The sequence below is a fragment of the Eschrichtius robustus genome, chromosome 10, assembly GCF_028021215.1.
Source record: "Eschrichtius robustus isolate mEscRob2 chromosome 10, mEscRob2.pri, whole genome shotgun sequence".
NCBI lineage: Eukaryota > Metazoa > Chordata > Mammalia > Artiodactyla > Eschrichtiidae > Eschrichtius > Eschrichtius robustus.
Genome location: NC_090833.1, coordinates 98765788 through 98909966, shown reverse-complemented (window position 1 = coordinate 98909966; position 144179 = coordinate 98765788). Strand labels below are relative to the sequence as shown.

At 38.1% G+C, this 144179-nt stretch overlaps 1 protein-coding gene across 1 annotated transcript; it reads right to left on the bottom strand.

The window, feature by feature from the left end:
• Positions 1-64067: 64067 nt before the first annotated feature.
• DIRAS2 (DIRAS family GTPase 2) lies at positions 64068-64667 on the bottom strand. Its single transcript, XM_068553456.1, has one exon. The coding sequence runs from the start codon at positions 64665-64667 to the stop codon at positions 64068-64070; it is 600 nt and encodes a 199-aa protein (XP_068409557.1).
• Positions 64668-144179: the final 79512 nt, after the last annotated feature.

The following is a 144179-nucleotide window of genomic DNA, read 5'->3' as shown; positions in this document are numbered from 1 at the left end:
GGAAAAGGCAGAACTCAGAGATAGCCAGACACTAGGAGTGAAGGAGCAATATGACTGAATATTTTGGCATGATGGACACTTCTGTATCCTGGTTATGGTCGTGGTTGTACAAATTAATGCATATATTAAAATTCATAGAACTGTACACAAAAAAAGTCAATTTTCTATTTTTTTGCATAACAATTGAAAAAGTTAAAATTTTAAGAATATAACCAAAAATTACTTCCACTCATTAGTCATTAGGGACATGCAAATTAAAACTACAATAAGATAGCACTATATACACATAGAATGAGTAAAATGAAAAAGACTAGTAATTCCAGGTATTGCTAAGGGATGTAAAGCAACTAGAGCTCATGGACACTATTGTGGGATCATTATGTGGTACAATTACTTTGGAAAACTGTTCAGCATTATCTAGAAAAATTGAAAGTACACATATCTGAAGACTCTGCCATGTCACTTTTAAAGATGTACCCAAAGAAATGGTGCACATAGGTTCCAAAAACATATTCAAGAATATGTACATCTGCACCATCCCTAATGGTTCCAAAATGGGAAAAACACAAATACACATCAGGAATAAATATATTGTTGTTTGTCTTTACTGTGGAGTACAACACAGCAATGAAAACAAATGTGTCCTCACAGCAGTCACTCCACAGCTACATGGATGAATATTGAGTGAAATAAGTCAGACCAAAAAAGAGTACCTATGGTTTGATTCTATTTGTTTAGAGTTCAAAAACACGCAAAACTAATCCTGTACTAATTATAAGTTTAACAATGCTTACCTACATGAAAATGCTAAAAGTAAAATCAAGAAAGTGATTGGTGATTGGTGCAACAGGAAGTATACTGATCACCTCTCTAGGCAGAAGGAAGAGTTGTGATTAAGAAAGTTAGGGCTTCTACAGACTCACATATATGGAGAACAAACTAGTGGTTACCAGTGGGGAGAGGGAAGAGGGGAGGGCTAGTATAGGGGTAAGGGAAAAAAAGGGTTATTATGAGATTTTATGAAATCATGTGTGTGAAACTTTTGAAAATTATAAAATGTTATAGAAAATAAAGAATTTTTCATTCAATTAAAAAAAGCTAAATAAATAAAATAAAATGTCTGTTCACTACAAAAGGAAAGGAAAAAAGTTAGGACTTCTAGTGTTCTAGCAATATTTTATTTCTTGACCCAAGTAGAAGTTACAAAAATATTCAGTTTACAGTGATTTACTAAAATGCTCTTTATAGAGTATTAATTTTCCTTTAAGTGTATGATTTCACAATTAAAAAAATATATTTCAAAAGGGAAGAAAAATAATGGCTATATTGAAGAAAATAAGAAAATAATATTGAATAAGTTGTAGCAATGAAAGCTAAACAATAAATCTGGGCATAAGTTAGTTGGGAATAGGCACAAAGCATATATTACATGACAAAATGCAATGAAATCCTTTCCTTTAGAAGGTACAATCCTTCTGAGATTTATTAATTGACTCCTGAAAGAGAGGACCAAGAATGGGATCATTGCATCCCAGTCCTGTCACCCTCAAGTCAGATGATGGTCTCTATCTGTATACTTGTATGATTGCCAGCCAACAAGCTTAGATATATGCAAGATATAATATTGTGAGAGGGCTCAGAAGCCAGTCATAACCTAGATTAGTGAATTAGGAAAGAATTCCTCATTTTCTATAACTGAAATTATTTTATAATGACTTACTAATGTTCAAACATAAATTGTACTATGAAAGACGCAGGGAAAATCCAAGGAAATGCCCACATAGGGAATGGTTGTTAGACATTCCGAGTTTCTGTGTGCCTGTGAGGGTTGTAGAACCAAGTCCTCCATTTGTCCTTAAGAATTGACCAGTGTACCTCTTGAGGGACTGGAACTAGGTAAAAAAGTCTCCTGAAGATCTGACCAACCTTGACTCTTCCCCTACAGGTCTCTGATAAAGACTATATGTGCATACAATGGAGTTTATTTAACTTTAAAAAAAGAAGGAGATCCTGCCATTTGCAACAAGCAGGACATCATACTAAGTGAAGTAAGTCAGACTGAGAAAGACAAATACCACATGGTATCACATATGTGGAATCACAAATAGTCAAATTTATAGAAGCAGAGAGTGGAATGGTGGTTGCCAGGAGCTAGAAGGAGTGGGACACGGGGAGTTGTTGACCAAAGGCTATGAAGTTTCAGTTAAGCAAGATAAATAAGTCCTAGGGATCCGCTTACAGCATAGTTCCCATTGATAACAATACTATATAGCATACTTGAAAATATGCTCAAAGGGTAGATATTTATGTTGTGTTCTTATCACAAAAATAGTAATAACAGTAAATAAGAGGGCAAGAGGAGACTTTTTTAGGTGATGCATAAGTTTATGGTATAGATGGTGCTAATGGTTCCATTGATGTATACTTATCTCCAAACTCATCAAGTGGTATACATTAAATGTGTACAACTTTTTGTGTGTTAAAAGAGAGAGAGAGAGACTAAAGAGTTATAAGAACTTTAATCAAACAATAAGGCTCAAATTATTTTGAAGGATAGCTCTTTTAAAACTCCCCATTTTCTCACTATACTAAAGCAGTTGTATTAACTGAGCATTCTTTCTGAAAGTTGTTTACAGGATAGAAGGGGAATTAGCTTTCATATACACATTTGGAGTAATATCTCCTTGTGGGAAAACTATCAATCCCATGATTGCTATTATGAAAGAAAACACAAGAACACAAGAAAATCATGCTGGTGGGTGAAGAGAAGGTGGCAGTTCGGTGGCTGAGGCCAGGTGACAGCTCCACTGTCCTGGGAAGGCTTTCTTGGTCAGCTGGACCTACTGCTGCGGTCAGGCTCTTAGCCAGCGCTCCTACAAGAGCTCCACTGGGATGTGCTGTCGGCTGAAGTAGGTACCCTGGGAGGTCTGTCATCTATTAATGAGTTTCCTGGTCTGGACTTCTATCTGAATACTTGGTAGAGTTTAGGTTCAATTTCACACAGGTAAATGAAGGGCTTGGGATTAAATCTAAAACCCTCACCTGAAATGTGGGAGAAGCCCAGACCCCAGGATCCAGAGTTAGTACCAATCTCTGTACTGTGAGGGCCCATTCCCTTGGCTTAAAAGTTTTCAATTATAAAAAGTGACTCACAGGTTCATTGCTTGTCTCAGATGCTCTGAATAGTGTGTGTTGTTGCACCAAATCCGTACTTAAGGGAGAAAGAACCTCTATTATTCCCTTAATGTATTATGTTCCAATGACTGTTGGAACAGATTACCACAAAATTGGTGGCTTTAAACATCAGAGATTTATTCTCCTAAAGTTCTGTAAGCCAGAAGTCTGAAATCAGACTCACTGAGCTCACATAAAGGTGTCATGAGGGCTGATTCCTTCTGGAGGTCCTAGAGAAGAATCTGTTTCCTCACCTTTCTAACTTCCAGACTCCACCTGCATTACTTGGCTCCTGACCCCTTCCTTTCATCATGCCAATGTCTTGCTTCTGTCGCTGACTTCTGTAGTCAAATCTCCCTCTGCATTTCTCTTACAAGGACATTGGTGACAAGGACATTTAGGTCTCACTAGGATAAGCAAGGGTAATGTCCTCACTTCAAAATCATTAGTCACATCAGCAAAATCACTTTTTCAATAAAAGGTAACATTCGCAGGTTCTAGGGATTAGGACTTGGTTAACTACGGGGGCCAATATTTAGCTCACCACACTTGGTTTCTTAATGCAGAGGGAGTTTATCTAGTTGGATCCCTACATGCATGGGGTCCCTCCCCTCCCTGCTCATGGAGTTGACCAGATGATTCCTGAAGGATGGATGGAGAGAGAGAGAACAAGAGAGAGAGAGATGTGATAAATAGATATGAAAAATAGGTATAGATATATAATACATATATACACACATAAACGTAAACTATATATTACATGTATGCAAATAGGGAAAAGAGTTTTCTTTTTTCAAAAGCAAAGTTTTTAATGTTTAATTTGAAGATCATAAAGGCTTTTGCTCCTCCACCTAATCATTCCTCCTCTTAATTCACCCCGATAAGTACTTGCTGGCAGAGTGTCAGAGACTGCTGTGTACAGCAGAGAACCATTTTTCATAATCCTGTGTGTTCGGGAATCATTTTTATCTAGTACCTTGGTTAGAGTTATGCCCATCTTAGGTGATAATGTGGTTTGGGGAATTTTTTTCCTTTTCCCACATTTCACTGATCAGTTCCTCTGAAATGAGTGGAATTTTAGAATGAAAAATGTTGTTCATATTTTGAAGAAATAAAGTCCATGTGACTTTCTGGAGTCTTTGTCCCTGTAGCTCTCTGAGTTGTGAGGTGCCCTTTCATTCAAACTGAAATTTTGGCCCAGCCCTTGAATGTCTTAGAACTAACTTGTCCCTTGAGAAAGTGATGGAAGTGGTGCTGCTACTGGGGCTTGTGTGTTCTAACCCTGAATCCCAGGATTCTTCTCATTAAGCTCCTACCTCCTGGTCAGAATTGCTTAGCACTATGGCCAGCAACACATGCTACCAGTTATTATTCAAGTAGGTGAGTTGCTCACCTCTTCTTTCTAGTAACCCACTTCCTTCTGGGCTAAGGTCTTGCTTCCCAGACATGGAAATTCTATCCTTGAAATCCAGACTCTACAGACATTCCATTACCTCTTGGTTACATGTCTACACTTGTCACCACACCTGAGATTCCCCTGACTGCTTACTTTGTCTCTGAAGACATATTCAACTTCTGGGTCTTGGAAATCTACAAACTGGCCCACCCTGTCACTTGCTGAGCCCCATCTGTTCTGTACCTCACAGAGGGTTATTGACCAAGACTTCTTCTCTTTTGACATTAGGTCCTCAATATTTTTTAAATGGCAGGAATGTAAGTTTTATACTTTGGGCACCAAGGCTTTCTGCCCTCAAGGAAGAAGGGATGTGTCTGGATTGACTTTGTGTGGAATCAGGAATAGGGCCAGGGTGGCAGACCAGAGGCTGGGCAAGGAGGAGATATGGGGCAGAGGAAGACTATGCTGAAGGAAACAGGTGTGGGATCTGCCAGAATGAGCACAGTATAAATATCAGGACCTTTGTGTTCATTTTAACCAATAACAGCGAGGATTGATAAATACTAATGGAAGATGACCCTATGTTTTGGCCAGCAAGACTGCTCATTGTCTATAATGAAGCCATTAAATATAAACTTTTGTGTAAGAAAATATACCTTCAGGGACTTCCCTGGTGGTCCAGTGGTTAAGATCCGTGCTTCTACTGCAGGGGGAACAGATTCGATCCCTGGTCAGGGACCTAAGATTCCACATGCTGCATGGCATGGACAAAAAAAAAAAAAAGAGAGAGAGAGAGAATATACCTTCAGTATTTTCTTTCATCATTTTCCCACAAGTGTTGAAAATGGAACAAATATTGTTACTGAGTCCAAGTTCGTACTGCTTGCCTCATGACAGGCCAATAAATTGAGAGAGATGAGTTGTTAGGGTAAGGAATAGCAACTTTATTCAGAAAGCCAGCAGACCAAGAAGATGGTGGATAAGTGTCCCAAAGAACCATCTTACCCATGTTAGAATTCAGTCTTCTTTTATACTAAAAAGGGAGGGAGTGTAGTTTGTTACTGCAAGCTTCTTGGTATCAGAATCCTTTGTTCTTGCAGTGGTAGGTCAGGTTATACTGTTCCTGTAAACCTCCAACAAGACAGGTGTTATTCTCTGTTATGCAAATTTTTATCTCTATATGAATGGAAAAGTGTTATATCTTTCCAGATCAGAGGCTTGAGAATGGGATATGCTATCTATTTCACTCTATAGGCAACATTCTTAACTTGTAGCAAAAGCAATAGAGTACAAAGGTTAAAGTAAAAGTAAAGGTTAAAGTAACAGAAACACATCCAATATAGAGGCAAATTTGTTCATCCCTATTACAATATCATGAGAGATTCAGTGCAAGGTGAGTCCTGACTTCATTCACTTGACTTGATTCCCTAAGTGCATCAGGAAGCATAATTATTTCCCTGCTCTAACTTATGAAGATGTAAGGGTTATGGTAATATTTGTCAACTTACTTTGTGAAATGCAAATTGCAACACCAATGAGCCACCGCTAAAGAAAGAGGGAGAGTAGAGGGATTTCCCAAGCTTGGTCATGACCCAGAAAATGCAGGGATGCTGGAACTCAGTTGCCCTGGAAACTTGGTTCACAGCAGTTCAGCACTCTGAGAAGCTCTTTACTAACTACGCTACTATTGCTAAAGATGACCATCTCCCCAAGTCTTCATATTGCTTGCACTGTGCCACCAAGCCTGGTGAGGATAAAGGAGGTGAGAATGTAAAGATTGATAGGGTCTATTTCAGAGTAGCCATTGAGTCACAGCTTTACATTTACAGAATCAGTTAGGGGAATTCTGTAAAATTTCAGCATCATTGTTTCTTATGAAGAATCTAATGTGGCTCTTTATCAAGCAAAGTCAGCTTTTAAATCACTCTTGTCTGTGAAACTAACTGGAAAGGGTTTTAGTAACTTGATCTTCCAAGAAGAAAATAATTAAAAGAAAAAGTGAAGGCAAGAAAAGATGAGCTCCTTTTTCCTTAAAAGGAAAAGGAGAGTTTAAATTAGTATTTTCTTAGTAAACTCAGTTTCAGAGATATAAAATCTAACTAGTGAGCCATTAAAAAAGTCAAGTTGAGAGAGCTGGGTATAATCTTGTTTAAAAAATAGATTCCTGCTGCTTCACAAACCTAAACTACATCTAAAAAATTTAAATATAAAATAAAGCTATAAAAGGACTAAATAAGTTTTTTAAATCTTAAGATAATGTAGCTTTCCTGAGTATGAAGGTATGCACAAACTTGATGAAATAAAATTCACATCCACATCCATATCCATTCAGTAAAAAGCAGCTGAAACATTTCAAAGGTAAAGAATTTGGAGTATACAAATTGACAAGTGTTAACAATCTTAGAAACCCCCCAAAAAATTCCTACAAATCATGAAGAAAAAGCCATCAAAACCATCAACTGAATGAAGAAATGGGCAAAGACTATAAACAAAATTTTAAAGAAGAAAAATACTGGTGGCTAATGAACATAATGGAAATAATGGGAAATTGCTCAAAGCCACGAGTAATCACAGAAATGGGGGTGCAGACATTCCTTTGAGATAGTGATTTCATTTTCATTTCCTTCATGATCCCATTTTATAAAAGTAGGTGTATTATTGTATGTGCACAGGAAAATTCATAATGATATATATCAACCACAAAAATAACAGGATATTATATATGATAGAGAGAGAGACAGAGACAGAGACAGAGAGACAGAGAGACAGAGAGAGACAGAGAGAGACAGAGATTTAAGGAATTGAGGGGATTGACTCATGTGATTATAGAGGTTTGGTGAGTCCAAAATCTGATGAAGTAGGCTGGCAGGCTGGAAAAGCAGGGAAAAGTTGCAGTTTAAGTAGAAAGGCAATATGCTGACAGAATTGTTTCTTACTAAGGGGAGGTCAGTCATTGTTCTATTAAGGCCATTAACTGATTGGAAGAGGCCCACCCATGTTATGAAGGGTAATCTGGTTTACTCAAAGTCCATGGATTTAAATCCATGGACTCTGAGTAAAAGTAAATCTCATCCTACATGTCCACAGAAACGTTCACAATAATATTTGACCCAATACAAATAACCGGGCACTGTGGCCCAGTCAAGTTGACACATAAAATTAACCATCACACTGGGGAACTAAGATTGAGTAGGAGGGGAAATCTAACCTTCTAATGTATATACCCTCTCTGTATTTTCTAATTAAAACAGCATTGAGGAAAGTAACCAACAACTGAGACCACCCATTCTTGTTACAGGGTCCAGCACAGCCTGCTTATCACACTTCACCACAGGCACCTCACGATCTCCTTGTCCAAAACCGAACTCGTACTGTGTCATTTCTCAACCTCTAAAGTCCTGCTTCTTCCTACTACCTCATGCCCCCACTAGTTAATTACTAAACCCTGTGAATCATTCTTCTCAAGACTTTTGAAACTGTCTCTTTTCCATATCTACTGTGATAGTCCAGACCCTCGCCTGGATCTCTGAGTCCAGTCATGCCCAGCCTAAAACCTCTCCTCCTTGTCCAAGGGGTAACTCATCTAAAATTCATCTCTTACCCTTGTTTAAACCCACAAATAGCTAAAGCCCATCCATGTCAAATATGGCTTTACCAATAATGACACTTAAGAGCATATTTGCCATACATCCTCACTGCCTTACACTGATGTGTGTATAAAAATAGACACTTGTGGTCCCAAGAATGATCATTGTGTTTCACATCCCTGAACAATGCATCATGTAGTTCCTTCTTTCTGGAATACCTACCCGGAATCCCATGTTACATCCTGCTATGTCTCAGCTAAGCTTTATGAGAACTCAGGTATCAGCCTTCAGAGCAGCGACCTCCCTGTGTCATCTCCACACCTTCTTTCCTCTGTAATTCACAAAGTTTGTGCTTGGCTAGCAAATCCCATTGACCTGGTAGAGGAGATATCTCTTCACCCTCCTCTTCACTGTGTCTCCAACAGAGCAGAAAAGGCATTAAGCACAGGACTTGTGAACCCAGGCCTTAGCACAGGTGTTACTGACCTGGGTTCTTGGACTCTTTAATCAACAGAAATTTATAAGAGGCCAAACAAGAAATTTAGGCAAGGCTTTCTTGGGACTGGCGCTGAAGCACAAGGGAGCAAAAACAAGTAACAAGTTCCCTTGCTTGCTCCCTGAGGAGGGGCAAGCTTGTCCCTTAAATGAGGTGAGGTAGGGGAGGGTCCAGGGGTCAGGCATGAGGGGTGGCTTGGGTGGTCTGCCCACCCCTTTGGCGGTGCCGTATGCAGGGTGCATGTGCAGTACCCTGCTTTTGCTCCCAGTACCTCAGAAATGGCAGTTGGGTTTTTGGTCTTTTTGTATCTTGTTGTTCATAATTTTCCCCAACTGTGCATGCACACAACTATTTTTAGTCCCTTATAGTTTCTTTGTTTTCTGTTGCTCAAGGGGAGACGTTTGTCCAGCCCTGCAACAAAGGGTCCCAGGTCCCAGAGCTCAGCTTGTCTCACAGGCACTAGCACATTTTGGGTAACTAATAAAGACTGACTGAACTAACCATTCCTTTCCATTTCCCCTTCCTGTAGATTAAAAAAAAAATGAGTATATGTGTGATGTGATAGAGGTTTAAGCTAACACTACGGTGGTAATCATAGTGCAATACATAAATGTATCAAATCAACATGTGGTGCACTTTAAACTTACAAAATGTTACATGTCAAGTATATTCCAATTTTAAAAAGAGTAATTTTTTACCATGGAAATATTTAACATTATTAATCTAAAACTCAATCAGTTTGAGAAATTTCTTTCAGCCTTATTGATTAAAAGAAGATGTGAAAGCACAAGGAATCAGAAAAAAGATTTTGTAATAGAAAAACATAATGTTAAATTGGTTAAGCTTTCGATGGTTCTCTGTATTTCTTTCCTAAAGTTCTCTTATTATGTTATCATGAAAATTATTTATGTATAACAGCTTGAGTTATGCTAAAAATATTAGGTAAGAATTCATGTCTTCAAGAACACTATCAATGGTACAGGAAAGAAATGCACTGTTAAACCTAAATAAACCAAAAACATAGTTAAAACTAACCAATCTCTCTGTCCTTTAACAAATACAAACAGCAGATAAAAAGTATGTTTTTGGAAGTCATGCCTGCCCCCCGGCTCATTGTTTGGTAAAAAGTTGACATGTGGGATGAAGACTGTTTGCCATCCTTGACCTAGAGGTGCGCTTACACTCTAGGGGAATAGAAAATTCTTATGAATTCATGAGGAGGATGAGGAAAAAGAACTACATTTGTTGAAAGAATGCTACTTACCAGAGATGATTCTAAGTTCAGAAAAATTAATTAACTTTCCCAAGGTCACAAGACTATTAGTTAGCAAAGATGGACCATTTTTTAGCTGATTATGGTAACTAAAACTGTTTTAGGCACAGTTAGTAAAGGTTTCTTTTAGAATCTCTCTACGTCTTCTCCATTGTTGATTAAACTAAAGAGTTTTCCAGATCAGGATTGACATGTAGAGCAACTATGTCATCACAGTAGGGATCATTGCCAATTTAATCTTCCTAAGCTTTTACAATAATTATGTCACACTCTTTTCCCAACTACCTCTAATGTGTTCCTATTTTTATAGGAAAAAGCATAAGTTCTGTACAATTACTCTAGTCAAAATTTTCAGTTTGCAAGTTAGTACAAATTCTCAACTCCAGCCTGCCTAGACTTTGCATCATCCTGACCATAATAAAGTTCATTGATTTTATCGCTTTCTCTGGCAGAGATTTAGAACTAAGCCCCAATACAAATTCCAGCATAGTTTCTAAATGTATGGTTTCTGTACAGATCTCATTTTGTTTTTTTTAACTCTTCAATGGCACAAATAAATCACGAGCTGGAAAAATAATTGCTAAAAAAGTATCTAGGTGTAAAGGTATCTCTTAGAAGTTACACATTCTTTGTTGATGATATTGTGTCCTTTTGCTTTTTTGTAAGACTATGACTTTTTAAATATATATATAAAACTACACCCTTCTGGCAATAAAACTAGATGGAATAGAAATAAAACTCTAAAAATTATCACATCAATTCACTTTCCTGAGCAGAATGCGATCCCTAGATAAATTCTGGACAGCTATTTGGATCCAGCAAAGGGTTGTCATACATTGTGGAGAATATTATATTTTTAAAGCAATTTAGAGCCATTTTTATTAGTTAACATATATAATATCACCATGAGTATAATTATTTATTACAGAGTTTTCTTATAAGATTTCAGTTTTATTTCATTTTACCCTGGCAATAATTTCAGTATTTTGACACAGGAGTGATAAAGAACTGGCAAGACAACAGGATAACTTAGTTTCTTCTTGGCAAGACGACAGGATAACTTAGTTTCTTCCTTCCTAACACACTCAACGTATTTCACTTTAAGATTTTGGCTAAGTCTGTTTAGTGTAGTTCAACTAATTTATTCCTAACTAATCTAGGATTCAGGAACAGCCTGGATCAACACCAGAAGAGACAAATCAGGGCAGCAAAGATGAAACTGCAGGCTCTCAACCACTGTGGTGGTGTTCAGGGAAAATTAGAAAAAATGACTGTTATGGACTGAATGTTTGTGTCCCCAAAAATTCTTATGTTGAACCCTAATCCGAGTATGATAGTATCTGGAGGTGGAGTTTTGGGAGGTGATTAGGTCATTAGGGTGGAACCCCCTTGATAAGATCAGTGTCTCCATAAGAAGAGACCAGAGAGCTCCCTCAACACTTCTGCACTTGAGGACACAGTGAGAACCTGGATGTCTATACTCCAGGCACAGTGAGGAGGGTGGCTCAGAGAAGAGCACATGTCCAAAGGACGCTGGCCAGGGCTGGGAATATTGACTCACTGGGTGCAATATGTCAGCCATGGGACTCATTCATCCCTGGCCTCAGATGAATTGCATTCTCCATCTTCTTCAGATGGGATGCCAGCAGTTGTGTTGGCACTGTAGGGTTCTCAAACAACCCTGTCCTTGGAACATTCCCAACTTCTCTGATTCAGTGTTAGGCCTAATGCAGACTCCACTGGGTTCAGAACAGGAAGAGACTTGGGTGGACAGTCAGAGACCCACACTGAGAAATGATGATCAGTATTGTCCGTGGGGCCATGCCCAGAGAATCCTTCTTGCTTCTATTTCCTGGTGCTGCTGTAACAAATAACGACAAACTTAGTGGTTAAAACTACACAACACATGTTTATTATTTTACGTTTTTATTTTATTTTTTTTAACATCTTTATTGGAGTATAATTGCTTTACAATGTTGTGTTAGTTTCTGCTGTATAGCAAAGTGAATCAGCTATATGTATACATATCTACCCATATTCCCTCCCTCTTGCATCTGCCTCCCACCCTCCCTATCCCACCACTCTAGGTGGTCACAAATAACCGAGCTGACCTCCCTGTGCTATGCGGCTGCTTCCCACTAGCTATCTATTTTACATTTGGTAGTGCATATATGTCAATGCCACTCTCTCACTTGGTCTCAGCTTACCATTCCCCCTCCCCAGATCCTCAAGTCCATTCTCTACGTCTGTGTCTTTATTCGTGTCATGCCCCTACGTTCTTCAGAACCATTTTTTTTTTTGTTTAGATTCCATATATATGTGTTAGCATACGGTATTTGTTTTTCTCTTTCTCACTTACTTCACTCTGTATGACAGACTCTAGGTCCATCCACCTCACATCAAATAACTCAATTTCATTTCTTTTTATGGCGAAGTAGCTCAGTAATATTCATTGTATATATGTGCCACATCTTCTTTGTCCATTCGTCTGTCAGTGGACACTTAGGTTGCTTCCATGTCCTGGCTGTTGTAAATAGTGCTGCAATGAACATCATGGTACACAATTCTTTTTGAATTATGGTTTTCTTAGGGTATATGCCCGGTAGTGGGATTGCTGTGTCATATGGTAGTTCTGTTTTTAGTTTTTTAAGGAACCTCCATACTGTTCTCCATAGTGGCTGTATCAATTTACATTCCCACCAACAATGCAAGAGGGTTCCCTTTTCTCCACACCCTCTCCAGCATTTATTGTTTGTAGATTTTTTGAGGATGGCCATTCTGACTGGTGTGAGGTGATACCTCATTGTAGTTTTGATATGCATTTCTCTAATGATTAGTGATGTTGAGCATCCTTTCATGTGTTTGTTGGCAATCTGCATAGCTTCTTTGGAGAAATGTCTATTTAGGTCTTCTGCCTATTTTTGGATTGGGTTGTTTGTTTTTTTGATATTTAGCTGCATGAACTACTTGTAAATTTTGAAGATTAATCCTTTGTCAGTTGCTTCATTAGCAAATATTTTCTCCCATTCTGAGGGCTGTCTTTTCACGTTGTTTATTTTTTCCTTTGCTGTGCAAAAGCTTTTAAGTTTCATTAGGTCCCATTTGTTTATTTTTGTGTTTATTTCCATTCCTCTAGGAGTTGGGTCAAAAAGGACCTTGCTGTGATTTATGTCATAGAGTGTTCTGCCTATGTTTTCCTCTAAGAATTTTAGAGTGTCTGGCCTTACACTTAAGTCTTTAATCCATTTTGAGTTTATTTTTGTGTATGGTGTTAAGGAGTGTTCTAATTTCATTCTTTTACACGTAGCTGTCTAGTTTTCCCAGCACCACATATTGAAGAGGCTGTCTTCTCTCCATTTATATTCTTGCCTCCTTTATCAAAGATAAGGTGACCATATGTGCATGGGTTTAACTCTGGCATTTCTATCCTGTTCCATTGATCTATATTTCTGTTTTTGTGCCAGTACCATACTGTCTTGATTATTGTAGCTTTTTAGTATAGTCTGAATCTGTCCAGGAGCCTGATTCTTCCCACTCCATTTTTCTTTCTCAAGATTGCTTTGGCTATTCAGAGTCTTTTGTGTTTCCATACAAATTGTGAAATTTTTTGTTCTACTTTTGTGAAAAATGCCATTAATCGTTTGATAGGGATTGCATTGAATCTGTAGATTGCTTTGGGTAGTATAGTCATTTTCACAATGTTGATTCTTCCAATCTAAGAACATGGAATATCTCTCCATCTGTTTGTATCATCTTTAATTTCTTTCATCAGTGTCTTATAGTTTTCTGCATAGGTCTTTTCTGCAAGAGGTCTTTGTCTCCTTAGGTAGGTTTATTCCTAGTTATTTTATTCTTTTTGCTGCAGTGGTAAATGGGAGTGTTTCCTTAATTTCTCTTTCAGATTTTTCATCATTAGTGTATAGTAATGCAAGAGATTTCTGTGCATTAATTTGGTATCCTGCTACTTTACCAAATTCATTGATTAGCTCTCGTAGCATCTTTAGGATTCTCTATTTATAGTATCATATCGTCTGCAAACAGTGACAGCTTTACTTCATCTTTTCAGATTTGGATTCCTTTTATTTCTTTTTCTTCTCTGATGGCTGTGGCTAAAACTTCCAAAGCTATGTTGAATAATAGTGGTGATAGTGGACACCTTGTCTTGTTCCTGATCATAGAGGAAATGGTTTCTGTTTTTCACCATTGAGAACAATGTTGGCTGTGCATTTGTCATATATGGCCTTTATTATGTTAAGGTAAGTTCCCTCTATGCTTACTTTCTGGAGAGTGTCTATCATAAATGGGTGTTGAATTTTGTCAAAAGCTTTTTCTGCATCTATTGAGATGATCATATGGTTTTTCTGCTTCAGTTTGTTAATATGGTGTATCACATTGATTGATTTGCGGATGTTGAAGAATCCTCACATTCCTGGGATAAACCCCACTTGATCATGGTGTATGATCCTTTTAATGTGCTACTGGATTCTGTTTGCTAGTATTCTGTTGAAGATTTTTGCATCTATGTTCATCAGTGATATTGACCTTTAGTTTTCTTTTTTGGTGACATCGTTTTTTGGTTTTGGTATCAGGGTGATGGTGGCCTCGTAGAATGAGTTTGGGAGTGTTCCTCCCTCTGCTATATTTTGGAAGAGTTTGAGAAGGATGGGTGTTAGCTCTTCTCTAAATGTTTGATAGAATTCGCCTGTGAAGCCATCCAGTCCTGGGCTTTTGTTTGTTGGAATATTTTTAATCACAGTTTCAATTTCAATGCTTTTGATTGGCCTGCTTATGTTTTCTATTTCTTCCTGTTTCAGTCTCATAAGGTTGTGCTCTTCTAAGAATTTGTCTATTTCCTCCAGGTCGCCCATTTTATTGGCATACAGTTGCTTGAAGTAATCTCTTATGATCCTTTGTATTTCTGCAGAGTCAGTTGTTACTTCCCCTTTTTCACTTCTAATTCTGTTGATTTGAGTCTTCTCCCTTTTTTTCTTGATGAGTCTGGCTAATGGTTTATCAATTTCGTTTATCTTATTCTCAAAGAACCAGTTTTAGTTATATTGATCTTTGTGATCATTGTCTTCATTTATTTTTCATTTATTTCTGATTTGCTCTTCATGATTTCTTTCCTTCTGCTAACTTCGGGGGTTTTTTTTGTTCTTCTTTCTCTAATTGCTTTAGGTGTAAGGTTAGGTTTTTTATTTGAGATTTTTCTTGTTTTTGAGGTAGGATTTTATTGCCATAAACTTCCCTCTTAGAACTGCTTTTGCTGCATCCCATAGACTTTGGGTAGTCGTGTTTTCATTGTCATTTGTTTCTAGGTATTTTTTGATTTCCTCTTTGATTTCTTCAGTGATCTCTTGGTTATTTAGTAACAGATTGTTTAGCCTCCACGTGTTTGTGTTTTTTACAGCTTTTTTCCTGTAATTGATATCTAGTGGCTTAGTGCTGTGGTTGGAAAAGATACTTGATATGATTTCAATTTTCTTTAATTTACCAAGGCTTGATCTGTGACCCAAGATATGATCTATCCTGGAGAATGTTCCATGGGCACTTGAGAAGAAAGTGTAGTCTGTTGTTTTGAGATGGCATGTCCTAGAAATATCAATTAAGTCCATCTTGTTTAGTGTATCATTTAAAGCTTGTGTTTCCTTACTTATTTTCATTTTGGATGATCTGTCCATTGGTGAAAGTGTGGTGTTAAAGTCCCCTACTATGATTGTGTTACTGTTGATTTCCCCTTTTATGGCTGTTAGCATTTGCCTTATTTATTGAGGTGCTCCTGTGTTGGGTGCATAAGTATTTACAATTGTTATATCTTCTAGGATTGATCCCTTGATCATTATGTAGTATCCTTCTTTGTCTCTTGTAATAATCTTTTTTTTAACGTCTATTTTATCTGATATGAGAATTGCTACTCCAGCTTTCTTTTGATTTCCATTTGCATGGAATATCTTTTTCTATCCCCTTACTTTCTGTCTGTATGTGTCCCTAGGTCTGAAGTGGGTCTCTTGTAGACAGCATATATACTGGTCTTGTTTTTGTATCCATTCAGCCAGTCTATGTCTTTTGGTAGGAGCATTTAATCCACTTACATTTAAGGTAGTTATCAATATGTATGTTCCTATTACCAATTTCTTAATTGTTTTCTGTTTGTTTTTGTAGGTCTTTTCCTTCTCTTGTGTTTCCTGCCTAGAGAATTACCTTTAGCATTTGTTGTAAAGCTAGTTTGGTGGTGCTGAATTCTCTTAGCTTTTGCTTGTCTGTAAAGGTTTTAATTTCTCCATTGAATTGGAATGAGATCCTTGCTGAGTAGAGCAATCTTGGTTGTAGATTTTTCTCTTTCATCACCTCTGGCTTGCAGTATTTCTGCTGAAAGATCAGCTGCTAACCTTATGGGGATTCCCTTGTATGCTATTTGTTGCTTTTCCCTTGATGCTTTTAATACTTTTCCTTGTATTTAATTTTTGGTAGTTTGATTAATATGTGTCTAGGAATGTTTCTCCTTGGATTTATCTTGTATCGCACTTTCTGAAGTTCCTGGACTTGATTATTTTCTTTTCCATATTAAGGAAGTTTTCAACTATAATCTCTTCAAATATTTTCTCAGTCCCTTTCTTTTTCTCTTCTTCTTCTGGGACCCCTATAATTCAAATGTTGGTGCATTTAATGTTGTCCCAGAGGTCTCTGAGATGGTCCTCAATTCTTTTCATTCTTTTTTCTTTATTCTGCTCTGTGGTAGTTATTTCCACTATTTTTTCTTCCAGGTCACTTATCCGTTATTCTGCCTCAGTTATTCTGCTATTGATTCCTTCTAGAGCATTTTTAATTTCATTTATTTTGTTGTTCATTATTGTTTGTTTCTTCTTTAGTTCTTCTAGTTCCCTGTTAAATGTTTCTTGTATTTTATCTATTCTATTTCCAAGATTTTGGATCATCTTTACTATCATTACTATCAATTCTTTTTCAGGTAGACTATTTCCTCTTCATTTTTATGCTCTGGTGGGTTTTTACTTTGCTCCTTCAACTGCTGTGTATTTCTCTGTCTTCTCATTTTGCTTTACTTACTGTGTTTGGGGTCTCCTTTTCGCAGGCTGTAGGCTCATAGTTCCTGTTCTTTTTGGGGTCAGCCCCCAGTGGGTAAGGTTGGTTCAGTGTGTTTTGTAGGCTTCCTGGTGGAGGAGACTGGTGCCTGTGTTATGGTAGATGAGGCTGGATCTTGACTTTCTGGTGGTCAGGATCGAGTCTGGTGGTGTGTTTTGGAGTGTCTGTGAACTTATTATGATTTTAGGCAGCCTCTCTGCTAATGGGTGGGGTTGTGTTCCTGTCCTGCTAGTTGTTTGGCATGGGGTGTCCAGCACTGGAGCTTGCTGGTCATTGAGTGGAGCTGTGTCTTAGCTTTGAGGCAGAGATATCTGGGAGATATCTTGCTGATTGATATTACGTGGGACTGGGAGGTCTCTGGTGGTCCAATGTCTTGAACTTGGCTCTCCCACCTCAGAGGCTCAGGCCTGACACCTGGCTGGAGCACCAAGACCCTGTCAGCCACACAGCTCAGAAGAAAAGGGAGAGAAAAAGAAAGAAAAAAAAAGTAAAATAAAATACAAGTTATTAAAATAAAAAATAAAAAAAAATTATTAAAATACAAAATTTTTAAAGTAATAAAGCAAAAAAAGAAGAGAGCAACTAAACCAATAAACAAATCCACCAATGATAACAAGCACTAAATGCTAAGATAAACATAAAAATTAGAAACTAGTCAGTTGCATACAGCAGATCCCAAATCTTTAGTTGCTCCCAACATCCACTGCCTCAATTTTGGGACAGTTCATTGTCTATTCAGTTATTCCACAGATGCAGGGTACATCAAGTTGGTTGTGGAGATTTAATCCACTGCTCCTGAGGCTGCACGGAGAAATTTCCCTTTCTCTTCTTTGTTCGCACAGCTCCTGGGGTTCAGCTTTGGATTTGGCCCCGCCTCTGCATGTAGGTCCCCCTCTGGTGTCTGTTCTTTGCCCAGACAGAAGGGGGTTAAAGGACTGGCTGATTAGGGGGCTCTGGCTCACTCAGGCTGGGGGGAGGGAGGGGTATGGAATGCGGGGCAAGCTTGCAGCGGCAGAGGCTGTTGTGATGTTGTGATGTTGTAAGACATACAGTGTGTTCTCCCAGGGAAGTTGCCCCTGGATCATGGGACCCTGGCAGTGGTGGGCTGCACAGGCTCCTGGGATGGGAGGTGTGGTAAGTGACATTTGCTTGCACACAGGATTCTTGGTGGCTGCAGCAGCAACGTTAGCATTTCATGCCTGTCTCTGGTGTCTGTGCTGATAGCTGCGGTTCGTGCCCATCTCTGAAGCTTGTTTAGGTGGTGTTCTGAATGTCCTCTGCTCAAGCACCCTGAAACAATGGACTCTTACCTCTTAGGCAGGTCCAGAGTTTTCCCCAGACTCCCTCCCGGCTAGCTGTGGTGCACTAGCCCCCTTCAGGCTGTGTTCACACAGCCAATCCCAGTCCTCTCCTTGGGATCTGACCGCCAAAGCCTGAGCCTCAGCTCCCAGCCTCCACCCGCTCTGGTGGGTGAGCAAACAATCCTCTCAGGCTGGTGAGTGCTGGTCGGCACTGATCCTCTCTGCGGGAATCTCTCCACTTTGCCCTCTGCACCTCTGTTGCTGTGCTTTCCTCTGTGGCTCAGAATTTTTCCCCCACCCACCCCCGTCTCCGCCAGTGAAGGGGCTTCCTAGTGTGTGGAAACTATTCCTCCTTCACAGCTCCCTCCCAGAGGTTCAGATCCTGTCCCTATTCTTTGTTTCTGTTTTTTCTTTTTTCTTTTGCCCTACCCAGGTACGTGGGGAGTTTCTTGCCTTTTGGGAAGTCTGAGGTCTTCTGCCAGCATTCAGTAGGTATTCTGTAGGAGTTGTTCCATGTGTAGTTTTATTTTTGATGTACTGGTGGGAAAGAAGGTGATCTCCACATCTTACTCCTCAGCCATCTTGAAGTTCTCCTCTTACGTTTTTATAGATTAGACCTCCAACAGGGAAAAAAATCAAAGTGTCAAGAGGCCTGTGTACCTTCTGGAGGCCCTAAGGGAAAATCCATTTCTTTACCATTTCCCACTGCCAGAGGCTGTCCCTGTGCCTTGGTTTATGACCCCTTCCTTTGTCTTCAAAGCCAGGAACAGTGCACCTCTCTGGCTTTTTTTCCATAGTCACATCTTCTGATGACCAGATCCAGGAAGCAAACATTCTCTTCTCTGAAGGTTCCTTGTCATAATATTTAGGACCCACTCATGTAATCCAGGATCACCTCCCAATCTCAAGGCTCTTAACTTAATCACATCTGCAAAGTCCCTTTTACCATGGAAGGTAGCATATTTATAGATTCCAGAGATTAGGACATGGATGTCTTCAGGGACCATTATTCTGCCTACCACACTTCCCAAATGAGTAAGACTTCAACTTGTTAAAATTCTGCTTTCAGTAAGAATCTAAAAGTTGATGTATCAAAAATCTCTTCCTGCAAAGGGATTGGGAGAGAGAAACTCAATGTGTCCACAGAAAGGAAAGAAGAGGACCGCGGTTGCATGTGTCCAGACCTCAAACCTACAAATGGGATGGTTAGAGCTTCCTCTCCATGGGCCTTCATAGTATTGACCTTTCTTCTCATTGAGAACAAGATGACATGAGCACATGAACAGTGGAAATATTTTTCACTGGGAAAGAGAAAAAAGAGGGTACAAGTTGTCGCAAGCTCTCTGCCTTGGCAGAGAAATGACCTCCTCTTTCTTCTGGTCGTCCAAACTTCTTGGTGTTGGAGGCAGAAAACAACCAGCAAATAGGAGTACAGTCTCAGAGGTCATGTATCCTCATATCCACTTCCCTCAATTCTGATGCCAAATGCTGTCTTCAAGAAAGCATTGCCTCCCCTGTCTTCAGTCCTTTGCCAGATGCCATGGTACTGCAGGAGGTCAACCCCTTCCCAGACCCCTTAGGATTAACTGAGTGAACAGCAATAGGAGTTTGTAGACTATACGAATGGCACTGCCCCTATTATAAAAATGATGGAGCTGAGTGGACTGTTCCTGCTTTTAATCTCTTAGGCAGGATGTCCTGGTAAACGATGAGACCCAAGGGTCAATACAATTCACCAAACTTTAGGCAGTCAGTTATCTTAGCATAGATGCCCTGACCAACAAATGGCCCCATCTTCACATTTATTATGAACTGTTGGACCGTTGCCTAAGAGTTGACCCCTTCAGGGTAAAGAACTATGGTAATCATTTGCCTCACAGATACCCAAAATATAAATCAAAATCCCACATGTCTATGCATATACTAAGGCCACAATACATGGCCTTGACAGCACATTCCTTATTTCCTTCAGAATTATAGACATTACTGATAGTAACCAAGGCACACTCTTCACTTCTCAAAATACACTACGGCGGGCTTTTGAAAACAGGCACTCAATAGAATAGTCAGGAAGGGGAAAATTTCCCTTTCCTCTTTCCTTCTTTTGTTGTTTTTGGCTGGTCAAATAATTAAAATGGCATAAGACAGACTAATAGGAGAAAATCAAATTTTAATTTGTATGTTGGGAACCCCACATACATGAGAGGGTCAGAGACCTCACATACATTAGAAGTTCAGAGATAGAAAGTGTAAGAGTCCTGTGAGAGATTGATAGAGGGGCCACTACCTCCACACTCTAATCACTCTAATCATAGGGCCAGATACCAGACAACTAGAGACAACCCTTATGTACCAGAGCCTGTTGAAATTATTCAAACTAGCCAATCCTAAACCTGTTTATTCTGCCTTGCTTTGCTTTTCCTGAAAAAAAAAAAAAAAAAAAAAACACAATAAAGGCTCTTGTCCCTGTTTTCCTCTCTGCCTCCTGATTGACCCTCGTTCTTACCCTTGTGACCTATGTGATGTGCCTCCAACTTCTGCGGATCTGTGAGTATAAAAACTTCCTTCATGACAGTCATTTCTGTGTCTGTGTGTCATCATACCTGACTAAAGCAAATGCCAGGCACATTTTAAAATCTTGCTTTAAAAGAATCTTACAGTGAATTTACTCCTTCCAATCTCCTGGTCTTCTTGAGAAAGAAGCTAGCAGGAACAGCCAATGGTACAGGTAAAGACAGATCCAGGTTGATCAAATGCCAAGGACCTATGCTCCAGAGAGATTCATTCTGCTCCTCAGATCTTTCCCATATAAAAGTGCAATAGGCTAAATAATGCTCCCCCTTCAAAAGATTTCCACATTCTAATTTTTGGAACATGTGAATGTTACCTTCTATGGTAGAAGGGACTTTGCAGATATGATTAAGTTAGGATCTTGAGATGACGAGATTATTCTGGATTATCTAGGTGGTCCCAATGTAATAACAAAATAAAAGGGAAGCAGGACATTAGAGTAATTAATAAGAAATGTGGCAACAGAAACAAAAGGTTGTAGTGATGAGAGGAAGTGTTCTCAATCAAGGAATTCAGGTGGCCTCCAGAAGCTAGAAAAGGCAAGGAAATGGGTTCTCCCCTCAGAGCCTCCCGAAAGAACCAGTCCAGCCAAATTTAGCCCAGTGAAACTGACTTTAAACTTCTGACCTCCAGAACAGTACAGGAATAAATTTGTGCTGTTTTAAATTAAATTTGTTACAGCAGCAATATGAAACTAATACATAGGGGAGAGAAAGATCCAGGTCACCCACACACTAAAAATTAGAATGTTGACTCACAATAATGATGCCATCTTGTATTTAACTTTGTGAGTTTCCTCCATGAGTTAAAGGAAAATTTGTAAAAATTTCCTGGCTAAAATTTAGAAAGACTTTTAAACTTGGCCCTGTTTTTTTCTTACACACACACACACACACACACACACACACAACGGCTCCAGGAGGCCAGCCTGTTGGAAGCCGCCTGATTTCACTGAGCCCCACGGGGGTCAGTTTGTACTGAACAAATCCAAAGATTGTGTAGGGTTTTCAGGTTGCAGACCACACCTTCCTGTGCTCCAGCTTTGGTTTCTCTGTGAGGTGTTCTGGTGATCACTAGAGGTGTGTGTCATCATTTTTCAGGCTTTTCTGCTCTTGGATTATTTATGTTGCTGTTTTGTTGGTTTAACTGGTATCCAATTTTCTTTCTTAATTCTCAGTTGGATTTCTAACAGGCTCCCAAGTGATGCTGACACTGCAGGTCTGTTGGCCCACACTTTGCATGAGTAGCAAGAATATAGAGGCTAGAAGTTGAGCCAGACCAGGTTATGTTGGGGAAATGATTAAAATCCTGAGAAAGTTTTAATGATACTAAGTCAAATTGATGTTATAAGACAAGAATTCAATCCTATGCCCTTGGCCTAAAGGGCCTAAAACTGTCAGCCATTCTTATTCTTACCATTACCTTCTAGCTGCCTTTTTTCTCCATTAAGCCGGATTCACTGCGTACTGAATACTGGTAGGTGAATTTATGTATGTATCTCTACTTCTGTCACTTAAATGCTAAAATATAAGTATTTTCCCACATAACTAAAATTTATTCCTGATAAATTTTTTATTATTAAAGTAAAATATGCATAAAGATTTTTTGAGTCTTACTATCCGCATTTCTTTATTTTTTTTTAATTTATTTTATTGAAGTATAGTTGATTTACAGTGTGTGTTAATGTATAAAGTTTTTTTTGTTTTTTTTTTAAGATTACACTATAGGAAAAGACCCAGAATGTGAAAAATAAGTCTCTTTCCCACCATCCACAACCTCTCTATTCAGAGGCAACCATTGCCAACATTTCCTGTTTTCCATTTTATGGTGAGGACCAATAAAACTCAGTAAACTAAAATGTACATATTTCATTACTTCTTGATTAAACAACTTCGGAAAGTACTTAAAAACTCTCTATTATGAAGGATAAGACAGTTGGCATATAAATGGATCAAGTCATTATTTTGAAAATTAGCAAATAATGGGAAAGAGCCATTTATTCTACATTTCCTTGTAGATTCTATCACTAGCTAGCTAAAGAGTAGATGAGGAAGAGTTTCATGTTACATATGTATTCTAGCTAATGAGTGATGAAGGAATGGTGTCATTTTGTGGAAAGGTGCCATTTTGTGACCCCTAAGAATTAATGGATTTAGACTTTGAGCATCAGGTCAGCCAACATCATAAATGGAGGGCAATCAGAGTATGTGTTTCCTGTTGGAAGAATCAACTCTTAGTCTGCCAAAAATGAAAAGCTGAATCTGATCAAGTGTCTAAATCCAGCTACAATCTACAAGGGACATGTTAAATTTAACAGTACCAGAAGACAATCAGCAGAGTCCAGAATGTGGGAAACCACTGAACAAATGACCAGATCTGTTCAACAAATTGAAAGGAGAAAAAGAGAAAGACTTTTAAGGGACATACCAGCAAGAACAATGAGTGTACTTTATTTGGACCTGACTCACACACACTGAGAAAAGTGTAGATACTGATGACATTTATGAGAGAATAGAAAATCTGAATGTTAAATGGATTTTAATTGTGCTAATGAATGATTGTCCACTTTTAGGTCTGATCAGATTAATTGCAGCTGTTTTTTTAACAGACCTCATCTTTTAGAGGTATGTTCTGAAATACTTACAGCTAAAATAATATGATATCTGGAATTTGTTTCAAAATAATCCAAGGTAGAGGAAATTAGTGAGGATACAGGTGAGGTTACACTGGCTATGAGTTTATGATTATTGAAGCTGGGTGATGGGTACATGGAGGTTCTTCTTTTTCACATGTTTAATATTTTCCATAATAAGAATTTTTTTTAGAAAGTATATCTAGATGTTAAAAATTTTTTAATCTGGGTGGTAGGTAATAAGGTTTATCAAAATTCTGTTTACATTTTCCTGCTTCAAATATATACAATTAATAATAAGCTATTAAACAATAAAACATAAAAGAAATAATAAAAACTAACAAACGATAAATTTAACTTACTACTTCCTCCTTTCCCTTCTTCCCTAACACCTCTCAATTTTTGTATAGCAATATTATTCTTATTTTTAGTTTTTCTTGTGTATGGATTTATGAATTTAAAGTTTTATTAACAATAAGTTCCCTAAGAACCTTCAAGTTGTGAACTTTCAAAGATGCAAATGTGAGTTCACATGTCCAGTCATGTAAGTTAGTTCACATGTCTGGTGTGAGCTACCGTATTTTTCAAGGTACTGTACTGTAAGATTAAAAATGTTTTCTTTATTTTTTGTTTGTTTTTTATGTATTATTTGTGTGAAAAGTATTATAAACTTAGTACAGTACAGTACTATATGTATAAGCCAATTCTGTTAGTTGGGTACCTAGGCTAACTTTGTTGGACTTACTAACAAATTGGACTTATGAACAGGTTCTCGGAAGAGCACTTGCTCATATGTAGGGGACTTACTGTAATCTGATTCTGGAATGGAATGCAGAATATGACAAAACAATCTAAATGCATCACAAATATATGAAGAAACCTCACTGAAGGAGATGGGGGAAAAAGTGTTGACTTAAGTAACTTTGGAAATAAATGGAGTCTGTAAGACTAATGGCAAAAGAAACTGTACATAACACTGTACTTTTGTTGATAAAGTTGTTTCCCATGGAGGTACAGGTTAACAATTCTGATACCACTGTATGTGTACTGGAATTGAACAATTAAGTAAATGGATGGCAGACAGTGGGAGCCAGGTTTCCCACTGTTTGGAGTTGGGGGTTACAGTTAATTAAGAGGAGGCTAGAATGATGTTCTATTGTTAATGGATTAGAGTTGCAGATATCAGAATGAACTCATGTTTAGCCTAATATAGATACATAAGGACACAAATAAAAATATTCATAGATGTATTTATATGGACTGGTTAGTACACACACTATGTTTCCTCACTCTGTCAGCTGAGAGGATCTAAAAGCACCAAAACCCTAGTAGCAACGAACACATCCTAGCACCCATATCTTGGTTGCAGATAACGTTCTCAGTTTAAAAAAAAATAGAGCTCCTTGGAGAAATAGAGGATTCTGGGCCTGGGCATAAAATATAAGAGATGAGCCTGGAGCATCTTGTAGGGCCTAAAAGTAAGGAAGTGCTCAAAAATGAGCAAACTGTTGTATGTCAAAGAGATGCCAGAATCAACAGAAAGAGCTCCCAATAACCAAAGCTGGAATAATTTGAGCTAAAATAAAGTGATGTTGGATTAAGTCACCAAGTATAAAATAAATATCCACAAATCCATCCTAATATAAATACATGATGGAAGGATACATAAATGGAGAAGGATGGACAAATCTCCCATACAGAAGAATTTCAAATATTTTTTTAATTGGGGCATAGTTGATTTATAATACTATATTAGTTTCAGGTATTCAACACAGTGATTCAACATTTTTATAGATTACACTCCATTTGAAGTTACTATAAAATATTGGTTATCATCCCTGTGCTATACAATATATCCATGTAGCTTATTTATTTTAAACATAATAGTTTGTACCTCTTAATCTCCTACACCTATCTTGCCCCCCCCACTCCCCTCTCTCCACTGGTAACCACTGGTTTGTTCTCTATAACTGTGAGTCTGTTTCGGCTTTGTTACATTCATTCATTTATTTTTTGATTCCACATATAGGTGATAACATACAGTATATGTCTTTCTCTGTCTGACTTATTTCACTAAGCATAATACCCTCCAGATCCATCCATGTTGTTGCAAATGGCAAAATTTTATTCTTTTTTATGGCTGAGTAGTATCCCATTGTGTGTGTGTGTGTGTGTGTGTGTGTGTGTGTGTACATGTGAGATATATATACTAGGCTGACCAAAGAGTTATTTTGGGTTTTTCCATAACATCTTATGGATGTTAGATATATATATGTATATGTATGTTACTCATCACTTATCAGAAAATGTCTTTGCTTTGACATTGGCTTTGTGAATAGTCTGTCATAGAACTCTCAAGTGAAAATAATTTTCTCACTCAACTTTGAAAAACCATTATGTTATTTTTTAAAAGCTATTTTTACTGATTAGAAATCTTACATAATCCAAGTGGTCATTTGTTTGTCTGCTAATTTTTTCCCTGCCTGTGGCAGCTTTTAGGATATTATCTCTTTACAACTGAAGTTATAAAATTGCCCGAGGAATGTCCAGGTAAGTGTCTTTTCTATTTTTATTGAATTATCTTTATCAATGACCAATTGATCACTTCAATGTGAACATGTGAATATTTTACATTATTGTATTTACATTGTTATTGTTCTTACTATTCTATTCTTTGATGTTTTTCTAACTTTTTATTTTTTGTTCTCTTTTTGTTTGTTTGTTTTTGTTTTCTCCTTCTAGAAATCTTACTAGATGAACACTGGGATTCCTGGATGAGGGTATCCATGATGCTAAGTTTTTCTCTTATATTTTTTCATTGTTCCTTTTTCTTCAACACCTTTGGAGAGTTTCTCAACATCTTCTAGATCATTGGTTCTATCTTTGGCTGTTTTTTTTTTTTTTAATCATTCAGTCCTTTTACTAAACTTTTCAGTCTGGCAATAGTTTAATTTCCAAAAATACTTTACTATTTTTCCTATTGCTCCCTTTTCATAGCAGCCTTTTCTTCTTTTAGTAATAATACCAGAGAGCTCAAATCTCTCTGAAGATGTTCAAATTAAACTTTTCTTTTCTTTTTTTCTTGGATGATTTATTTCCTCCAGCAAATGTTTTGTTTTGCTTTCCTTTGTTTTTGTTTTTTGGGTTCTTTTAATCATTATAGTCCTTCTCTTTTCTTAAATGCCTGGTGACTCTGGTTCGTGTTTATGAATGTGAAGCTATTGTGATTGTTATGGATCTTTTTTTTCCATTTTTGATCTTTTTTTTCTAGTAGCTTTGTCTAATATGACCATTTTTATAGTGTTTCCTATTATAAACCTAAAAAATGAAACAATATCTATTGAATGTCACTCCTTGTTATCATTTGTTTTCTATAGTATATGTCCACCACTCTTGATTTCTCTGTTAGCATAATTATGTGTTGACCAGCAGAGTACTAACTAGAATAGATTATTGGGTGATATAATTAATGGAACTTACATAATTTAGGTGTTGTGTTATACATTTTTTTCTTCTCTTATTTCTGTATACTTTTCCATTTTTTTTGTACCATATTTTTATAGTCTAAAAGTCTGAAAGAAACGTGATTTTTGTTTCCTTATAGAAAACTTAGACTTAAGTATATTTTTCTCTATTCTTGAAAGAAATCCACAAATCTTACCTGGTAATATGCTCTTTAATTGTAATCGAAATTGTGCAAGGTCTATCCTCTACTAACAGAGAGTCCCTTGTCAGAAAGGGTCACCTGCTGCCTTGGTTGTATGCATGATCTCTGCACTGCCTTGCCCTGAGGAACAGACCAGAAACAGGAAGGAAGGAGGAGGGAATGTACCATGACGGCTTTTCTTTCTCTGCTTTGGATTCAACTTCTCTTCCTTATTTATGCCCATGTTTATGTCCTCACTGGAGTCAATCAACCTCTGAACAGTTGAGTCTGTGCCTCACCGACGTTTTAAAAAGTATGCAAAACTGCTCTTTTCCCAAATCCAGCCCCTGGAAAATATTCCAAGAGGCTATATTCTATGTCTTAAAACTTCTGAACACAAGAGAGAAACAGGAATAAAAGAATTTGGGCTTTGTATCTGGCAATGTAGAATGTTTCTGGGCATGGCAATCGAGGTGAGAAATTAGTGAAATAGCAGAAGTCTTTGTTTATGCTTCATTCTCACTAAGATATTTGAGAGCATGACAGAGGCCATTTGTATTTTCATGCTTCCCTAGGCAGATATATGTCCTATGGAAAACATGCCCATTTTACAGTCATTTTCTTTTACATAATTGTGACCTGTCTTCTGACACTTTAATATCCATGCAGTTGGTGATAATTTTCACTTCATTTAAAAAATAAGATAAGCTTAAATCCAATACATACATCTAAACAATGAAAATGCAAACATGCACAGAAGTTAGGGCTTCCTTGGGCACTGGCTGCATGAGTAAATATTGACATCTTACCACATTCTTGAGTCCAAAAATTCTCTGTGTGTGGTTCTCAATCTACTTATTCATTAGATACCAAGCACCAACTTAAAACATAGAAGCAAAAAATGGAGTAAACCAGAGAGACACCATACTGCATAAGATAAAAATAAGAATAAATCAATAAATATTAGGACTGGTTAGGAAAGCGGACATAGTAGGCGGGCATAAGAGAATGCAAAAACTCTGAAAGATGCTCAGAGTAACTAAAGATAGTATGGACACAAGGAGACAAAAAGGTAGAAACAAAACCTCTGTGTCTTGATAGTAAACTCTGGATGTTACTGACTGAATTGCACTGACTGTGGGGTTGTACTTAACAAAACAAAATGTGATAAACCTAAAAAGTATGCATTCCAATGAAAAATGTAAATGTCCTGAAATCAGTATAAACCGTACCCTATTTCACTTTGCACCTCTTGAGATTTAATTGTTATTAACATGAAATAAAAGCGTTTCGTAAAAGCCTATATTTCAATGGAAGTACCACATGTACTGTAAGATTATCAAGTGTGTATCAGATTTTGAGAGTGGAGCATCTTCACGTCCATTCTGATGTGAGGAAATGCAGAAGTAAAATGATTCCTGCCCTTCTGTCCTTCATATATAATTATACTTTAATTAGAACATAACTTTTTGTAGTCCCTGAAGGAACATACACTCTGCAGGAATCAAATTGATTGGTAAGTAATAAAGTTGTAATCAAATTGATAGTTGGTATTTTCCCACTGTGAGCATTTGACACAATGCTTAGGTTTCTCACAATATTTGCTCTATAGCCCTCATGAGGTCCAGACAATATTATTCAGTATACAGAGCAGATGTTATCATAAAGAGCAACTCATTTAAGCTTTTTAGAACATTCTCAAATTATGCAGCCTTTTGTTTGTAATTGGATTTTTGTTGTAGGTAGCAATTAGAGGTTTCCAAGGGAAAGGCTTATTTGGCAGTTCTAACATTATTACAGAAGTTAATCATAGATGCTTAGGTTCAAGATCCCAGGACAAAATAAAAAGTCACCCCATTTTTAAATCCAGTGGGCACAGGGCCTTTTCAGCCACCCTTGTAAATATACCATAGAATCTAACTTTGTCAGCCTGGATTGGGGCAACCAAGAATAAAACTTCTCAGAATTATAGAAGTAAATTACAGACCCGTCTTTTCAAGGCTAACTGTATACACCACAACTATGACAGTGAAGCACAAACATATTTTTGGATTTACAATATATTCCTCTTTAAAAAATATTAAGTCATTCCTAAATAATATTTTCCTTTTTAAATTAAAAAAAAACTCTATTATTTGGAGAAAACACACAGGAACTTAAGATATATCTATGCACTGTAGAATATGTAATCAATTAACAATTAGCTAGTATTAGCTATCTGTAGCTGCATAAAAAATTACTCCAAAACTTAGTGGGGAGAAACTACAACATTTATTATTTCTCCATCTTTGTGGGTCAGAAACCCAACCATGGTCCAGCTCTGGCTCAGGGTTCCTCATACAGCTGCAATCAAGATGTTTGTTGGGGCTACCATTATCTTAAGGCTCAACTGGGAAAGTTCTGCTCTTGAACTGACTTGTGTGGTTGTTGGCAGGATTCAGTCTCTCACAGGCCACTTGTTGGCTAGAAGCATCTCTCAGTTGCTTGTCATGTGTGTCTCTCCTTAGGACAGTAAGCCTGAGTTCATCAGTGTGAGAAAGTGAAAAAGCCACACAGAGACTGAGCAAGTTGGAGGTTACAGTCTTCTATAACCTACCCTCAGAAGTGACATCCCATCACTTTTGCCTTATTGGTTAAAAGCAAATCACTGTGTCCAGACCCTAGACAGAGAAGGATTACACAGTGGGGTGAACATGAGGAGATGGGTCGTGGGAGTCATTCTAGAAGCTGTCAACCATAGCTTAGCATATAGGAAAACTGACATGTTATGAATAAATAGAATTCCCAAACTGAGTAAATACTTCTTGGAGGTCCCTTACATCAACATTCTCCTTACAGACCATCATTACCCTCAGATTCAATCAAACAGACACAGCAAAATTAATTTTTCTTTTTTTTTTTCCTATTCCGAATCGGTGATAAAATTAAAGTACTGCTCAAAAGAAGTCACTCAATGACAAAGAGCAATCACAGAAACACATAAAATGTCTCCATATTATGACATAATGTAATAAAATATGATTGACTAAAATAATTATTTTTTCTATAATATAAAATATATTATATATATAAAAATATATATAACTATATCATAAAATGAAATATTTTAAAAATCTGTACTAAAATAAAGGTAAATTAAGATATTAATGGGCTACTGTTTTTCTCTTATCACACTGGAAAAATTTATGATTGAGAATATAGACGCATAGTTTTTTTAATTTAAAAGAATTTACACGAAACTGTAGTGGACTGAAGTGTGCAGTTAAAGAAGAGTCGAAGTGACTCTGAGTGGAATCTGCAGAGTTTTAATTTGTAACGATGAGCATGTACTACTTTTATAAACTTAGTACATTTTTAATAAACAGGGAATCAATAAGAGTAAATTCTACAAATGTAACCTATATGCTCGTTTATTCATGTGTAGTTGTTTAACGATGAGTTCAACAAGCCCTATCAGGTACGCGTTTGGTGTCATGGTACCAGGTTCAATGTTAAGTTACATACTAAAGGGAGACAGACCTTCTGCGTCCAGGTGCCATCCATACATGTTATTCTAGTCTATATTATGTAATTGTCTCTGGTTTGAATAAGTTGTATTTCCAAAGGTTTTACCTCATAGACACCAATAAAGTGAAATGGCTCTGGGTGCTGGATACTTGATTCCAGAATGTCAAAACTATTCACAAGTTTTCATTTGTTATCATGGAAATCTTTTCTCAGCAATACATCCATCCTTTTTCATTTCACTGTCTTTCTGGTTGACAGTCAAGATGATTTTCTTCACTTTCCAAAATCAGTACGGTTCAAGCATATAACTAAAGTGAGTTTCTACAGGACGATAGAAGTTGTTAAACATAAAAGATGTCCAATGGTCAAATGCATCTGAGCATCATTTAAGTGAAATTCACCAGTGGCTCTACAAGAAGGCCTCTATGAGCAGGGTGCTGAGAAGCAGTAAGAACCTCTCCAGGAACATGCATACCATATCTTCAGACTTCTCATCTACAGAAGCCCTTTCTCTTAGAGAATTGATCCAGTGCTCCATGGAACTAAAAAGGGGAAATGCAACTGTAGTCAACACAGTGATATATGCAAAAGATTGCCTCAATATATATTTTTCATATTCATAGAATATTTTTTTGTTTTCCTAGTCTAAGTGGTAACTATCTCCTGTGATGTGCTGCTCCCTTCAGGGTTTTGTAAAGGCATGGAAACAGCCCCATGAAACAACAAAGCCAAAGCACAGATGGGAAAGGATAGAGGAAGCCCTTGAGATTGATGCCCCTGCTTGGTCCAGCACCCACATATTCCTGACAGATGCATATGTGTACATTTCAGAAGGAAGGCAGAACATCAGTAGTGCCCCATCACTCTCAGACCTTAAACGTCTACAAAGGCCCAGGACTGCTCTACACTGATCCATGATCTAAGGAGTTACTTGCTAATACTGAAACCAACAAATTTCTTGTTCTTGTGTTAAATACTTTTCAGACAAAGACACTTTCCCATTACTGTGCTAAATAATAGTGGGACCAGAGAAAGATAACATAGTTACTTGTTCCAGGAAATACTTGCTTGAAAGATAAGACTGTGAACCAACTATTTATTAAAATAGCTTATTATCAAAACTGATATATAACCAATACTTTCTTCTCAACCTTCCCTCTCTATGCACACCAACCCCAGGCATAAATTCTGCCCAACCCAACCAGTTCCCTCATGGAAAGACTGCTGCAAAATCAGCCATCTGCATCCTTAAAACCCTGTGAACCTCTTCCCCTGACTTTCCACTCTGAGACACTATGACTACCAAGGTGGTGTTCTCCCATACTCAATAAATCTAGAAAAAATTAGCTTTACTTGATCAACACAAATTTGGGAAGTAATCTTTTTTGGGGAATTGACAGCTAACATTTAAGGACCATGAACCTCTTAAGAGATCCGTACCCTTAATGCAACATCACACAAATATGCGAGTACTCACTTTGATTTAATGGGTTGATGTATTAAAATGGTCTTGAAATTGGCCATTAACATGATATAAGAAAGGCTTCATGTCCTATATTCCCTAGGTTTGTCAAGGTCCTCCCAAGACATGGAGGTGTTAGCCTCCAATCGATCAAGATTTAGAAAGGGTTGAGCCTGTCTAGTACACTGGGCTCTAGATGAACACTTAAAGACTGACCATGAACTGCCTACCCCAGCCCAACTTCCCCTTTGCCGGTCCTTTGCAGGGTCTTCCTCATATCAGCTACAGGATAAGTGACGATGTGCAGGAAACCCAGAAAACCACTCAGCTTCCTCAGTATTAGCAGAATGCTCTCCTTAGTAGAAGGCTCAATCAGGGAATTAGTTCTTATAGCAGCATCTTCACTAAGGATAAACAAAAAACTATTTCTAGTAGTCAATTAAAGTAAGAGTGTTTGCAAGTGTGCATGGGTTTGTGTGAAACTACACACACAGGGGGCAGGTGTCAATAATCTCAGCTCATGAAAGTTTCCTGAAGTTACCAAATTAGAGACATGATGGTTTAATAATCACTGAAATGATACAGTAATGGTGATTATAGCAAGAACATGTCTTTCTTTGACCAGTGTGTAATTTGCTTTATTGAAACTATAAGTCAGTGGCTCTTTCTCACATAATTCAACAGAAATATATGCACTTGGAAAACCTTCTAATAATGAAGGAGAGACTGATTTAAGATGGCATCATTTATTGACGGTCTTCTACAGGCCAAGAAATTTTCAAATATTATTTAAGGTCTCTAAACCAGTGTTTCTCAAATTTTAATGTTCCTGAAGGTCTTGTTAAAATGCTGATTCTGATTCAGTAGGACTGGGGTAGGTTCCAGGAGTTTTTTTGTGGGAATGGACCTATTTCGTGTGTCTTAATTCTTACAGGAATTACATGAATCTATGCATGTCTTCAAATTCATAGAACTGTACATCAAAAAGTGAGTCTCTTTTACTGTATGATACTTTTTAAAAATAAAATTTAAAGTCATATATGTATATATGCTTACTGATGTGAGACCCTGAGAAATTCATAACATCACTATGTAGAACTCCTTCTGAAATGTTTATCCTGAATCTGGTCATGAGAAAACAATCCATTGTTCCAAAGTGAGAGACATTCTACAAACAATTGGCCCAGATTCTGCAAGATTATCAATATCATGAGAGGGAAAAACAAAAAGGCTGGAAACCTGTCAGATTTAAAAGAGTAAATACAGAGACATGACAACTAGATGTGATGTGGAACCCTTGATTGGGTCTTGCATTAGGAGAAAAAATCACAATAATAAGTGATATTATTGGGATAACTGGGGAAATTCAATTATGAACTATTTTAGATAAAAGTATTACATCAATATTAAAGAAGCTGACTGTGACAATTCTACTGTTTACATAAAAGAATGTCCTTGTTCTTCACTTCATGCTGAAATGTTCCCGGGAAATGTGACATGATGTCTACAACTCATGTTCAAATGAGTCAGCCAAACACATGCACATATAGAAGGGAATTAAACATGGCAGAATGTTAATCCAGGTGAAGGACATATGGTTGTGCCTCATACTATTCTTGCAACTAATCAGACGTTTAAAATTTTCAAAATAAATATTGGTGTATTAATGTCCTATGAGTGCTATAACAAATTACCACAAACTTAGTGGTTTAAAGCAACACACATTTATTATCTAGAGGTCAGAAGTTTGAGACGGGTATTATGGGCTAAAGGCAAGGCATTGGCAAGACTGGTTCCTTCTGGAGGCTTCAGAGGAGAATATGGTCCATGCCTTCCATAACCTCCTGCATTTCTTCACTCTTGGCTCTTTCCTCCATCTTCAAATTGCGTTACTGCAGCCTCTGCTAACATCACCACATCTCCATTCTGCTTGTGGACCTCCTGTCACTCTCTTATAAGGACCTTGTGATTTCACTGAGCTCAACTGAATAATCCAGGATCATCCCCTAGCTCAAGATCCTTAACTATCACATCTGCAAAGTCCCTTTTACAATGTTAAATATCATAGTCACAGGTTCTGGGGATTAGGATGTGGACATTGAGGGGGACATTATTCAGCCCACCATAGTTGGAAAGTGAGTTTTCCAACCCTTGTGAAAATTTTTTTAAAGAAAATATTTTGAACAGAATAAAAATCACAGTACAACTTATCAAAATGTGTAGGATACAGCAAGAGCAGTGTTTAGAAGAAAATTTATATCATTAAATACTTACATTAGAAAAGAAACAGATCACTTAACCTCCTGAACTTTCATAATTATTTGAATCATAGGTGTACTTATTTTAAAGTACACTTAGCACTGGCAGGAACTGTTTTCACTCCATATTGAACCTGAGTCCATTGGCGTTAGTGGAACCCCAATAGATCCATGAACAGTGATTGGTTGGCATTAGATACCTACTAAATTTTCTATCTTAAGTTTGTAATGTCGTATACAGATGATGTGCACATTCTAAAATATTATCCTTTTTACAGTTTAAAAGGCTGTTGAATACTGCACCAAATTAGTGGCAGTAATTGAGTTATTTAGTTACACATTGCTTTTGCTTTAACTTATTTTGAAATAATTATAAATTTGTAGGAAGTCGAAAAAAAATGTTTGGGATGCCCTGCACACCTTTCATAAGCCTTCCCCATATCTCACAGCTATAGTACATATCAAAACCAGGATATTGACATTGGTACAATCCATAGAACTTATTCATATTTCATGAGTTATACACGCACTCGTGTGTGTGTGTAGCTCTATGCAGTGTTATCACATGTGTAGATTCATGTGGCCACCACCACAATCAAGATACTCAACTGAACCATCAGCACAGGACTCCCTTATGCTACCCCTTTGTAGCCACCTCAACTCTCCTCCCTTATTTCTAACACCTGATAAACACCAATCTTTTCTCCATCTCTATAATTAGGTTATTTCATGAATGCTATAAAAATGGAGTTACCCAGTATGTATCTTTTGAGCTTGGCTTTCTTGGCTTTCTTGACTCAGTATAATTTCCTTGAGACCTACCTAAGTTGTTGAGTACATCAATAATCGTCTAATTTGATTGATGAGGAGTATGCCCTGACATAGATGGACCAGAGTTTGTTCAGCCACTCACCCATTAAAGGACATTTGGGTAATTTCCTGTTTTGAACTATTACAAAGAAAGCTGCTACAAACCTTCCTGTACAAATTTCTGCATAAAAATAAATTTTCATCTCTCTGGGAGAAATGCCCAAGAGTGCAATTGCTGGTTCACTGGACACATTCATTTCATATTCTTTTCTATGTTAAAAAACATGTTCTTTATAAAGTGCTGGAACCAACTCTTCACAAAGTAACCTCTGTATAGTCATATAAACCCAAAGAGATATGAACAAAGATGTTTTTGTTTAGCATGCAAGTTGGCACCTGTGCTCGAAGTATAGGGGTTATCACCTGTACCCACAGTCTCTCTTAGAAGGTTCTTGCCTCACTTCTAACAAGATCTCTTATTGAAGGGGAGATTGGGAAGAATGTAAAGAGAGAAAAGACTTTCCTCCTTCTGAAATAAGGAGTATTGTGAATGCCCTTTCAGAAACAAGGCTTAAGAGCCCATCGGACCTGTGCAACTTGGCATGAATAAAATCTCCTTGGATTTTGTGTGCCTGGCTAGCCTTTTCTCCTGCAGGTGACCATATGTCTGTGGAGGCCCTGCTACTCAAGTGGATCCTGGCTCCAAGAACAGGACCAATCTGGGGGTGGGGAATGAGGAGTTGGGGAAAGGGCCTGCTCTTGGAAAAAGAATGAACTTATTTTCCTATTAAAAATGCTTACAAACCAAATTGGCACAAGACCTAAATAGACATTTCTCCAAAGAAGACATAGAGATGGCCAACAGGCACATGAAAAGCTGCTCAACATTGCTAATTATTAGAGAAATGAAAATCAAAGCTGTAATGAGGTATCACCTCACACTGGTCAGAATGGCCATCATCAAAAATTCTACAAATAATAAATGCTGGAGAGGGTGTGGAGAAAAAGGAACCCTCCTACACTGTTAGTGGGAATGTAAACTGGTACAGTCACTATAGAAAACAGTATGGAGATTCCTTAAAAAACTAAAAATAGAGTTACCATATGATCCTGCAATCCCACTTCTGGGCATATATCCAGAAAAAGCTCTAATATGAAAAGATACATGCACCTCAATGTTCATAGAAGCACTACTTATAATTGTCAACACATGGAAACAACCTAAATGTCCATCACAGATGAATGGATAAAGAAGACATGGTGCATGCAGAGTGAAAGAAGCCTTCTGTAAAGAGTACATACTTTGTGATTCCATTATGTGAAATTCTAGGAGAGGCAGATCTAAGTGACAGCATAAAAATATAACACTGGTTACCTCTGAAGGGGGTTGAGGGCAGGGAATGACTGGGAAGGGGCATGAGGGAGATTTCTGATGATCCTATTCTGTATCTGGATAGAAGTTTGGATTACACACTTGTATGTATATGTCAAAACTCAGCCAATGTATCACTTAAGATTCATACTTTTTTGTTATATGTAAATTTTACATTAAAAGAAAAAGAGAGCCTTAGAAAATTACTGAACTCTAGCTAATGACATGCATATTGAAATGTTTAGGGAGAAGTGTAACAAAGTCTTCAACTTACTTTGGCCTCAAAACAATAAATACAACAGATGATGAATGTATAAATAGGGTGGCTAGATGGGAAAGTATGTTATAAAGCAAGTTCAATAAAATGTAAATTGTAGAATCTAAAAAAAAGGAAGACATGGTATATATACATATATATATATATATATATGTATATATACATACATGTATATATACATACAATGGAATACTACTCAGCCATAAAAAAAGAATGGAATAATGTCATTTGCAGCAGCATGGATGGACCTAGAGATTATCATACTAAGTAAGTCAGAGATAGACAAATATATCATTTATATGTGGAATCTAAAAATATAATACAAATGAATTTATTTACAAAACAGAAACAGACTCACAGACATAGAAACCAAACTAATGGTTACCAAAGGGGAAAGTTGGAGGGGTGGTGGTGAATAAATTAGGAGTATGGGATTAACAGATACACACTGCTATATATGAAATAAACAACAAGGATTTAAAATATAAAAGAAAAAAATAAATTTTTAAAAATCTTATATGGTATCCATCTTTTTAAGCTGGTCCTCATCAGGGATCATGAGGGAACTGTGTTTGCAAGTGCTGTTGTCCAGACCTGCAGGGCTCTTTTCAGTCTTCTGTCCCTGTGCAGCTCTCAGGGCCACAGTCACCTTCCCCACACAACCTCCAACTGTCCTCTCCGACCACAGGAGCCCAGACCCACACCTCTTTTTTCCCTTTGTAATGCTTACATCATCCACACTAACCCGTGGGTTTCTCCACCCAAACTGGGTATAGAATGGGACAGAAGCCATTGGCTGTCTGTTTCTTAGGTAGATCCATAGAATTTGGTGAAGATTCAAGGCTCACAAACAACCCCTGTTCATTTTCTTGAAGTTCCTATTTTTCCAGCATGTTGCTGTTCCTCTTTTTTTAATTTACTGCTAACTTTTCAGACATAGAAAGCATAGACGTTCATGCTGAGTGATGTAAAAGAAAAGTCTACTTCCTGTAAAGCCGAAAGGTGATTTTCACTTGCCATTGAAACTTCCTAACTACTAAAGCTTGAGTTTGATTTTTCAGCTTTGCAGCCATGCACTACAGATTACAATCCAAATTTATGACCATTTGTTTTTATTGCACGTATCACATCATTACCAAACCAAGCTCACTTTGCCTGATGGGAAGCAAGCCAAAACGCTGAGATGCCTAGGTTTGCAGCAAAGAGAAGGTTTACTTGCAAGGCATCCAAGTGAGGAGACAGGAGAGCAAGTCTCAAAACTGCCTCCCCTGACACAAGGGGCTCAGGGTATTTATGGGATAATGAATAAAGAAGCAGGGTGGTCTGAGGCATGGGGAGCATGGGGAATGGTGATTGGAAAAAGGTGCAAATAACTATCGTTCTGCACAGGCGTAACTAAGCTACAGGCCTCTGCATATTCAAAAGGTCACTGAGCTAGCAGACAGTCGCGCATGCCCAGTTGAAGGGTCAGTGTTCCTACCAGCCTCAACCAGCTCAGCTCAAACTAGACACAGCTGAAAACAACTCAAGCAAACATCATATCGTTTAGGTTACATGCAGCTTAGAGGACATGCAAGTCTTAAAATGACCTTGAAGGAAGGTGAATTGGATCTGACTAATTACCCACGGTTTCATCATTTCTCAAGGAACTAATCAATTTCTATCCCAGACAACGTCAACTACATTCCACAGGAACTATTGGGTTGGCCAAAAAGTTCGTTCAGGTTTTCTGTAACGTTTTATGAAAAACCCGAAAGAACTTTCTGGCCAATCCAATATAATGAATATAGAATTTTTATCAGAAGTTGATGGTGATATCAGTTCATCCTGTTGTTTTCCAAGGCGGGCAGATTACTTTGGTACTTTGGTGCATCTATTCATTTGTCCTTTCAGTGTAGGTAGAACTTAAGTATATGAAGCGTGTGAGCATGATTACCATGGTTCAACGTGCTTTGGGGGCTTATAGAGAAAAACACTATATACAAATGTAATGTGTCAACAGTACAATTCTCTCTTTTAAATAAAAATTTCCATTTCCCTGTAGTTTATAACTGATCCGTTTCCAGTTTCCATTTTTCACTTCTTTTTGTTGTGGGGAGAAGAAGAGGCAGAAATACAAGTATTGTCGGATTTTGCCAAGGTTTCCATGGCTGCCGATGACATTCATGTTTTTCTCTTGATAGTGCCTAATAAAGCACGTATTATGTAAATAATTTCAGATGCCATCTAAAATTATGTTTCCGCGCAGAATTAGACCACTTGGAGGCTAAGTATGTCTGTTTTCCTTCAAATGCTCTAGGATCCCTCTTTCGAAAAATATCCCACCTTCCTCCAACTAATTGTCATGGAAACAACTTCCAATATCTAGAATTCACTCTCAACTGGTAGTAAGAGTCCTTGGATGCTGCTCCAGCATTGGCTGCTCCCTGGAGCGTCATTAAAACCACCTACCTCACCTTTCCCACCTTAGCTGGTACTTTTATTTACGGGGAATTAAAGTACCTTTCCTCAGTCCTCAGAGGGGTAATTCCTGCCTCCAAAATCTCGCTCAGCAGGACAGTCTTCAGCAAGCTTCTCTGATGAGACTGTGACCTTCGTCTAAATGCACGAAATTGAAAATAACTTGAACAAAAGAACCAGTCGATATAGACCAAAATGGCAGCTGAGATTGGCTAGGCAGACACTATCCCTTCCCACATGGCACATGATCTCACTTCCAGCCATCGGTATAGATGGTTGTATCCTCCTTCGTAAGTGCATATTCTCAACAAAAGCTGTAAATCTACCAACAGAAGGAGCAATGCTAGTTACTCAAGGTAGTTGCACTGCTTTTTAGAGAAGACCCTCAACCCAGCCAGAAGGCTGGATTAGGGGGCAATCATTAGTGCTATTTGCCAGCCATTTCCTTCCTCATTGGCTTCTTCCCTCTCAGAATATGAAAAAGCCATATTTCTTAGTTCCCTTAAGGTTGGGTCGAAACAGATGACTAATTCTGGTCGATAAATTGTGAGCAGAAACAATGTGTGTCACTTTTATTCCAGAGCTCCTGATTGCCTGTCTCAAACCCTCCAGAGCTCTCTTTCCCTCTGTCACAGAATTCACAGCATTTAACTTATGCTGCATTAACATCCTAGATCCTGTCAGAAGAAATGTCCAAGCTAAGGAACAGAAGACATGTAGCAGGGTAAGAAATAAACCTTTGTTAAATTTTTTTTTTTTTTTTTTTTTTTAAGAATGGGAAAAAAAAGAAATAAACCTTTGTTGCTTTAAGGCACTGAGATTCTGGGACTATTTGTTATCACCATGCAACAGAGCCTATCCTGACTAATACAGTTGGGAAGTTCAGTTTTTCACAACTAATTTCAAACTTATTGCCAGAGTTATTTGTGGACACTAGGCAATGAGATGATTCAGTTAAACAAGCAGAGGAGGGAACAGAAGAGGAAATTCATCTAAGTCACATTCAACAGTGAGAGCAATTCTAAATTGTAAATAAAGGAGGTGGACCAGTCAGGGCCTAGAACAACAATGTCTTAGGGCCTAGGGACACTCATGGATCTGGTAACCCTCAGCTAGGAGCACCTACTGGGGGATAAGGGGGAATGTCCTATCAGAATCAGAGAGGGAAGGATGCAATTTGACAGAAAAAAAGGAAAGAAAGAAAGAAAAAGAAAATGTAAGTGATTCTGAAATACCACCCACTGCATTTCCCCTGCCTTCCTCCACTGTTTTTAGTGGACACTCCCAACCAAGATGGAATGCTGGGATAGTGTGCGGTCATTAATTTCTTAAGAAACTGCATCAAAAAATTCTGATGTTAAATTATATAGCAAAATCATAAAAATGTTCTTCTATCAAGAGACTGGTAAACTCATCTCTGCCTCACCTAGCTCCAGGTTTTCCAGTGTGCCACACTCTCGCTAGTCCTTGCTGTTGATGAGAGAACTGACTTTTCCTTTCCCCAACCCACTTACTGCAAGGCTCTGAACAGATTTCATACAAGGCCAAAAGCATGGAGACACCTAATTAAGCTGTTTTATTCTCTTAAAAATATGAGACATTTATATGCTGAAAGAACCCAATTTTCCCCTTCACCCACTTCACCCCCATTCTTAGTAGATAATAGGACTTTCTTGAGATTCTAATCAAACCTTTATAAGCAGAAGTTTTGCTTTTTCTTGTTTTCATATTCTTAGGAAGTTTCTTATTTCAGGAAGTACCTAGAGGCAAAATTTGATGGGAACGCAGAGAGGGAAATAGAAGGGGTTAATTGTTGCCACAGCCGGCAACAATAGGAGGATCACCTGAGTTGACATCCTGCCTTGAAACCCCACTTTTATCTATGATACCCTCAATATCAAGGGAAATTAACTTTATTTATCATTGGTGGGAAAGAAATGGAGGCCAAATGGCATCTGGGGCACTATGAAATAATAATTTTTGCAATGACTTGAGAAACATGATGAGAGACCTGAGCCAGCACTTAGCACACTCTGCCGCAGGCATCCACACTGCAGAATCAGAGCCATGGGTGCCTCATGCACCTGAGAGCAGCCACTGAGGATAAAACCTGTGTCCCATTAAATCAATTATGCTAATTTGATTTTAAGTGATTGCAAAAATTGATAGTTTTGTTTGAAATTGCTCTGAAATTTTGTTTTTGTTTAAAGATGCATAAAAGCCAAAAGCTTAAGAAGTTCAACCAAGTTCTGTATTTTACATATTAAGTAACAATTAAAATACAAACAGTGTAGATCACTACCCAGAGGTTCACCAACCTCTTTCTTTTCAAAGTTATCCATTCATTATTCAAGTTAGAGAAGCACTGTTTGGCAGTGAATAATTGAGACTTTGGGTAACTGCTGAGGATAAGAGCATAATGGGGTGAAGTTCAGAGACCCTTTTGTGTGTGTGTGTGTGTGTGTGTGTGTGTTTGTGTGTGTGTGTTGGGTGGGAGTTGGGGGGTGTGTCCTGAATTTGTTGGAAAAGACATTTTGACAAGTACAGTAACAAAGCCAAGCTAGGAATGAGGTTGTTTTCTATGATTCAGTCGCCTTTAGTTACCCCAACTGTTCAAGGTTTCTTACAGACAAACACAGTTGTGCAGGGTGACAGTGTAAATAACAAAGGGACCAGGCAGGTACGCTCTCTCTCCTTTTCTATCAAAATACCAACTTCAGGGGCTTCCCTGGTGGCGCAGTGGTTGAGAATCTGCCTGCCAATGCAGGGGACACGGGTTCCAGCCCTGGTCTGGAAAGATCCCACATGCCGCGGAGCAACTAGGCCCGTGAGCCACAACTACTGAGCCTGCGCGTCTGGAGCCTGTGCTCCGCAACAAGAGAGGTCGCGACAGTGAGAGGCCCGCGCACCGCGATGAAGAGTGGCCCCCGCTCGCCGCAGCTAGAGAAAGCCCTCGCACAGAAACGAAGACCCAACACAGCCAAAAATAAATAAATAAATAAAAAAATAAGTAAAAATTAAAAAAAAAAAAAAAATACCAACTTCATTGTAGGTAGCCTTGTCTACCAGTAACACTCTCACTTCCTTTGTGGAGGGGTGGCCATGGAAGATAATGCTGGCAATGAAATACAAGCACAGGTTGTGAGGTAGGGATTCCAGAAAGCTCCTTTAAAGGGGGCCTGCCTCTGCATGCTCACTTCCCCTTTGCCTTTCCTCTTGCTTGCTGCATGGAATGTTGCACAGTTATTGGTGCTGAAGCAGCCATCTTTCAAGTAACCAAGATGGAGGTGCCTGGAGAAATCGAAGGACCCCTGCGATGCATCCCTTCAAGCTTGCTGGTTACCAAGAGGAAGATCTTGTTCAAGCCATTGCCACTGGAGTTTCCCATATATACAACTGAGCACAGGCCTTCAAAAGAAGGACACTTCAGCCCATCACAGCCCTCTGCTGATACTGTGTGGGGAGGGCAGCAACCTATCACAGAGACCCTGACCTGCAGTAAGGTGGCCACTGGCGTCAGTTGTCCTGGCAGCTGGAGGATGAGGCCCCAAGACAACATGAGGGGCCACTGGAGTTTACATCAGGAAAAGGAAGTGAAACCCCCCGAGCAAATCTTCTTCTCAAAGAACTCAAAGGGAACAGGATCTTGAAGGGAAGGATAAAACTGGCTCTTTCAGATTACCTATATTTAGCACTTCCTGAAAGCAGCTATTTTGAGTTGTGTGTGAATGAAAGCAACAGAGGATTTTAAAAGAGGAGAGAGAGATAGTGTGGAAGGAAGCAGTGTAAATTTAACCTAGAAGAAAAGTAATTCAGGGCGCCACATATTTTGGTTCGATTCTAGTTGATTCGTGGAAAACATGGCCTTACAATTATAAAAAGAAAGAGGAAGACAAAGGAAAGTAGTATTCAAGACTGAATGTAGGATTCAAGATAAGGAGTGAGATACTATCTCATGTAACCTGCCTGGGAACAGCTCTAGATGATTGAGGCAATCATTGCTGTGACATTTTGAGTGTTTACTATGTGATGACATTGTGCCAAATCTTTTGCCTCTGGGGTTTTATTCAATCCTAAAAGATATCCTAAAAGATATTGCTCCCAGTTACAGCTGAGGAAATGAGGATATCCTTTTGCCCCCAATCACAGGGCAGAGCAGATCTTACCCAGCCCTCCAGAGCTGGGCTTTGTCATTGTTATTTTCTTTTTTCTTTTTTTCAAGTTTTATTTTAAAAATTTCAAAAACTGTTGTAAAACTAACTCAGGTGAACAAATAAGTACAACATGTCAATGAAAGATTAAAAAAATAAGTATAATGAGTGTGTATTATGATAAGTCTAGTAGACTTCATACTAAGGAATGAGCTAAAAAAAGCCAGGGACACATGTTAATGTATGTATGTTTAGATATTAGGAACATTATTAAAATGTGAATTATTCAATAATTAGCAGCAAAAAACTGTTTAATTTCTGAATTGGAGAAAGAGTCTTACCCCAAACCATATTTCCTCTCTCGTCTTCTCTCCCCAACCCCTGAAATTCAAAAAGTAGAAACAGTTCTTGTCAATTATTTAAGAAAGGTTGATTTTCAAAATATTATTAGGGTTCTTATAATCATTAGGAAAACAGATGACCACACAGAGAAAAAATGGTTAGAGGGTGGTATCAGGCAGTTCTCCAAAGTAATATGAATGGTCAAAAAATTTTTGAAAATTTATCAGCAGTTCTTGCAAATTAAAGTCAGACCTAATTTTTGCATATCAAATTGACTATTTTTATTATTATTATAATACATAGGATTGTTGAAACTGCTGGTAAAATGCATTTATACCTTGCTGTTGGAGTATGAATGTACGTATTTTTGGAGGTCATAAACTACCAAGTCTCATAAAACAAAATTAAATGTAAAAACCTTAACCCTATCATTTTCTTTCATTTTTAAAAAAATTTTTATTGGAGTATAGTTGATTTACAATGTTGTGTTAATTTCAGGTGTACAGCAAAGTGAATCTGTTATACATATACATATATCCACTCTTGTTTAGATTCTTTTCCCATATAGGCCATTAGAGAGTACTGAGTAGAGCTCCCTGTGCTATACAGTAGGTCCTTATTAGTTATCTATTTTATATATAGTAGTATGTATGTGTCAATCCCAATCTCCCAATTTATTCCCCCCCATCCCCTGGTAACCATAAGTTTGTTTTCTACATCTGTGACTCTACTTCTGTTTTGTAACTAATTTCATTTGTACCTTTTTTTTTAGATTCCACATACAAGCGATATTATGTGATATTTGTCTTTATCTGACTTACTTCATTCAGTATGACAATCTCTAGGTCCATCCATGTTGCTGCAAATGGCATTATTTCACTCTTTTTTATGACTGAGTAATATTCCATTGTATATATGTACCACGCCTTCTTTATCCATTCCTCTGTTGATGGACATTAAGGTTGCTTCCATGTCCTGGCTATTGTAAATAGTGCTGCAATGAATATTGGGGTGCAAGTATATTTTCAAATTATGTTTTTTTCTGGATATATGCCCAAGAGTGGGATTGCTGGATCATATGGTAGCTCTATTTTTAGGTTTGTAAGGAACCTCCATACTGTTCTCCATAGTGGCTGTACCAACTTACATTCCCACCAACAGTGTAGGAGGGTTCCCTTTTCTCCACACCCTCTCTAGCATTTATTGTTTGTAGATTTTTTGATGATGCCCGTTCTGACCGGTGTGGCTGATACCACATTGTAGTTTTGATTTGCGTTTCTCTGATAATTAGTGATGTTGAGCTTCTTTTCCTGTGCTTTTTAGCCATCTGTATGTCTTCTTTGGAGAAATGTCTATTTAGATCTTCTGCCCATTTTTTGATTGGGTTGCTTGTTCTTTGGTATTGAGCTGCATTGTTATTTTCTATCTACACCAACTACAGCAGAAACAGCCCAACTCTAAAGACTCTCCAAAGCTTCTTGTTTTAAATGTGATTGCAAAAGTCTCAGTTAAGAGAGTCTTCAATTAATCGAGCATTCTGGGAAATTTAATTTACTGGCTTAATTGAGCACTAACCAGAAAAACTTTTCCAAATGTTTTTCCAAAGTATACAAGACACCCTTTCTTGACTTAGTAAACCTGATTTAAATTTTCTTCTATAATTAAGTCACTGACAGTGCCTCGGGCTGACTGTTCTCCTCACCATCCAATAGCACACAGACTGCTTGCTGTTGTATAGACATTTTTTAGGTTTTTTCCAATCTTCTACTAATTAAGGCTGAAAAGGACATCTCTGAGCAGAAGATTATTTCTTCTGTATTTCAAATTAGTTTCAGATATGCCTAAAGTGGAATGTTAGGTCACTGGGTTATAATATATTTCAGAGTTTTTTTTTAATGCTTCCAAAAATGCTTCCAAAATGCTGAACTAGTTTTCACCACAGTGTTGCCAGCCCTCAGTATTATAAATTTTAAAAAATAGAATGTAATTGTTTGTGATGAATATAACAATAAACTGGTAACTGACGAGCTGGGACACCAGTGAAGAAGATTCTAGTCAAAGTAGGATGAAGATGGGTAGTAAGCAGGAGGGGAAGAAAACACTCAGAGAACAAAGTCTCAGAGGGGAAAAGAGGTAAAACACTTTCATACATTGCAAGCAACAGTGTCCTGGTAAATGTTTACCAGCTCTTCAGGAAAGGAAGGAGAGGGAAGGAGAAAGGCGGGGAGGGAAGGAAAGGAAAGTCCTAATCTGCAGAGATTGTTAGGATGTACATGTTTCTGTTGTGGCTGATCTCAACTCACTTAACTCAGAGTTAGGAAAAAATGGGCTCAGTTGACTCTTGTGATGCAGTAGGAGCTGGCACCAGCACACCACTGACTACAGGGACCAAGGGGACTATTGGAAGGGGTAGTAAGGATGAGGATCCTTGGGTGTGGATGTATCACCACATCCTCCACACCGTGCCCTGTGAGACTTGCCACCCAACAGTTCTCGACACTTAAAAGGACCTCTACACAGAGAGATGGGGGCTGAATGCTCTGTGTGGTCAAGAAAAAACTCATATCCCTTGACCACAGCACAGCTGAACCCCACATGAAATTTCCTATGCTTGAGAAGAGGTGTCCTCTAGGAACCATCATGTCCCCTAATCTTTTCATGAGGTCTTTTTCAATCTGACCAGACAACGGATGCCTTGAACCATGCATCAGACTTCATAGCTTAGTCAGTATCTCTCTCTCTCTTTTTTAAAACATTTATTTATTTATTTATTTATTTATTTATTTATTTATTTATTTGGCTGTCTTAGTTGTGGCACGTGGGATCTTCATTACTGCGTGTGGGATCTTTAGTTGTAGCATGTGGAATCTAGTTCCCTGATGAGGGATCGAACCCAGGCCCCCTGCAGTCTTAACTGCTGGACCACCAAGGAAGTCCCCATAGTCAGTATCTCTTATTGGTCATCTATTTCTACCAAATTAGAAAAACCTAACAACCTAACAGCGATTTTGGCTATGGAGCAAGTAACACTTAAAAGCCAGAAGTTAAAAGTTTCAATGGAGAGATCATAGCAAATGGATTCTTAATGTAGTCACTTATTTCATTTGGCTTTAGAAAGAGCTTCTTCATTGTTTGTTTGTTTTTTAGCATTTGGATATGGTTTTAAAATATTCATTGCTTTATTTCTCTAACAAAATTAGAAAAACATAAGATATTGGGAAAATGTTGGTGATTGAGCCATCTCATGAAATCTTGATATCCTATCCATGACAGAGATTGCCAGTGTATCTATCATGTCTTGTATTTTCTGTATTTCTGATGCTTTGACATCTGGGGCTTTATTGACCCTGGAAGGACTGTCCCTCCCAGGGTTAGCCAATTCCCAGAGACAATAAACAACTCACATATGAGCACACCTTTTTTATGCAAGTCAACTGTTGCAGAGCCCACATCCCAACCACCTCCTTTCTGGGGCTTTCACACTCAGACCCTTCCCTAATCACCCCAAAGCCAGATAACAGACAACCAAAGACAGCCCTTTTGCCCCAGAGTCTGCTGAAATTATTCAAACTAGCCAGTCCTAAACTTGTTCACCCTGTCTTGCTCAGCTCATTCCTTCCCACAGAAACCACAATAAAGGCTCTTGTCCACATTTTCCCTTCTCCCTCTGCCTCCCGGTACTTCCCTGCATGCTCCCCCACCCCACAGCATGGCATGGCAAGCCCCTCTTCTTAAGATCTATGAGTATAACAAACTATCTTTTCAATGACAATTGTTTCCTGATCTGTTGGTCTAACCATACCTGAAAAATAATAAAACCTACATTTTAAAATAGCCAGTTGCCTCTCAATACCCATTTCCCCCTTCTTAATAGCAGATCCCCAACTTCTAGAAAAGCACACTGCCTCCCAGATAGAAAGACAGTCTTTCCAGGGTGTTCCTGGCCACTAGCAGTGGTTATATGAATAAGTTCTGCTCAGTGAGGGGACAGAAGTGCTGTGGATTATGAATACTTACCTTTGTGTCCATCCTCTTACTGTCAGCCTGCAGAGAGTTTGATGGCTGGAGCTCCAGGAGCTATTATGGGCCATTAGTATGTGTCCCACACCCCAGAGAAGGGGAAGCTGAATCATCTAATGAATCTAGATCCCTCATGATTTCATGAAGCCATTGGACTCCTTTCAGTGAGAAAGAAAAAAAAAAATCTATTTTGTTTCAATAACTATCATTTGAGATTTTGCTGTTACATTCAGCCAAATAAGTACATATAATACATTCTCCTTAATGTAAAAATATCATAATATCGTGACCTGAAGTAAGAGTTCAAGCGTGTCAAGGTACTCAATGTGTCCCAAAAATATATCACTTGATCATGCTACTGACATTATCAGTATCAAAAAGAAAATAGTTTAACTCATCTTTAATGTCAAAAACTTGGTAAGTGCCTTTTCTTTCAGCTGTCAACATACTCAGTGCTGAAAAGCAACATGCTATATGTCCTGGCCTCTCCACTTTTTCTAAACATAGAAGACTGCCAAGGTGCTGGTGGCTGTGATTTGATCATATTCCCAATTTTCACTTTTTCTTTGAACCATAAATAAGGAATGGGAAGCAAATCATTAACCACCAACTGCTTTGGAGAATAAAGCAGTGCGTGATTTGGCACTCAGGTGAAACCTTTCCCTACGGGTTCTGACCACAGTGTACCTTCTGCAGAACATATTTCCTTCTACAAAAGAATCACAAATTAAACAAATGACAACAACAGAACATCTTCTTTCATAGCATGAATTCTCTGTTGACCCCCCATGTGTCCCACTAGTACACTATGAACTGATTCAAGTATGGAACAGAATCAGCAAACACACTAACACATTGGTCACTGTCCTTCTACATGGCAGGCCATTAGTATTACACAATATCTAACAATAAATAAAGGAATTTTAACAAAAAGCCAGTTGTGCTTTCTCTCTGAGAACATCTGTAATAAACGTAGAGTCTGGTCTTATAGGCCTCTCTGTGATAGTATGACTTGTGTCTCTTCCTATGACAAAAATACAATTTGTGGCTTATTCATTTTCTTTATCAACAATTCATTAATTTCACACTTAAAAATATTATTTTGTATTTGTTCCGTAAAAAAATGAGATCATGATTGCTTTACTCACGATGGTAAAATTTTGATGAATTGATAAACTTTCTGAAAGGACAACTCATTGACCTGATGAGTCCAGACACATAATATCAAATTGTCAGATATTTTCCTCTTATTTCTTAAACACCTTTGTTTAAAGGGTGAGGGAGGAGATTCCTGTCTTAGAAAATTATCATGCTCACAGACTGACAGATTCACTATATTCATAGAGAGATTCCCAGTGTTTTATGACATTGTATGTTTAGTGTTTTGCTATTCTTTCATCTTGCCATTATGCTTCATTGAATCATGAGTTAGACATTAAAAAATGCAATTTAACAAACCAAGAAAGTCCATGCAACAAGTATGAAAATACACTAGCAAAGGTGAAGTGCCTAATACCAGCTCAGAGAACATGTCAAATCCCATTGCCTCTGGAACAGCTGCTGAGAACACAACTATTAGGAACTCAATGGGATTTCTGTGAAAGTCAGTTTGTTTTATAGTTCACATTTGTAAAATGTATAGAATTAAAGAAAAACTGTTTCACTGTCTTTCCCTTGAAAACTATGAAAATCCCTACAGTCTACTCAATTGACCACATTTTGAATCATACTGGCTTATGGGGCAAAAGCAAGACATCCTGGAATGCCTGAAGAGGCCTCTGATGGACCAACTTCTTTGCATAATTTCTGTAAACTAATTCATTTTTAGTTGACATTAGTCAGCCTAAATTTCAGAAATTTTTTTAATAACCTGTCAAAGGAGAATTAAAAAAAAAAACCTTTACAAGTGTGACTCTGGCATGTTCTAAGAATTTCATCCTTTATAGTACCATATTTATTTGTATTGTATAGGTTTTATTTATTCACTTGCTATTTTAAGAGGAAAAGTTTGATGAGAAGGAAATGCTAATCTTTGAGATCGTAAACCAGGAATAATGTAATAGTCAAGACAGAGTGGGTTACACTTCTGTAACAACCCCCAAAATCTCAATAGCACAAAATAACAAATGTCTATTTCTCCCTTGGGGTATGTATACACTGCAGGTTAGCAGGGGGCTTTGCTCCTATCTCACCCTTGTCCTTACTCTGAGATGCAGGCCAATGGATCAACCCCTGTCTGGAACATCGCCACCCCTGTGTGAGAAGTGAAGCAGAGCTCAGAAGGGCCCCTTACTGAGGATTAAATGCTCCAGCCTAGAAATGACAGGTATTTCTTCCATGCACACACCTTGGCCAGAAATGGTCAGATCCAACCTGATGATAAGAGCACCAGGAAGTGCAATCCTACCCTTACCCAGAGTGGGAGGATAGAAATGTTTGGAGAACTGCACAGAATCCCACCATGAGTGATTAGGTGGGGTTGGCTGTTCCTTCTAACAAGTGTTTACAGGGCATTCCTGGTCCAAAGTACAGTTCAGGTTGCCAAGAGAGTTCAACAATGATTTCAGGTTAAATAGTATGGAACAAATCAGGACAGGCTCAAAAATCAATTCAGAGTAACAAAACATGTCATAAGAGCCAGAAAAGACAGGAAAAAATGAATCAAGAGGAATTCTGAAAAGGGAGAGAATTCTTTTTTGATTTAAATGACTGGGGAAGTCTTCACAGAGGAGTTTTTGGATAGCAGCCTTAATATAGGAAAAGATTTTAATATGCAGGGATGGGACCAGGAGACTGAAAGAAGGGATTTCTGAGCAGAAAAAACAGCATGGTGAAAGTAATGCATTTTGACACACCCACTTTATAATTGTATGTTGTCAGTTTTACAGTGACCATGATATCTTAAACAAAGTTCATTTCCTCACCCTCCATGGAGTTCCTGATACTTACCTTATGTTTGTCTTATTGGGGTATTGGGGATACTTATATCTATAGTATCTAACTCTGAAGGCTGTTTTATTACTATGGTTGACTGGGGGCTATTGAGCACTTGGAGAGGTACTTCCTGAAAGCTATGTGTCTTTGTCATTAGATGAACCACAAAGAACGTAATCTTGACTTTTGACAGAAGGGAAATAAACATTTCACATCTACTTTATATCCCTTGTTGCCCCTGATTAAGAAACTGCAGAACTTTCATTGTAAATTCATTATGAGTGGCTCTATCTCCACTTAGCTTTTATCTGACCCCTAGATCTCTCTCTTTATAGCAATTCAGCTGGAAGTTGGTAGTTTACATAAAATTACAATACCTAAGCTAACTACCCCCCATGTTACCTGGGGCAAAGGGAGTGTGAGGAGTTATAAGAGCAAACCAAAAAAAGCAAAAATAATAATGATAACTATCATTATGACAATAAAAGCTACTTTAAAATATCTGAGTCACATGCCTTCCTCTTCGGGTCCACCAATGACTAGTGATATACTAGGATGGGGAAAGACTTCTTTTAGTTAGGAAAAAGTAATGGAATGGGAAAGCAAATGAGAGAAATACAGAAATGTGAAAATAGGAGAGCATGCAAAGTCATACCCCGTCTGCAGCAGGACAGCAGTGGGGCAGAGCCATTGCCTCAGGTCAAAGGAATGAGGTAGCCACTGAGTGTTGAATGTAAGAAGCGCTGAGCATTGATCACATTCATGGTATCCGAATCAGGGCAATAGCATATCAGCAGAGCTAAGGCATGATTGATAAGGGAGCCATAGGACTTTGGTATTTCCAGGCACTGAAGAAACATGAGGAGTTGTCAAGAATGGAGTGCATGGCATACTGGGATTGGGCTAGGTAAGGATGGGACACTCCAGACCGCTGCTGGGGTTCAGACCCAAGGCCAGTGAGATCACCTCACAGTTAGAGCTGACCAAACTGCTCTAGGTGGTGTGGTGGGTGGACACTCTCTACCTGGATTATAATTTCCTCTCAATGCCAATCTTGGGAGATGCTACACATAGAGGAGGTTATGACCCTCACACCAATTTCACCAATTTAATATTGGAAAATATTCATTGAAGGGGAACTTAATTTAATAAGTATCTCCTCCACCCCAGGAAATTTATGAAGCTGGCAGGCCTTCCCAATTAAAACTGGCTAACAGTAGTGGTTCTTAATCTTTATTCCACATTCCAAAGCCACAGCCACATTCCAGATCTACTAAATCATGATTTCTGGGGTAGGGCGTGGATATTGATGGGGCTCAGGGCAGGCCGTGACAAAATATGTCAAAGTGGCATATTGATTATTTTGAATTAAGGTTCCTTAACAAATAGCCAGTGCAAGAAGGACACTCTGACCCTCCTTTGTCCCCCTGAAAGCGGGAAATAAATCTCCCATGTGAAAGGCATGCTTCCCTGCACCAGGAAGTACAGAGAGACCTTTATCACCAGAAATAGGGAATTCAGGGCCCAGTATGTAAACAAACTCTTCTTAGATTCTTCACTAATTAGTACCCAAATCTAAGTTTCTTTGTCATGTCAGTTCTCAAAAAATGTAGTTTCTTTGTCTAAAAGGTATAAAAGCTGTCCATTTTGGTCACTTCTCTGGGCCTCATATTCTTAAGGAGCCCCCATAAGTACATAATTAAATTTGGTTTTTCTCCTGTTAGTCTGCCTCGTGTCAATTTAATTATTAGACAAGCCAGAAGAACCTAGAAATGTAGAGGAAAGTTTCTCCTTCCCAACAATTGGCTTAGTTGTCAGGATCTTCACTGGCTGGAAACTGCTTTCTCTCAGGACTTGTGCAGATAAAGAGGTTCTGGGAACTCTGACAAAATGCCACAGAATGTAAGAATTCTTATTGCATGAGCCTCCTGAATCTCTGTTTGCAAGGTCTGGTGGAAGTAAAAGTGGTGAGAGTCTTTTTTTCTCTTTTTCTAAATTTATTTATTTATTTATTTACTTGTAATTTTTATTGGAGTATACTTGCTTTACAATGTTGTGTTAGCTTCTACTGCACAGCAAAATGAATCAGCCATACATTTATATATATATATCCCCTCCCTTTTGGATTTCCCTCCCATTTAGGACACCACAGTGTATTAAGTAGAGTTCCCTGTGCTATACAGTATGCTCCCCTCAGTTGTATTTTATACACAGCATCAATAGTGTATATGTGTCAATCTCAATCTCCCAATTCCTCCCACCCCACCCTTTTCTTTTTCTAAATTTAGATTAGCAGAAAGTACTTGTGGAATTTGTTCCTTGGATTTAACAACTCTGGTGAAAATTTGGTAATGAGTACACTTATTCATCCCTTGTTTTTTTCCTAGAGATGGTCACTGTTTTCCCCTTTCTCGTTGTGTTGTTCGTCATAAGGAGGAAAAAAAATAGGGCAGAACGCTGGCATGGGTCCCATAAGGCTACTGCTCAAGCCGACCTCTGGTACGTTCAGGGATCTCATCAGACCCACATCTGTTTAGATAAATTTTGCTGGGGGTCTCCTAGGTAAAAACTAGATGAGGTTTTTCCTTTTATTTTACTTTATGTTCTGAGACCTTGGCTTTGTGACCAGTGAGAATATATTTTCTGGCCTCTGCCATTTGGGAGGTGCAGCTTACTGGGGTGCATCTGGTGGCCAGATGAATGAATAGCCTGGAGTTCCAAGACACAAAGTCAGAAGCAGCACTCTCTTTACCTGGCTGTGCCAGCTTTCAGGGGAGTTTGTCACAAAGGGTCACAGCCCATCAGGGGACTTTGTTGTCTCAACTATCGTTGTTTTGTTAATGCTGGAAAATACCATTCCATTAGCACCTGCTTGGTGTCATAGATTATTAGGTTTGTAACTGGACGTATCTCATGGTTTCCCTGTGAGACCTGAGACACCATTTTCACCACACCATCCTTACTTACCACCTGTGCAATTAAGGTCTTTGCTTTCTCAGGTTATCTTTGAGAATGAACTTGCTGAATCTTGTGAGGGCTGAACTCTTTCGTGAGATGCCTCCTGCATCCTTGGTTAAGCCATAAAAAGGCTTATTATTGGTTTGGGTCACTATTAAGATCCAGCGTGCCGGGCTTCCCTGGTGGCGCAGTGGTTGAGAATCTGCCTGCCAATGCAGGGGACACGAGTTCGAGCCCTGGTCTGGGAAGATCCCACACGCCGCGGAGCAACTAGGCCCGTGAGCCACAATTGCTGAGCCTGCGCGTCTGGAGCCTGCGCTCCTCAACGAGAGAGGCCGCGACAGTGAGAGGCCCGCGCACCGCGATGAAGAGTGGCCCCCGCTCTCCGCAGCTGGAGGGAGCCCTCGCACAGAAACGAAGACCCAACACAGCCAAAAATAAATAAATAAATAAAATTAAAAAAAAAAAAAAAAAAAAAAGATCCAGCGTGCCAATAGCCAGATGATAACCCTTTAAATTAGAAATCTAAATTGATATTTTTTACAATTCTTATTGGTATCTGTGGACAGACCAAATTAAAAAGTGGATACAAAGAAATGTAACAGCTAACCTTACGGACTCCCTAACAAGATGAAAGAACAGAAATTAAACTTAGAACAAAATTGAAGTTCTCATCCAATATAAATTTCCCTTCTTAAAATATAGCCACATCTCCTCAGCAAATTCCCTTAACTCCCAAAACTCCTTCACCTTTTGCGGAAAAGCCCTTAAACACCCAGCTGCTTATTTTAACTTCCCTTTCTCTACAAGATTTACAGAGAGAGCTCCAGCCTAATTTCTAGAACCAAGGTCTATAGGTTACTCATATTAGTGCTCTAACCAGGAAATAAATTAAGCAGCAGCACCCAGGATGGACAATAAGGTTTTGTCCTCCTGTCCTCCATTTTGCTGAGCCCTGTAATCAGGCTTTCCAGCTTCAGGTCTTCCTATGCAATGTCCTTTGCAGATATATCCTAGACCCCCGTCCCAAATAATTAATGTCCTCTAGACAGTAGAACATAAAAAACATTAAAATATTTTGATTTCCATCTTAGCTGGAAGTTTTCTTCCTGATATAAAAAGGCAAATTCAAAACAGTGTGACTGAGTGAGCAAATCAACCTCTAAACATAATGAAAAAACCTACCCAATTCTTTGAAGACAGCTTACGGAAAAGCAAAAAAGTGTAAAATCAACAATACTCAATTTACTACTTGAGTCTTTAGAAAAACAAAAGCGTAATTCTGAAATATCTCAAATCCACTCAGACATTTTCCTATTTACCACCAGACATTTGCAGATATTACAAAAATCAGGATATTGGATGTACAATTGGTCTGTACTTAACAAAAAGAAGAAAAAGTTTAAATAATAATTACCCTAGACCTCTATAATAGTCAAATACACCCCAAAATCCTAAGAGAAAACTTGCGTTCTTTCTGTCTTCTGAAGTTGTAAATTTTACCATGTCTATGTAAACATCTTGGAAGGTAATTAAAAATCTGCCCAGACTGAAGAAAAAAAGTGGGGTGGTGGGGGGGAGTTGCCTTTTTAAAATACATACTGTTGGGAAGACTGTCTTGCCCAAAATCTAGTTCTCGGCCTTCTTAAGATTACTTGTCAAAGACAAATACAAATCTTAAAAGTCTTCCCCATAAAGAGTACAAAGCTTTAGCCATCTGCACTTATAAACTTAACTTATTCCAACAGTTATTTATAAACTAGTGAGTTTTATATTGTTATATGTAATTCATGACTGAAATTTTAAAATGAAAACTATAAGATCTCTGTTTGTGTCTGTCTGTATGTATGTCTATGTATGTGTATTATAGATACGGTAATTTTCTACCTTCAGGTACAATTGCCAAATTTAATTTGAGCTCTATTTAATTAGCTTAAAATTAAGCACTTATCAATTAAGTATATTTAAATCTCATAAATATAATAGAAACTAACCCATATGTTTTTCAAATTTATGTGACCTAGGATAATTTTTGGTAAATAAAATCTAGTTTAAGTTTGTTGGTTTAATTAATACAGGCATGTCTTTAGAGTTATCAACATTAAATATAATACTTTTTTTCTACTTAGGTGTACTAAAACTCAAATAAGTTTATCTTATCTCTGTTACAAAATTTGTCATCAAGAAAATTAAGGTGATGGTTAATAGTTTGAATGTCTTGTTAAATCTTCAATCTTCAGGAGTAATCTAAGTATGATTATTTTTTAAAAAAGGAATTAAATAGATGTAAATGAGATAAGAATGTTTAGGTGAACTTTTTAAGTTACGTTGATTGTTTTACGATATATCCATTTAGTTTCCCAAACCTCTTTAACTTCCACCCTTAGAATTTTGCTAATTGAAATGATGGGGATTTATTAAATGTCTGGTAATTTCCAGATAAGATAAAATACTGAGACATTAATTGCTGAACAAGTCTATCTACTTTTGACTTCTTATTACAGAGTCTAAAGATATTTGAGTCTATTCATAAACATGACATATGCCACATTGAAAACTTGTGCTGTGAGGAAATGTATGTTTCTAGAAATTATGAAATGTATTCATAAATTTGCCAGTCTAAAGACTGCTGGTGTAATAGTTCACAATTGCTTACTTCATAGTTTTCACTAGAAATTAAAGTTTCTAAGGGTTAAGAATTCTAATTAATATATATGATTAAAGCTACTGGAAACAACTTTATATGCAAGGAAAGTAGGATATGTTTTTGGTTAGAAAAGGTATGAGATATGAAGATGCATTTTTGCTGAGGGAAAATAAAATAATTTTTTCCTAAAATAAAGCTGAATGGAAAAAAAAACAACAAGGGATAAACTAAAATGGACATAGAAAGTTGTAGAAGGTTTATGAAAAAGGAATCTAAGAAAGAAAGTTTATGTGTGATCAATGAATTTGTTATAAAGTTTTTAAAAATAAGCTTTAATATCAATAATGTACTTAGGTAAAACTAAACCTTAATTTTCCTTCATCTGCTAAAAGAAAAAGGTTTATTGGACTATTGGTCTGCTCTTGTGAAAGGTTTTTTTTTTTTTTTTTTTTTTTATCTTTAATGTAATCTGCCTAGAAAAACAAAGATTCTATGTTTTGCCTTTATCAGCTTTTTGATTATTTTTAAAAAATTGAATATTTTCTATATTAAAATGCTAAAGCTTTGTACAACTATTTAACTTTCTGTATTTGCCTGTGAAGTCTTTAATTGTTGTCATGGTTAAATGAATAAGTATTGTTTCACAATAAATTATGATCCTGTTTGACCAAGTGTTTTAAAATCTCTGATATTTTTGACAAATTTCCCCCAAAACCAAATTCTAAATGAAGTCTTTTTGACCAAAAACTAACTTTGAGAGTTTCTAGAGGGCCCCTGGAGCATCTCAAAGGATATATTCTCTCTCCTTACAAAAAGAGAGAGATTAAACTAATTAGGTGTATTTGATGTGTTAAATTACATGGGAGACATTATCAAATAAGTGATAATGAACCTTCTGAGGTTATATTGTATGGGTAAATGTTATTAATGTAAGTGTTCTAGAAAATATATAAAATTCTTAAAAATCTGATATGTCCTAGTATAATGTTATTGTCTGTAATTCTAATTACTATTTTAAAATGTGTGTCACAAAAATAACCAAATTTCCTTGTCAATTACATTAATGAATTCTCATTTGATACTTAATCATGATCATTTTTAAGTCTTTTTGCTTTTTCAAATATGTTTCATCTTCAGAGAAATTCATGGACAGGACTCAACATATTCTAAAATACTGTCTCTGATAACTTTCAGACCGTACCACTAAACTAGGCAAGAAGTTACAAAACACAAATAGAGAAACAGATGGCTTCATAAAACTGCTAACTAAAGATCAAGATCAACAAGAATTAATTACATGGGACTGAATGAATAGGATGATTATAACTTTTACGACTTTTTTGTTTGAAACATTGTTAATTTTTGTTAATGTTTTGTTTTCCGGATATAAGGAAAACTTTCCTCTTAAACTATGACTTACAGAAGTTTGGTAAATTATTCCTTTGAAGCAGAATTGAAACATTTATCTTTTTCTCCCTACCTGATTCCTCCAGAATTTGAAAATTCAATGAGTATTCTTTATGACAACATAGTTATTTGCATAAGTTCACTAAGAATCTGTTCTCTTTATAACAGGACACAATTGGAAGCACAGGCTATATTACCAAGGCTTTGACTGGAATGTCAGCCTTTGAGAGAGGCATGCATAAACTCAGATATGACTAAACAGGTTTAAGGAACTAAGGTTGACTTAATGGAGCCAATAAAGTCCCTTGACAAAAGTCTGGTACCTTGCTTACAGGGTTCCCGATAGCCTAACCAGGTAAAAAAGTTACTTCTTGGCAAGTGCAGTTAACTCTAAACACGTTGTGGACCTCAAAATCAAAGGAATTAACCCAAACCTTTAGATATTGCAGGGGAAATCTGATGAGAAACAAGTCCTTAGCTTTGCCTCCTAGTCTTGAGAAGCATTTAAACGTTCAATCTGGGATTCCTTATGAAAAATCCCAGCAAAGCAGAATAAAAGAGTCTATGTGGTCAATCACTATTCTTGCTGCACTTATGTAAATAGCCAGGCCAGGTGTAATGAAGCCTAGACTCATTTTTCAAATAAGTTAATCTTAATTTGTTTCTCTTTGGTAAAAATGAGGGTGATGTTGAGAGAGAAAAATTATGTCTCAGTAATATTCTTTTGTGGATATTAGATTCTGTTGCTGGAGAAGGGGGTTCAGGAGAATGGTCATGTCCCATCTCTCCTGCAAGTTGGGAGAGTTCCTGGGGCGGGTTGCCAAATGAGGAAAGAATTTAAGAGCGAGCCATAGTAAAGTGGAAGCGAGTTTACTTAGAGAGATACACATTCTATAGGCAGAAAGTGAATGCAGGCCATCTCAATGAGAGTGGCTCTGGGGTGTGGAGGTGGTTAGTTTTTATGGGCTGGGTAATTACATACGCTAATGAGAGGGAGGAACATTTTAACAATTTAGAAGATGAGGTGGGGATTCCCAGCAATTGGGCCACCTTCCAATTTTTGGCCTTTTATGGTCAGCCTCAGAACTGTCATGGCACCTGTGGGTGTATCACTTAGCATGCTAATGTATTACAGTGAGCATATAATGAGGCTCAAGGTCTACTGGAGATCCAATCTTCTACCTCGTTGGTTCTTGGGCCTAGTTGGTTCTAACTAGTTTTGTGCATAATTAAATTTTGTTTTTCTCCTGTTACTCTCATGTCAATGTAATTATTAGGACCGTTACTGAGTCCAAGTTCCCTCTGCTCGCCACACGAAAGGACAACAAATAGGGAGACGAAGCGTTGGGGCAAGGAATAGTGACTTTATTCGGAAAGCCAGCAGACCGAGAAGATGGCGGACTAGGGTCCCCAAAAAAACCATCTTATCGGGGCCTGGATGCCAGTTTCTTTTATAGAACAGAGACGGGGAGGAGGTGAGGGAGTAAAGTACAAAGGCCATTTATCTTGCAAAATCGGAGGGGATGTGTTAATTTCTTCTTTTCTGCAGCCATTCACAGGTGGGCAGGGTCAGAATGTCTCTCTGTGGACTGAACAAAGACCTTTTAGTTTAACAGTCAGGTAGAGGGGCATGGTTCCCTGTGGCAGGCCATTACGTATGCTTACAGCTATAGACAGTGATTATAATAACAAAAGCAAAGAAAAGCAAAGGTTAAAGTAAAAGAAACATATCCAACATGGAGTCAGAATTGGCTCTTCCCTGTTATAGGCCAGCCAGAAGAACCTAGAAGGGTAGAGGAAAATTTTTCCTCCGCAACAGTATCAATAAATTTCAAAACTCCACATCATTCCAATGTGCAACAAAACTGGAGTATAAGTAGATTACAACCTTGCTACTCAAACCATGGTCAGTGGGCCAGGAACATCCATAGTACCTAGGAACCTGTTAGAAGTGCAGATTCTTAGGCCCCACCCCCTCCTGCTGCCTCAGACTCTGCTGAAGCACAAGGTCTCAAGTGCTTTATTTGCACATTAAAGCTTGATAAGCACTGGATGGGATGCCCTTTAATGGGGTCTAATGGGGCCTGCTGGTTGTTAATTATTTCTGTAAATGGAGAAATCCCTGAATAATGTAGTATTAATGATCTTGGGAGGGGGAGGAGGGGTGGAGTATGCCGAGAGCCAGACTGGAAAAAGCTGTTAAAGAGGCTTAAAGAAACTGAAAGGTTCTGGCTGATTGCTGTATCTGCATAGATTAATTTTCACACTGCCACAGACCTTCGAAACAGAGTCTTACATAGTCCGAGGGGTTTTATTTCCATTGAAGGCTCAAACTGTGACAAGATAGCTCCAACTGCTTTGTGCTTATAGTTAATTTAATTCTCATGGCCACTCATGCTGCGGATGCTAATAATTCCCATTTTGCAGAAGCACAGGGAAGTTAAGAACCTGCCCACGGTCATAGTTGACCGTGGTTTGTTGATAGTTGTTGTCTTTCAAAATCAAAAGTCAGGTTTATTTTACAGTTGGTGTTGAGAAGAAGGAGTAAGGACCAAGGGTGTCAAACAGAAATTGTGCCCGGGAACAGTGCTGGGGCTTTGTACAGCAACTCCACTTAATAGCCTGGCTTTTGTGAGGAGGCCAGGAGATTTGGGGGAAACAGGATTAAAGAGGAGTTTTTCTCCACTTCACTACTCCTATTCTAAGCCAGGGAGGGGCCCTGACCCTACTCCTTCCCTCTCACCTCACTCTGCCTGCAGCATAATGTCAGCCCAGTGACAAACAGTGAGGAAATTTCCTTAGAACACCGCAGGGCAGCTGCGGTCGCCAACCCCAGACCTGCAAGGCCTGACAATCTCTTATGTGGTCAACAGGTGCAAGAAAGCAGCTGCAGAAGAACTAGGGCAAGACCATCACAGACCCGCTATGCCCTGAAGAGTAAGAAATACCACCACCTTCCAGCCGTGTGTCAGAACCGAAGCTTTATTTTAATATTCTTATTTTCAGAACATCACTGGCAACTAGAAACTTGTATGCAAGAATGATTTTTATAACTGTAAATAAAATAGATAATGGAATTGTAACAGTAAATACACCTTAAATATAAATATACACATTGCTATCCCACATGTATAAAAGTCATGCTCTGTAAATGTTCTGTCCACACACTGTCTTTGTGGGGCACTGAATTCCAGGATGTATCTTTGAGGGTTTACATGTGTCCCATTAGCTATGGATATTTCCAGAGAGCTTATGTAGGAGCAACACATTACAGATTTTGAAAAAAAAAAATTAAGTATCACAGAGCATTTTTCTGGGATATTTAATACTTCTGTTCTATAAAGAGAGCATTTCTTAAATATTACAAATGGTGAAACAAATATACTAGCTTACAGATATGTACAATGTACTACTTTATACTTCAAAATGCAGGAAGATAAATTATATATATTTTATATACATATAATTTTAGATCTAATGAACAATTCAATATTGCTCTTGTGTTGGTCTTGCTGTATTGCATGCATGCCCAGGGCACGCCCATGGCTTATCACCAGATGGAAGAGGGATTGTCAGGGACAGAACGGGACCCATGGAGCCCCAAGCTTATTCCCGGAGTGCCATCTTCAAAGCAATATTTTGAGTTTTGTAACTTACTGTGGCAAGGTCAAAATCTTCTGTGTCCATATGCAATGCAGGACGTGTCCTCAAGAACCACAACTACTTATTCGGGGACTGGCCCACATAAATGCTAAAAACATCTGGTTCAGTGGGACTAACTCCTCGAGCCCTGAATGTCCACTGGGGAGCTCTGAAAATATTATTTTGAGATAATCATCTATATCCTCAGTGCAGTTCATAAAAAATGATCTCAGAATAAAGACCCATGATTGAAGCATCAGTGGCCTTCCAATAACCTCACAGGCAAAACACAAAGGAAGAAAATGTGTCCTGAATGAGATCAGATTTTCAATAATTACAAGCTTCTCATATTGATCAAGCTGTAAATACTTAAAAATGTAGACACCGCCTTGAGAGGGCTAAATAAATTTCTAACTTGGATTAGGAAGAATGGGGCACTGACAGGGAGCCCACATACTGGGAGCCCTATGGGCATTACAGCCTGTGGCAGGCATCACATTTTACCATTAGTGTAACCCACCCAAGATCTCTAAAGTTCATTTTGGCCATGAAGTCCTGTTTCTTCTTCCACTTAACCCATATCCAGATTACAAATGGATGACATCTCTCTGAGAATGGAAATAGAAAAAAAAATGGTAGGGACAAGTTGAAAAGCAAATGTTCTAGAAAACACACCAATGAGATCTCACTGTGAAGGCTGTGGAACAGCCACTTGGAACAGAAGGAGCCCATCAGAAGGTGTGTCCATTGGGACTTGGAGAGGGATTTGGTGGCACCCAGGCCACTTCTCTACCCTCCCTGCCCAAGTTCTGTTCTAGGAGGCCAGAGAGGTGGGCTGACCATGGAGCCAATGGTTCTCAAAGTACCTCCCACACACTAAATACATCACAAGGATGAGTTATTAGCAGAGGAGAGGGGATGAGATGAAGGCAAGAAAATTTAACCAGAAAAAGGTTAATTTAGGATCTGTTGAGAGCACAGAACTGCACAATAGTTGCTGCAGCAGGAGGCACAGGAAAGACACAACAAGTGCAGGAGAGAAGGGTATGTGCAAACGTCCAAACTTGACCATCCTGCCCCAGCTGGGCGCTGCTGCCCAGCAGCCGAGAAGCTCCCCTTACATGACCCTGAGGACATCACTCTCTCTGCCTGCCAGGCAGGCGACAGGAAGGTGTGCTGAAAGGGAAAATTCCAGAGGAGGCCAGAGTGGGATGCAGGCTGGAACAAACAAGAGAACTTACAGGCCCTGTCAGTGGGAACTTTCAGGAAGCAGACCCAAAGCAGCCTTGAGGATGGCAGAAGAATAAGCTGAGTGGGCTATGCCCGGCCTGTGACAGAGCCTGCCGGACCCATTTCCACCCAGCATGCTGGAACCAGCAGTGGCCGTAATTTGGTTTGAAGGATTGAGGATGTACACGAGATCATTAGGAGGAAAAAATAATCATTTCCAGAGTGAACCCTGCATTGAACAGCTCTTAGAAGACATTTCTAATGGAACATGCACGATAATCTATTACTTGAATGCATTTCCCAGGAATATACTCGTTATAGATAATCATCAAAAACACAGTGAACAACCTTTGTTTCAACGTATTTCATTAAGATGCAAAGTATGGCACAGACATGTCCATGTCTGTTAGAAAATGGATGTGCTTTTGGTCTTCGGATGGCCTTTGCTGGCTGTTACCCAGTTGGACACAGATCGAGTTATTGAAAAGAAGAAAATCATGTTGGAGGACAAAAATGTCTAAAAAATAGCTACTTTAATTGCTTTTATTTAAAATCTGAGGGCTGGAAGAGTTATACCCCTCATGGGTCAAAGGAAGGAAACTTCACATTTCTCAAACTCTCAAAATATAACACACAGGAGCGTTATTGCAATGTTTTAGTAACGTCACAATATCCTTACACAAACATTTTAAACGGAAATTGAAGAATTTCTGACAGAGTGGCACACTCTTAGTGAATTCATCATTTTATGTGAAAAGAAATACCCTAAAAGGCTAAAACGATACCTGCTAATAACTAGACTTAGTGAGGTGAGGACCTCCCCTCAGAGTGGCAAGGCTCACAGGTCAGCTGGGAACTGACAGTGAACATCCTCTGGCGGGTAGAGAGGCTGTGTTATTTTTAATTCAGTAAAAGAACCATGGAACCGAACAACTTTGGCTTGGTCTTCTCACCTCCTCCCACCCCTCCCCTCCCCAAGGGTTGTCACTGGCTTCTGAGCAGAGGGGATGCCTGGTCTGGGGGTGGTGCCTGCAGCTCTGGGTTAACATGCTCTCACATGCATGCAGATGGTACTTCCCCCTATCGGCACACGCTGCTTCCGAGGGCACAAGCCCTCACGCCTCCTGATGGCGAACGATGCCTCCAGAAATGGCTGGCACCCCACTTGGTTCCCTGCGATGCTGAGCATGTTAGTTTTCATTTTAAGCATTTGTCAGATTCCCTGATTCTGGAGAGGGGGTGCTTATTGGTGGTGGTGTAAAATGCCCTCTGAGGACAACAGCGCACATCTCGGTCAAAATGCAATATTTAACACGTGGGCATCTGACATGCTACCCTGACGACTGTGGGTTTCACGTGGAGGGGGAGGGGAGGAGAGGGAGACACACAATTGCTGCTCCCACGGGAGGGAGTTCACATGATCACGCACTTGCCCTTGAGCTTTTCTTTCCTCTTCTGCTGCTTGCTCTTTTTCCCGTCGATCTGGAGGCTCACGGTCCTGCGCTTCTCCAGGTTGAGCAGCTCCTGGAAGAGCTCCTTCACGTTGTGGTTGAGCTTAGCCGAGGTCTCCATGAAGGCGCACTTCCACTTGCGGGCCAGCGCCTCGGCCTCGCTGCTTTCCACCTCGCGGTTCGGGCTCTCGTCACACTTGTTCCCCACCAGCATGATGGGGATGCTCTCCACGTCCCCTTTGATCTCACAGATTTGTTCATAGATGGGTTTGAGCTCCTCCAAGGACTGCCGGCTGGTGATGGAGTAGACCAGAATGAAGGCATGCCCTTTGGAGATGGACAGCCGCTGCATGGCAGGGAACTGGTGGCTGCCCGTGGTGTCCGTGATCTGCAGGGTGCAGATGCTCTTGTCACAGCTGATGACCTGCCGGTAGGTGTCTTCCACAGTGGGGATGTAGCTCTCCCGGAATGTACCTTTCACAAACCGCAAGACCAGAGAGCTCTTGCCAACACCACCTGCGCCGAACACGGCCACCCGGTAATCGTTGCTCTGCTCTGGCATGTTGCTTGAGGGCTCCAACGATCAACTAGGAAGCACCTAGCAAAGGAACCAGATGTTTGAGAGAATTAGTAAAAGAAAAATCTACGAAAAGGTTGCTTTACCCTCTCTTGATAGCTTAAAACAAAATTGAAATGGTACAGTTTGCTTTCACTTTCCCAACACAAGAAAAATTCAAATTTCATTTTATAATTCTGTAATTCTAAATCCAATCATTATAGCTAATCTCCAGTTTTCAATAGGGCTGTTGATCTACTGAGTGGATAACTTGAGCCAGTCTATTCCTCCTTATTGGACCATGGTTCTGAGCAGCTTTGCTCTCACATCACCCTGTGCCCAGGGAAAAGATGCCAAGTCAGCCCAAGGGAAGCAGAATCCAGGAAAGGTAATGGGGAGATGGAAATTAACCAAGCCCCAACACACACACACACAATCACAATCACAGCAGAGCTTTACTATTTAACCTGAAGTACTGTTAATACTCAATACACTGGTCATAATATGTAATTTTTTAAAAGTACAAGGAGCGGGTTAAAGGCGAGGAGAATGCAATTTTTACTCAGTGTTTCTATTAACTCATGAAATCCTCACCAGCCTGCAGAACTGGTGTCATTATTCCTGTTGTGAAATGAGGAAACACAGAAGGAATAGGGGAATGTAATGTCCCCGACTTCACACAGCCAGTGAGAGGTGAGGCAGGGATGTAAACTGCAGTATCTCTGTCCCACAGGCTGCTGTCCCACAGGTTGCTGGACAGAGAGCTGGCCACAGGGGCCTGGGCACTACTCAGGCCATGGTGTGGACTCTCATTTAGCAGTAGGAGTTGACAGTTAACTAAGAAGCTTGGAGGGTCCTTTTATTAATCAAATTTAAAATGATTATGGGTGCTCTATTTTTAAGAATTATAAGAAGTCAAGTGTTACTAAGATAGTAACATAAACCACTATTAATGATCATTAAAATGGAGTAGAATGGGGTTTCCCTTCATCACAAACATCACCCCTTTCCTGACATATAGATTATCAAACATCTTTCATCCTATTCCTTCTTTGGTAAGAAAGGGCATATGACATGCAAAAAAGTAGAGAATCAAGAAACAGCCAACATTTTTAAAACAAAGTAGGCACGTAATACGGTAATGTGAAGCATGGAACCCATTTTCTCCAGGCAACATTGTGCTGACTTTCACTTTTCTGATCTTAGAGTAACCAAGGGACAGTAATAAAAGGCATTGCTCAAAGTCATTTTCAGAGACCAGTAAAAATTAAATATAATTAGCCATGGAAGGAAATGGGTATGTGCAGCTAATGTCTACTGGCAAACAGATCAGATCAAAGCCCAGGACTGTGGCATCTCATCTCCTGATTTCTTTCTGAGTTCACCATGTACATCTGCCTCCAAATCTGCTCAATTAAATACTCAGCTGTTCTTGTGCACACTTTGGAATCCCTAACCTTGCGAAAAACTGAAGAAGCATCTATATGTATATACGTACATACATATATACGTATGTATGTATTACTGATTCTCTTTGCTGGACACCTGAAACTAACACGACATTGTAAATTAACTATACTTTGATGTTTTAAATGGTTACAATTTTTTTTAAAAAAAGAACAAACTGAACCCAAAGGAAGAAAAATGAAAGATTAGATTACAGTGGAAAGTAATAAAGAATAGAAAACCAACAGAAAAAATTAATAGAACCAAAATCTGGTTTTTTGAAAATATCAACAAAATTAATTTTTGCACTAGACTGAACAAACAAAACAGTGAGAAGACTCAAATTATTAAAATCAGGAATGAAAGAGGAAACATTACTGATCTTGCAGAAATAAAGACTATAAGGGCATGACCAACTGTAAGCCAACAAGTTAGATTCTTCAGATGAAACAGATGGAAACTACTCAAGCTGACACAAGAAGAAATCAAAAATCTGAATAGAACTATTAATTGGATAGTAATCAAAAAACTATCTAAAAAGAAAATGCCCAGGTCCAGATGGCTTCACTGGTGAATTCCAGCAAACATTTAAAGAAGAATTAATACCAATTCTTTACAGTCTTCCAAAAAACTTAATAGGAGAAAACACTTCTTAATCTTTCTGAATCCAATATTACCCTGATACCAACACCAGACAAAGATGTCATGAGAAAACTACAGACCCGTTTCTCTTATGAATATAGACATAAAAATCAACAAAATACTAGCAAATTGAATCCATCAATATACAGAAAGATTACACATCATAACCAAGTAGAATTTATGCCAGCAATGCAAAGTTGGTTTCATATATATATATATATATATATATATATATATATATATATATATGACATGTATATAACATAACACACCATATCAATAAAAGACAAATCCATGATACCTCAGTAGATACAAAAATTTGACAAAATTCAGCACTCCATTATGTTAAAACAAAAACACTTAAACCAACAATAAAAGGGAACTTTCTCAACCAGATAATGGGCATATAATGAAAAATACCAAACTAACACAATACTTAATGGTAAAAGATTGAAGGCTTTCTCCCTAGGATCAGGAAAAAGAGTTTCCACTCTTACAGCTTCTATTCAACATTTTACTGGAGGTTTTAACCAGGAGAATTAGCAAGAAAATGAAATAAAAGCCATCCAGATTGGAAAAGAATGAAACAAAACTGTATTGCAGGTGGCATGACTTTGTAGATAGAATATCCTAGGGACTCCACTAAAAACTATTAGAACTAATAAAATAGTTCAACAAGTTTTCAGAATACAATACCCATTTAAAAATTAATTGTATTTCTACACACTTGCAATGAACAATCTAAAATTAAGAAACTAATTCCATTTACAATATCATGAAAAAGAATAAGATCCTTACAAATAACCTTAACAAAGAAGTACAAAATGTATACTCTGAAAGTTACAAAATATTGTTGAAAGAAATTGAAGACCTACATTAGTGGAAAGACACCCATGTGTATGTATCAGAGGACTTAATTTTGTTAAGATAGCAATAGTCCCTGAATCACCTACACATTCAATGCAATCCCTAAGAAAATCCCAACTGACTACTTAACAGAAATTGACAAGCTGATCCCAATATTCACAGGAAAATTCAAGAGACCCAGAATAGTCAAACCAATGTTGACTGAAAAAAAAAAGAACAAAGTTGGAGGACACATACTTCATGATTTCAAACTCACTACAAAGCTACAATAATTAAGACAGTGTGATATTGGCACAGGATAGACAAATATATGAATGAAAAACTTCAGAGTCGAGAAATAAACTCTGACTTTTACAGTCAACTTATTTTTGACAAGGATGTCAAGAAAATTCAATAGAGAAAGAATAGTCTTTTCAACAAATGATGCTGGACAACTGATATTCACATACAAAGGGAATGAAATTGGATCCCTCCCTTATACCATATACAAAAATTAACTCAAAGTGGATCAAAGACCTAAATGTAAGACCAAAAACTATAAAACTCTTAAAAGAAAATATAGGCATAAATTTGTGATCTTTGATTTGGCAATGGTTTCTTAAATGTGATATCAAAAGCATGAACAAGATTAAAAATAGGTAAATTTGATTTCAAGAAAGTAATAGGCAACCCAGAGAAAGGGAGAAAATTTCTACAAATCATATATCTGACAAGTGATTAATTCCAGAACATATAATAAACTCCTGCCATTCAATAACAGCAAGGAAAACCCAAAAAACTAAAAATGAACAAAGCACTTGAATAGACATTTCTCTAAAGAAGCTATACCAATGGACAATAAGCACTTGAAAAGATACTCAACATTACTATTACTAATTATTAGGGAAATGCAAATCAAACCACAATGAAATACCACTTCACAGCCACTTGGCAGACTTTAACAAAATCACAAATTAAAAAAAAACAAAAACAGAAAATAACAAATGTTGGCAATGTTGTAGAGAAATTGGAACCCCTGTGCATTGCTGGTTTCAACGTAAAGTGGTATAGCTGCTTTGGAAAACATTCTATCACTTCCTCAAAAGCTTAAACAGAATTACCATAAGACCCAGTGTTTTCCATAATTCTATACCCATGGGAAATGAAAACAGAGCCACACAAAAAATTGTATGTGAATATTCATAGCTACATTATTCATAATAGCCAAAAAGTGGAAAAAACCCAAACGTTAACCAACTAACGAAGGGATAAGTAAAATGTGGTAGACCCATACAATGAAATATTATTCAAGAATAAATAGATATGAAGTACTGATAAGTGCTATAGCATGGATGAGCCTTGAAAATATGATGCTAAATGAAAGAAGCCAGTAACGAAAGACCACACATATTGTATGATTCCATTCATATGAAACATGCAGAATTGCAGGTTTATAGACAGAGAAAGGATATTTGTGATTGCCTAGGGATGGGGTGACATGGGCATTGGGGAGAAATGGGAAGTGACTGGACAGAGTTTCCTTTTGAGTGATGAAACGTTCTAAAACTGACTGTGGTAATGACTGCACGACCCTGTGAATATACCAAAAACTACTAAAGCGTATACTTTAATTGGGTGAATTATATCTCAATAAAGCTGTAGTTTTAAAAAAGACATTGTATAGGGCAGCATTCCACTGTATGTGACGACATTGTCTACTGATTCTGAAACTGATTCGGTGGGAGAAATAACGTGTTAAACGTTAACAGGCTCGGCTTTATTCCTAATAGCCAGAAGATGGAAACAACACACATCTTCACAGTAGAAATGATAAGCAAAGAATGGAATATTCATACTATAAAAAGCAATACACTGAATTAATTTATTCATACCATAAGAAAAAGCAACGCAAAGAACAATACAAAGAATAATACATGCAACAACCTGGTTGAATCTGACAGTTGAGATGTGCTAGGCAGCCTGCTGGGTGCTAGAAATGTGCATATTTTCACATGGGTGGTGGTTACAAAGGTGTTAACACTATACTGTTATAAGGTGGTTATACAGATTATTCTGAATGATTTTGTTCTTTTAAAATTATCATGGAAATAAAATCACAAATTTTTAAAAAAATTTAAAAACTGGGAAATCTAATAGGATTCATTCTCAGACCCCAGTTAAAGGAATACTATTGTTAGAGTTCAAGTATGACAGACCTAGAAAGTAAGGCTTTGATTTTGGAGAGTAGGACGTTGTTCAAAGATAGGTATATTGAATAATATTTCCCAAACTGAGAAGGAACTTCGAGACTGAAAAATGAAGCAGGCAACCCCATAAAGTAGAATTATGAAGTTTACTGAAGTGAACTTACATACGGGTTGGATCAGGCAGACAGCAATCCAGAAGCATTCACAGCTGCACTCCACCCTGCTGAAAGGGGTACAGGGGAATTTAAAGGGGCCAAAGTGAAATATAGAATCTGACTACCAAGTGAGAAGCACGTCTGTACCTGTCAGGAACCGGGATTTTTTCCTCCCCAGAGGGGGTCTCATGAACATCTGTGGCAGCAAAGGCACTCTTCCAGTTTTCATATCAGATGAAGGCAAGGGTAGAAGTTGATAGGAAATTTATCTGGCTTGGACATATTCTTTGTGAGTTAGGCAAAAGCTCAGTCATGCAGAGAAGAGAAGGGGTAGGATTGCAGAACTAAGATGGAGCTGACAAAATGGAGTCAGTGTGGCTCAGCCGCTCAGAAGTAAAGGAAGACTGGCAAAGTTTCAGTTAAGTGGTGTTGGGGAGTACAAGTCATTCTGCAATGGGTATGAGAGTGACGAGATGAGATGGCTTCAAAGACAAGAAGTGTAGATTTCTCTTTAAGGAAATTTGGAGATTAGGGAAAGGAGAAGGGACAATTGGAAAAGGTTAAGATAAGGGTTAGACGGGTGGGAAAGAGTATCTGTATGGGTCTGCTGATGGATATCTGATGGAGCAAATCTGGAAGAAAGCAGGAGCCACTGGGATTCAGGATGCACACACAGCATGTTGGTCCTCAGGGAGAGAAGGAAGGGTAGGTGATGGCAGAGGAAGCCCCGATTAAACCTTCCCAGACCAACCCTGCTGTTCAGCTTAAAAACTTTAAAAACAAATAAGTTTGTTTAAAAATGATATAATGCATGTACTTGGTTAAAAAAAGAATAAACAAAATTGTAAAATACTCTTCTAGCCACACCCAGACCCCCTCCTTCGGCAGCCCTAGTCTCTCTTTCCAGAAATAACCACTGTTAAAAACAATGGAAACTCAGTTGTTTCCTGGTGTTCACGGTTAAATTTTAAATAATGCATTCATTGCTTGAATAATAGATCTTAATGTCTTGATTTACTGACTTTGGAACATCTCTCTCTATGAAATTAGCACTATTACCTTCCTCCATTGCCTAATTTTGTTAGGTATACTGTGTTTTTAAAGTACATGTCAGTATTTATGTTTTCCGGATATAATATTTGCAATTTGTTTCAAAATTTAAATTGTCTTCTGTGGTTCTTCTGCAGGTTGTTTCTAAACCCTATCAATAAACAGCATTAAAAGGACTTTGTAAAGATTTTTCATTGCAGAAGTAGACAGGACTGGACCCACTGAGAGGGAAACGTCATTTTCATTAAACTTTGCTGATTGCATAATTGTCTGTGTCAGCAACACTGGGGTCTTACATTTTCTAGCTTGTTTGTTTGTTTTTGCTTAAGTAATACAACTTTTGTATTTCAATTTATCACCTTCCTTGGACTCATTTTACGCTTTGGTATAAACATTACTGATAAATTCTTTTAGATGATGTTAAAATTTCTGAGCTCATGCCCTCACTTGATTGATAGAATTCTGCAGCCAAACTAAGTTCATATGCTTTTTTCTTCAGATTTTAAAAATTATTCAATATTATCATCCATGGTTACTGACATGAAATCCAAAGCCAGTAGGATACTCTTTCCTTTGTAGCAAAGTTGTATTTTTCCCTTCTCTTTGGCAGGGTTAGGATATTCTCTTTATTCTGGGAGTCATGACATTTCACTAGGATATATCTAGAACTGCTTTTTAACTATGGTGGTTTTTTTTTGGGGGGGGGGCAGGGGGTGAAGTAGATGGTTAAAAACTTAACCCTTTCTGCAGCTTGGGAAATTTTTCTTTTTCTTTTTAAAATTACATCATCCCAATCCCTATATCTTTTTCCTCTTTCTGAAACTTGTATTACAGGATGGACCAAGTATACCTGTTCTTGATTTCTCAAAATCTTTTCCTTATGTTGTCAATAAACTTTCTTGTACTCTGATTTTTTTTCTTTTTCAGAGAAGCACTTTGTTATCTCAGGAAAGGTGATATGATGCAGAATTTCAATAAGAATGCTAATTGAGATTTATTGCTGCTGTTCTTCTCTGAGATACTTCTGGTTCCATTTCTTCATTGTGTTCCTTCTCTTTCATATGGTTGGCTTCACCATATGTCTGTTGGTCTCTTGTAGCCCACTGATTTAAAGAAGAATCATATTGGCTGGGAAAGGCAGCTAGAGTGCATTCTCTTGATGCGCAGATCTGTTCACCAACAGCCTGGCCCCTATATAGGAAGGCTGTCTGGAATGACTTTACATACACCCTTCTACTTTCCTTTTCTTGAACTTGTTTGGACTAAACTGTCTCTACAGTCCCTTACACTTCTAAAAAGCGTATACATAAACAGACAAATGAGGGAAAGTATCAAGGAAAGGCAGTAAACTATCCATCCCAAGGTATCATAAAATATAAAAAATGTGTGTCTTATAATAAAGATTCAAAATGAGACATTTTAAATACTGAAAATCAGGTTAGAGGTGCAATATTTTTGATTTATAAGAAGTATATATTTGGTCATTCAGATGACCAAAATGTATTTCTCATATATATTTGGTCTTTGTCTATGGTTCCTGGCTCACAGCTCCCAAAACTCTTGGAATTTCATGAGTGGTAAGAGCAGTGGGAGCATCTTTTGTTATAATATTTGGCCTCTGGTCCTTAGCTCCTAAAACCACTTCAGAACCATAAAGGTGTAATATGAGTGTTTTGTTATTCATAACAAGCCCCTTTCCATCACCTGGGTTGAGGTTAATAAGGTGACTTTGGGAAAGTACTTAAAGACTAAGGTTTGGTTGCCAGGATAACTAACCAACTTTCAGCCCCACCTCCCACCTCCTGGGAGGAGAAGGGGAGGAGAGAGCCTGGAGGTTGAATCAGTAGCCAATGGCCAATGATTTAATCAATCATACCTGTGTAATGAAGCCTCCACAAAAACTCAAAAGGACAGGATTAGGGGAGCTTCCAGGTTGGTGAACACATGGAGCCATGGGGAGAATGGTGCACCTAGAGAGGGCATGGAAGCTCCGTGCCCTTTCCCCATACCTTCCCTATACATCTCTTTCATCTGGCTGTTCCTGAGTTGTATCCTTTTATCATAAACCAGTAATCTAGTCAGTAAAATGTTTTCCTGAGTTCTGTGAGCCACTCTAGGAGATTAATCAAACCTAAGGAGGGGCTAGCAGGAACCTCTGATTTACAGCTAGTTGGTAACAACCTGGACTTGGCGATTGGCATCTGAAGCAGGGAGCAGTCTTGTAGGTGAGCCCTCAAACTTTGGAGGCTGATGCTATCTCTGGGTGATAGTGTCAGAATTGAGTCAAATGGAAGGACATCCAGCTGGTGTCTGGAGAATCGTTGGATGTGTGGGGAAACCTCCTCCACATTGTAATTGGGTGCAGAATTATCAGAGGCTTATCCTAGGCCCACCTAGGATTGTAGGGAAAATGGACTTTGATTTCCTGAGTCACAAAAGTTGCCTATTCAAGTATCCTTTGGAAGACACATTAAATTAATGTGCATGAGATTAAAAATAAAAAAAGAAGAAGAAAGAAGCAGCAGGTAAAAACTTCTCAGACGGTTTACCTTCTCAGGTAAAACCACCATCTTTATCTGCATTTTACCCTGAATTAAGCCTGCTGCAAAAAACAAATAATTGAAACAACAAGGTGCTACTGTATAGCACAGGGTCTTATATCCAATCTCCTGGGATAAATCATAACGGAAAATAATAGTAAAAAAAAGAATATATGTGTATAACTGAGTCACTTTGTTGTACAGCAGAGATTGGCACAACATTGTAAATCAACTCTATACTTCAATAAAAAAAAAATCAATGACAAATGCAGGAAAAAAAAAACAGTTGAAACCAGAGAAAAATCATAGATTACAAGAATTCAGCTGTCAGCCTTTGGAAAAGCTGGACAATTTAGTATACTATCCTGCCAAAAAGTCCCATCAGCAGTCTGAGATCAAGGGCACCTGCATTTCCTGAAGTTTATACAGGCTATAACTGCTCAATTTTTGCCTTGATTTTCCACAATGCTTTCTCCTCAAGTAGATCTGTCTTCATTACAACATTTAAACTTTATTACCTTTAAGCAAATTCCATATTTAAAGTTGGTACTTGAGAGCCTATATTTAAAACTACTACTAATAAAAGGCAAATGGGTCATTTAAGTAAAAATATGGACTATTGCTGATACAACATAAATAAGCATAACTTAAAAAGAAATTAACAATTTTTAACAGAACATACATTCTCTAGCTAAGAGAGTGTACTTTGACATATTTTTAGAATCTTAATTTAATTAAGGATCCATTTCATGTACCTTCTTAGCTGAACATAAAAAATTAAGAGATTTATTAGTGGGAAATGCCTGCCTGGTCATAAAGAAGAGTTAAATATCCATGGCTCATCTTTCTCCAAAGAAGCAGAATCCTTTTTTCAGGAATCTTGTTTCATAGTGTTATGGAGACACCCACCCTAGCAATATTAGTGCAGGTGCTAAAGCAGGCGACACATCTGCACCCAGATAATGGAGCCCCCATCCCATACGGGGGGGGGAATCCTTAGGCACTCATCACAAGACTAGTAATATCTGCAACAATGAAATAGAGAAGTTGTAACATTTCTTGGAATGGAAGGGGTAGAATAAATTATTCTTTAAGAGTTTCATTACTGAGAGGCAAATAAGCCCACAGTTTAGGCACAGAAATACAGTTCACTGATGTTTGTCTAAAACAATTCCATTTGGGGAAAATATGACAGCCAAGAAGCCCAAACAGCCAAATAAAATGCACTTAGTGACATTTTTTAGACTGCCAAGAGCCTGACTATGTTTGGGCCATTTTCTGCTTTATTTCTTTTCTATGTGGGTAAGGGAAGTAAAAAGGTAAACTATGTGGATTAAAAAGAGTATTGTCCTAGTCAAAGGATCAGTTACCAAGTTTGCCCAATGCAGCATGATAACCATGTGGGGAAATAAACGCCAAAAGATGAAGACAACTGGAGGATGGAAACTCTGCCAGCAAGGAGAAGAAAGTGTTCAAAGCCAGGGCTGATGGCTTAAGGTGCGGCTGTGTGCAGCCTGGGGCCCTTCCTTCACTGTGAACCTATTGGAACATGATTCTATGTACGTGTACTTGGTTAGGTAGATTTCTAGTTTTAGCCAAATGAAAGTTTACAAAATTGGCAAGTGGATAAAAAAGATTCCTTCACACAATCATGAACTAGTTTGCTACTCATGCTTTTGGCGTTATATCTAAGAATCCATTGTCATCATGAAGATGTACCTCTACATTTTCTTCTAAGAGTTTTATGGTTTTAGTTTGTATATTTAGGCCATTGATCCATTTTGAGTTAATTTTTGAATATGGTGTGAGGGGATCCAACTTCATTCATTTACCTGTGGACATCCAGTGTCCCAGCACTATTTGTTAAAGAGACAATTCTTTCTCTATTGGATGGTCTTGATCCCCTTATCAAAACTCAATTAACTGTAAATGTAAATTAGGCTTATTTCTGGACTCTTAAATTTATTCCATTGGTCTATGTGTCTCTTCCTATGCCAGTACCACACAATTTTGTCTACAGTATCTTTATAATAAGTTTTGAAATCTGTAAGTATGAAGCCTGAGCTTTGTTCTTTGTCAATATTGTTTTGGCTATTTGGCGCCCCTTGCGATTTGTTATGAATAGATAAATTGGACTTGATAAAATTAGAAACTTTTGTGCAACAAAGGACAGTGTCAGGAAAGTTAAAAGAGAACCTACACAATGGGAGAAAGTGTATCATATACTTGATAAGAATCTCATATCCAGAATATATAGAGAACACTTACAACTGAATAGTAAAAAGAAAAACCAATTAAAAAATGGATAAAGAACTTGAATAGATATTCTCCAAAGAAAATATACAAATGGCCAATAAGCACATGAAAAGATGCTTAGCATCACTAGTTATCAGGGAAAAGCAGATCAAAACCACAATTAGATATCACCTCACACCCACCAGAATGGCTACTACCAAAAATCAAAACAAAAAACGAACAGAAAATAACAATGTTAGGGAAGATATGGAGAAATTAGAATCCTTGTGCAATTTAACTAGGAATCTAAACCAGTGCATACACTGTGGGAAAACTTTAACAAAGAATTACCATAGGATCCAGCAATCCTCTTGTGGGTATATACTCAACATAGTTAAAACAGATATATAATTGCTATATAGATATACAACTGAAACAAGTGAAGAGATATTTATATACCCATGCTCCTAGCAGCATTATTCACAACAGCCAAAGCAACCTAAACGTCCATCAACAGATGAATAAACAAAATATAGTATGTACACACAAATGAATATTATTCAGCGTAAAAGGGAAGAAAATTCTGGCACATGCTATGACATGGATGAACCATGAGAACATTATGCTAAGTGAAATAAGCCAGTCACAGAAGAACAAATAACATATGATTCCACTTCCATGAAATACCCCTAGAGTAGTCAAGTTCATAGAGACTGAAAGTAGAATGGTGGTTTACCAGGGGCTGGGGGGAGGGGAGAATGGGGATTAATTGTTTAATGGGTGCAGAGTTTCAGTTTTGCAAGATGAAAAGTTCTGGAGATGGATGGTGGTACGACAATGTGAATGTACTTAATGCCCCTGAATCATACAATTGAAATGGTAAATTTTATGTTATGTATATTTTACTACATTAAAAATACATGACCGTAAGTAAAATATTTTTAGCAAAAACAAAACTATGAATTAAAAACCACGCTCTTAGCAGCACTGGCAGAGCAGACAGTCCTTCTCCTGTGTCATCCACATTACACAGTAATAGCAAAAAGGATCTAATCCAATCCGACCAGGCTAAAAAAGTCTAATTTCTTGAGAAGACCAATTAAATTTTACACCTACTTCCAGGCCCTAATTTTATACTGTATCAATGGTACTGTGACACATCACTCTCAGCCACTGCGTTTAAAACTAAGCCCACAGGACTGAATTGTCCAGTATTGTAGCCACTTGAAACTCAGCTAGACTGAATTGAGATGCCCACACTGGATTTTGAACACTTAGTATAAAAAAGAATGTTAAATATCTCATTCATAAGTTTGATATTGATTACAAGTTAAAATGATATTTCATATACATTGGGTAAAATAAAACATATGATTTAAATTAACTTCAGTTGTGTATTTTTTTAGATGTGATTACTACAAAATACACAATTACATATGTGGCTCACATTGTTTATCTATTGGGTTGCACCACTGTAAAACAAATCTCTATACTTTTTTAGCAAAGTTTAACACATTATACTTAATCCAGTATGTTACAAAATTTAACTAAACTTGATTTTTTCAAATGCTTAGAATCTTCTTCTTATTAACATTGAAAGGCAAAATGCCACAAGTCATTGGAAAAATAGTTATTTTTCTGCCATAATAAAATATATAAAATAATACACCAAAATGCATGATGACAAACTAAAATGCATGCCTTTCTCAGAGTCCTGTATGAAGATAATTAGAAAACAATGCTGAAGGTGTAAAGAACCAATATTAGAAGTTTCACAGGGGAGATATTTACTAAACAGAGCAAAGCAGAAATATTTCAAACACACTTCAGCACATCTATTATTTGTTGGAATGATTCTCTTTCAATAATAAGATACTTCTTCTTCTCTCGGTATTTATTTATTTGTTTTTTCTCTCTTGGTATTTATTTATTTGTGTTTTCTCTCTCCCTCCAATATCAGTGCCATTAAGACAGGGACCCCATGGAATTCACCCACCAGCACATTATTTTATCCAACCCAATGCCGGACACATCAGAAACACTTTAGCGCATGTTGATTATCCGCTGTTGAAATACATTTTTGTGAGCTGACCAAGGAAAATTGTACCAGAAAAGATCAATGAACTCTTTAAAGTAACAAAATCAAGTTTTGAAAAATCTGCGTAAGAGTAACCGCTCATAGGTTGGCAATGTCAAGTGAAATAAAAAATTACACGAGGATCTGTGGTGACATTATATAGACAGAACCAGAGGTGAATGAATTTATTGCACTGTTCATCAGTCAGTTCTTGCAGCGAAGAAGCTGAAGCCAAAAGTAGGCAGGAGCTTCTGGATATCATGCATTTGGATATTTTATTTTATTTTATTTTATTTTTTATTTATTTTTTCCTTAAATTATTTATTTATTTATTTATTTATTTATTTTTGGCTGTGTTGGGTCTTCGTTTCTGTGCGAGGGCTTTCTCTAGTTGCGGCGAGCGGGGGCCACTCTTCATCGCGGTGCGCGGGCCTCTCACTGTCGCGGCGTCTCTTGTTGCGGAGCACAGGCTCCAGACGCGCAGGCTCAGTAATTGTGGCTCACGGGCCCAGTTGCTCCGTGGCATGTGGGATCTTCCCAAACAAGGGCTCGAACCCGTGTCCCCTGCATTGGCAGGCAGATTCTCAACCACTGCGCCACCAGGGAAGCCCTGGATATTTTATTTTTTAATATATAGAAATAAGACCTTTACGATGTAGTAGATTCCTTATAATACTTTATAAGAAGATAAGGAACCACCATGAAAATATTTTCTACTACATGATGGTTCACTAGTCATCTTGCTGCAAAGAAAATATAAGTGTTGCAGAACTAAAAGGCAAGTCATGTGTTTTTCTATTATACAAAAAGCAATTGTTCTACATTCATAACCATTTTCTGGGTGGCAGGTGGCTGTTAGCAGTATGCCACACAGCAGGTATTTTCCAAAAATAAGCACCCTTCTCCATCCCTGTAATAGAAAGATGACATTTTAAAACATGAGGGAGGGATCAGTACCTGCTTTGGAAAAACAACTGTCCTATGGAGAGAGCAGTTTGAAAGTAGATGTAATGGTGGAGGCATTTTTATACATGATTTTACCAAAAGCAATGCAAATGTTTCCCATAAACGCTCTCTTATCTGCACAATTAAAAACTTGAAAATCATTATTTTATTATCTTAAAAGTCTTTCAAATGAAGAGTTTCCATGGGTGTGAGTGCATTTGATCAAAACACATCAATGCAGTATCTTTCAGTTACATTTTGAGGAGGCACAGTGGACATCAGAGGTGGTCAGAAGCCAGAGAAGGCCTCCCTGGCCAGCTGCTATTGGAGCAAAGATTTGACAGCAGTGATGGTGTGAATTCTGAATACATGGGAGAGGAACTTCCCTGGCAGAAAGAACAGCAGGTATAAGCAAAGATGCTAGCATGACATGTTCTAGGAACAGGGAGGATTCTAGAATGGAGGGAGGGAGGAAGGTAGATGAGGCCAGCAAGGTAATGGCAGGGGATGGGGGGTGGTGTAGAGGCAGCTTTTACTGTGAGAAGGACAGGAGGCCATGGAGGGTTTTGAGCAGAGAAGTGATAGGTCTGACTCATGCTGTGCCAAGACCTCCTTGAGGACTCTGAGGGGCAGGAAACAGTCAGGAGGTCCAGCTGGGGCAAGGGTGGTGGCAGGGGAGGTGGGTCAGTGTCTTCACTCCTAATTAACAAGCCAGTAAGACCACCTCACACCTCCATCCTTGCTACCTCCCCCCACCCCCCGCTATGATCACCCTCTCATCAGTGTCATCGGGTTTCACATCTTTAGATGTCATCCACATGCCAACAATGTCCAACTAACTGCATACCCACAGGCCAGGCTTCTTTCTTAAACTGCAGAGTCATAAGTCTCTCTCCCTCCTGAACATCTCTACTCTGATGCCTTGGGGACATCCCAAATATAATATGTGCAAAACTGAAACCCCTATATCACCCTAAACTGCTTACAATTTTCTTCATCTCAATCAGTACCCACATTCTCTCTCCAGCTGTCCAGGCCAAAACCCTTGGAGCCCTCCTGAACCCCTCTTGTTCTCTTGTACATCATGTCCATCCCATCAGCAAAGTGTGTCAGCAGTATCTTCAAAACATGCCCAGACTTAGCCACAAATCATCTTCCCCACTGCCCTCACGCTCTCGAAGCAACCGTCACCTCTTACTTGGATCACTGCCGCAGCCTCCTAAGTGGTCACTGCTTCAGGCCTTGAGCCACTCCAATCAGCTCCCCACCCAGACACCAGATTACATCGTTCCTGTGCTTAAAACCCACTGGCTGCCCTGTCTCCCTGAGAGTAACAGGTGAAGGGCTTTGCCCCCACCCGTACTCTCACTTCCTACTATTTTGCCCCCCCAGCTCACTTCATTCCAGCCACATTTGTCTCCTTGTTGCTACTTGGACATGCCTGCCATGCTCCTGCCTCAGGGCCTTTGCACTGGCTGTTCCCTCTACCTGGAGCACTCTTCCCCCATCACCTCCCACACACCTGTGTTCACATGTCACTTTCTCAGTGAGAATTTCCCTGACCACCTCATCTGAATTTACAGTTCTAGCCTCAACCCTGGCAGTCTTTAGCCTCTTCCTGCTTTATTTTTTTCCATAGCACATATCCCTTTCTGACACGCTTTGCAATTTGCCTTTTTAAAACTATGTTTATTTCCACTACATTATACGCTCCATGAGGGGTTTTATCTGTTTCATTCACTGCTGTCTCCCTAGTGCTTGAACACTGCCTGTCCCATAAAAAGTGCACGATAAGAATCCGTTCAGTGTGTGAATGAATCTGCACTTTACTTCTAATGAACAAACTGGGAAGGCCAGGCCAAGCAATGTGCCTCAGGTGAGAACAACGTGAGCAGAGACCTTGGGCTTCATCTCTACCTGGCATGAACCTGCGGTAGTTACCCCTGCTTTGGTGGTGGGCTGGACGGAATCTCAGACGTGGCTTCCAGGCTACAGTGACAGAGGACTAGTGTGGACCATACCACTATGTCAATGGCAGGGCAGTTCTGCCACTGGAGAGGTCTCGTCCACGGCCCTCTGCTACAGGAGTGTATTAACAAAGCCAGACCAAGACCATGTGAGGGCCCTGTGGAGACAGAGCCCTCCAAACACTCGAAGGAGGGTGGCATGAACATCACTGTCAGCAAGAGGAAAGTGATATGAGGTGAGGCTAGTAGAAGGGAGGCATGGCCAAGATCATATGGGCTTTCAGAGGGCAACCCACAGCCGTTGAAGGGGTCTGGCTTTACCGTATAAAGAGGACAACAAATCTATTATAATAAATTGGGCCCATTGGGATTGACATACACACACTACTATACATTAAATAGATAATTAATAAGAACCTGCTGTATAGTACAGGGAACTCAGTACTCTGTAATGGCCTATATGGGAAAAGAATCTAAAAAAAAAAAAGAGTGGATATATATATCTGTATAACTGATTCACTTTGCTGTACACCTGAAACTAACACAACATTGTAAATCAACTATACTCCAATAAAAATTTTTTTTAAAGTGGATGAATAAAATAAAATAAAATAAAAAGGGCCCAAAACAGACAGTTTAAACTAGAGTGATAGCAGGAAAGACAGAAAACAGTTAAAGTGACATCAACAGCAATGAGTGATGGCTGGTGGAGGAAAGAGTTAAGACGTGGAGTAAGAGAGAATAAGGTGTCAAGGAAAACTCCTAAGGTTTCCAATTGGTGGAACTGGAGAGATGGGATAAGATCAAAGGCCAGGATTTAGGGGAAAATCATGAGCTTGATTTTCAGCAGACAGAGCACCAAGTGCCTTTGGGACAGTCGAGGGCTCACATCAAGTGGGCAAGTGGAAATGCATTCAGGGCAGCTCTAGCATCGGGGGCTGGAATGCGCAGGTGGGAGTCATCTGTGCTGAGGTAGGGATTGAAGCCAAGTCTATAGATCAGATGGCTTGTAAGAACAGAGAAAAAAACAACAGGACTTAGAGACAGCCTCAGGAGACTCCAAACTGTACTGTTTGAAAAGGCAGTGGATCTGCAAAGAATTAAGAGAAGGAGTGAACAAATAGTAGAAACAAAAGCAGCTGCATTGAAGGGCATTTTGTGGAAGCCAATGAAAGGGAGGACTTCAAAAAAGAAGAGGGCTTGATCATGTAAACTGGTAGGAAGACGTAAAGTACAGTGAGAACACGAAAGCACCTGCTGGTTGAGAAGCAATGAAGGTCACTGGTGACACTAGCAAGAGATGCTCCGAAAGCACCCTGGGCGGAAGCTAGATTGCCATAGGTTGAGGAGTGATCATGAGATGCAGACATTGATACAGGCAGCTTAGAAATATTTCCTGAGACTGGTTGTGAATTGGTGGCTGAGTGGTACCCAGTTTTGATTAAATATAGAGACATGAACATGTTTAAATGTTAATGGGACGGTAACTGAATATATTAGCAAGATAAAGTGTAAGTTCTGGGAGAGGCTCAAGGAGAAGTTGAGCAAGGATGCTGCAGAATCAGATTGCTGTGGTCAGAGAGAAGATTCTCTCTGGAAGTGCGAGAGCCTCCAGCACTGATGAGATCCCCTGTGACTGTGGGTGTGGAACTTAACAGGGGTGGAGGGAAAATACTGAAGTCACTTGGATGACATTTGAACATAAGGTGAGTGAGAAGACTAAACCAGAGGGCAATGCCCTTGGTGAGTGTAGAATATCCAGGAGTTCCGAAGCTGATGGAATGAGAAAAGGCAAGGGCATACAGTCAGGAATTGGGAACCATTAATCAGTGAATACATACTTGTGTCTGTTCTCTGGTTACTAGGCAGGTCAGCAAAATTCGCTGTAAAAGGCTATAGCTCCTGATGTGTCTAGAATCCAATGACAGACAACATCAGACAGGCCGTAGTACCACCAACCCTTGGCAGGCTTCAAGGCCAGGACCCCTGGAGTCATTACATAGATAAATAGCTCAAGACCAGAATGACAAAATTATCAAGCAGGGATATTCTTGCATACTCAAAACTGTGAGTTCAGTTAGAGTCAGGACAGCCTGAGGGGAGATGAGTCAGTCAAAGACCAGAGGAAAACAGTGCTGGTGAAGGAGGGAACATGGATTTAACCAGATACAAAATAGGGAGTCCTGTAGGTCTGGCTTAAAGACAAAGATGTAAAGAAAAAAGTCAATATTTTTAGATGAATTGAAGAGTGTACATACTAGGTAAATTAGGAAAAGCTAAAACTAAAGGCCAGAATTCCATCCAGAAGCAACATGCAACTATGAGACAATGGGCTTCATGCCAGCTTGTAAAGGAGAATAAATCTGAGATGGTGAGAGAGAGGAACCATTAAGATGCTGGTAATATAGCAACCACCAACACAGCCCAGGAGTCCTGACCATCTAGCCAGTGTTGAGAGGTCCCAGACAAGCTTGATCTTTAAAACGTCTCTGATTTGGGTATCAGCAGCCCCATTTCACAGATAAGGGAAGTGAGAACTTAGGTGGTTAAAGTAACAGTGCACTGATGCACAGCTAGTGAGTGGCAGAACCTGCATTTCAACTCAGGTTTAGCAAACCCAATAAGACATTCAGGCCAATCCAAATTAGAAACAACTGAACAAGGAGCTCTGGATTATGAAATGTTGGAGGAAGTTTTTTTACACTAACATGTAATATTGCCAAGCAATTTTCAGAACATCTCGTATTTCTTTTAAAAAATGTAACAATGATGTTAGGCAGCGAATAATGGATGACTGTGATGTTTTCTGATTCATCAAAAAGGTTAGAGATGCCTTATAAAAGGTCCACATCAAAAGCTGAACTCTGAGGAACGATACCAGGTGGTTAATATAACAACTGCTTGTAGGAAAACATGGGTTATACTTACGCCATGGATATTTGAATCAGTATTTTAACGTAGTCCCAATGCCGGGGCAAAAGTGTCCTGATAAGGCTGACCAATGGAGGGCCAGGCCACATGAGACTGTAGTCAGAGTAGGAACTCTGATTTTGCTGGTCTTCACAGGTCTTAGGAAAAGGCAATGAGATGATACAAAAATGTTTATGACTCACATGCCTTTCAATGCTGAGTTAAAGACTCACAGTTCCTAATTAGTACAAGCCCTGCAATTAAGGTTTGGGTCACACTAGCCATCTCAGGGTTGTAGACCAAGATCCCTGTGCCCCAAACCTGGCTTGTGTTTCCATAATGGAAACAGAACAGCTTCAGTGGAACCTGGAATTGTCCTAAAGGACAGAGCTGGGTAATCGCATGAGAGAAAATTCTCAGAATGTCCATGTAATAATGAAAATAGTATAAAACAATTATCAGTGTAAAAAAAAAAAAAGCCAATATGTCATGTTAGGAAATGACGTTTTATATATATATATATATATATATATATATATATATATATATATATATATATATGTCATATCCATTTCCAATGCATTAACTTGATCAGGCTCGTTTTTTCACATTAACTCACAGAGGCATCTTATGCAACATGATCTCTGTTTCAATCGCCAGAAATAGTCAAGAGCACAAATCAAATGGGAAAGGAGGGTTTGTACTGAAACATTTAGTATGTGTTATGAGTTTAGTGGTATCAGGTGTTAACAAAATGGTATCTAGGCAAAGAGGGATAGATATCAACTGACAGCTCATTAGTGACAGAAACACGCACACACAAATGCGAGTGTAGTATCCAGTGTTCATGCAGATCCATATTAGTACATATGGAGCCATAGTGTGCTTTTTACCAGCTGCATAGAACTCCTGAGATGGTCCATCATTTATCAACCAGTTTCTCACTGACTGCTTTTTTTGCTCAACAAACATATAATTATCTCATCACATTTTTGAGTCTACATGTAGACTAATCTCCTATAAATGGAACTACTGGATCAAAGTGTATGTGCATTTTAAATTTGGTAGAGATTGCCAGTTGCTCTCCAAAATTACCACCAATTTGCCCCTAATGGTGTGTGACAGTGCTAGTTCCTCACACCTGGCATAGCCCAGTGGGGATGTATTATCAATTCTTGGATCCTCCCCAATGTAACAAGAAGGCTGTTTCTCATGACTGTTTAAATGGTATTTATTTAATTTGTGTGAGACTGAGCATTTCTTCATATGTTAAAAGTAATTTGTATCTTTGAGACCTGCATGATCCTGTGCTCTGCTCAGTTTCCTATTAGTTTGCAACGATCGTATCTGTCCTGTTTCAAGGCGGTCATTCTCAAGCTGTGCTCAGCAGACCAGCACTGTCCCCCTCACCTGGGACCACGCTCCAACTGCCATAGCCCCACTGAATCAGAGTCTCTTGGGTGGAACCCAGCAATCTCAGGTTTAACCATCCCATCAGGTGATTTGAATGTTCAAAATCTGAGACCTACTGTATTAAGGAAATTAGACCTCATCTTAAATAAGTTGAAAATGTTTATTCCCAGCTGCCATTTGTCCTTCAATATTGTTTCTTTTTCCTGGACAGAAATTTAAAATTTCTGTGAAGCCAAATTTAACAAGCTTTTCCTCTTTAGAATCCCAGTTTGGCATCATCCTTAGAAAATTCTTCCCTACTATGAGATCATTAAACATTCTCTATATCTACATTTTCATTCTTTATGTTTAAATAGTTGCTCCAACAATCTGATTTATTTCTGCATCTTGAAATTGATGGTATATTTAGAGGAATTTAAATTAACATTTAAAAGAAGGGCAGAACAAAGAAGAGGTGCCCAGAGTGCCATCTGTAAATCTACTTGGAATAATCAAAAATATATAAACATGTGGTTGTCACGATATCCTGGAAAATTTAGATTCTTTTCAAAATCTAGGTCACCCAGCCATTTCTATCATTCAACATTTCCAGGCTCTTTTTTCCTTGCATAGAGCTTACACAGACCCTACACAGATGTACACTTACATACACCTTACAAAAACAGTAAGGTCAGTTTTACATTTTGCGATGCCCTCCCACTACTCTGTGGTCAAGAACCCAATGAAGCCCAAAGGGGCCTCAAAAGAGAAGCACAATTCTTCTTTCAGTGTAGGGGACTATTCCACAAACACTTTTCTTTAAATCTCAGGGGTCTATTTCAAGAAGGCAATGATATAACCCACTGCTCTTATGGGTGAATATGTAAGTGGTGGGGGGAGGGGGGTGGCAGCTGGGTGGTGGGGTTGGGGAGATGAGTTCAAGTTTATACCAAAAGGAAAATGCCTTTGAGCTGGATTTTTAATGTAACAGAGACCTGAGAGAACTCCTGACTTTGCTCTGGATGCAGAGTCCTGGATACTGATCATTTTTCCTCTTTGCTCAGCATCATCTGAAGATAAACTCCAAATTCAGAAGTCACAGAGGTGCTCCAATAAAACACCTCTGAATGTAAAGAGGACATAAGTTACCCCTGCAAAGGCTTCTCTGTCTAAATGCTGATGACTATCTGGACTTTTCTGGAGCCCAGCTTCAGAAGTTAAGGGGTGTTGGGGGAAGAGGGATGAAGGAGAGAGAAAGACACACAGAGAGACAGACAGAGACACACAGAGAAAGACACAAATTACTATAGGGAGGCCTAATGGAGTGTTCCTCTGTTCTCTTATTTCCTCAGAAAAACATCACTTTCCAGACATTAATTAGTTTTAGAAAAACGGTGCATAAACTCCTTTCATACAAAAAAAAGCTCTCTTTAAATGTCCTGTCATGATTTCCGGGGCAGAAAGCCATGCGATGGAAATGGTACCCAGCACTCATTGATCACACAAGCTATCCAGAGACTGGGTGAAGAAACTGACATCTTTTCATTAAGGTATTCATTTCTGTGTTTCAGGAAGTCAGTACTCATGGATCAGTCAATTATAAAGCATTACATTTCACCAAACTTTATTTAATGGTGTTGAAATAGATACGAACAAAGATATGCATGCTAGTGAAGGATAATATTAAAAGATCTAAATACTAGCTCACTAGTTATCTATTGATTTTACAATGGGTTTGCTGCTACTTGCCCAATAAAGTAATTTAAATATGAAAATTGAATGATCTCCAATGAAGCATGGGGCCTCAGGGACTGGACCAAAGCAAACTTGGTGCAAAATGGCAATGCCCACCACTAAGTCTGCTCCCTTTTTTTCTGCTACAGTAGATCTCTAGGTTGCCTGCAGGTTGAATGCACATCTACTGGTTATTTTTCATAAAACCAGGGGAAGTATTTGACCCAATCCTCTTGTTTTACCGATAAAGTAGTAAAAATAGGTTCAAGACTGCACAACTACTTAATCGCAGGGCAGGGTAGGACACAGGTCTTATAGCAATTTGAGATCATTTATATATTTATTTTTGATAGTGTGTAACCAGTTTAATTTAATATTTCAGCTTTTAAATTGCTTTGTCAAAAGGTTAACATTCTATAGTTGTGCTGGCCAATATAACAGTCTCTAGCTACATGGGCTATTGACCTCTGGAAACATGGCTAATCTGAATTGAGATGCTCTGTAAGACAACATAAAAAAATGTAAAATATTAGTATTTTGTATTGACTACATCTTGAAATGGTCATTTTTAAAATATACTGGGTTAAAGAAAATATATTATTAAAACTAATTTCACCTGTTTATATTTACTTTTCTATTGTGACTACTAAGACACGTTAAATTATGCATGTGGCTCAAACACTTTATTTCTATTGGATGGTACTGATTTATGGGAAAACACTTAACTGCACTAAGGAGAGAGCTACAGCAATCTTCCTTTCCTGAATTTGCTAGTGACAAGAGCAAAGGAGGAGAGGATGAGACGGCATTTGTTCCGAGTACTTTAAAAAGTACTTACCTGGTCAAGGAAGCCAGACTTGCAAGCCACATAATAAAAATAAAAACTAAAACATAATTTGAAATCAAATAATTTTTACGTTAATCCTTAAATGTGCATGCATGCGTCAATTTTACTTGTGAAAGAACATTAGCAATTGTGACAACATGACAATCACCACCTCCCCTTTTAAGAGCAGCTATTTTCCTAGAAAAATCAGAACCAAAACCAGTGTCCTAGAAATCAGTTCTGCCTTTAAAAAGACATCTGTCCATTATAAACATCCATACCAAGTAGATAAATAAATGATTGATAGCTGGATGATAAACAGATGATAGACAAGACAGATGATAGACTCAATTCACCATATAAGCGGGCATGGGGCACCATGGTCATCTGAACTGAATGTTACAGGTCAGCACTGAGCCCATTTTAACTTAAAACAGCTGGCAGGCAACCTCCTCACCCAGACAGTCAAATGTTCCTCTTAGTAACAAAGAAATTCTCTACTGCAAAAATTGACTGCCTTTATCTTGGGGGAAAATAATGATTTTGTCTAAATTAATGTTATTTTGCAATATACTAATATCTATCAACTATGGCCACAAAATTAGAAAAATGAACATATGTGTTTATTATCACAGCTACACTCTCTTTTTGATAAAAAGAACCCTGTTATTTTTCAAAGGTTTTAATTTTTCAATAAGATATGCAGGTATTAGATTAGAGACAGTATTTACTCCTAAAATAATACGTTTCTAATAAAATCAGGTGTGGTTTCTAAGAGATGCACAGCATGAAATGAATAAAGTCTTCTCTGTTCTTCTCATTGTGAGATGGCACTGCTGACTCCTGAGAATGCTAGCTTGCTAGACACAAGCTGAAAAGGGACTTCCACAACTTGGAATTCAATTCAGGTGTTTTCTGAGTCTCTTCTTTGGAACAACTCTATTAAAGCTGTAACAAGAAAAGATTCTGGAGGTTTCTGCAATAACCGTGCACATATATTTGCCATCTTGCAGAGATAACTGAGCAGCAATTCTATGCGATGGTGGAGACAATCACCTCTCTCTCCCCTTCCTTCCTGTGTTCACCAGGCACCATGGTCCCTATTACCAAATTAAATGCCATGTGTTAAATGGGATGAAAATGCTTCCCTGCTTTGTGTCTTCTGTTTCTATAAAGTGAACTATGGATTTTCCTTTACCTCAGCCCATAGGATCTCCTGCATTTCCAGAGATAGAATTCTTGACAATTTGCAATTTCAGGCAACAACCAAAAAAATAGTATTCCCCCACAAATTTGTTAAATTTATTCTAATTTTATCCTCCTCTTTTCTCTCCCTCCCACTCCACCTCTTCGAATGCAAATGCCACTGGAAAAGAAGTGCATTTGGACTGATTTGGAATGTAAAATGCTCCAGCCTTTTACTGTTATCTAGAAAATCTTCCTTAAAAACAATATATATTTTTGTAAGTTTTTAGTTCAAAGCAAAAGAGGTCCCCTATGCTAAGACTGGCTTCTCACACGGAAGGGGGTCATTCAAAAAACAACGTGGGCAAATATGTAGAATAAATTCCTAAGGAAGGCAAGCTGTGTCACTGCACAGTGGGAAGAAACAATTCCACCACAACGGTGTATTTCACCATTCAATGAATGTAACATGATTCACAGAGCTTCTAGCTTTAAAAGTCTCCCAAACCCCCATAGAACGTGAATAGGAGTTTTAAAGGAGAAAAACAGCATTTTTCAGGATGGAAGACTCAGGCAGGTTCCCACATGGCGAGAAGCCAGCAATGCTTTGCAGGAGACCCTGGGAGCTGTCAGCAGTCATTGTCATCTTAATGGGAACCACAATCTTACAACTAAAGATGGGATGCAGCGCCTTTCCCATCTTCTGTTCTTACAACAACGAAACAGGAAAAAACACTTGTAACGTCATGAAACACATTCTTTAAAAGGAGAATTAAAATATTTAGCCAAGTCTCAGCCAAGCCCGCGAAGGGCTCCGGTCTAGTAGGAAAACACGCTGAAACAAAACAGCAGCCCCTAACGTGCCTCGCATTTCACTCACTTTGGACCACATCTTTTCAGGACTTTCGTAAATCCATTAAATCAACTTCTACATTAATAGAAACACCTGCACCGTAGAATTTTCTAAAACACGAACTCCTGCTTTGGAAGGAATCCCAAATAATGTGTAAGATGCAGATTTTCTTTTTTTTAAGGACATGTTTTAGAAAAGTGTACCAACATGCTCACCCGCCCTGACAAGGATACAGAAATGCAGCTTTTTCCCCCCTCGCCAACTCCAATCTTTATATTGCTGACTCGCCCTCCCAGATAGCGTCCCTTCTCAGGGGCTGGCAAACAAGGATGCCAAAGCCGTCGGTGCCCCAGTGAAGAAGCAGCGAAGCCACAGCAAAGGAAGAGAAATCGGTTACCTGAGGATGAACGTAACTCTGCTCAGAGCTTCTTCCGAGCTCGCCTCGCATAGGACAGGGCAGCGCAGGCTGTGAGGATGCGGGCTCCTCCCGCAGGCAGGCGGGGCGCGCGCTCCCTCGCGCCGCCGTGACGATGCTGTCAGCTGCTCGCCCGCCCGTGCGCCCCGCGCCCTGCGCCCCCGCGCACCTGCGCCCGCACCCGTGCGCCCCCCGCCCCCGCGCACCTGCGCCGCCCAGCCCGGGCGGGCCCGGGGCGGTCACAGCCGCCCCACAGTCCTCCGGCTCCCCCTCCTTCTTCCCCCTTCAATCTCGGACTTCTCAGCTGTGCCAACTGCTGCAGCGGCAGATGCTCCTGCTTAAATGGCGCCTGCTCGCCTCCAAAGAGCTTTTAGGTGCCACCTACTGCGTGCTCCTGGAATAGATGGTCAAGACTGGAATTCTCAGCGAATTCAATGAATTAAAATAATTTCATTGAAAGTACACCAGATTCTTTTGTTTTCGATTGTTCACATTACCAACTATAATTACTACTAAACGCGTAAGGCTTTCTTTCAGTGTCCAGCTACTAAATTAAAAACCTCATTTATAAGGCAGATGAAATCGGGCCATGATGAACAGCCAACCCCACGTTGCAGATTAATACATTCTAATTTAATAGGCTCCTGTAACAATCTGGGGCTAAAATTGCCTTTGCACTGAGTAGTTTCACATTAGTATTTCAGGGAAATAACCAGGTGTATTTTCTGACACTGATAAAACATGTTGTCAAAGAAGCATTGATCAAAAACAGGTAAATCAGCAAGAATTAGGTTTACGGCTAACAATTCTGTGCCGACACTTAAAAAAAATGCTTTCCTATAACACTGATCCATATTTAAACTACACTTGAGGAAGATTTCTTCTCCCTATTATAATTCATTCTTTTTTTAATACCAGATTTTCTAAAAGAATTGGGCAATATTTTTTTTGTTCTTTAAATTTGATTTCGCTTAAAGAATCGCATTTGTCAGTTCTAAGGCTGTTTCCAATTTACAATTTCAGTTAGCATTGTCCTTTGACGTTCATTTCCAAAGTAAATTTCTGCCCTGCTATTCACAGGAAATATGTGTTGTTGTTTTTAATCTTACTTTAGTATGTGTGTAATCAAGAAAATTTATTTTGCTCACTAATTCACCCTAATTCTGACCTTGAAGCTATGGCCATTGGAATATGAATAAAAAACCATTTTTGTCATTTAAGGCTACCATCAGCAAATCTACTATTTTAATGATGCCTGAAAAAGCAGGGTATCACTCTCTTCCCAGTCTTCTCTTCATTACAAAGGAGTGGATGGCCACTAGGAAAGCTGTCCCAAAGGAGGACTCAGAGACACAGACCCTCGGTGTCTGCCTCCATTTCTTCAATCTGAAAGAACCATCAAATCGAGGTGTTTCCCATGACAATCCCAAAATGTAGGTATCAGGTTAAATGATAAAATGGAAGTTGAGGGCTGAATAGAGAAGGGTGAAAGATTTAGAGGTAAACGTATTAAAGGTAAAAAGCAAGTTCTGGCACCAAACTAGTAGGGAGCAAGAATATGGAGGTGGTGAAGGAAGCCAGTTTGGTTCTGCAAACTCCACACTGCAGTGGAATTCTGCATTTTGCCAAATATAATCATTATTTGTTCTGAGAATATGAAGCAGGGGTCCCAGAGGGCACATTTAAACAAGGAACAACATGCTTCAAACGATGGCCCTGGTGTCTCTTGTCACTCTCCACAAGCCCTGACTTTTCATCAGCCAGAAGGAACAGATTGCTCCCAGGACTACAGTCTCAGGATCTGATGTAATAAGATCCTCAGAAGATTTCTAGGCTTGTTGGAGGTGGGATGCTCTAGGCCAGTGTCTCTCAAACTCTAACTTGCATCAGAATCACCTGGGGGGAGGGAGCTTGCTAAACAGCCAGCTGGACCACATCCCAGGTTTTTTGATTCGGCACAGCTGGGGCGGGTCCCAAAATGTGTGATTGTAACAAGTTCCCTGGTCACGCTGAGGCTGCTTGCAGCTGGGACCCACGGAGCTCAGCCACCCAGGTAATGCAGACACTGATAACAAGTGGTAATGTGCTCAGGTTCGAGAAGCATAACATTCCTCTATTTTCTAAAGCACATTGAAACTGGCTCAGTCAACCCAGTGTCCCCCATTCGGAGCAAGCCCCGTGCTTCTCCACAGACTTACACACGTGCCCCAGGACCTTCTGTGGTGGGGGAGGGGGGGTTGTAAAAAAGAAGCTCTCCAGCTGCATTCCCACTTTGCCCTTCGACTTAAGACTCTGCACGGGTACACTTAGCCTCTGTGCAAGTTAGAAAAAGGACTCTGCTCTGGGTGCACACAATCTCTCCCCACCTCACCCCCAAGACAGCACATGGCTTAAGGGACAGAGGACCCTTTGTGCAAAGAACCTGCCTGGGGCAGGTGTAGCCCACGTCAGGTCCCCAGCTGGGTGAGTGGGGCACCTGCTGAACCCCAGCGCCACTCTCGCCCTCTGCTGGTCACCTTTGTATATCATGCAAACTGCACAACCAAGCTCATCAACTCTGCTCCTCCTCTGGGGCAGCATAGTCCAGGTGAGGGCTGACAGTTCCACTGAGGACCTGGGTCTACAGAGCCGCAGAGTGCCAGACACCATCAAGGGAGAGGTAGAGCCACATTCTAACAGTGGGGTCACGAGCTGAGGGATAAGGCGGGACGCACTCTAGTTTGCTGCTGAGCAAGCATGCACATAATGAAAAGATATACCTTTGGGCTGTGTTCTTTACATGTCTCGTTGTCTCACTTTCATCCTGTTTTCTCTAAGACAGTGGTTCTGGGCACCAGCAGTATCAGCATCATCTGGGAAATTTTTAGAAATGGACATTTTAGCCCCACCCCAGATTTACTGTAAGAGAATCTCTGAAAGGGGGACACAGCCATCTGCATTTTAGCAAACAATCCAGGTGATCAGGTAATTGTGATGATGCAGAGTAGAGTTTGAAACACATTGCACTAAAGTTTGTTTTTTATTTTATTTTTAACCAATGTTATGTCAACATATCTCCTTACAAATTGTTGAAAGGGTATCACCTGGATAGAATGTGCTCTGGAAGCAATACACCCCCTCCCCAGATGTTTCTTGTCCTTCACATTTCCCCAGCACCATAGTACCTGGCCATGCAGCCATCCCTTCTAAGGTTTTACCATGTAAGGGTGGGGAGTAGGACTCCACTGCCAGAAGACTACCCCATTTCCCAGCAATCTTATGAGCAGTCGGGATGTCCACCTCCAGGGCTAGCTCTCTTCTGCTCAAACTCCTACTTCTATCTTCTTCCCCATGGAGGCACTCCAGCCTAACCCCTATATAGGCCAGATCCTCCAAACTAAGATCTCAGCCCTGAAATGCAAAAAGGTTTTTACATCTATGTGGAGAAAAGAAACCCAGGCCCATGAACATAAGGGAAGAAGAAAATAAAATTTTCATTGATTTTGGTCCACAAGTTCCCCGGCCCCAAAACAAGACCTCTGAAGTTGGGTTGGCCCTTCAAAGATGTCCCACATTGAGAACCCCCCCGCTGGGTTAGTCATTGTATGTATGCTATTCTCCCTCCAGGCCCTTTTGAGGGCAAATCCCAGGAAGGAAATCAGCTGACAGACTTCAACAGCAATACTCCAGCTACTGGGGCAAGGAGGCTTCAGTCCCGAGGGGTGATTGTGGTGGGGGGTGGCAGCACCCTCTTTAGAAGCCAAGGGTGACTTGTAGAGAATGGCATCAATTTGTTATGAATAAATAATTTCAGAGGCAGATCTTTTTACAGAGAATAAAAGTTCTATATTATTCCATTAGTTTTCATACTGCTTCTGTATTTTTAATCATCCCTTCAGGCTCTGTACAAATGTACCAGATGCTTTTAAGTCTAAGGAGGTTTTGCATCTCTCCTTCTTTGCCTCCCTCCATATTACATGCAGCCCAAAAAGGACGAAGCACTGTGCTTGCTATCTGTTATTAATCTTTTCAGCTTACCCGGGCTACACAGATACTAAAGCTGACATCTGTTTTCTGTAATCTCAGAGAGTTTCTCATCCTTGCCTTATCTAAGGTTGACCTAGTTCTCTTGGTCTACTAAAATATTAGTGAATACATACAGATGATTCTATCCATAAAGTGCAACCCTGTGCACTGCTCTGCACATCCCCGGATCCAGCCCATCAAACCCCTTGCCTTCCCTTCTCCCCTAGCCTTCCATTCTAGCCAATGGAACACGTGTGCCTTATTCATCAAGTTCCTCTAAATCCGACACTGCTTTGTGGGAGAGTCTGCCACCCCTTTGCCCTAATTAAAAGCTGATTGTTCTCCAGTCCCCACTTTTCCTGTAGCATCTCAAACAGAGACTGTTTTTTCTCTCTGCTCCGTTACCTCCTTGATCTCAATGCATTGTATCTTCTGAGCCATATCTCCCTGTCTGGCTGCAAAATCCTGCCTGCTTTTACACTGTGACAACTTCTTCCCTTCATCTTGCCATGCTTTGGGTCTGGTGGTCTTTCTCTCTACCTGGATCCGGTACCACCTAAAAGATTCATCCCACGCTCTGCTCTCTTCTTTCCATCATCTCCTTGTTTCCAGTGACTTTTTCCCCCACCATACCCCAGCCATTACCACTGATGGCCACATCCTGCTCCCTGGCGTCATTATGTAAACATTACAGGACAATGGGATATTGGTTTCAAGCATCCCCCTTTCTAGCCACTTACACAGCCACTCCTCCTCCTTAGCAGGCCAGTTTCTCCACTGTGCTCAGGCTTACCTTCATTCTAAACATTTGTCTCTTCCACATCATCATTTCTCCCTTTTCTATCTGTAAAATATGTAGCAGAAACAAGTATTCTGTCCCTCTCACTCTTGTCCCCTTTGAAGAATCAAAAAGACTGACGGTATCATCAGATGAGTCTGAGCTTCTAAGCTCTCTCTCCTCATGTATGCTTGGGATCTCCTGTCTGTTCCCCAAGCAGTGAGGAGGAGTGGAGCCTGGAGGAGAATCCCAGAGCTTTTAGAATCAAGCCCAATATTTATGTTGGCTCACAAGGCTCTCATGATCCAGTGGCTTGCTGCTTCTCCAATTTCATTTCATGCCCTATGTCCCGCTGCTCTCAAGTGCCAGCCAAACTGGCCTTCTTTCAATTCCCCAAATGCACCAAGGCTTTCCTCCCAACAAGGCTATTGCACATGCTCTGCATCTCAGCTCTGTGAGCATATTTTGCCATGGTCATTCCACTACATTCTTTGCCTCAAATCTATTCTTAAATGCATTGCCTGGAGAGAGGCCTTCCTTGACTGCCCTGTTTCAACTTTCATCACCTCCTGCTGTGGGCTGAATCGTGCCCCCCCCACACACAAAAAAAAAGATATGTGAAGTACTAATTACTAGTAACTCAATATGTGACTTTATTTGGAAATAGGTTTGTGGCCACAATAACTGGTTAAGTTAAAACGAGGTCATGCTAGAGTAGAGTGGTCCTTACTTTAATATGGTTGGCATCCTTCTAAGAAGAGGAGAAGAGATACACAGGGAGAAGGCAACTATGTGATGATGGAGGCAGAGATTGGAGTGATGTATCTACAAGTCAAGGAAAGCCAAGGATTACCAGAAAACACCAGATGCTAGAAGAGGCAAGGAAAGATTCTCCCTGGGTTTCAGAGGGAATCTGGCCCTGAGAACAACTTGAAGCCTCTAGAACTGTGAACTGTGGCTTCCAGTCTTCCAGCCTCCGGAACTGTGAGACAACAAATTTCTGTTTCTTTAAGCCCCTCAGTATGTGGTACTTTGTTGCAGCAACCCCAGCAAACTAATACACCACCCATCACCCAGTCCTTAGATTCTGCTTCTTTTAGAGTCTAGATCATGATTAATTTACATTTTCTATTTGTTTATTTATTAGCTGTTTATACTTATTTATTTTGTCTTCCCCTTTTGCCTGTAAGCTAAATGAATGTGGGCACCATGAATGCCTCATTCATCACTGTCCCAGTATGTTGGGTTGAAGAAATTTGCGGGTGAAGTACATAAACGCCATGCCCTCCCCACCCAAGTTCTAAACCAATTAAGAATATACAGAGGTCAAAAAACTTGAGCAAGATGGCAAACTAGGAGGGTCCAGACCCTTGTTCTCCCATGGAAACATCAAGTAAATGACAACAGACTGAATGAAGTAAGTTTATGGGAGCTCCAAAAACCAGTCAAGAATATACAGCAACAAAGTGAATGCCCAATCAAGAAAAGGCCACACTCAAAGCAGTAGGAAATTATGTGTTGGTTTTACTCACCCTGATCCCAGTCTGGAGTCAGAGGCAGGAAGAGTGTGGTCCAGAGGAAGGCACCCAATTCCTAGTACCTCCCTTGGGTCAAAAGAAAAAAGTGAACTTATCTGCAACATTCTAGCTTGTCTGGCAGCTGTCCAAAGGACAAAGTTTCTGTCTTGCCTGACTCAGAAATCACATAGGAATGATGATGAAGGCGTTCAGAGTATGTCGCCCCCAAATATACCACTTTGGTATATGAATTATTTTGAGCTGAAGGCAATAGAGAACCAGCAGACTCAGGAAAAGCTCTTTACTTCCCCCTTACCTGCCTAAGATAAAGTCTAAATTTCCCTATTTGTAAAGGAAATCTACTTTTATACAGGAAATTTCCATTAGAAAAGATATCTATACCAGAAAGACAGCTATTTCCAGAGATAAATTTTTCCTGAGAGAATCTTATCTGCATAATAAAGCAACGTTGATTTAACATACATTTTCTTTCCTTAGCTTCCTAAAATGTGCTTTCCCCACACCTAGAAGTCCCAAACCCCTACTCTTTTCTTATCTCAGGATGGTATATAAACCTCCATCATCTGGCTGCCTCTTTGACTCTCATATTTTTGTGAGACTCCTGTTCATACATAAATAATTAAAATTGTTCTTTCTCCTGTTAAACTGTCTCTGTCAATTTAACTTTTAGACACAGAACCTAAAAGAGCAGAAAGAGAAGTTTTTCTTCCTCTACAGTGGCAATATTTGTATATCAGGTGTCACAACACTTGAAAACTGCAGGGAGACCATAGATCACATAGAGGAACACAATAGAACATCTAATGCCATGGGAAAAAGCAGGGGAGAGACTCTTAGGCACATTAAGACATTTAAAAGCAGACATGTATGTGGGAAAATCAGGGGAAAAAGCACATGTACAGTCCCAGAGAAGATGCATGCCCCCAAAAGGCCTAAGAAGACGTTATGCCTGTATGCCAGGTTAATTAGTGAAGGTCTTTCCCTGCACAGAGCCAGTCTGCAAAGACTGGGAAAGTTGGCTGTTTTTTTGAATTGCCCAGTTTTCCAAAAAACTTCACAAAGCATACAAAGAAATGGGTAAATTGTGGTCCATTAAGAGGAATAAAATAAATCTCCAGAAATGGACACTAAAGAAATTAGCTAAAGTAGAACGTGGACAAAGAACAAAAAGAAATCAGAAAAACATATGAACAAAATAAGAATATCAACAAAGAGATCAAAATTAGAAAAAACGAACAAATTCTGAAGCTTAAAAATACAATTATAGAATTGAAAAATTCATTAAAGAGCTTCAATAGCTGAATCAAACAGACAAGAAAAAGAATTAGCAGACTTGAAGAGAGGTCATTTCACACATTTTATCATGTGTGAAGAATAAAAAGAGGAAAAGATTAAAGAAAAGTGAAAAGAGCCTAAGGGACTTATGGGGTACCACTAAGCAGATCAATATAGGTATTAGAGGAGTCCCAGAAGTAGAAGAGAGAGAAAGGACCATAGAGATTATTTGAAGTAATAATGACCAAAAATTCCCAAATTTGAGGAAACACATGTATATACAAATACAAGAAGCATAAATAATTGTAAATAATATCAATCCAAAGAGACTTACACTGAGACAAATTATAATAAAACTGTCAAAAGTCAAAGACAAAGAGAGACTCTTGAAAATAGCAAAAGGAAAGCAACTTGTCAAGCTGAAGGGTCCTCAATAAGATAATCTGCAGATTTCTCAGCAGAAATCTTGTAGGCCAGAAGGCAGTGGGAAAATGCCAAAAGAAATGCAACTATCAACAAAGAAATTCTGTATCCATAAAAACTGTCTTTCAGAAATGAAGGAGAAATTAAGACATTCCCAGATAACCAAATGCTGAGTGAATTTATTACACCTTCACCAGCATACAAGAAATCCTAAAGGCAGAACTTCAAGTTGAAATGAAATGATACTAGACAGTAACTCAAAGCCGTATGAAAATATAAAGTTCTCCAGTAAAGATAAAGACATGGAAAAATATAAAAAACAGTATTATTGTAATATTGGTTCTTAACTCCACTTTTTAGTCTTTTACAGGACTTAAAAGACAAAAGCACAAAAACTAATAATAAATCTATGTTAATGGGTACAACATATAGAGAGATAATTTATGACATTAAAAACATAAAGTAATGGGACAGAGCTGTAAGGGAGTAGAGTTTTGTAAGTGACTGAAGTTAACTTGTTATAAATTTGGAATAGATTGTTATACTTTTAGGATGTTATATGTAATTCTCATGGTAATCACAAAGAAAATATTTATAAAATATACACAAAATAAAATGAGGAGGAAATCAAAATGTGTTAATAAAAAAATCATCTTAAAAAAGTGGAAGACAGTAAGGACTAAATGAAGGACAAAAAGCTACAAGACACACTGGAAGCAAATAAGAAAATTTCTATCTTATCAATAATTATTTTAAATGTAAATGGATTAAACTCTGCAATCTAAAAATATAGATTGGCAAAATAGACAGAAAACAGGACACAATTGTATCGTGTCTATAAAAGACTCACTTTAGAGATAAGGTCACACATACGTTAAATGTGAAAATATGGGGAAAGATTTTCCAAAAGAGAGCAGGGGTGGCTATACTAATATCAGACAAAATTAGACTTTAAGTCAAAAACTGTTATGAGATAGGAAGGATATATAAGAAGGATACTATATAATGGCAAAAGGATCAATTCACAATGAAGATAAGACAATTATAAACATATATGTGTCAAATGTCAGAGCTCCTAAATATATGAATCTAACATTGACAGAATTAAAGGGAGAAACAGACAACTCCATAACAATAGTAGGAAATTTTGGTATTCCACTTTCCGTAATGGATAAAACAATGAGAGAGAAGATAATTAACAAAAGAGAGGGTGTGAACAACACTATATACCAATTAGTCCTAAGGCACATATACAGAATATTCCACCCAACTTCCACTCTACAGTGCGCATGGAGCATTCTCTAGGATGGACCATATGTTGGGTCACAAAATAAGTCTCAATGGATGTAAAAGACTGATTGAAAACAAAGTATCTTTTCAGATCACAATGGAATGTAATTAGAAATCAGTAGAAGAAGGAAAACAGAAAAATCCACAAATATGTGGAAATTAAACAACACACTCTTAACAACCAATGGATCAAAGAAAAAATCACAAGGGAAATTAGAACTATGAGATGCAGTGAAAGCAAGGAAAGAGGGAAGAGGGAAGCAAGCAAGAGGGAAACATATAGCATAAATCCTTATATTAAAAAAGAAAAAAGGAAGATCTCTAATCAACAATCTAATTTTACACCTTAAGGAGCTAGAAAAAAAATAAACTAAACACAAAGTTAGCAGAAGGAAGGAAATATAGTGATTAGAGCAGACATAAACAAAATAGAGAATTTTTAAAAATAAAGAAAAATCAATAAAACAAGAGTTGGTTCTTTGAAAAGATCAACAAAATTGATAAAATTGTAGCTAGAATTTACTAAGGAAAAAAGAGAATAGACTTAAATAACTAAATTTAGAAATGAAAGAGGGGTGCATTACTACAGGTTTTGTAGAAATACAAAGGATTATAATAGAGTACAATGGACAAGCATTTGTCTCCAAATTGGGTAAGCAAGATAAATGGAAAAATTCATAGAAACACATAATCTACAAAGATAGTCTTATGAAGAAATAGAAAATCTGAGTACACCTATAACTAGTAGGGAAATTGAATCATAATTAAAAACCTCATCCTCATAATTTTCAACAGAGAAAATCCTCAAATCAAATAGGTTTACGTGTGAATTCTACCAAACATTTAAGAAAAATTAACATCAATCAATGCAATCCACTACGTAAGCAGAATGAAGAAAAGAAAACCATACATTATCATCTAAATTGATGCAAACAAAAGCATTTAACAAAATTTAGCACGCTTTTGAACCCAACTTTCACAACAAATGTTTCCTTCTATTTCCTTCTCTACTCAGTGGTGATAGCCCAAAGTTTTCCTCTAATATCAATAAAAGGATGCCAGCTTTTGTCATTCCTATTTGATATAGTACTGGATGTCCTACTTGGAGCAATTAGGTAAGAAAAAGAAATCAAATATAAATTTGAAAGGAAGAAGTAAAATTGTCTCTACTTACAGAAAACATAACCTTATATGTAAAAAAAAAAAGAAAAGCCCTATAGATTCCACAAAAAAAACAAAAAAACAAACAAAAAAAAACTTTGAGAATTAGTAAACAAATTCAATAAAGTTACAGGATACAAAATCAATATGCAAAATTCATTTGCACTTCTATCCACTCACAATAAACAATCTATACAGGAAATTAAGAAAACAATTCCATTTACAATAGCATATGAAAGAATAAAATATTTATAAATAACATTAACCAAGGAGACAAAGACCTGTAGACTGAAAACTGTGAAACATTGTTCATAGAAATTAAAGAAGACACACAAATAAATGGAAAGACATCATAGTTCATGGATTGAAAGACCATATTGTTAAGATGTCAACACTACCAAAAGGAATCTACATATTCTATGTAATTCCTACCAAAATTACAACTTTTTATAGAAATAGAAAACTCAATTCTAAAATTCAAATGGATCTCAAGGTACCCTGAATAGCCAAATCAATCTTGAAAAAGAACAAATCTGGAGGTCTCACACTTCTTAATTTCAAAACTTAGTACAAAGCTATGATAAACAAAACAGTGTGATACTGGCATAAATATAGACATAGAGAACAATGGAATAGAATAGAGAGCCCAAAATAAACCCTGGCATCTATGATCAAATGACATTAAACATGAATAACAAGACCACTTGATGAGTAAAGGCAGTCTTTTTAACAAATAGTGTTGGGAAAACTGTACATTCACATTGAAAATTGTGAAGTTTGACCCTTGCCTTAATACAAAAATTAACTCAAAATAGACATAAAATCTAAACATAAGAGCTAAAAAGTATAAAACTCTTAGAAGAAAACATAGGGGGAAAGTGTCATGACATTGGATTTGCCAATGACACCAATAGATACGACATTAAAAGCACAGGTAAAAAGAAAAAAGATAGATAAATTGATTACATAAGAATTAAAAACTTCTGTGCATGAAAGAATACAATCAACAGTGTGAAAAAACAACTCATGAAATGGGAGAAAATATTTGCAAACAATATATCTGATAAGGAGTTAATATCCAGAAACTTAAAAAATTCCTCCAACTCAACAATAACAAAAACAACCTAATTAAAAAATGGGCAAATAATTTGAATAACCATTTCTCCAAAGAAGATATGCAAATTGACAATATGCACATGAAAAAAATGTTCAACATCACTAACCATTAGTGAAATGCTAATCAAAACCACAATGAGATATCACCTTACACCCATTAAGATGGTTATTAACAGAAAATAAAAGTTTTGGGGAATATGTGGAGAACTGTTTGTGGGAATGTAAAACACATAGCAGCTACAAGGGGAAACTAATATGGAACCTTAAAATTTAAAAATAGAATTACTATATGATCCCATATTTCCACTTCTGGATAAATATCAAAAATATTTGAAAGGAGGGGCTCATACAAATATTTGTACATCAATGTTCACAGTAGCATTATTCACAATAGCCAAAGGAGGAAATAGCAAAATGTCAGTGATGAATGAATGGATAAACAAAATATGGTATACATATACAATGTAATATTACTCATTCTTAAAAATAAAATAAGTTTTGACACATGCTACAGCATGGGTGAATCTTGAGGACATTACGTTAAGTGGAATAAGCCAGACACAAAAGTACAATTACATGAAGTGTCTGAGAATAGTCAAATTCATAGAAATGGGGAGTGATGCCATCAAAATGGTGTCATGGGACATTTCCAACTTCAATCCCCCTCACATGAAGATCAACTAACAGCTGCCTATAGATAGGAACCTACTGTGAAAATCCCAGAACTCAGGGGTGAGGCTGAAACACCCCTTAGAAAACAGAGGCCAAGAAAAACCACATTAGAAAAGTTAAGAAGAGTGTCTACACTCTGTCTGCATCACCTCTTCCCCAGGCTGGTACAGTGTTATGCTAAAAAATCTCCTCTGGGCCTACAGTTTCTCCAGTGGGAAAAAAGAGAACCCACTGTGGGCATCCAGCTTCCCTAGCATTGCGGGAGTCTTCCCAGGAAGCCCACTTGGTTGTCACTTTATGAGAGTTACTGGGGAAATCTACTAAGCTTGACCACTGAATATCATATAGAAATGGAGGAAGGGGCAGTGCTTACAGCAATTTACACTAAGGTATTGGCTTCTGCTTTCAGTGCCCCCCAGTTAGAAATCTCATCCAGCAATTCTGTCCATCCACAGAGCCAAGCCAGTTGTCCTATCTTGCCAGGGAACTTAGTTGGTAGTTCTGCCTGATTTGGGTCCTCAGCCAATGGGATGTACTGGCATGGAGCTAATTCTATGGTCTCACCTAGGTAGGGAGGCAAATTTTCACTCCCCCCAACTGTACAGCATAGCCTCCAGTTGCACCACACCATGAAGCATAGTCACAGATTCCCAGCAGCCATAGAACACATCCTAAGGCCTACCTAGGCAGGGGAGCATATTTGCACTCCCACCCAACTGCTGAGTTGAGCCTCCAATCCTGCCCCTCCAGGAAGTGTAATCACAGATGTCTGACAGTCACAGAGTTCATCCTATGATCTGCCTGTGTGGAGCAAAGTTAGCAGCCCCACCCAACTGCCCAACTGTTAAGCATACCCCCAGGCCCTACATAACCAGGAAGACTAAAAACTGACCCTGAGCAGCCTCAGATCCCAGTCTTTGGTACCATCAGGCATGGAACCCAGCATACAGCTCTGCTTGGTTGCTGAACACAGCCTGTGGCCTTGCCCACAGAATAGCTGGGGACTTTAATACCTCACTCTCAACAATGGAAGGACCACCCAGACAGAGAATCAATAAAGAAACTGTGGATTTGAACAACACTATAGATCACATGATCCTAAAAGACATATACTGAACATTACATCCACCAACAAAACTATACACATTTTCTTCAAGCAAACATTAAACATTTTCTAGGATTGATCATATATTTGGCCACAGAACAAATCTCAATAAATTCAAGAAGATATAAATTATATCAAGTATCTTTTTCTGAACACATTATTGTGAACTAGAAATCAATAAGAGGAGGAAAGCTGGAAAATTCACAAATATGTGTACATTAACACATTCCTGAACAACCACTGGATCAAAAACAAAAGAAAAAATATTTTAAAAATATCTTGAGACAAATGAAAATGAAATATAACATACCACAAGTTGTGGGGTAAGGCAAAACCAGTTATAAGAGGAAAGTTTAGAGTTTATAAATGTAAACACAAAGAAAAAAGAAAGATCTCAAGTAAACAAACTAACATTACACCTCAAAGAACAAGAAAAGGAACAAAGTAAGAGCAAAGTTAGCAGAAGGAAGGAAATATTTAAGATTAGAGTAGAAATAAATAAAATAGAGGTTAGAAAAACAATAGAGAAGATTAACAAAACTAAGATTTGATTCTGTGAAATGATAAACAAAGATGACACACCTTAACTAGAATAACCAAGAAAAAAGAGAGAAGACCCAAATAAGTAAAATTATAAATGAAAGCACAGACATTACAACAGATAACACAGAAATACAAAAGATCATAAAAGACTACTATGAACAATTATACACAAATTGGACTTGGAAAAAATGGATAAATTCCTAGAAACATATAACCTACCAAGGTTGAATCATGAAGAAACAGAAAATCTGAACAGACAAATAATGAGTTAAGGATATTGAATCAGTAATCAAAAACCTCCCAAAATCTCAGGACCAGATGGTTTCACTGGTGAATTCTACCAAAAATTTAAAGAAAAATCAACACCACTCCTCAAACTCTTCCAAAAATTGGAGAGGAGGGAACACTCCTAAACTCATTTCACAAGGACATTACTCTAATCCCAAAGCTAGATAAAAACATTATGAGAAAATTACAGGTCAATATTTCTAACGAATACAGATGCAAAAATTCTCAACGAAATACTAGGAAACAAAGTTCAACACAGCATTAAAAGGACCATATGCCATGACCAACTGGGATTCATCATCACATTAATAGAATAAAAAATAAAAATTATATGATCGTATCAATAGATATGTTAAAAACATTTGACAAAATTCGATATCCTTTCTTGATAAAAAAACTCAACAAAGTAGGTATAAAAGGAATGTACCTTGACATAATAAAGCCATATATGACAAGCCCACAGCTATCATACTCAACAGTGAATGGTTGAAAGGTTTCCCTCTAAGATCAGGAACAAGACAATTGTGTTCACTCTCACCACTTCTATTCAATATACTACTAGTATAGTATCTAGCCAGAGAAATTAGGCAAGAAAAATAATTTAAAGACATTCAAATCAAAAAGGAAGAAGTAGAATTATCTGTTTGTAGATGACATGGCCTTATATATAATAAACCCTAAAAACTACCAAAAAACTTAAAACTAATAAACAAATTCAGTAAAGTTGCAAGAAAAAAAAACAACATACAGAAATCAGTTGCATTTCTATACATAACAGTAAACTAGCTGAAAAAGAAATAAAGAAAAACATCTCATTTACAATAGCATCACCAAAAATAAAATAGATATATTGTTATTAAGGAGGTGAAATTTTTGTATGCTGAAAAGTATAAGACTCTGATGAAAGAAACTGAAGAAGACACAAAGAAGTGGAAAGATATCTCCTGCTCATGGATCAGAAGAACTAATAACGTTATAATGTCTATGCTACCCCAAACTATCTATAGATTCAATGCAATCTCTGTCAAAACTCCAATACCATATTTTACGGAAATAGAAAAAAAACCCTAAAATTCATATAGAACCACAAAAGACCCCAAATAGCCAAAGCAATGTTGAAAAAGAAAAACTAGCTGAAGGCATCATACTTCCCGATTTCAAACTACATTACAAGGCCATAGTAATCAAAACAGTACGGTACTGGCATAAAAACAGATGCGTAGACCAATGGAACAGAATCAGGAGCACAGAAATAAACTTATAAACCCATGCATATAAGTTCAACTAATATTTGACAAGGGAACCAAGATTACACATTGGGGAATGGATAGTCTCTTTAATAAATGGTGTTGGGAAAACTGGATATCCACATGCAAAAGAATGAGGCTGGACCTCTATCTTACACCACTCACAAAAATTAACTTGAAATGGATTAAGGACTTAAATGTAAGACTCAAAGCCATAAAACTCCTAGAAAAAAAATATGGGGAAAAATTTCCTTGACATTGATCTTGGTAATGAGTTTTTGAATATGATAACAAAAACACAAGCAACAAAACCAAAAATAAATAAATGGAGTACATCAAGCTAAAAAGGTTCTCCACAGAAAAAGAAATAATCTGTTCAACAAAATGAAAAGGCAACCTACTGAATGGGAGCAGATATTTGCAAACCACATATCTGATAAGGGACAAATATTCAGAATACATAATGTACTCATATAGCTCAACAGCAAAACAAAAAAATATCTAATTAAAAATTGGCAAAGGGCATGAGTAGACATTTTTCCAAAGATATACAAATGACCAACAGGTACATGAAAAGGTGCTCAACATCACTAATCATCAAGGAAATTCAAATCAAGACACAATGAGATATCACCTCACACATGTTAGAATGGCAATTATCAAAAATAGATAAGTCCTGGCAAGGATGAAACCTAGTGCAGTGTAGCACTACAGGGAATGTAAATTTGTACAGCCACTGTGGAAAACAGTATGCAGGTTTCTCAAAAAATTAAGAATAAACTACCATATAATCCAACAATTCCACTTCTGGGTACATATCTGAAGGAAATTAAATCAGTGTCTTAAAGAGATATCTGCACCCCCTTGTCCATTGCAGTATTATTTACAGTAGTCAAGACAATGGAAACAAGTGTTCATCAATGGATAAACGATAAATCTTTAACAGAAAAGCTACAGAGGCTAATTGACAAAGATAATGTTTTAAATTTTTATGAACTCCAATTTACCAAATTTTTCTTTTATGATCAGGTTTTTGGTATCAAGTTTAGGAACTCTTTGCCTAGTAGTTGATCTTGAAGATTTTCTCCTATTTTCTTGAAAAGTTTTAATAGTTTTACATCTAAATACTTGTTACATTTTGAGTAAATTTTTGCATGATATGTGGGACATAGTTTATGGTTCTTTTTTGTGTGTGTGGGAGGAGGTCTACAGATGTTCAATTGTACAACATCATATTTTGAAAATGCTCTCTTTTTTCCTTTGAGTTGTTTTTGCACCATGTGTTAAAAAATCAACTGGACATATTTGTGTGAGACTTTTTCTGGATTGTCTACTCTATTCCACTGATTGATGTGTGTATCCATCTGCTAAAACCACATAATGTGATTAGTGTAACTATAAAGTGTCTTGTATCTTCCCCATTTAGTCATTTTTTCACTCATTTTAGTTATTTTTGTAGTTTGTCTTTTTATATAAAATTTTAAATAATCTTGTCTATGTCATAATAAATGGAGCTAGGATTTTGATTGGAATTTTATTATATCTATAGATCATTTGGGGATTGACTTCTTTTCTATGTTGAGTCTTCATGGACAAAAGATGCTTCTCTATTTATTTGGGTTTTTTTTTTCTTTCAGTATGGTATAGTTTTCAGCATAAAAGTTCTGTACATGATTTGCTAGATTTACACCTTAGTATTTAATTTTTTAGTAATTATAAATATTATAATTGTGGTGATATTGTGATATTGTGGTGATATAATTGTGATATTTTAATTGTGGTGTCAATTTGTTCATTTTTAGTATAGAAATACAATTGATTGTTGTATGTTTATCTAATATCCTGTGACCTTGCTGAATTCAACTATTAGTTCTAGACATTTTTTTCTGATCAGTTCTTATGACATTATATATAGAAAACTATATCATCTACAAGTAAGTAAAGTTTATTTTTCCTTTCTGATCTGGATGGCTTTTATTTTCTTTTCTGGATTTATTGCATGAGCTAAAACTCCCAGTGCTGTGTTGAATAGCAGATGTGAGAGAGAACATACTTGCCTTGTTTCTAATCTTATGGAAACATTGTCTTTACCCATTAAATCTAATGTTAACTTTAGGTATTTTGTAGGTGCTCTTTATCAACTTGAAGAAGTTTTCCTCTATTCTTGTTTTTCTGAGAGTTTTTATCATGAATGAATGTTCAATTTTATCAAATACTTTTTCTTCATTGATTGACACGCTCATATGATTTTTCTTCTTTTTGGCCTTTAATTTAGTGGATTACATTGACCAATTTTTGAATATTGGACTAGTTTCCCATGTCTAAGTCTTCCAAGGAGGCAGAATTTTGCAAAGTTTTTTGAGAGTAAATTTGAAAAACTTGTTTTCTGGTAAAATATTTTTGAATCAAAATTGACAACAGATGAAATATTAAAACTAAACTTATCAGTTACCAAGGGGAAAAAAAAGATGAGGCTCAAAATCTGCCCTGCTCTTTGTAAGGGAAAAACTTCACCCTTCTTGTATTTCTTCTTTATTCTCACACTATGACCACACTCAGAACACTTCTGACACCAGATGTGTGAATTTTACCCACACTAAGCAATTCTGCTACATCAGTTGGTTGTCTTACAATTTAACTCAGTTCTGAAACTATTTACCTGGAGATAGCATCAGATCCTGCAGTTAAAGACACAGACCCACAAGACTGTCCCCACCCCACTTCAGACACCAATTGCAAGTAGTAGGTCCCTGGGTTACCCACAACCCCTGTCTAATATGGTTACAAATTGCAGGTTCCTGTGACCATCGCCCTCCTTGGATTTGATTACTTGGTAGAACAGCTCACAGAGCTCAGGAAAACACTTACTTACATTTACCAGTTTATTACATAGTAAAGGATATCATAAAGGATACAGATGAACAGCCAGATGAAGGTTACATGCAGTGAAGTCTGAAAGGGTCCTGGGCATGGGAGTTTCTGTCTCTGTGGAGTTAGAATGCACCTTCTTGGTACATGGATGTGTTCACCAATCTGGAAGCTCTCTCAACTCTTACTATTGGGATTTTTATGGAGGCTTCATTGGATAAGCATGATCAATCAACTTAATCTCCATCCTCCTTTTCCTGTCTTTGAGGATGGGGGTGGGGTTGCAAGTTCCAAGAGTCTAATGATGGTTTGATTTTTCTGGTGACCAGCTCCCAACCTGAAGTTATCCAGGAGCCCACCTAGAGTCACCTCCTTAGAACAAAAGACACCCAGGAAATTCCAAGGGGTTTAAGAACTCTGTCAGGAACTATGGTCAAAGGCCAAATATAAGAACAAAAGATGGTCCTAGTATTCTTATCACATGGAAATTATAAGGGTTTTAGGAGCTCTGTGACAGGAATTGGGTACAGAGACCAGTATATATTTTTTTCTATTATTTCACACTTTTCAATCGTGAAAGGCTCAGATATCTTCACAGGTAAATTTTTTCAAACTTTTAAGAAACAGTTAATTCTAATATTTAAATTTTTATGCTTAAAAATAAAAGAGGTTACACAATTTTTACATGGCCAAAATATGACTCACCTTCTAATATGATGCAGATTGAATAAAAAGCAATGTGGGCAAATTATGGACCAATTTCACTTATGCATATCTATGTAAAAAGAGCAAACAGAATATTTAAAACTGAAGATAGTTTAATGAATACAATCACATTAACAGATCAAAGGAGTAAAATAATATGATGATTTTATCAGATGCTAAAAGGCACTGAACAAAAGCCCACAGAATTTTGGGATAACAAACACAAAAGCAAACACTACTAGAAGAGTTTCCATAAGATAAGGATACCCAAATCCTTAGCATTGTTTTACATTTTTCTGGACTAGTTTATTCTGGTAGATGAGAAATAGATGTAAGGTGTAAAACTATTAAAAATGCGAAGCAAAATAATCATTAATGATTAATTATATGATTGTTTATCCAGAAACTCATGGGAGTCAACTAAATAATAGAATGCAGTAAATTGGCTGCATACCTTTTAATACCATTTACAAAAAGAATGTAGATCTTTTAAATCTCTCATAACTGAATTAACAGGCATTTGCCGGAAACTCTTGGCTCAAACCTTACTTCTTTATGGAGAGAGAGAGAGAAAGAAGAAGGAAGGAAGAGAAGGAGGGAGGAAGGAAGGGAAAGAAAGAGAGAGAAAAAGAAAAGAAAGAAAGAAAGAAAGAAAGAAAGAAAGAAAGAAAGAAAGAAAGAAAGAAAGAAAGAAAGAAAGAAAGGAAGGAAGGTAGGAAGGAGGAAAGGAAGAAATGGAAAGAAAGAAAAGAAAGGGAGGGAGGGAGGGAGGGAGGGAGGAAGGAAGGAGCTTCTTGCGTGAAAAGACACATTTAAAAAAAACTATTGACCTAACATAAAAACATTTATTTTTTCTAAGATAATCTTAAATTTGACAATTCCAACTATAATATAATTTTTAACTTAATAAAATTATAAAAAATTCTCATGAGAAACTGCTCTTTCTCAGATTCATAAACCATTTTATTATAGAATATGCCAGCTGTCTACCCCACTATGTATTATTCCCTCTTTCCTTAGTAATATAACCTTCTATTTTATTCTGGGCAACAATGTACAGTGATAAAATAGGACATTTGCCAGCATCTCTTGCAGCTTGGAATCAACAAGCAGCAAGTTCTGGCGAATGGCATCTCTAAAGTATTTTGTATGACTTTCCACCTTAGAAAACAGCATCCCCATGTACTGTTCCTTCTTTGTCCTGCATCTTGCTGACCCAAACATGTACATACTGTTGGGAACACTATAGACCATGAAGATCTGAACAATACCCTGTGGATGTCAGAATGCGTAAGAGGAGTCTTGGGACCCCTATCATCAAAGAAATTGCACTCTGCTCAGGATTGTCTAAGAGTCGAGGTTAATTTTTTTCTGTATGTGCTTGAAAGAAACAAATTACTCTCTCTTTTAAATTACTGTATTTTGATGTTTCTGTCATATTCAGCCAAACTTAATAATACTGATACAGCACTCATAGAAATCAACAAGAAATAGACAAGCAAAATAAAATAACTCATATAACGACACAGATATTTTATTCAGTTGTGTCCTGGAAAAAGTGCACCAAGACACATACAAAAAAGGTGTTCTTTGCAGTATTGTTTGTAAAATCGAACTACAACCACAACATCTGGAAAGAGTCAAAATATCCGTCAACAGGAAACTGGATACACTATTGATACTTCTATATGATACACTATTTCATAGAAGAGGAAAAAATAGATTACAACTATAATGCTTATATGGAGAGTTCCCTAGGATAATTTGTTCCATAAAAAAACAAGATATAGAAGTTTTTGTTACTTTGGAGACAGGTAGTCACAGAAATCCTTCCAGTGAGTAAGTACTAGATGGTGATAGATGAAATATTTTGAGCTATCATTTTTAAAAATGATGAGGTAGAAGAAAAATAAAGGAGCTTTTTGTAGTTGAGGAGCAAGAAGAAAGTGAAAATCTGCCAGGTCGATTTTCACTAGTGCCAGAACCAATGAGGGCATGCTAATTCCTGCAGACCCTGAGCCTAGGTTTCATTGGGCTGCATTTAGGGGATGGCGAGCTCTCACAGAGTGGAAGGTCACGTTAGAAATGCCCACCAACCAAAGACTCCTCCTGAGGACCATTCCTGGACCAACATGAGATAAAAAATGTCTTAAATAGGGAAATAGTGTGGATATATACTAGTCTCAGAGTGAGGGATAAAAGAATTAAACAATAAAATCATCTTATCTGAGAATTCCTAATGCAGCTGTACTATGTAGGTTTGGGGCTTGTCTGCACACTATAGGTTTGCCTGAAAAACCTCAAGCAAAAAAATGAGTTTACAGTGGTCTCAGGTTATCGGTGCTCTAAGTGACTAGCAATAAATTAAAATAAATTAACCCCCTCCAGCAGAAGGCAATTTGAACCCAAACTCCAACGAATTTCTACAGATGGAGCTCCACATAACATAGAATGAAATTAGAAGGCATTAGAAACACATGGATATGGGGCTTCAAGAAGACAAGTCAGCAGCAGCAACACACTGCAGAACTGGGCCAGCAAAGATGGCAGCTACCGGAATAATTAGATGTGGAATTTGACATTCTATATTTAATGAATTAAAAGAGCACATTGAAATCTTATTTTTAAAAAGACACCATTGGTACACAAAAAGGAGTCCAGGCAGCCTGTAGGAATAGAGAGCAGCTCTCAGCTCCCAGCCAGCTGGGAAAAAGGACCTCAGAGCCGCAACCACAAGAAACTGGCTTCTGCCAACAACCTGAGTGAGTTTAGAAGCAGGTTCTTCACAAGAGCCTCCAGTTCCCCGATGAGGGATCAAACCTGCACCCTCGGGACTGAAAGCACAGAGTCTTAACCACTGGACCATCAGGGAAATCCCCAGAATCACCCACTTCTTGCCACCTCTGCAACCCTCGTCCAAGCCATCATCATCTCAGGATTATCCACTGAGAGGGACTGAGGGTGGCAACATCCCAAAGCAAGGAGCTTACTTAGCAACTGGATCTTAGATTCCGAATGCTAAGAAATCTGGTAGAGACCATCTTCATCAAATGAATCAAGTAAACAAAGTTAACATCACAAGGAATGCAACAAATTGAAATTGTACACCCCCCGATAGGATGCAGTAGGAAGAACACAGCACCACTTGCATGATATTCCTGCCAAAGTGCATCACTTGAGAACTGTGACTTGCACAAGAGGTACCTCCAGTGGAATCCTGTGGGACATAATTCAGTTTCCATGTGGATAGGAATTATCAAAGCAAAAACTGCACTGGACAGAGTTATAGAGCCATGTGGCTGACAGGGTCTTGGTGCTCTGGCCAGGTGTCAGGCCTCAGCCTCTGAGGTGAAAGAGCTGAATTCAGGATATTGGTCCAACAGAGACCTCCTGGCCGTATGTAATATCAATGGTGAGAGCTCTCCCAGAGATCTCCATCTCAATGCTAAGACCCAGCTCCACTCAACGACCAGCAAGCACCAGCGCTGGACACCCTATACCAAACAATTAACAAGACAGGAACACAACCCCACCCATTAGCAGAGAGGCTGCCTAAAATCATAATATATTCACAGACACGCCAAAAGACACCACTGGATGTGGTCCTGCCCACCAGAAAGACAAGATCCAGCCTCATTCACCAGAACACAGACACCAGTCCCCTCCACCACCAGGAAGCCTACACAAACCACTTAACCAACCTTACCCACTGCGGGCACACACAAAAAACAATAGGAACTCTGAACCTGCAGCCTGTGAAAAGGAGACCCCAAAATACAGTAAGTTAAGCAAAATGAGAAGACAGAGAAATACACAGCAGACGAAGTAGCAAGGTAAAAACCCACCTGACCAAACAAATGAAGAGGAAATAAGTAGTCTACCTGAAAAAGAATTCAGAGAAATGAGAGTAAAGATGATCCAAAATCTTGGAAATAGAATGGAGAAAATACAAGAAACATTTAACAAGGGCCTAGAAGAACTAAAGAGCAAACAAACAATGATGAACAACACAATAAATGAAATTAAAAATCTCTAGAAGGAATCAATAGCAGGATAACTGAGGAAGAAACACGGATAAGTGACCTGGAAGATAAAATAGTGGAAATAACTACAGCAGAGCAGAATAAAGAAAAAAGAATGAAAAGAATTGAGGACAGTCTCAGAGACCTCTGGGACAACATTAAAGGCACCAACATTCGAATTATAGGGGTCCCAGAAGAAGAAGAGAAAAGAAAGGGACTGAGAAAATATTTGAAGACATTATAGTTGAAAACTTCCCTAATATGGGAATGGAAATAGTCAATCAAGTCCAAGAAGTACAGAGAACTCCCATGCAGGATAAATCCAAGGAGAAACACTCCAAGACACATATTAATCAAACTATCAAAAATTAAATACAAAGAAAAAATATTAAAAGCAGAAAGGGAAAAGCACCAAATACCATACAAGGGAATCCCCATAATGTTAAAAGCTGACCTTTCAACAGAAACTCTGCAAGCCAGAAGGGAGTGGCAGGACATATTTAAAGTGATGAAAGGGAAAATCCTACACCCAAGAATACTCTACCCAGCAAGGATCTCATTCCGTTTCAATGGAGAAATTAAAACCTTTACAGACATTCAAAAGCTAAGAGAAATCAGCACCACCAAACCAGCTTTACAACAAATGCTAAAGGAACTTCTCTAGGCAGGAAACATGAGAGAAGGAAAACACCTACAATAACAAACCAAAGACAATTAAGAAAATGGTAATAGGAACATACATATCGATAATTACCTTAAGTGTCAGTGGAATAAAAGCTCGAACCAAAAGACATAGACTGGCTGAATGGCCACAAAAATCAAGACCTGTATATATGCTGTCTACAGGAGACCCACATCAGGCCTATGGACACATACAGACTGAAAGTGAGAGGATGGAAAAAGATATTCCATGCAAACAGAAATCAAAAGAAAGCTGGAGTAGCAATTCTCATATCAGACAAAATAGACTTTAAATTAAAGACCATTACAAGAGACAAAGAAGGACACTACATAATGATCAAGGGATCAATCCAAGAAGATATAACAGTTGTAAATATTTATGCACCCAACATAGGAGAACCTCAATATATAAAGCAAATGCTAACAGCCATAAAAGGGGAAATTGACAGTAACACAATAATAGTAGGGGACTTTAATATCCCACTTTCACCAATGGACATATCGACCAAAATGAAAATAAATAAGAAAACACAAGATTTAAAGACACATTAAACAAAATGGTCTTAATTGATATTTATAGGACATTCCATCCAAAAACAATAGAATACACTTTCTTCCCAAGTGCTCATGGAAGAATAGAATCATGGATCTATTCTCCAGAATAGATCATATCTTGATCACAAATCAAGCCTTGGTAAATTTAAGAAAATTTAAATCGTATTAAGTATCTTTTCTGACCACAGTACTATAGGACTGGATATCAATTACAGGAAAAAAGTGTAAAAAATACAAACACATGGAGGGTAAACAATATGTTACTAAACAACCAAGAGATAACTGAAGAAATCAAAGAGGAAATCAAAAAATACCTAGAAAAAATGACAGTGACTTCATGACGACACAAAACCTATGGGATGCAGCAAAAGCAGTTCTAAGAGGGAACTTTATAGCAATACAATCCTACTTCAGGAAACAAGAAAAATCTCAAATAAACAACCTAACCTTACACGTAAAGCAATTAGAGAAAGAAGAACAAAAAAAACCAAAGTTAGCAGAAGGAAAGAAATAAAAAGATCACATCAGAAATAAATGAAAAAGAAATGAAGGAATCAATAGCAAAGATCAATAAAACTGAAATCTGGTTCTTTGAGAAGACAAACAAAATTGATAAACCATTATCCAGACTCATACAGAAAAAAAGGGAGAAGACTCAAATCAATAGAATTAGAAATGAAAAAGGAGAAGTAACAACTGATACTGCAGAAATACAAAGGATCATGAAAGATTACTACAAGCAACTATATGCCAATAAAATGGACAACCTGGAAGAAATGGACAAATCTTAGAAATGCACAACCTTCCAAGACTGAACCAGGAAGAAATAGAAAATATAAACAGACCAATCACAAGCACAGAAATTGAAACTGTAATTAAAAATCTTCCAACAAACAAAAGCCCAGGCCCAGATGTCTTCACAGGCGAACTCTATCAAACATTTAGAGAAGAGCTAACATCTATCCTTCTCAAACTCTTCCAAAATATAGCAGAGGGAGGACCACTCCCAAACTCATTCTACGAGGCCACCATCAGCCTGATACCAAAAGCAGACAAAGATGTTACAAAAAAAGAAAACTACAGGCCAGTATCACTGATGAACATAGATGCAAAAATCCTCAACAAAATACTAGCAAACAGAATCCAACAGCACATAAAAAGGATCATACACCATGATCAAGTGGGGTTTATCCCAGAATGCAAGGATTCTTCAATATACGCAAATCAATCAATGTGATATAAACCATATTAACAAATTGAAGGATAAAAACCATATGATCATCGCAATAGATGCAGAAAAAGCTTTCAACAAAATTCAACACCCATTTATGATAAAAACCCTCCAGAAAGTAGGCATAGAGGGAACTTACCTCAACATAATAAAGGCCATATATGACAAACCCACAGCCAACATTGTTCTCAATGGTGAAAAAGTGAAACCATTTCCACTAAGATCAGGAACAAGACAAGGTTGCCCACTCTCACCACTGTTACTCAACATAGTTTTGGAAGTTTTAGCAACAGCAATCAGAGAAGAAAAAGAAATGAAAGGAAGCCAAATCTGAAAAGAATATGTAAAATTGTCCCTGTTTGCAGATGACATGATACTATACATAAAGAATCCAAAAGATGCTACCAGAAAACTACTAGAGCTAATCAATGAATTTGGTAAAGTAGCAGGATACCAAATTAATGCACAGAAAACTCTTGCATTCCTATAAGCTAATGATGAAAAATCTGAAAGAGAAATTAAGGAAACACTCTCATTTACCACTGCAGAAAAAGAATAAAATACCTAGGAATAAACCTACCTAAGGAGACAAAAGACCTGTATGCAGAAAACTATAAGACACTGATGAAAGAAATTAAAGATGATACAAACACATGGAGAAATATACCATGTTCTTGGATTGGAAGAATCAACTTTGTGAAAATGACTATACTACCCAAAGTAATCTATAGATTCAATGCAATCCCTATCAAACTACCAATGGCATTTTTCACAGAACTAGAACAAAAAATTTCACAATTTGTATGGAAACACAAAAGACCCCAAATAGCCAGAGCAATCTTGAGAAAGAAAAACGAAACTGGAGGAATCAGGCTCCCTGACTTCAGACTTTACTACAAAGCTACAGTAATCAAGACAGTATGGTACTGGCACAAAAACAGAAATATAGATCAGTGTAATAGAATAGAAAGCCCAGAGATAAACCAAGCACATATTGTCACCTTATCTTTGATAATGGAGACAAGAATATACAATGGAGAAGAAAGGATATCCTCTTCAGTAAGTGGTGCTGGGAAAACTGGACAGCTACATGTTAAATAATGAAATTAGAACACTCCCTAACACCATACACAAAAATAAACTCAAAATGGATTAAAGTCCTAAACGTAAGGCCAGACACTATAAAACTCTTAGAGGAAAACATAGGCAGGCCACTCTATGACATAAATCACAGCAAGATCTTTTTTGACCCACCTCCTAGGGAAAGGGAAATAAAAACAAAAATAAACAAATAGGACCTAATGAAACTTAAAAGCTTTTGCACAGCAAAGAAACCATAAACAAGATGAAAAGACAACCCTCAGAATGGGAGAAAATATTTGGAAATGAAGCAACTGACAAAGGATTAATCTCAAAAATATACAAGCAGCTCATGCAGCTCAATATCAAAAAACCAAACAACCCCATCCAAAAATGGGCAGAAGACCTAAACAGACATTTCTCCAAAGAAGATATACAGATTGCCAACAAACACATGAAAGGATGCTCAACATCACTAATCATTAGAGAAATGCAAATCAAAACTACAATGAGGTATCATCTCACACCAGTCAGAATGGCCATCATCAAAAAGTCTACAAACAATAAATTCTGGAGAGGGTGTGGAGAAAAGGAAACCCTCTTGCACTGTTGGATGGGAATGTAAGTTGATAGAGCCGGTATGGAGAACAGTATGGAGGTTCCTTAAAAAACTAAAAATAGAACTACCATATGACCCAGCAATCCCACTACTGGGCATATACCCTGAGAAAACCATAATTCAAAAAGAGTCATGTACCACAATGTTCATTGCAGCACTATTTACAATAGCCAGGACATGGAAGCAACCTAAGTATCCATTGACAGATGAATGGATAAAGAAGATGTGGTACATATATACCATGGAATATTACTCCGCCATAAAAAGAAACAAAATTGAGTTGTTTGTAATGAGGTGGATGGTCTTAGAGTCTGTCATACAGAGTGAAGTAAGTCAGAAAGAGAAAAATAAATACCATGTGCTAACACATATATATGGAATCTAAAAAAAAAAAAAAAAGGTTCTGAAGAACCTAGTGGCAGGACAGGAATAAAGACACAGACGTAGAAAATGGGCTTGAGGACACGGGGAGGGAGAAGAGTAAGCTGGGACGAAGTGAGAGAGTGGCATTGACATATATACACTACCAAATGTAAAACAGATAGCTAGTGGGAAGCAGCCACATACAACAGGGAGATCAGCTCGGTGTTTTGTGACTACCTGGAGGGGTGGGATAGGGAGGGTGGGAGGGAGACACAAGAGGGAGGAGATATGGGGATATATGTATGTGTATAGCTGATTCAATTTGTTATATAGCAGAGACTTACACACCATTGTAAAGCAATTATACTCCAATAAAGATGTTTAAAAAAATTAAAAAACAAACAAACAAAAAACGCCACCACCAAAATCAACCAAGGGACCAAACAGCAGCTTAGATGAAGCCGGAAAATGACCAAGTGAACTGAAAAAACCAATGGTTTCAGGAAGATTTGGAATGCAGAAAGGAATGGGGAACAAAGAATATAGTAAACACGTGAGTAACTCTAAACAAACATCGACTCTCTTTAACAACTTCTAAGTTATGTGGATTAAAAAAATTAAGATAGAAGATCAATAAATAACAGTAGCTTATAAGTCAAGAGAACAGAAAATAGGAGATAAAGTTTCCAAGATCCTTATGTTGTTTGGGAGGATGGTCAATATAATTATTAATTTTAGAATTTAAGTGAAAATTTCTAGGTTAACCACTGAAAAAAATAGAAATGCTATTTATAAATTCCAAACCAGAAGAGGGAGAAAAAATGGAAAGAGAGGAGGAAAATGAAATCAATCTGAAAGAAAAAAAAAAAAAGACTAGAAAATAATGAGATAAATAGAAGGCATAATGTAAGAGTATATAAATGAGTCTAAACACATAATCAAAATAAATAAAAATAGAATAGACTTCTGAAAGCAAATGGGAAAAGCACAGTATGACAATAGAGATCACATTGTGAAGAATACGGTAAAAAAAAAATCAGAAGTAGATGAGTAAGTGTTGGAAAGGAGGAAATGTCTTTCATTATGTGTGTATAATATGAATATTTAAATAGAAAATCTAAAAGATTCTATAGATAAATGATTCAAACTGATATGAGAGTATAGAATGATTATAAAGTATAAAATTAATTTGCAGAAATAAGTTGAATGTCTATATTTTAGCACAAGCAGTTGGAGATACAATGTTTGCAAAAGATATCATTAACAATATAAAATCAATAAGTAGGAATAAATCTAACAGAATATGTGGAAGACATTTATAGAGAAAAGAGAATTTTTTGAAAGCCATTGTACCTCCTCATTAAAGTATAATAATAATTCAGCATATCAAAGGTATAACATTTGTTTTTAATATATGTTATAGTTTATAGTAAATTATTATTTATACCACTAAATTATTATTGTATCATGAAATATTTATATTATTAAATTATATAAACTATAATACAGTGTATTTTATTATTCTATAGAATAAAAATTAAATTATAAAGCTTTACTGAAAGATGTAAAGAAAAGCTATATAATTATCATCGTTGTTGGAAAGAATACTTTGTATGGTAGAGATATTATTTCTCTCTCAATTGGTCTATGGATTTCTGGGGGGATTTCCATTAAAATTTCAACAGGGTTCTCTGAGAGACTTGACAAACAAATTCTAAAACATATATGCAACCATAAATGTTCAGAATAGATGAGACTCTTTTTTTTATTGAAGTATAGTCGATTTACAATGTTGTGTCAATTTCAGGTGTACAGCAAAGTGATTCAGTTATATATATATATTTTTTTTTCAGATTCTTTTCCAGATTCTTTTCCATTATGGGTTATTACAAGATATAGAATATAGTTCCCTGTGCTATGCAGCAGGTCCTTGTTATTTATCTATTTTGTATATGTTTTTATGTACCCGTTTTTACTTTAGCTCTCATTTTTGTACAGTGTTTGAAAATAATGGAATTTTAAAATGTCAAATGTAGAAGAGGCCTCCTGGGGTCAATTAGTCCAGTCATTTATTTTGAGCATGAGTCTTGTCTGTAAGACATTTCCTAAGCAGCTGTTTAACCTCTGATCCTTCAGTGGACAAAGGGCAGCTATCTGAGAACATTGGGTGGAGTTTGGATGAGTAGGCTGGAATGTCCATGTGACCCAACCCCTCACTACCTGGGCAGCACTCAGGTGGGGCAAGTGAGAGAAGTTACATGGGTGGGGCAGGTTGGGGTGAGCCTCTCTGAACCACCAAATTACAGAGAGGAACACAAAAGAGTTAACGACCTAAATGTGAATCTGGAAATTTAATACGAAGTCTTCCCTTTCAAGGTAGGAGAACAGAACATGTTTTATTTCATAATTTATAATGATATATATCTTTTAAATATTTAAACACAAAAATATGTTACATGCACCTCCATTTGTACTCTTGTCTAATGTGTGCAAATGTGAGTTCAGTGATGGGGAACTCGAACGAACACAAGGGCATTTTATTCCTCTTTTGGACACAACTAAGTGCTAAAAAGATATATATATTTTTTAACTAAAGCCAAAACTCATCTCCTTCTTACATCCATTCTTTGTATCCCACACTATATTTATATACAATTCTTCAATAATTCAAATTTCCCCTAACGTAGAACATCTTCCCTAGATTTTCTCAAATTAACATTGATTTACTGTCAAAAGTATTTCTCTGATACTCGTACAAAAATGGAAGCAAAAAAATACAAGGCTTATGGGTTGTTATATAAAAATAAAATCATACCGAGTTACAGTATATTATAATCACAAAGCAAATTCCATTTTGAAATTTCACTTGATCATTTTATCAGATATAAATGGCAAGTATATTATTATTATTCCTATTTTATAGATAAGGGAGGAGAAGCTCAGAGAAATTAGGTGATTTTCTCAGAAACCTACGTCCCAAAACTGGCGGTGGGAGAAGCAGGTCTTCAGACTGGCTGTAATTAATAACTAGCTGTTTGACCCCAGGAAAGTCACCATTTCTTAGATCTCAGTTTCCTAACTAGTAGAAATCTATGACCTTTTTTCAAAACTACTTCTATGATTCAACTGGCCTGTGTAGATGAAATGGGGTCTATTTCTGTGTCTGTTATCAATTGGGGCATAACAAAACACCCGAAGTTTCTTGGCTTAAGACGATGGCACATGATTTCTCATGAGTCTGTGGGTTTGCTGGCCTTTCTTCTAGTGGTCCTGACTTGTCACTCGTATGGCTGCAGGTGACTGGAGCTCAGCTGGGATGCCCGGGCTCAGATGAGCCAGTGGGGACCTGGTTGGATGGCTAGGCCACTCTTCCACATGCCCGTCATCCTTGGCTTTCTCACATGCTGCTGGAAGTATTCTACATTGTCTGAAGGACTGTGTAAGCCACTTAAGTCCTACCTCGGGAGCTGCTTGTCGTCACTCCTATCAGATGTGCTGGTTAAGCCAAGAAGTAAGGCTAGCCTGGATTAGAAGGTGGGAAATTGACCCCAGCTCTCAAAGAAGCAATGGCAAAGTCACCTAGTAAAGACATGTGAATGCAGGGAGGCATGATTCCCCCAGCACAATCAGGCAATGACCTTCAGCAGTTCCCTTCTGGACTCAATAATTCACAGCCCACTGAGATTCCCTAAATCTCATCTCATCCCAGCAGCTGGGGTCAAGTCCATGATCTGTTATCTGTGTCAGGTCTGGGTGCAGATGAAGCCATGCAAGTACGGTTCCCCGAGCACTACTTCCCTTGGCTGGAAAGCTGAGAAGTGCGGCTCAGCCTGGGGCAGCCTGCTCAGACACTCTGAAGCCTAGTGCGCCCCTTCTCCGCAACCCCAGTACCTACAGCCTTCCCCAACTTCTACTGGCAACATCAAAGAAGAGGGCAAATGAAGAGGGCCTCCGTCTGGACCACCCTTTCTGGCTTGGAGGGCTGGTGCAGCTGCAGCATAGGCAGTGAACTGGAAAACTTAGGCAAAATAACCTGGCTCAGATCAAGAGCAGCTGTGCCATGTACATGTTGCTCTGAGTATCCCAAGTCACAGGGCCTGTGCCACGTTTCAATACACCTTAGATTTGATTCGCTATTCCTCTACTGTGTTGTCTGGGTGCAGCAATAAAGCCCAGGCTCCTCAAATCTACTTAGGAAGGTGACTGCTGTCTAATTTTGGGGGGAGGGGGGAGGGCTTCTAAAATAATTTTACAGTCACACTCAGTGTCTCAATGAGTGTCTTTGGCTCCTGACCCTGAAAGCAGCGCAGTGCCTCACCTTCTGCCAGAGCAGCAGGGATTTCCCTGATTGATGGTCAACGGTCACCATTAAAGTCTTTTTGTTTCCTTCTGATCTCAAAAGCTTAGTGTGTGAGCGCCATCCATACTGTGCACAGACTAAGAACGACGCTCCACCCAGAATGCTTTTACAGTCACTGGCGTCATTTTCAAAGGGAATTTTATCTGGTAAACAAGAACCTCATGAGGAAATATGGATGAGCAAGAGTAGTTTCCTATATCGGTGGCGAGATAAAAGCCCTTGTTCAGGTTCCAATCACTTTACCATGTATAAAGCTCTCAGTGCATCTGTAACAGAAGAACAATTTCTGGATTCATTCTACATGTGTACACACACACACACATACACACACTTACATACCTAATGATAAACACACACATATGCATAATGATACACACACATAATGATATACACACATACACGTACATAATGACACACATATATACATACATAATGATACACAAATACACATACATAATGATACACACATATACATAATTATACACACATACATAATGGTATAAAAACATACATACACATAATGATACACACACAGATATACATACTTAGTGATATACACACACACACACATTTATTCACACTCATTTTTGGTCTCCAGTACCTTTCAATCTTAGATAGCCACCATTTCTAGAGAAACCTACACAGAAATATGAACATATCCTGATGACTGTACTAATTTTATTTTCAGGGTCTAAGACAAACCACATTTCAGCTGGCCAGCTACACTGTCTTTCCAAGAGGCCAATATTTCCTAAGTGAACACTTGAAAAGATTGCAAGCATTTAAAAAATTACACTAGAAATAGAAACAGAGTCATCTTTGAGGTGAAACAAGTTTAGAGATGAATTCCATAGGCACTGTGCAGACAGCAGGAAAATGTTGTTTCAGGGACAATAATCAGCCTCCCTGAAGTTAGTTGTTACTTACCAGGCCAGGGTTATCTGATTACTCTATCACGACACAAAATCCTTGGCAGACCAGATAGACCATGCTAGCGGCTCTCACCTGGTGGGTCAAGGTGGCTACATCTACCTGTGGTATTTGGCTCTTATCTGGTGTGACAGGGTTCTCACCTGGTGGGTCGGGGCTCATGGGAATACCTCACCCTTCCCACTGTGCAACTTAATATCCATCAACAGGAAAGATTTATTTTTACTAAAACTAAAGCTACACATTTCTTGACAGACTGGTAAACTGTAGATTTTGTGATGTGTAGTGTATGGTAAAACTTGTTGTTGGTGTAAAGGAGAAAGCATCTTTGAGGTATCTTTCAAATAAAATACAATCTGAAAAAAAATCTGTAGCCTATTGGTCCTAATCCATTGAATCGAAGGATATAGCTGCCTTCAAGAAATGGGTGGTAACCCCCTGGAAAAAAGAAGTTTTTGATTTACTTCAAGTCTTGAAGCTGATTTTCTTGAATTCCTAGGCAGATGATGGTCTCAAAATACAAGAATTGAAACAAAAAAAGAGATTTCTAACTGTAAAAGCTATCTTTCATCTTGAAAGCCAAGTTAGTAGGTCTGAGTTTAAGAGTTTCTTATACAGCTAAGGAAGAAAGAGCTCAGGATATGATGTAAGGGCGCCTTCATGCTTCAAGAAGTAAAATGGAAAAGCTCTGATTCTGAGAGATAAAGGAAGGTGTGTAGAGAGAGAGAAAACTAAGATGGAAATACCAGATGGCTTTACGGCTTTGTGCAGGACCTTTACGTAGGGTGTGAAATATAGAAAACATCCAGTGTTGATGGGTTTGGGTGGTCTGGCTCCTCTGGGAATGTCCCCAAGCCCCTTGGCTGTGTAAGGTTGTGCTGAGAGTGGTGTAGCAATGGGGAGGGGGTGTATGGTATGAAGCAGGCGGCCGAGGAATTCTGGGTGGTGGCCAAGAGTAGGGAGGAAACCAGTGCTTGGAGAAGTTGCTTCCTAGGTAACTTTTGCAGACTCTGTTCTTCAGCAAATATGAATGCAAATTTAAAAGATGAATGAGTTGTGGGAAGACTACTCTGGGGAATTCTGGACAATATGGCAATCTGAGCAAGCCTCCATTCTCCCCACCCCCAAGTTTTTAGGAAGTAACTCAACACCAAGGCAGGAGGGCTGGCAGAGACTGAAGGGAGCCCAGGAGCCCTGAGCTCTCTCCTGTCTAAGGGGGACAGAGCTGGGGAGGGCTTTATTCACTCCTCTGTCAGGGGAGAGCTGGTGGGGGCGGGCAGAATCTCGTTCTCTCTTCACCTGAGAAGGCCCCGGACAGCGGGTAAGTGTGCCCCACCTGGAGTGTGTCTCTGGAGGAGCCTGCCTGTCTAGAAGTGCCCCGTGGTCCTTCCTCCATCCCTGCAGCCCCTTCCATAGCGCTGGAGGAAGGAGCCAGGCCCCCTCCTCAGCAGAGGGAGACTGCATGCTTATCCTCACCGGTTCTGCTCAGCAGAATCTGCTGGTCTGTCCACTACTTCCCAATGTCACCACTTGAGAAAACCTAACTGTCCTAAAGGCCACAAACAGGCAAAGAAAAGTAAGAAATTAAAAAAAAAAAAAAAATGAAGGGAAACTCTGGGAGGGTTGGATGAGAATATTTGTATTCACCCCAGTCCTTCCCCGGACCTATTCCTCTCTTTCTTCCTCTTCCTCCCTTCCCTGAACCAATACTAAACTAACAGCCTGGTAAGTATCCTTTCACAATTCTCTTTATTCACATAATTACATGCAAACAAGTATATATTCGTATAGACATACATATACAATACATATATAATTTTTAAATGCTTTTTTAAAAATTGAAATCATGTAAAAATGAAAGAAATACAAACCTCTGCGATTGTCTCTTTAGTTTAACAATACATTGTGGAAATTTTCAGCTATTTACTGATTGTCTCCCCCAAATGCTACAACTCTTCATACTTCGACTAGGAATGGAGGAGAGCATTACTTCTGCTGTCCACCAAGAGCCATGCTAATCACTGATTTAGGTGATGTGCTGCCAGTCTGAGTGGCAGTGACCCGTCATTAGTACTTGAATTTTACCTGCTGACTGCTGGTGAAGCTGAGCACCCTTCCAAGGTTAGCAGGTCACCCAGGTTTGTTCTTCTGTGCCCACGGGCCCCACTGGCCTGTCTCTCCAACCCCCCATCTCTGAGCTTCGGCCCCAGTGATCATTGTTTGGAAGGTTTTAAACAGAGGAGGTGTGTGATCTGATCTACAGCTTTAAAAGATCACCCTGGCTGATGTGAAAAGAAAGAACTATAAGGGCAAAAGTAGAAACAAGTGCATTCGTTCTGTAGGTGTGGTAGCTACACTTGCAAAAGTAAAGGCTTGGACTAGTGCGGTAATTTTAACAGAAACGCTGAACATTTCATCAAATCTAGCATTTGCCACTGGATTGTTATTCCTGTCTTTCCTATAACTTTTATTAAGAATGATTGCTAAATTTTACCTTTTAGTGTCAACGTGATCACATGATTTTTCTTTTTTTAATTGGATGTCAAAAATTGACTGTTATTGAACCATCCTTGCATAATTGATTATCCTTGAAGTTATTTTAAGTTGCTTTTAAAAACACTGCTAGATTCTATTTTTGAACATTTTATTCATGGAACTGACATGTTTCTTTTTAAAATTACATTACTGTAAAATAACATAACAATAGCTTCTCAGGTAAACTGAGTGACTTTACAGCTTCTTTTTTCTTCTGTGGTCTGTAATACTTTAAATATCACTGGAATAGTCAATTATTTAAAGGTTAGGTAGAATTTAGTTGTGAATTCATATGTCCATAGTGTCTTTTTAAAAAAGCAGTGTGCTTCAATCATATTTTCAATCTTTATATGAAAATTATTATATCTTCTTCTCCGAATTTATATTTTGATAGAAAATGATAAGTTGTATCGCCATGGAGTTGTATGTAGCAATCTCTTACAGTTGGTTTGATCATCTGTATCTACGATGATGTTCCCTTTTCTAATCTTGTGCAATATTTATACTCCCACCATTTGTTCACTCATCAGGCTCATGAGAATTTTATCTGTTCTGTTGGTCTTTTTAAAAAACTAACTTTCAATAAAAAACAACCAAAATTTTGAAGGACTATCACCAACATGTATGGAAAGAAAAAGTCTAAATTTCAGATTTATTGGTACCATATTTTATTACAAATTTATTAATTTCAGCTTTTGTCCATATGAAATCTCTCTCCCTAGTTTTATTTTTTCCCCAATTTTTGATTTTTATATTCTTTAGCTAAGGTACAGATTTCCTTAATTTTTAGCCTTTCTTTTTTTAGCAAGGAAGGCATATATGATTACACATTTTTCCTTGAGTGTAGTTTTCATGGGTTTTGATGTGAAAATTTCTCCCTTTTATTGCTTTCTGATCATTTGTGGAGTCTCAATCCCTCGCAGGTCTGTGGATCCCGGTTTGGAAATCCCTGCTGAACATCACCAGAAGAGCCCACAGTGAGAGAACGCTTCTTTCATGATTTCTCAAGATTCAATAGCGCTTACTGAAGCTGATGTGCGTTTTGGTGTCTGCATTTGAAGGACACTCATCAATATTGGCCTTCATTATAATTTCCTAAATTCAGATAATTTAACATACAGATCTCACTCTTGCAAGTTTATGCAAATCATTTTGCAAGAGCACATAGCAGAGAGCCATTTCAAAAGGCAGTCCACAGGGATTGTCTTCAGGGCAGGAAAGATGAAGAACTTCCAGAAAATACATTAAATATAGAGATTAGCTTTTAAGTTTTCTACATGCTTATATTTGCACACCTTGGCAATTGTCACCTATTTTACTCAAGTGAGGCTGTCCATAAGATATAAAATTTCTTTTTTTCTATTTTTTCCAAAATAGACCTGTTTGTAAACTCATTTTATTTGCTCCTTTCTCAAAAGCATCCTTTTTCCTTCTAAGGTTAATTGTGTATTTTTTTAACCCCATCATCTGTACTTTAAGAGAGGTGTGTTTCCAATTCTAGCATTCTATATAACTTTAAAAATATATATTAATGATAATTAATATTATATGAGATTTAATGCCATATAACATATGGTTTACAAAAAAAGAGCTGTATTAAAAATACCAATATCCTGTAATAAACCATAATGGAAAAGAATATGAAAAAGAATATATAGATGTATAACTGAATTACTTTGCTGTACAGCAGAAATTAACACAACATTGTAAATCAACTATACTTCAGTAAAATAAATTTTAAAAATAATAAAAATAAAAATACTGGGCATCAAGAACATATCAGGAGAGGCACATGCAGAACTGATGCTCTGTCTTTGTTTATTATGCTTTTACTCTCTCACCTAACTGAAAAATTATAACCTGACTTGATATATCAAAATATAGGGAAAGAAATCTTCAGTTCACCAATCAATTTTGCTGAAATAACTAAGTTCAGGCTGCCATTAACACAGTAATAACAGAACAAAGGAATAATAAATGACTGTTACTGTCGAGTTGTGCTCTTTCAAAAGGAAGCTCTCCACAAGTTTCTCAATGTTGCATGCAGGAGAGGTTTCTAAAGAACAAAGAAGCGATACAGGATGCCAGCAGACATTTATTTAAATGTCACTTATGCCCTGGATAATAAGAATTGAAGGAGTTCTATTTGAGATAATAAACCAATTTTTGCAAGAGAAGATGAAATAATTATTCAAGGGCAATGACTTCAACTTCATTTTCACAGACCATATTTACCTTTAGCTGTTTAAATAAGAAACAGGCTGCACACTACATTCACAAGTACCTGCTTATAAGGAGGGGGGAGGGAGACACAAGAGGGAGGGGATATGGGGATATATGTATACGTACAGCTGATTCACTTTGTGATGCAGCAGAAACTAACACACCGTTGTAAAGCAATTATACTCCAATAAAGATGCAAAAAAAAAAAAAAAAAAGGAAACCAGCTGTAGTTAATTTAGGAACTCTGAGTGTTTGATTCTCAATGAATTTTCCTAGGCTCGAGGACTTCATCCAGGCAAGGCAGGGTCCTCACTCTCCCACTGTTAGGATGGTGGTGGCTGGAAGGGCTGTGGCTCCAGCAAGGTCTGGGTAACAGACAAAAAGTGGTGGGTCCCTCAGATTCAGCAAAGGGAAACTTCCCACCAGAGGGATCATAGGCTTGCTTTCAAATATTCCCCTTAGGAAAATGTTGCTGGATGGGAGGATTCTTGGAACAGAACTTGGTCTGGGCTCTTGCAGCATCTTTTTAGGTTTGCTGGGAGCTGAGGGGAAAGAGTCATAAGTATTTGGAGAAACCCTGTGATATTGTGAGGGTACTGTCAAACTTTAAGAAGCAAATGATGTCAACCATATTCTACTTTGCCTACTGGTCCTGCCGTTCACCTCCTCTAGGTCTTAATGTCCCGAAGTGTTATCCTAGATGATTTCCATGTTCTCTTTTAGTTCTAAATTTAGGATTTGGGGATGATGTAAAATATAGGGCTTGCTTTCAGTTCAACATGACTGAATAGGATGCATGTACCTCTACCTTTTTCCTCCAAAAATCTTACTGTATTAGTCAGGGTTGAACCAATAGGGGTGTGTGTGTGTGCGTGTGTGTGTGTGTGTGTGTGTGTGTGTGTGTGTGTGTGTGTGTGTGTGTATTTATTATAAGGAATTGGCTTACATGATTATGGAGGCTGACAAGTCCCAAGGCATGCACTCAGCAAGTTGGAGACCCAGGAAAGCCAGTAGCATACTTCCAGTCTGAAGGCTAAGAGGCTCAAGACACATGAGGAACAAATGTTTTTATTTGATTCTAAAGGCAGGAAAAAAGTCCAGTGTCCCAGCTCAAAGGCAGTCAGAATTCCCTCTTACTAGGGGGATGGTCAGCCTTTTTGCTTTATTTAGGCCTTCCATTGATTGGATGTGGCCCACCTACATTGGGTAGGGCAATCTGCTTTACTCAGTCTACCAACTTAAGTGTTAATCTCATTTTAAAATATTCTCCCAGAAACAGCTAGAATAATGTTTGATCAAATATCTGGGCACCCTGTGGCCCAGTCAAGTTAAAAATTAAAATGAACTGTCATAGCCAACAAAGGGATGAAGAGATTGTAAGAAAGGACAAAGGGAGAGTGGGGAGAATCAGAGAGTCAGAAAAATGTTGAGTGTAGGATAGAGAGATGGGCATGGATGACCTAGGGCTGATGGAACTTCATAGGAGAAGGCTGGAGCAGGAGGAGAAGGTTCTTTCTGTGGTGACCCCCGGGGTCAGGTAACATGGAGAATGGGCATAAAGAAGAGAAGCTTAAACCAAAACAATTAATTAAAAAAGGAAAAAAAAATACTCTGGTTAGAAGGGTTGAAAGGATAGCTTCCTCCATATTGAGATGGAGTAGTGAGCTAAACCCCAGGATGAAAGCAAAGAAACAATCACTGAAGAAATGGAATAATCTTCCTGGGAGGGGATTGGAGTCAAAGAGTTTGTGTCCCAGAGTAGCCTCCTCCTGGACTCATCACCTGGGGAGGAGCCCAGCCTGCTTCTGTGGTCCTCACCAATGCCCAGTACACTGAAGCCTGGCAGTTAACTCACCTTGCCCACAGTCATAGAGCCAGGGCCAGCTCCCTCATCCATGGAGGAAGCTGAGGAAGGAAGAAGAAAGCCACAAGAAGTACCTGTATTGATCAACTAAAGCTTCCATTAATAAAAATAATGTCCTCATAGAAAAAAATCCAGCAGTCAACCCAGAGGCACAAAACTCTGGAAGATGTAATACTGTGTTGATTTATGCCCCAATGAGGTTTAGCACAATCACTTAGGTGGGGTATAACAGTGTCCACCTCTAGCCAGGGTGACATGTTAACTCTGGACACCTCCATTACCTTAAGGGTTAAGATCTGCAATAACATGTTAGATTTGGGGGGCTTCCAGAGTTTGTACAAAGAGAAGAGAAATAACTCACTGACTTCTCATTATATTTTAATGAGATTTCACTTATTTTTCTGTTTACTGTGAGAGGAGAGCAGAGAATCCTGGCACAAGGTGAACAATCTCCTTTCATGTTTACTTCAGTTTAACCATGTTTCCATCCTCCCCCTTACCACAGAGGTCATTTCCATTCCTGCTTTTTGCTCTATTTTACCTTGTCATCAATCCACATCATTCTCATTCCTCAGAGCACTTTTCACAAGATGGCATTTCTGACCACACCAGTCCTGGTGCACCCAGCAGTCCTAGCCATCTCTGCATTGAACTTTCTCAGATGTCATTCCTTCCACCACAGAAAGCTCCCATGCCTCCTAGACAACCTGATTCTCAAGGGCAAGGAAGATGCCTCAGATTATTTGTGTCCTTCCCAGATCATCAACCTCAGCAGTCAAGATCTCATTCTAGCTCAGAGCTGAGAAAGAGCTTCGTGTTAGCAGGACTGGGCTGTTCAGTCCTGTTCAATCCAAGAACTCCCAGCTCTTGGGAGGCCCTGACTCTGATAGAGTAGAAATGTCCCATGTGCCTTTCTTCATTCTCATATTCCTACCTGCTCAGGGGTAACCACTCTCCTGAATTTGCTTAAAATTCTCGCACTTCTCTTTATACTTGAACTATGTTAGAACTCCAAAATGATTGGATTCTTTCACCATTTTCAACATTATATCAATATCTTATCATTTATGTTCTTTTCAACTCCCTTTTCTCACTTACCATTGTATTTGTGAGATTCATCCAAAATGATCTTCATATAATCCATTTTTACTTCTGAATAATGTTCCTCTTACTATTTAAATTGTTTCCATTTATTATTACTTTTCACATTATTACGTTTCAAACAATGACTATGTGAATATTTTCTAAATTGAGGTATAATTAACATATGATATCATATTAATTTCAAGTTTACAATATAATGATTCCATATTTCTATATATTGCCAAATAATATATAGAAATTATATATTATAATATATAAAAATAATGATTCCATATTTCTATAATTGCCAATAATCAAAAAAAGTCTAGTTGACAGCCATCCCCATACATAGTTTCAAAATTTGTATCCTGTGACAAGGACTTTTAAGATCTACTCTTTTAAGAACTTTCAAATATACAGTACAGTATTATTAGCTATAGTCACCATGCTACATTACTGTACATGCTGTATATCCCCAGGACTTATTCAATTTATAACTGAAAGTTTGTATCTTTTGGCCACCTTCACCCAATTCCCCCACTCCCCCAACTTCTGGCAACAACCAATCTTTTCTCTGTACTAATTAATACAATATAATAACAAGTCCTAATATCTAGCAGGGCAAATACAACCTTATATTTTTATTATTTTTTCTTAAATTGCCTGAAGACTTCTAGCTCTTTGTTTTTTCCTTATCAATTTTAGAATCTGCCTCTTCTGCCACGAAAGTCCTGTCAGGACTTTGTGGACTTTGAATTTAAGGATGAATTTTGAGGAAAATCAACTTCTGACAGTGAGTGTATCTTTAAATATGGTATATTTATTGCTCATTGGTTTAGGTCTTCTGAAATGTCTTTTAATAAAGACATTTTCTCTGTAGAGTTTCCTCAATACTTTACATGTTTTAATGCTATTGAAAAGGGCAACTTTTACATTAAAATTTCAGTTGCTTATATAGAGAAGTACATTCAGTCTATATTTACTGATTTTTTTATTCAGTCAGTTATTAAACTCTCCTTTAATTCTGGTATTATGTCTACGGATTCTTTTAGGTTTTCCACGTAGACAACATTAGTATCTGTAACTAAATACAATTTTGCTTAATCCCTTCCAATTATTTTTATTTTTCTTATCTGGCTAAGGTCACAAATAAATTGAGGAGTTTAGTCCATTCACTTTAATGTTAGATTTGTACTGCCTATTTATTTGTCCTGCTTTTTCTCTTTATTTCTGTTTTTCTTTTCTTTCATTTAAAAATCCCTTGGAATGAGTGAATATTTTTCTTTTCCTCATATTGTTCCTCTCTGTTCAGGAGTTTTATGCTATATTTCTTTTCATTTACTGGTTTCTCTGTCTTATTTCCATGGTGTGCATGCATGTGTGTGTTCATGTGTGTGTTTGAATTCTAAGCTACTTTATTCTTCATTATGGGGAAACAGTCTGTAGCAATATGTGAGACCCATTTTATCCTTAAGAGGATTTTCATTCATTCCCACTGGTCTCATAGTAGTACTATGTGCTGTGAGCCACTTTAATTTCTCTACTGAAGGTTTTAGGACCACCAAAGCATCTGATTCAGTCCTAAAACAGCTTGAGTAATGGCTTGTGGTTACAAATTCTCAGATGAAATTTTACTTTTTCCAAAATTGTCAAGGTGTGTCAATAATCAAGTTTTATCACCAAGTTGCAGGTAATTTCTTCACCCACACTAAGGGTGAAGTCCTTGGGGTCTCTAGCTTTCCCCTATATACTGTCTCCTCTGCTCTAGTTCTTGATTTCCACATATGTGAAGCCATCAGTGTTGAAGATCAAGGTCTCTGGGGCATTGCAGGTGGCCTAGCTTATATCCATCTCAGCGTTCCCTTCCCAGGGCTCCTTTCTCCCTCCCCAGTTCCCCCACCCTCCTATCCCTATACCCCCATCCCCTTTTCTGTCTCTGCAAATTTTTTCACTTATGCCAGCCCTGAAAGTAATTTAAGGAAAATACTTGTACAATATTCATTTTAATCTCATATTTAATTTTTCATCTTGAGGATTGTTCATGGCAGCCTGCCATTCTACCGGATTTGGGGTTGAAACATAAATGATGAAAAACAGCAAAGCTTGTGGCAAAAAGGCACAGAGTATCACTTTTAACATTCTACTCCTTGGAAATCTTTGACATGTTCTCCAATTTTAAGGCCGTATGTTGAACCGGTAAAGTGCATCTGGTGCCAGAACATTTGGTTTGTATCCTAAGTTGGCTACTTGCTAGCCTGTGACGTTGGGCAAGTTTCTTCATGTCTGTGTCCCTCGGTTTTCTCATCTGCATTAAAGAGATAGTACTTCTACATGTTACTTGTTACAAGAAGCAGAATGCTGTATGAATATACAGTTTACTTTTCCTCCTACTGATGAAAACATTTAAACTCATTCCAGATTTTGACTTTTACAATGAGTAGAAACATCACTGCACATGTCTTCTTGTGCACATATTTTTTGTGTATACAATTTTATTGAGTATATGCCTAGGAGGTGAGTTGCTGAGTCATGGGGTATATTTTTTTTGGGGGGGAGGGGGTTTCCATGGGATATATTTGCATTCAGTTTTAGCTGATGTTGCTAAAGAGTTTTCCAAAGTATTTGTACCACCTTACATTCCCCACAAAAGTCCCCAGGAGGTCCCAGCACTCCACACTTCACCAACAATTGGCATTGTTAGACTTTTAGAGCCATTCTGGTGACCACATCGATTGCAAGTATATTTGTTATTTCCCTATCTACTAAGGAGATATGTTTACTCGACTTTTGAGCTGTCTCTTTTGTGAAGTATTTGTTCAAGTCTCTTACCTATTTTCTCTTGGGTTGGATATATTTTACTTCTTGATTTGTAGGAAAACATTTATTCTACAAAGTGAATTGTAATTGTAACCTAATTTTTAAGAGCTTTATTGAAGTATGATTGAGATACAATAAACTGAACATCTTTAAAGTATACAATTTGCTAGGCTTCATGTATGTATAAACCTGCAAAACCATCATCATCATTATTAAGATAATCAAGATAATAAACATATCCATCACCCCCAAAATTTCCTCAGGCCTTTTATAATTCTTCCCTCCCACCACCCTCCTACCCACTCCATACTCAGGTAACCAGGGGTCTGCTTTGTGTTGCTATAAATTTGTTTTGCATTTTATAGCATTTTATGTATATAAATAGGATCATAGGGAATATAGTCTTTTTTGGCTGGATTCTTTCACTGAGCATAATTATTCTGAGCATCATCCAATGGCCAGTGTTTGTCAACAAGTCATTCCTTTTTATTGCTTCATTGTATTCCTTTGTATGGATTTACCAAAATTTGTTCATCTCATCACCTGCTAATGGACATTTGGGTTATTTCCAGTTTGGGCTAACACAAATATAGGTGCTATGACACTTATGTATGATACTGTACCTCACCATCCACACAGATATATCATACAGACAGAGAATTTTAAAGTGTTGGAATTGAACCACACTTTAGAACAAATGAACTTAACAGACATATATAGAACATTACACCCAGCAGCAGCAGAATACTCATTCTTCTCAAGTGCACCTAGAACATTCTCCAGAATATATCATATGGTAGGCCACAAAATTATTCTTAGAAAATTTAAGAATATTGAAATCATGCCAACTATCTTCTCTGACCTCAGTGGCATGAAACTAGAAATCAACAACAACAGGGAAGGGAGTAGATCTTCAGATATGTGGATACTAAACAATACACTTCTGAACAACGAATGGGTTAAAAAAGAAATCAAAAGGGAAATGAAAAATTATCTCGAAACAAATGAAAATGAAAATACAGCATATCAAAATTTGTGGGATGCAGCAAAAGCAATTCCGAGGAACGTTTATAACAATAAATGCGTATATTAAGAAGTCAGAGAAACCTCAAATAAACAACCTAACTTTACACCTCAAGGAACTAGAAAAAGGGGAACAAGTTAAGCCCAAAGTTAGCAGAAGGAAGGAAATAATAAAAATCAGAACAGAAATAAATGAAATAGAGACCAGTAAAAACAATAGAAAGGATCAATGACACTAAAAGCTGGTTCTTCAAAAAGATAACCAGAATTGAGAAACCTTTTACTAGACTAAGGAAGAAAGAGTGAAGACTCAAATAAAATTAGAAATGAAAGAGGAGACATAACAACTGATAAGACAGAAATACAGAGAATAAGAGGCTACTATGAACAATTGTGCTGACAAATCACATATCCAAGAACAAATGGATACATTTCTAAAAACACACAACCTACCAAGACTGAATCAGAAAGAAAAAAAATCTGAACAAACTTGTATGATTAGGCCACCCAAAGTGGCTGTTCTCTTGCTCTCTGTAAATCCTCTGCTCGACTAGCACCTGCTTCACCTACATAATACTCACATGAGTGACCTTCCAACATACTTGCCCCTGGCCCCAGCTAGTGATTATTCTAATCTTTAGATCAGAACATCTCCACCATGAGAGCTTATCAAAGGGGCAGTGAGGGGCATGCCCACCTGCTAGTTTCCCTGGCAACTGATGAATCAACTTGATGTAAATTCCCCCTATAACTTGTAACCTCCCCCTCCCCCTGGGAGCCAAGACTGCTGCCATATCCTGCCTGCCATTTGGCACACACAGTGGGGTGTCACTCCAGGGCATTGCTTCAGACATGTAAGATCCCCCATCCATTAAACCTTTGATGTCTCTGCCACTGATTTCAGGGTCTTCCTGTAGTCTCGAGGCTGGGCAAGTACAGGGCCTGAAGCCCTTCAGGGTACAGTCCAACAAGACAAATAACAAGTCAAGAGATTGAATCAGTAATTTAAAAAAACTCCCAATACAGAAAATTCCAGGGCGAGATGACTTCACTGGTGAATTCCACCAAACATGTAAAGGAGAATTAATACCAATCTTCATCAAACTCTTCCAAAATATTGAGGAAGAGAAAATAGTTCCAAACTCATTCTATAAAGCCAGCACTAGCTTGACACCATAATCAGAAAAGGATATCACAAGAAAACTGTAGACCAATACCCCTGATGAATATAGATGCAAAAATTCTCAACAAAATATGAAGAAACCAAATTGAAGAACCCATTAAAAGGATTATACACCATGACAAAGTGGGATACATCCTTGAGATGCAAGGATGGTTCAACATACACAAATCAATAAATGTAATTCATCACATCGAAAAAATGAAAGATAAAATCACGTGATCATCTCAATAGAGGCAGAAGAAACATTTGACAAAATACAACATCCTTTCATGATAAAAACCCTTAACAAAATGGATATAGAAGGAACATACTTCAACACAGTAAAGGCCATATACCATATATTCACAGCTAACATAATCAATGGAGAAAAATTGGAAGAAAACTTGGGTTGCTTCCTGGGCAATCATATTACAATATATAAATATATGAAAGTAACAATCTGTACACCATAAATTTACAAATTGCAACATGTCAAAATTATTTTTAAAAAAACTTTATATGGATATATGCTTTCATGATTCTTTTGTATAGACATTCACCTTCATACCTAGAGATGGAATGGCTAGACCATAGGTGTAGGTTTAAATTTGTAATATACCATTTTATATTTCTAATAGAAGTGTATGAGAGTTCCAGTTACTCTACATCTTCCCCAACACTTAGAATGGCTGATCTTCTTACTGGTAAACATTCTGTTAAGTGTGTAGTGGTATCTCATTGTGATTTTCATTTCCCTTAGTCTTTAGACTAATAACTTTGAGCATCTTTTCATAATATTATTTGCCAACTACATGTCTTCTTTGGTGAAATGTTGGTAGAACATTTTTGCCCATAATTCATTAATCTGTTTGTTTCCTTATTATTGACTTTTTCCCCCCATACTGTTATTTTGGAATAATTGTAGATTCACTCACTGAAATATAGAGAGACACTGTGTACTCTTCATGCAGTTTCTCCCAATGGCAAAATTTTGCATAACTATAAAACAACGTTACAACCAGAAAACTGGTATAATACAATTAATCAATCTTATTCATATTTTATCAATTTTACATGGACTCACTTGGGTGTGTGAATTTGTATGCATACTTAGCTCTAGTCAATTTTATCATACATGTAGATTCATGTCACTAAAACCATAGTCAAGGTACAGAACAGTTCCACCACAAGGATCCCTCCTGCTACATTTTTTAGCCACAGTCACCTTCCTAACACCCCTTTCATAACCACTGGCCCATATTAATGTTTCCTTTCTCTATAATTGTCATATCAAAATTGCTATGTAAATGGAATCACACAGTGTTTAACAATTCGAGATTGGCTTTGTTCAGTCAACACACATAACATCTCCTCTTTCATTTCTAATTTTATTTGAGTCTTCACTGAATTATGTTCAGTCAACATAATTCTTTTGAGATCCAGCAGATTGTCGCATTTATCAGCAGTTTGTTCCGTTTTATTGCTGAGGGATATCCCATGCCATGGCTCTACCACAATATGTTTAACCATTCACCTGTTGATGGATATTTGAGGTGTTTCTAGGTTTTGGTGATTATAAACAAAGCTTCCCTGAATGTTTGTGTACAGGTTTTAGTGTAAACACAAATTTTCATTTCTCTCAGTTAAATGCCCAGAAGTAAAATTGCTTTGTTCTGTGATCAGCATATGTTTAATTTTATAAGAAATTGCCATACACTTTAACACAGTGGCTGTACTATTTTACATTTCCACCAGCAATGTATGGAAAATCCACTGTTATGGATTTTTAAGAATTCTTTATGTATTCTGAATATAAATCCTTTATCAGATATGTTATTTGCAAAACTTTTCTCCCAGTATGAGGCTTATCTTTTAATTTTCTTAATATCATCTTTCAGAAAGCAGAAGTTGTTAATTTTGACAAAGTCCAATTTGTCTTTCTTTTCTTTTATGAATTGTGCTTTTTGGTGTTGTATTTAGGAATCTTTACTTCACCCAAAGTTACAAAGATTTTCTTTTGTTTTCTTCTAGAAGCACTTTAATTTTAGGTATTACATTTATATTTGTGATCATTTAATTGTTATATATGATGTGAAGTATGGATCAGGGTTCATTTTTCACATATGTATGTCCAAATGTTCCAGCACTGTTTGTTGAAAGGTCTATCTTTCTCCAACTAAATCCTTTGTAACTTTGTCAAAAATCAATTACTATATACATGTGGGTCTATCTCTGGTCTCTCTATCCTGACCCATTAATCTTTGTCTATTTTGATGCCAATACTACACTTTTTTGGTTATTGTAGCTTCATAATAATTCTTCAAGTGTGAGTCCTCCAACTTAGTTCTTTTTCAAAAGCAAGTTGGCTATACTCTAGGCCCTTGGAATTTCCATATGAACTTTAGAATCAGGTTTGATAATTTCTTAAAAAACTCCACAAAAACCTTGATTGGGTCAGGTAGAATTTATAGAGGAATTTAGGGCCTCTTGACACTATTGAGTCTTTTGATCCATAAACATGGTCTATTTCTCCATTTATTTGGATTTTTTTGTATTTTTCTCTGAAAATTTTTTTTTTTTTTTTTGCTTTCAGTATAAAAGTCTTGTATATCTTTATTCAGATTTACCCCTACTTATTTCAAGTATTTTGATATAATTGTAAATGGTATTTTTAAAGAAAATGTTTCATTTCTGATTGTTTGATGCTAGTATGTAGAAATACAATTGAATTTTATATATTGATCTTGTGTCCTGCTACCTTGCTAAAGTCTTTCTGGTAGATTACATCAGATTTTTTACATAGACAATTTATATCAACTGCACATATGAATAGTTTTAATTTTTCCTTTCCAATCTGGATGTCTTTTCTTTTTCTGCTTTTTGTACTAAATCAAACCTCCAGTACAATGACTAACACAACTGATGAGAATAAGCCTTCTTGTCTTGTTCCTGATCTCAGGGTGATGCATTCCAACTTTCACCACTAAATTTAATTTAAAGTTAGCTATAGGTTTTTGTAGATGTCCTTTATCAGGCTGAGAAAGTTACTTTTTATCCCTAGTTTGCTAAAAGTGTTTATCAGGAATGAATACTGGATTTTATCAAATGTATTTTCTGTGTCTACTGAGATGATCATGTAATTTTTCTTTTTTAGTCTGTTAACATGATGAATTACTATTATTTATTTTTTTAATATAAAACCTATCTTGCTTTCCTGGTATAAAACCCACTTGGTCATATTATATTATTCTTTTTATATATTGTTGGAACTCAACTTGCTAAGATTTTGTTATGAATTTTTGCACCTATATTCATGAGGGATGTTGAACTGTAGTTTTCTCTTATAATGTCTTTCTCTGGTTTTAGCGTCAGAGTAATGTTTGCCTTATGGAACGAGTTAGCAAGTATTCTTTCTTCTTCAATTTTCTTAAAGAGTTTGTGTCAAATTGGTATTATTTTTCCTATAAATGTTTGGTAGAATTATCCAGTGAAGACATCTAGGACTGTAGTTTTCTTTGGGGGAAGGTTATTAAGTACAACTTCCATTTCTTTCATAGATATAGAGTTATTCATATTCTCACCTTCTTCTTGAGTGAGCTTCATAGTTTGTGTCTTTCAAGGAATTTGTCCATATCATAGAAACTGACAAAGGTATTGGCATAAAGTTGTTCATAATGTTCCCTTATATCAGTTTGATATCTCTAGGATGTGTAGAGTTTCAACCCTCTAATTCATGATATCAGGACACTCTTTTTCCCCTGATTGGTCTGGTTGGAGGTTTACGTTTTATTGATCTTCTTAAAGATTCATATATGATTTCGTTGATCTTCTCTACTTTATTTTTTTGTCCAATTTCATTGATTTTTCACCCTGATCATTGTGATTTCCTTCCTTCTGCTTGCTTTGGATTTAAATTGCTCTTCCTTTTCTTATTTCTTAAGGGAAAAACTGAAAGCATTGATTTGAGACTTTTCTTCTTTTTTAATATAGGTATTTATTGCTACAAATTAGCAGCATTCTACCATGTTGAAATGTTGTGTTTTCATTTTCATGCAATTAAAAATGTTTTACTTTTCCCATTTTGATTTTTTTCTTTACCTATTTTTTACAGTGGCCAAATATTTGAAAATTTTTAAGATATATTTCTCTTAATTTTATTTTAATTCCGTTGTGTTTAGATAACATAACTAGGTATATCTTGAATTATTTTAAACTTTTTAATGGTTAAAACTACAGTTTTTCTTACTAAACGCTTTGTGTCTCCTTGATTAGAATGTGTTGTTTGAGTGGAATATTCTAGAAATCAATAACATAAAGTTGATTGATAGTGTGGTTGCTATCTTTCACATGCTTATTGATTTTTCTAATTGTTCTATCAATTGTTGATGAATGAGTATTGACATCTTTGCCTATAATTGTGGATTTGTCTATTCTCCTTGCAGTTGTATCATTTCTTGTTCATATATTTTGAAGCTCTCCTTTTCGATCCATAAATGTTTAGGATCATTATGCCTGATTGAAAAATTGATGCTTTTATCATTATGAAATGACCCTTGTCGACTAAAAAATATTCACAACCTAAAAGTTGAGAGTTATGTTTTATTCCATGGGAATTTTTAGGACTTCAAGCCCAGGAGGCAGCATCTCAAGTAACTCTGAGAGAACTGCTCTGAGGCGGCAACGGTGGAGTTGGATACATAGGAGTTTTGCAACAAAGGGCAGGGAGTAGGAACAAAAGATTACTGTTAATTAAAGAAAACTAGAAATCTCAAGTTAAGGAATTTAGCACTTTTCTACGTATGGGAAGATGCAAGTGTCCGGGCTCACTGAAATCATTCCAATGACATGCACCTCAGCTGTCTGGGGCCAGTATCCTATGTTTTCATATCTTGAGTTTCCTCAGGGCTCACTGTAGGGAGTGGCTGCATGATGGCAGGTATTCTTTTCCTTCCTGAGTTTCCTCAGGGCTCACCAGCTCACCATAGGCTGTGGCTGCAATCACTGATGACTGTGACATCCTTTGTTTACTGATATGACAGGCAATATCCCATTTATCACCCTCTTCATCCACAAAAATATTTTTGGTCTATTTTGATATTAATAAGGCCACTCTTTCTCTTAATATTAATATGTTACATCTTTCCACAAAAGATATATATAATCATAATTTAATTATATATTATAATATATATAAAGTTAGCTGAGGGTTTATATATGTATATATAACTATACTTAAAGAATAACTCGAGTGAAATTTTTTTTAAGATTTATTATTTTTGGCTGCGTTGGGTCTTAGTTGCGGTATGCAGGATCTTTGTTGAAGCATGCAGGATCTCTCTTTGCAGCACGTGGGCTCTTCGTTGCAGCACGTGGGATTCTCTCTAGTTGTGATGTGCGGGTTTTCTCTCTCTAGTTGTGGCGTGCAGGCTCCAGGACGTGTGGGCTCTGTAGTTGTGGTGCACGAGTTCCAGAGTGCATGGGCTCTGTAGTTTGCGGCACTCGGGCTCTAGTGGAGGCACGTGAGCTTAGTAGTTGTGGTGCGCGGGCTTAGTTGCACCACGGCATGTGGGATCTTGGTTCCCTGACCAGGGATCAAACCCGCGTCTGCTGCATTGTAAGGCGGATTCTTTACCACTGAACCACCAGAGAAGTCCCTAGAGTGAAATTTTTAAAATCATTTTTATATCAAGTATGCTTTTAAACTGATTTCAAATATATGATTGCCAATTTTAATGAAAAGCAAAAGTTACTGGCTATTTCTGAAAAGCGTGTTTTTTTCTTTTAACTCTTTCACATGCACACATACACATATATTTATTTTTAACTTTTAAACTGAAAATGATGCATAATCATCTCCCATGAAATAGTCAAGAAAAAAGGTGAAAGAAATGTAAAAGTTTAAAAAATGGTGCTCCTGGCTGGAGAGCTCTTGCTGTCTCCTTTGTTTCACCAGTTCACCATCAAAGGCCAGTTGCTACCTGGTAGCTATCGAAGGCAGTCAGGAGGGAAGTCAGGGAAACTGCTGGTGAAGGTTACGATTTTAACAAGATGATATACAGTCACATTTAAAGCCTTGTTGGAGGTCCTTGCACCATTTTGTGCAACTTCTCTTTGGTAAAGGTCCACTGTCCACTTTACTTTCTAGACCTTCTGAGAGGGACTCCAGAGCCAGCCACACTGTGGAGAGCCTGTTCTTGACACAAGTTCTCTCATTCCTTAAGAACACATGTGAGAAGACCTTTCAATTCAATGAAAACTCCTCTTCTAAAGACAGATCACATTTGGAGAAGTCGTGGAGGGTGGCTGCTGGAATTCTGCATCAAGACTGTGCTCTACATGAACAGGAACAAAAGAAAGGAGTGCTACATTATGTGCGGACTATTTAAGGCCACAAAGACGAAAATAAAAGTGTTTTCTGTCTAAGTTTAGCTCACCTCTTGGATGTGTGTGAATCTGAAAACAGACGCATGCCCTCCTTACTGCTGAATTGAGGTCGACATGCTGTATCACAAGATGCTATGTAAGCTGACAGTGCCCAGACTCATATTTTCAAAAAATGCCTTTTTCTGCAACAGTTTTTGTGTGAAACCATAGTTGGGTGAGTTTTGAGCTAAAGAGGAAAGGCAAACGGGCCATATTCTCTGAAGGTGTGCCCTTGGGGCTGCAGAGAGAGGGTCTTGGTGGGATACCCAGCTTCTGGTGTGGCCATAGCCAATGGTCGCTGCTGTGGAGTGACAGGACGGCCTGGGCATACCTCAGGGAAAAGCAAGAAGGTGGGGACCCCCAGAATTTTGGAGTGCAAGGTCAGTGCTGGGTCTCAGATGTGACCAGGGGAGACTGGGCAAGGTGTCAAGGATAAGAAAGCCTTTCATCACCCTCTATGCTTGGGCTCCTCTTCTGGTGTCCTCATCCCCAGCATGGAGGACCAGCAGGTAAGTGCAGCAACTTGCTGCAAGGTGGTGGGAGTGGCCATGTGGAAGGAACTCTTCCCTGCTTCCCATGATCTCCTTAATTCCCGGACCAGCAGCCATCTCAACAACTTCCACCCATCATCCAACCTGGGGCCCAGCTGGAATCTGGATTCTTTCAGACTATAATGTGGCTTTACCCAATTGGTTCACTTGCTATGAACCTAACTCTCTTTACTGGGCTCAGTGGAATCTGGCAGGCTACCTGATCATATATATTTATTAATTTTTATAGAACCTGCTTGTAGCACTAAGGGTTTATGTAAAAAGGAAGGTTCATATATAGAGGGAGTGTGAGAAAGTTCTGGTTTTGAGGGTATCGAGTTCTCCTTTCAACCTGGACAGGCTTGATGGATTAGAGAATTTACATATATAAACATCTGCCATGAGACACTCACTGTGTAACTGGCTTTGGATATGTTGATTCATTTATTCCTCATAAGAAGCTTGCACAATTGTAATTTTGTTTGCATTTAAAAGGTAAAAAAAAAAGGAAAAGCTCAGGAAGGTAAAGACCTTGTCCATATCACAGCGCTAGTTAGTGTACAAGTCAGCACTGGGTCTCAGATATTCCCTCTTTCCTAAGAGGAGAGTAAAGTGCTTAGTGTAGAACACCTGAGGAAGGTATCTTTGATGCCTGCTGATGGGAGGGGATTCCAGCAGAAGATTCTCTGATAGGAAGGACAGTAGGAGAGGAAGCAGGAAGTGGGTTTGGGGGAAAGAAGAAGGTGGTGGAGAGTGTGGTTGCCTCCAGTTGACCTTGCTTCCTATCCTGCCTTTTCTTTACATCACCAGACGACCAGATGTGCCCTACATCCTTCTTCTCCCTGCTCTGTTCCCAGAGGCTGACCTGCATGGTGTGTTTCAGCCATCTCTCTTTCCCTCTGCAATCTGTGTTCAGCAATGAGGATCCCTGGCAAGACATCTGAGAGAGAGAGAGAGAGGAAGGGTTGCATTCCTATTCCCCAGGTGCCCTCCCTCTGTGGTCACTTGAAGCTGGATGGACCTCTTCTGAAGGCCACAGCTCCTTCCAAGGTGGCCTTCTCCACATGACTCTCTCCTTTAGGGTTCTGGTATCTGTTCCCTCTCTTGTGATGTCAAATGCCCCACACTTACTTGCCCTAGAATATTACATTATCTCTTTTGGTTTCTCTACATCCTACCTGCCTTTTTTTTGCAAATGATCCCTCTAGTAAGCACTCCTCAAATTATCCAGTTTAAGAGTGAATGTTTCCTGCTGGGACCCCAACTGTTGTCTGCTACATTCCATCTTCATTTTCTTCTGTGCCTCTTTCTCTGCCCTCATTTGACAATTTCTATCTACATACCCAATTCTTGTAAAACACCAAGCTCATGCACACTGAGCGAATGGAAAACCTGAAATAACAATTTTGAGAAGGTGATAGGTTCTAGTGGGAAAAAGTCTGAGCTTGAGGATCTGGCAAACCTGAGTCGACATTATAGGTCTGAAATGATTATCCATGTGCTGGGGGCAACTTACTGGTCCTCTTCATTTCTCAGTCCCCTCATGTGTTCTCCCCTCTCCTCTGGACCCCATGAATT

What these genes read in the sequence shown, in the direction of transcription:
- DIRAS2 (XM_068553456.1), bottom strand. Translation starts at nt 64,667, where the DNA reads ATGCCAGAGCAGAGCAACGATTACCGGGTGGCCGTGTTCGGCGCAGGT.